General features: G+C 51.5%; 7 protein-coding genes across 11 annotated transcripts in view; 2 read left to right on the top strand and 5 right to left on the bottom strand.

Annotated features, from left to right (window-relative positions):
- Window positions 1–14,366: 14,366 nt before the first annotated feature.
- DOK4 (docking protein 4) lies at window positions 14,367–26,823 on the top strand. 4 transcript variants are annotated; one of them, XM_042969408.1, is made up of 9 exons: window positions 14,367–14,446; window positions 19,695–19,944; window positions 23,438–23,545; window positions 23,710–23,824; window positions 24,106–24,225; window positions 24,316–24,505; window positions 25,217–25,355; window positions 25,511–25,634; window positions 25,752–26,823. In XM_042969408.1, exons 2-9 carry the CDS (start codon window positions 19,879–19,881, stop codon window positions 25,868–25,870), a joined length of 981 nt encoding a protein of 326 aa, XP_042825342.1. In that variant the 5' UTR covers window positions 14,367–14,446; window positions 19,695–19,878; the 3' UTR covers window positions 25,871–26,823. The 4 variants fall into 4 exon arrangements, with proteins under 4 accessions (XP_042825342.1, XP_042825339.1, XP_042825340.1 ...); XM_042969406.1 differs by adding an exon at window positions 19,028–19,128 and having other exon boundaries at window positions 14,393–14,446; window positions 25,511–26,823; XM_042969405.1 differs by having other exon boundaries at window positions 25,511–26,823.
- A 300-nt stretch (window positions 26,824–27,123) lies between these two features.
- POLR2C (RNA polymerase II subunit C) lies at window positions 27,124–35,731 on the bottom strand. Its single transcript, XM_042969409.1, has 9 exons — window positions 35,593–35,731; window positions 35,361–35,410; window positions 32,969–33,037; window positions 32,770–32,822; window positions 29,752–29,880; window positions 29,278–29,329; window positions 28,892–29,060; window positions 28,672–28,746; window positions 27,124–28,146 (listed from the first exon to the last, which is right to left on the bottom strand). Exons 1-9 carry the CDS (start codon window positions 35,676–35,678, stop codon window positions 28,002–28,004), a joined length of 828 nt encoding a protein of 275 aa, XP_042825343.1. The 5' UTR covers window positions 35,679–35,731; the 3' UTR covers window positions 27,124–28,001.
- A 1,742-nt stretch (window positions 35,732–37,473) lies between these two features.
- COQ9 (coenzyme Q9) lies at window positions 37,474–51,951 on the bottom strand. Of its 2 annotated transcripts, none has more exons than XM_042968628.1 (9): window positions 51,717–51,951; window positions 48,750–48,918; window positions 46,979–47,114; window positions 42,423–42,565; window positions 42,055–42,139; window positions 40,470–40,574; window positions 38,803–38,958; window positions 38,491–38,544; window positions 37,474–38,162 (listed from the first exon to the last, which is right to left on the bottom strand). In XM_042968628.1, the coding sequence occupies exons 1-9, from the start codon at window positions 51,889–51,891 to the stop codon at window positions 38,127–38,129; spliced, it is 1,059 nt and encodes a 352-aa protein (XP_042824562.1). In that variant the 5' UTR covers window positions 51,892–51,951; the 3' UTR covers window positions 37,474–38,126. The 2 variants fall into 2 exon arrangements, with proteins under 2 accessions (XP_042824562.1, XP_042824563.1); XM_042968629.1 differs by lacking the exon at window positions 51,717–51,951 and adding an exon at window positions 49,825–49,898.
- On the top strand, window positions 51,859–68,621 carry CIAPIN1 (cytokine induced apoptosis inhibitor 1). The gene is made up of 9 exons (XM_042968630.1): window positions 51,859–51,958; window positions 57,387–57,562; window positions 58,019–58,171; window positions 59,877–59,953; window positions 61,628–61,796; window positions 63,249–63,322; window positions 64,206–64,321; window positions 67,306–67,387; window positions 67,910–68,621. Exons 2-9 carry the CDS (start codon window positions 57,406–57,408, stop codon window positions 68,018–68,020), a joined length of 939 nt encoding a protein of 312 aa, XP_042824564.1. The 5' UTR covers window positions 51,859–51,958; window positions 57,387–57,405; the 3' UTR covers window positions 68,021–68,621.
- Window positions 68,622–76,531: 7,910 nt separating this feature from the next.
- Window positions 76,532–79,395, bottom strand: CCL17 (C-C motif chemokine ligand 17). The gene is made up of 3 exons (XM_007090213.3): window positions 78,907–79,395; window positions 77,356–77,473; window positions 76,532–76,719 (listed from the first exon to the last, which is right to left on the bottom strand). Exons 1-3 carry the CDS (start codon window positions 78,974–78,976, stop codon window positions 76,608–76,610), a joined length of 300 nt encoding a protein of 99 aa, XP_007090275.1. The 5' UTR covers window positions 78,977–79,395; the 3' UTR covers window positions 76,532–76,607.
- A 14,960-nt stretch (window positions 79,396–94,355) lies between these two features.
- On the bottom strand, window positions 94,356–106,041 carry CX3CL1 (C-X3-C motif chemokine ligand 1). The gene is made up of 3 exons (XM_015541173.2): window positions 105,959–106,041; window positions 99,387–99,507; window positions 94,356–97,514 (listed from the first exon to the last, which is right to left on the bottom strand). Exons 1-3 carry the CDS (start codon window positions 106,026–106,028, stop codon window positions 96,404–96,406), a joined length of 1,302 nt encoding a protein of 433 aa, XP_015396659.2. The 5' UTR covers window positions 106,029–106,041; the 3' UTR covers window positions 94,356–96,403.
- Window positions 106,042–114,991: 8,950 nt separating this feature from the next.
- CCL22 (C-C motif chemokine ligand 22) overlaps window positions 114,992–116,341 on the bottom strand; it is a 4,552-nt gene continuing 3,202 nt past the window's right edge. The window contains exon 3 of the mRNA XM_007090212.2: window positions 114,992–115,076. Within this exon, the coding sequence (XP_007090274.1) occupies window positions 114,992–115,076 (85 nt within the window). The remainder of the gene's footprint in view (window positions 115,077–116,341) is intronic.

Here is a 116,341-nt window from a genome sequence, read left to right as displayed (position 1 = left end):
CCAGGGCTGGGCTGGGCTGCGCTGGGTGGGGTTGGCCCTTGGCTCTTTCTTAACTGACACACCCACGAGCTGGCGTCCCTCACCTCTTTTCTGCTGCTCCATACCCCTAACACACCTCTTTTCTAGATGGGAGAGACCTCCAAGGAAGGCTGGCTTCATGGGCCTGTGCCCTGTGCAGTCACACTGGGCCCTGTCCTTGGAAGGACCTCATGCTTGCTTTAATGCTCTGTTGTTGCCAGCTTGCAATGAGCAATTCTAAAGGGAGCCCCACGTTTTCATTTTGCACTAGGTGTCGTAGCAGGGACCTTGTCGCTGCCAAGGGACCAATCTGCTTCAGGGAATGGCCAGGGGGTGGGTCCCCAGGACAGAGCACCCCTGCCTTTAGACATCACTGAAGGTCCGGCCTTATCCCCACATCTTTCCCCCGACCTTACCCATGTCTCCCCCACTGAGAAGCCCTCCTGGCTCTCACCACTCCGCCAGGGGACGAGCACAATCGTGGGGAATGACTTCTCCAGGCATCTCTCCGTCTCCGACTTGGGGTGGGGGCTCACAGAGAGGCAAGGGGGTCCTCAAATCTACGTGTTTCCCCCAGATAGGTATGACTCCTGTCAAGCGGAAGCACGGATGCCTCAGAGCAGACGAAGCACAGGGTCATTTAAACGATTCGTGGAATGCATTATAGCCTTTGGTCAATATGCGTTTTCTTCAGGCAGTGGACACAACCGTGTTGGCCTTACGTGTACTGGGAAAGTTTTATCCGGTGTATGTCCCCGAGGGGCAAAGGGGTAGAAATCCTCCGCATGGCAAACTGGCACAATGCAAGAAAAACCGGTCACATGTAGAACCCTATCCTAAGGAAGGCTGCAGGCACATATAACGGAGAAGTGTGGTCGCAGGTGCTTAGCCGCTCAAGTGCTCGCTGCGACAGTGTTTACCAAACCAAAGTTGGACAGAGCTACATGGCCAGCAGTCGGGGGCTGATCGAATAAATGACAGTGCCTGTCTCCAAGGGGATGCCAGGCAGTCGGGAAAATCGACCTCGTTAAAGAGGGGGTGAGTGAAAAATGAGATTTGAATGTAGCACACAACGTGGGCTTGGTTTTCTCTCCGTACGTGTGGAAGAATCGACACCATGGTGTTAATCTCTGGGTCTTTCGTTTTTCTTTTCTTTATTTTTATTTTATTTACTTACATATTTATTTATTTATTTATTTATTTATTTATTTATTTATTTATGAAAGAGAGAGAGAGAGAGCAAGCATGGCAGGGGCAGAGAGAGAGAGGAAGAGAGAGAATCCCAAGCAGGCTCTGCACTGTCAGCACAGAGCCCGATGCGAACTCAATCCCACAAACTGTGAGATGGTGACCTGAGCCGAGATCAAGAGTCTGACACTTAACCAACTGAGCCACCCAGACGCCCAGGTTTTTCTTCTTTCTTATCCCTGACTCTCTTGGCTCCCAGTGGCTAGTCACCAAGGAGTCAGAGACGCTTGACTTCCTGAGGATCCCTCAGATCTGTCCCCTGCCACCACCCCTCTCACTCCCCTAACCATACCACCTCTCACCTGCAAAACTTGTCTTCCCTTCCTGTCTTGCTCCCCACAATTCCATTCAGGCCCCTCCATCTATTCTCTCAGGGCAGTCAGAAGGATTTTTTTCAACATGCAGATTGGATCCTGTCTCCTTCCCTGTTTGAAAAGCTTTGACTTGGGACGCCTGGGTGGCTCAGTTGTTTAAGCATCCCACTTCAGCTCGGGTCGTGATCTCGTGGTCCATGAGTTTGAGCCCCGCAGCAGGCTCTGTGCTGACAGCTCAGAGCCTGGAGCCTGCTTCGGATACTGTGTCTCCGCCTATCTCTGCCTCTCCCCTGCTCATACACTCACCCCCTCTCTGTCTCTCAAAAATAAACAAACATTGAAAAAAGATTTTTTTTAAACCCTTGACAAGTTCTCCATTTCTATTAAGATGGACACCAAACCCTTGAACTGGCCTTCAAGACTGTGTGGCCAGCCGCACCTAGCACCACACTGCCCCTGTTCCCTCTGTGTTTCAACCACTCTGGCCTCCTCCCACAGTCTTATACAGAGCAGGATCTCTTCTGCCACAGGGCCTTTGCATGTGCGGTTCTGCCTGTCCCAGAACACCCTCCCTCCCCTCTTCAGCTAGTTAACTCACTCTTTTGCTTTCATCACTTCCTCTGTCCTCTGTACACCTCCTAGACGTGTCAGCTCTCCCCATCTCTTCTAGCCCCTGATAACCCCTCCCTCACCCTCTCTGCCCTTCCCACAGTTGCAGCTGTGACTGAGTTTTTAGATCAATGCCTATCACTTTCACTAGACCATGAACTCCTCAAAGGCCAGGTTGTTCTTGTTGTGTCCAGTGCTTGGCACAGAGTAGGTGCTCACATGTTTGTTGAATGAGCCAATGAACCAGTGAGGGAGGGAAGGCTGACCCAAGCACTCAGCCTCCCTCCATTGCTGGCTAGCATGACTATCCAGGGAACAGCTTGTCAGACCTATTAGCATATCACACGAGTGTTCAGGAAGGCGGCCTAGAGAGAAGTGGCCTCAGACAGAGCTGTGCACGGGGAGGCGGGGCTGGAACTCTGCCTCCTTCCTGAGAGCAGCTCTCTGCATCCATCGGAAATCGCCCCTGGCCCAGCCTCCTTTGGAGGAAGCAGAGGGAGCAAAGGGGCCCCATCTCCTTCCTCTCCACCCCCCTCCTGGTCATTTCCCTTTGATGTGAAGGTTCCTGGGGAGGCTGGTTTGTGTCACTGTGGAGCTGGGGGAGAGAGACAGTCTGGGGCCTCGTCTTAACTGGTGAACTGGCCCAGATCTTCGTACTCTCCTACAGCAGAGAAGCCGGGAGTTCCCACAAATGCCATCCTCCCCCAACAACATTTGAAAAGAATCCACCAATCTGATGACGGTGGTGGTTTGCCTGGGGGTTCCCGGGACTCCTCCAGCCTCCAGATCCCATCTCGTATGACACTGGCTCTGCCGAGCCCACCCTTCCCGCCCCCCCCCAGAGCAGACCTGGGGATGGGGGTGGGGTGGGGTGAGGGACTTGCAGGTGGTCCCCTGGGGGACCACCATGGAGCAAAGACTCCCATCTTTCTAGGTCACGTCAAGGCCCCAAGAAACAGAGACCCCACAGTCTCTAGTTCAAGTTCTGACATGGCTACCTCATCTTGAACTGATTCCTCTATTTACCGGGCCTCAGTTTTTCTACCCAGGAAATGGGGACTGTGACTGACACTCTGGATTGCCACTGTGAGGTTCAAAGGCTAGTATGGTGTTTTCCCTAGTGTCAACGCACATCACCACAGCGAACAGGATGATGTGGGTCACACTCCGCAAAACAGCCTGAACCAACATGGGCTGTGCAATGAGAAAGCAATTCTCTGTTCCTTTTTCTTTTCATCCTTTGCCGACTTGCCAAGGAAAGTCTCAGACAAGCGGTAGGTAGTGTGGGTTCAGTACCACCCTGCTCAGCTCCTTTTTAACAGGAGCCTGTCAGGCAGGCAATGCGAGCCAGCGCACATTTAATGCGTTTGTTTTCTTTTTGAGGTATTGTATGGATTCTGATTGTTCTCAAAGCAAAAGAAAAATGTGAGTGGATTTCAAATATTGAGCAAATAACAGTACAGGAGATGCTTGAATTGGGCCCAAAATCACGTGGTTGGAGTGGCTGGGGCTGGGGAAATACTGCGGTAGCGTGGATGGAAATACTCCGTAAGCTGTCAAGTGATGTGCAAACACAGAGCAGGGGCGAGGGACCCAGAAGGGTCAACACCGGAGAAGGGCTTTGCAGTTCCTGGGAGAAAATCTCAGGGCACTGTTTATGATTTAAAAATAGTAACACGTGATAACATTCTGGGCACCAGGTGCTGGGCAGATACTTCCACAGATAGTATTTTATGTAACCTTCGTTGTTCCATTTCAGGGGGGGAGGGGGCGGAAATTGAGTTTCCAGATGGTGAAGGGTCTTGCAACAGAGCCGGGATCGTCCCCCAGGTGCTTCCCTGCCTCTGTCCTCAGGATTTCCAAGTGTCTTGGAATGCTCCCTCCTTCCTGCCCACTCCCCACCAGCGGGCACCTGGGTCTGGCCCTGAGGCCTGGGTTGTCCCCGGCACCCAGATGGGTAATCAGAGTCCAGTGGATAAGTCTCCCAGAGCACTGTGCCCACACCCCGCCCCCAAACAACCCACTCGAAGCGGGGGCGGGGGGAGGGAGTGGCAGAGGGAATAATCACATCCCTTAATTCCAACTAACGGCTTTTGTACTTAAATAATTAAAAAAAAAATTTTTTTAATGTTTATTTACTTTTGAGAGGCAGAGTGCGTGCGAGCAGGGGAGGGGCAGAGAGAGAGGGAGACACAGAATCCGAAGCAGGCTCCAGGCTCTGAGCTGTCAGTACAGAGCCCGATGTGGGGCTCGAATTCACAGACCACGAGATCATGACCTGAGCCAAAGTCAGATGCTTAACCGACTGAGCCACTCAGGTGCCCCTGAATTTTTCAATTAAAAAATTATTGGGGTGCCTGAGTGGCTCAGTCGGTTAAGCATCCGACTCTTGATATTGGCTCAGGTCACGATCTCACACTTTGTGAGTTCTGGCCCCACGATGGGCTCTGTGTCAGCACAGAGCCTGCTTAGAATTTTCTCTTCCTCTGTCTCTGCCCCTACCCCAGTTATGCTCTCTCTCTCAAAATAAATAAACTTAAAAAAAATTTTTTTAAAAAGAAAGAAAAATTCACATGTGGCCATTGTAGGAAACTTCAAAAACTAACAGGCAAAAATAAATACTCTGGACGAGGACTATAACCTGTTTGGGGAACACCCCACGGGCAGGATCCTGTTCCAAGGGCTTTGTGTGTATTTCCTCAGAATTTATCACCCCCACTGTAAGACAGCAAAACTGAGGCACAGAGAAGCTAGGGAAGTTACCCAAGCAGTGAAAGCAAAGCTTGAACGAGTTGATTGGTTCCAGAGCCTACATGCTTAAGCCACGGCCCTTCTCTGCCTGGAGCCCTCCTGTGCAGAGAACAGTCTCTCAAGCAGGCCATGTGGGGTTTGCAACCCCTCCCCCCCATCACTCTCCACTGTAGAGGCTCAAGTTCATTCCCTCCTTGACACACTGGGCCACGAGCAACTGAAAACCCTGATGATGCTCAGGCAAAAAGCAATGCTTCTCTCCCAACCTAGAAAGAGTGTTGGCTGCAGAATAAAAAACGTCAGAAAACAAAATCAGTCTGCCTGGTGGGGCCAGAGTGGCTGGTGAGCTCAGCAGGCTTTGGGCTAAAGGAGCTAATAAAGCCAACACAGCAGGAGACCAGGATGCTGCCCAACCCTGCCCCAGCCCCAGGCCCAGCATCGGAGCCCACTGAACGGGGCTGGAGCCACTGGCTGGCCGTGAGCTGTGCCCACTTGTGTGCCACCCTCACTGAACCTCCCCTGGCCGACACTGGAGGACAGAGCAGGGCATTCACTCATAAATTTGATTTTAAGCATGAGGGCCATCAGGTTCCGGGAGGGGAAAGGATTTGCCAATGGCCTCACAGCCAGAGGTCTGCAGCCTCCATTTAAAAAAAAAAAAAAAAATCTTTTTTTTAACGTTTATTCATTTTTAAGAGACAGTGAGCAGGGGAGGGGCAGACACACACACACACACACACACACACACACACACACAGAATCCGACGCAGACTCCAGGCTCTGAGCTGTCAGCACAGAGCCTAATGCAGGGCTTGAACCCACAAACCATGAGATTGTGACCTGAGCCTGAGCCAACGTCGGAAGTCCAACCGACTGAGCCACCCAGCCACCCCTGTAGGCAATATTTAAAAAGGCTTTTCCAGGGCGCCTGGGTGGCTCAGTGGGTTAAGCGGCTGACTTCGGCTCAGGTCATGATCTCGCGGTCCGTGAGTTCGAGCCCCGCGTCGGGCTCTGTGCTGACAGCTCAGAGCCTGGAGCCTGTTTCGGATTCTGTGTCTCCCTCTCTCTGACCCTCCCCCGTTCATGCTTTGTCTCTCTCTGTCTCAAAAATAAATAAACGTTAAAAAAAAATTAAAAAAAAATAAAAATAAAAAGGCTTTTCCCCGAGATTCACAGCAGCCCAGCCTCCCCTACCCGCACCTACACCCAAGGGTTGAACGAACACCTCCTTCGGACAACGTCTGAGTTCAGATTTGGAAACTTGATCTTAAAAAGATTGTTCAGAGTAGTATTTTGCAAATATGTAATTTTAGGTAGCACGTGGTTGAAACAGTTGCATATTTTGGGATGTGATATATATATATGTGTATGTGTGTACAATCTGTTGTGAAATGTTCTATTGCGATATGGGTATGTGTGTGTTTGGTTTTTTTAAATTTTTTTTTTTTTTAATTTTGGAGAGGGAGAGAACAGGGGAGAATGGCAGAGGGGGAGAGAGAGAGAGAGAGAGAGAGAGAGAGAGAGAAAGAAAGAATCTCAAGCAGGCTCTGTGCTTAGCATGGAGTCCAGTGTGTGGCTTGATCCCACGACCCCAGGCTCATGGGCTACTTGAGCTGAAATCAAGAATCAGATGCTTGGGGCACCTGAGTGGCTCAGTCAGTTAGGCATCTGACTTCAGCTCAGGTCATGATCTCCAGCTTGTGGGTTTGAGCCCCATGTCGGGCTCTGCGCTGACAGCTCAGAGCCTGGAATCTTCTTTGGATTCTCTCTCTCTGCCCGCCCCCACTTACGCTCTCTCTCTCTCTCTCTCTCTCAAAAAATAAACATTAAGAAAAAAATTTTAGAATCACATGCTCAACCGACTGAGCCACCCGGGCGCCCCTGTATGTGTGTGTTTTTGTAATCATACGATATATATTCTTTTTTTTTTTTTTGTCTGCCTTCTTTCATTTTCTCTTAGCATAATTATTTTGAGATTCGTCCGTGTCATTGCCTCTATCAGTAGTTTGTTCCTTTTATTGCTCGTATTTCACCCTATGTATATATCTATAAAGTTAGTAAAAAATGCAAACTAATATAGAGTGACAGGAAGCAAACTGGGGACTGACAGGGGTGAAGGAGGGGCAGAGGAGGGATGAGAGGAAGGGAAGAAACTGTGGAATGATGGACATGTTCACTGTCGTGGCTGTACTGATGAGTATACCTATGTCAAAACGCATCACACCATGCATTTTAAATATGTGCACTTTACTGTGTGTCAGTTACACTTCCATAAAGCTTTAGCGTATGCAAAACACACAATATCTACATATATAGTATTATATATGAACTGGCACTCATCCAACCTGTGACTTGATGAACCGTACTACTTAGTTCAAGGGCAAAGCAGGGATGGTAATTATGGTTTTTTACCTTTAGTGAGTTGGCACTTTTGCTTCTGGAAAGATAAAGTAGTTCCACTCTTCTCTATTCCTCCCACTAAGTATAAGGAAAAACCCTGGAACTTATAGGTAAAACAAATACAAGAAGACTCTGAAAAGCAGCAAGAAGAAGGCAGACAGGCTAGGGAAGGTGGGATCCAAGCAAGAACACAGTGATGAGTTCCCTGGATTTTCATTTGGCCTCATACATTGCACACTGGGAGCTGAAGAAGTCAGCAACCCGGAAATGCCAATGGGCACAAACAAACAACCAAAAAGCTCCAACAAAAGCCTACTCTGTCTAGCCAAAGGACCAAGAAAGGGGCATCCTGCCAAGACAGAAAACTTTGAGACAATAACCGTCTACTCCAGCCAAAGACAAAAAACAAAACAAAAATCCTGTGGCCCCACCGTCACCCATACCAGTAAAGGCTCAACTGGGGAGCCTAGTCTTCAACCCTCAGCAGTCTCCCCCAGCCAACAATGGGGCTCCCGGCTGCCATGCCAGTAGAGACCACATGGGGAGCCTCAGCTTCCACTTGACCTGGCAATATCGAGGCACCCCTCTCCCTTTTCTCTGGGGCGGTATCAGGAAGTCTAGTGCAAAGTCACGACTTTCACCACCACCCAGTGGCAATGAGGCCACCTAACTGCGGTGTCAGTAGAGGACAGCCCTGCCCAAGAAGAATGAGGACTCCTGCACCCCCACTTGCCAACAGAAGCAGAGCAGACAACCTAAACTTCTATCTTCACCTGGCTGGAACCAGGTGGTGGCCGCCCCCTACCACCTCCCCACCCCTCTGTGGGAGCAGAATCAGACAATGCCAGCTAAGACAGAGAGCTTAAATAAAATCTAGAGTCTCATACTATGAATGTGTCCAGATTTCAAAACGTCACTCATACCAAGAATCAGAAAGGTCACAGATGAATAAGAAAAGACAACTGGGGCGCCTGGGTGGCGCAGTCGGTTAAGCGTCCGACTTCAGCCAGGTCACGATCTCGCGGTCCGTGAGTTCGAGCCCCGCGTCAGGCTCTGGGCTGATGGCTCGGAGCCTGGAGCCTGTTTCCGATTCTGTGTCTCCCTCTCTCTCTGCCCCTCCCCCGTTCATGCTCTGTCTCTCTCTGTCCCAAAAATAAATAAAAAACGTTGAAAAAATTAAAAAAAAAAATAAGAAAAGACAACCAATGAATTTCAACACTGAAACGACAGAGATGTTAGAATTGTCTGACAAAGCTTTTGAAGCATCCATGATTTAGAAAAAAATGGTTGAACGAACAATTACAAATACACTTGAGACAGATGAAAAAACAAAAAATCTCAGCAAACAAACAGAAGGTGTAAAGAAAGCTGAATGGAAATTTTAGAACTGAAAAGTACAATCACTGAAATAAAAAACTCAGTGGGTGGGCTCAACAGCAGAATAAAGGAGACAGCGGAAAGAACCAGTGAACTGGAAGATGAAACAATAGAAATTGCTCAATTTGAACAACAGAGAGAAAATAGACTAGGGGGAAAAAAAAGCCACAGAGCCTCAGGACTTGTAGGACTGTAACAAAAGATTTAATATTTGTTTCATCAGAGTCCTGGAAGGAGAGGAGAAAGAGGACAGGTCTGAAAAAGTCATTGAAGAAATAATGACTGGAAACATCTCAAATTTGGTAAAGGATGTAAACCTACAGATTCAAGAAGCTGAATGAATGCCAAAGAAGACAATCCACACAAAGCCACTCCAAAATTAAACTTCTGAAAACTAAAGATGAAGGGAAAAAGTCTTGAAAGCAGCCAGAGGAAAACAACAGCCTAGGTATAGGAGGGAAACAATTGGAATGACAATAGATTTCTCAGCAGAAACCATGGAGGCCAGAAGAAGAGGCAAAATATTTTTCAAGTGCTGAAAGAAGAAACTGGTAACCCAGAATCCCATACCCAGTGGCAATGTTCTTCAGGAACAAGGGAAAACCTAGACATTTTCAGATGAAGGAAAACTAAGAGAATTTATACTTACCCTGAAAAAAAAAATAACTAAAGGGAATTCTCTAAACTGAAAGAAAACAATAAAGGAAGGAGCTTTAGAACATCAAGAGGGATGAGGGGCGCCTGGGTGGTTCAGTCGGTGGAGCGTCTGACTTTGGCTCAGGTCATGATCTCACGGTTTATGAGTTCGAGCCCCACGTTGGGCTCTGCACTGGCAGCTCAGAGCCTGGAGCCTGCTTTGGATTCTGTGTCTCCCTCTCTCTGCCTCTTCCCCAGCTCACACTCTCTCTGTCTCTCAAAAATAAATAAACATTTTTCAAAAATTGAAAAAAAAAAGAACATCAAGAGGGATGAAAGAACACGGTAAGTAAAAATATGGGCAAATACAATCGTCTTTCTCTTCTTGAGTTTGAGTTTTCTAAACTATGTTTGACAGTTAAAGCAAAAATTATTACACTTCCTGATGTGGTTCTAAAATAAAAGGAAGAGAAAAATTGAAAGGCAATTAAATTATAAATGGAGGAGGGTAGAGGGATCTAAAGGGAGGTAAGCAGCAAGCAAAATCATCAAACTCAAACTCAAACTCAAACTGGCAAACTCAGCTGTGCCAGTAGACCGTGATAAGTTACAGACATGATGTAATACCTAGAGCATTCACTAAAAAGCTATACAAAAAGACACACTCAAAAACATACTAGGTAGGGGCGCCTGGGTGGCTCAGTCGGTTAAGGTCCGACTTCGGCTCAGGTCACGATCTCACGGTATGTGAGTTCAAGCCCCGCGTCGGGCTCTGTGCTGACTGCTCAGAGCCTGGAGCCTGTCTCAGATTCTGTGTCTCCCTCTCTCTCTGACCCTCCCCTGTTCATGCTCTGTCTCTCTCTGTCTCAAAAATAAAATAAACGTTAAAAAAAAAATTTAAAAAAAAAACATAATAGGTAAATCAAAGTGGAATTGAAAAATGTTCAAATAACTCATGAGAAGCAGGAAAAAGAAAACATAGAAATGAAAAAAGGAACAGACAAAACAAAAATTGAAATGGCAGATTGAAGCTCTACCATATTAATAATTACACTAAAAGCAAATGGTCTAAATACATCAATTAAAAGGTAGATATTGCCAGACTGGATTAAAAACCATGAACCAAGGGGCACCTGGGTGGCTCAGTCAATTAAGTGTCTGACTTTGACACAGGTCATGATCTCACAGTTCAGGGGTTCAAGCCCCTCATCGGGCTCTCTGTTATCTGTCAGCTCAGAGCCTGTTTTGGATCCTCTGTCCCCCTCTTTTTCTGCCCTTCCTCTGCTCATTCCCTCTCTCAAAGTAAATAGATAAACTTAAAAAAATCACAAACCAAATATATGCCATCTTTACAAGATTCACTTCAAATACAATAATATAGACAGTTTGAATATTAAAAAATGAAAGAAGATATATCATGAAAACACTCGTCAAAGGAAAGCAGGAGTGCTATATTAATATCAACTAAAGTAGACTTCAGAAGAAAGAAAATTATAGAGACAGAGAGGGACAGTATATACAACTAAAAAGACCCTATAAAGAAGATATAACAAATTCTAAATATGTATGAACAAAAAAACAGGACTACCAAATATATGAAACAAAAACTGATAGGCCTGATGAGAAATGGACAAATCCACAATAATAGTTGAGGACCTCAACAGCCCTCTCTCAACTATTGATAGACAACTAGATAATCAGCAAGGATGTAGAAAAACTCAACAACACCATCAGCCAGCAGGATCCAAGTGATATTTATATGACAATCCACTCAAGAAATTGAAAGCTTTTCCCTTAAGACCATGAACAAGACAAAGATGTCAGCTGTCACTACTCTTACCCCATATAGTATTGAAAGTTCTAGCCAATGCAATAAGGCAAGAAAAGGAAGCAAAAGACATACACATAGGAAAGGAAGAAATAAAACTGTCTCTGTGTGCAGATGCCATGATTATCTCTGCAGAAAATCTCACAATGGTGCTGGAACAATTAAACATCTACAGTCTAAAGGGAAAAAACACAACATCAACCTACGTCTCATACCTCATACAAAATTTAACTCAAAATGGATCACAGACTTACATGTAACACATAAAAATTTCGAACTTTTAGAATAAAGCATAGGAGAAAATCTTCAGGATCAAGGGCTAGGCAAAGAGTTCTTAGTACCAAAAACACAATCATCAAAGGAAAAGTCAATAATTTGAACTTCATTGAAATTTTATAATTTTACTTTGTGAAAGATCTTGTTAAGTGGATGAAAAGACAAGCTACAGACTGGGAGAAAATATTTGTAAAACACATATCCAAAAAAGGACTAGTATCTAGAATATATAAAGAGCTGTCAAAATTCAACAACAAAAAAAGCAGATAATCAAACTAGAACACGCACAAAAGACATGAAGAAACATTTCACTGAAGGAGATACACAGATGGCAAATTAGCACATGAAAAGATGTTCAACAACATCAACCATTAGGAAAATGCAAATTTAAATTGCAGTGAGATATCACTACACATTTATCAGAATGGCTTTAAAAAAATAAAAAAGAAAAGTAGGGACGACCGTAATGCTGGCAAGGTTGTGCAGAAACTGGATTATTCATACATCACTGGTGGGAATATAAAATAGTATAGCCATTCTGGAAAACAGTCTGGCAGGTTTTTGTTTTTGTTTTTAACTAAATCCAATTATCATATGACCCAGTAGTTGCACGCCTAGGCATTTATCCCAGAGCAATAAAAACTTATGTTCACACAAAAACCTGTACATGAACGTTGATAGCAGCTTTATTCATAATAGCCCCAAACTGGAAACAATCCAGATGTCCTTCAATGGATGCATGAATAAGTAAACCGTGGTACATCCATCCATACCATGGAATACTACTTGGCAGTGGAAGGAATGAACTATTGATACATGCAGCGACTTGGACGAATCTCCAAAGAATTACGCTGAGTGGAAAAAAAAAAAAAAGCCATTCCCCAAAGATTACATACTTATGATTCTAATTGTAGAACAGTCTGGAAATGACCAAAGTATAGAAATAGAGAACAGATTGGTGGTGGCAGGGACGGTGGGGGGAGGGGGAGCTGGTTAAGGAGGGTGAGAGTGGGAAGGAAGTGGGTAGGGCCATAAAAGGGCAACAGGAGAGAGAGAGAGAGAGAGAGAGAGATCTTGGTGGTGATGGAAATGTTCCGTATCTTGTTTCGATGTCAGTGTCTGCATTGGGATGCTGTGGCACAAATGCCACCATCGAGGGAAACTGGCTACAGGTACGTGGATCTCTCTGTATTGTAGCTTCTAATACCACGTGACTCTTCAAGTATCTCAAAATAAAACATTTAATTGAAACAAAATGTAGGCGACAACAATGCAGACAGAGACTGGATTGGGGGAGATGAGAGAAAGAAGCTCTTTATGAAACGCCGCTCTAGAGAAGATGCTTGCTTATTGTGAATACTCTTTTGTTGTTGGCCAAAAGTTCTCCAGAGGTTTCTGGTGGCAAACACAGTTTGCCGTGATGGATCAAGTGCCGGAGGGCTTTATGGGCTGTGGTTTGAAGCAAAGCAGGTGGGGTCAAGTTTGGGAGCTGCATGGGGAGGTCAGGAGGTCAAGACCCAGGCCAGCTTGGCCGGCAGGGACCGGTGCAGCTGCTTCCTCCCCTGGCAGTGAGGGGCTGCTTAGCTGAGGCCCAGGGTGGGAGGCTGCTGGGAGTCCTGGGGGCACCACAATGACTATCCAGGGAAACTTTCAGGGGAAGGGAAGCAGCCCCCTAAGAAGCTCCCAGGCAAGCCTGGGTAAGGTTGAGGCCCGGCGTCTTGGAGGCAGGGGCAGGGACTCCATGGGTGAGTGCTGTGATTCTTGGCCCCTCCAGGTGTTAGGCCTATCTCTCTGATGACACCTGGGCTTGGACTTGGAGGTGTTTTCATTTCGCAGGGTTTTGGTTGTTCAGGTGCGTCCTTTTGTTTCATTTTGTATATTGGGTCGAAAGCAGGGGATAGTGTGCATCAGAATCACCTGGGAGCTTGATAAAACACAGATTTCCTTCCGGGGGCTACTCTGGGAGTTTCTGATTTCATAGGTCTGGAGTGGGGTGGGGAAGTTGCATTTCTAATACGTTTCAGAGCGATGCTGGTGGTGATTCCTCTGGCCCAGAAAGCACACCCAGAGAACCACGGGTGTAATGGGGTGCAGACATCACAACCAGAGGGGTGAGACAGTCCCTCCCTGCGAAGGCCCTAGGGAACTTCCCCATCCCTGCCTGGAACAGCTGAGGAGGCCTGTGGTTTGAGATTCCAGCAGGGCAGCGATGGGATGAGGGGCAGCGAGGTGAGTGTGTGTGCTGCAGGGAAGGGGGGGTGACCGAGAGGAATGGGGTTTGGACTTAAGGCCGAAGTCTCAGGGGGGACATAGAATGAGAGTATTGGGTGTTTCCAGGGTGGAGTGGAGGCCAGGGGAGGGAGAGGCTGGCAGACTGCTAGGGGAGCAGACCTCTGGAGTTGCAGGCGCTGTAGCGGGTACCTGAGTGTGTGAGGGGGGTGCGGGGTACCGCTGAGGTCTCAGGGCGGCTGGGCTTGGAGGGACCAGGGAGTCGTATAGGGATAGGGGAACAACGTGTGTGTGTGCGCGCGCGCGAGTCATTCCCGAAGGAGTTAAGGGTTGAGATTCGGGGGCTGAGGGCTGTCGTTGGGTTCAGCTTGCAGGGGCTGAGAGGCGGTAGGAGGCTGGGACAGGGGTCCAGGGAGGGACGGCGGGGCTGGGCCGGTTACCGAGGGCGAACTGAAGGGGCGGTGGAGGCGAGCTGGGGGCGCCGGGGCGGAAGTGCGTGCCCCGCGGCTCGGAGGAATACGGCGGGGGCGGGCCTCGGGGCGGGCCTCGGGGCGGGGGGAGGCGGGACCCCGGCGGCGGGGCAAATGCAGCCGAGTCCCAGCCGGAGCCCAGCCCGGCGGCCGCGCCTCCCTCGCGCTCACCGCCCGGAGCCCGGCGCCGCCACCGCCCCGCTGCCCCCGCCGGCCGCGCCGTGACGCGGGTATGAGCCTGGCCCGCCGCCCGCCGAGCAAGCGCCCCGGGCCCGGGCCGTGGCGCCCAGGTAACTTGGGGGGCGCGAGGTGGGGAGGGGGCACCTAGGCCACGCCCGAGCCCGCGAGACCCTGGGCGACTCCAGCCCGAGAACTCTCCAAGCCCATGGGACCTACCAACCCTATCGGGGGAGGGGGCCTCGGGGACCCTCCCACAAAAGCCCCCCCCCCCCCCCCCCCCGCCCCAGGCCCCTGAAACTCTCTCCGGGCTCCTCCTACACCAGCTCTCGCCTACAGGGGAGCCCTGGTCGGGGCCCTGACCTCACCTGTGCCCCACACCAACCGTCGGAGAAGCCCAGGCCCCTGTGGTCCCCACTCGGGGCCTGCCGCCCGACCGGGTATATCCCAGCCCATCGCAGCCCCCAGCTTCCTCCCCACTTTCCTGCTCCCCATGGCCTGCTCTCTCTCAGCTCCCCCAAATTCCAAGAGACCTGTCTACCCTAGCTGCCCACTGCCCACCACACCTGCAAATGGTTCCTATCCTACAACTTAAACTCATGGTCAGCTCCCCTCCTCTCCTGGAACCTTCCTCCGCTGGCCATAGGGGACTGTCCACCTTCCCCTCCTGCCAGAGCCCCCAAGGCCCAGCTTCCAGTTAAATGCTTTCTGTCACTGCAAAGAAGCTTGAGAAGAGGCTGAGCACCTGGGTGATGTGGGCAGAGCAGGGCCTCTGTGCAGCCTGCCAGCCCCAAGCTGTGGGTGCCTGGCAGTTGCCAGGATACTTGGATGGAGCATTTGGGGTGTAGGGGTCTGCAAGTCAAGGGCAGTGAGGGGCCTAGCAGGATTCCTGGCCGTGGTGCGAGCCTGGTCTTGTTTAGTGCAGATTCTTTCCTTGCCCCTTTCAGAGAGATGTGGCTGGAGTGCAGGCCATTCCTGCCCCCCTTGCAGGATGGGTTTCAGGAGCTGTGACCCCTCCCACCCAGTTGCTTGCCTCTCTGTGCTTGGGTGCTGGCTACTTTTAGCTCTCCCTTCTCGGGCAGGGCAGCAGGGCTGGGCATGACCTCACCCTACAACCCTGACCAAGATGGGGAGGCCTGGCCACCATGTCAGCAGTACTCTCTCCCCTGAGGCAGCTTTGAACCCAGCTGGGGCCTGGCTGGTTGTTCAGGAACAACAGTTTGCTGACCATGACAGTCAGCCCTGGGAAGGCCCCAGGACCCGGACCCAGGGAGGTGGGAGCCCATCGCTACTTAACACGCGTGTGGAGGTTGAGCTGGGCCCTGCCAGGTGGCTAAGGGTGGTGGTGGGAGGAAGGGTGAGGAGGACAAGTGGAGAGAATTATGCTTTCAGTCCCCAATTACTGAGCACTTACTCTGCACTAGACACCGTTCTGTGCACTGGGATGGAGCTATTAACTAGACAGACAAGGCACTGATGTTCTGGAGTGTTCTAGGAGACAGCGGCCAAGTAGCAAATGAAGAGCTGAAGGAACAAGACAGTCCTATAGTGATGTGTGTGATGAAGACAGTGAAGCTGGATAGAGGCTGACTGGCGGGGCTTCTTTGGCTCGGGTGGTCCGGGAAGGCCTCTCTGAGGAGGTGACCTCTGAGCTGAGACCGGAATGAAGCATTGAATGAACCTTGGGACCGTCAGAGGGAACAGTGTTGTAGGCTTGGAACAGCAAGTGCAGTGGTCCTGCGTGGGAAGGATTTAGGCGTGTTGAGCAACAGATAGAAGGCCGTGCGTGCTGAGCCGGGCAAGTGTGGGGGAGACGGGCCCAGAGGGGTGGGTGAGGGGCCCAGAGAGAGCAGAGTGGCAGTTGCGTGGAGGCATAACATCATTTGCCTGACTTAAGGGCCCAGGAGACTGTGGCTGTTCAGATGTTCCCTCATCCCACTCTGTCGGGTTGGGTACTTGATCCGTCTTGCCACCCGCCTTAGATGAGACCCGCAGTGTCTGAACTGGTGGTTTCTTCAGGGGATTTGCATGGGTGGAGGCAGAGGGTGGGATGGGAAGACGCCCTCGTGGCCCCCGATAACAATCACACTGGGGGAGAGAGGGCCTGAGTACAGGTGATGGGAAGTGTTCCTGGTGCCGGAGAGAATCCCTGCCGATAGGATCTTTGCCATGGGGCGAGACAGGGAGATGACAGTGAGGCGTGTCCAGGTAGGGCTGTCCCTGAAGCCCTGATAAGATCCTATCCCCCACTGGGTGGGGAGGCCCGGCCAGGCAGGCAGCCGCTCCTGCTCAGTCATTGGTTGCCAACAGCAGCAAGTAGCGTTTGTTCTGGAGCCAAAGCCTCCAGGCAGAATCCAGGTGCAGGGAAGGAGTGCTCAGAGGGGCTACCCTATGGGGCTGGGAGGCCCTCCCCCGCCACTCTGCTGGGCATCAGGGAGTCTCCTGCCCTTTCTGGGGAGAGCTGGGGGAAGGGGGCCTTTGAGTCCAGCTCTCTCTGTACAGGAGCCCTTAGTGGCCTGGCTCAGGGTGGGTGCTGTCTCTGGTTGGGCAGCCATGTTGATGCCAGGCTGGGAGGAGGAATGGGGGTCCCCCGCTCTCCCCTGCAGTACTCAGGGGGCTGCTGAGCACTCTCTGGGTGTTCAGAGCTGAGCTCACAGGCCTGAGACATCAGGCCTTGAATTAGTGGGGCATTCTTTGCAGCTGTGGGCTCGAGCGAGGCAGAGCTGGTGGTGGCCCAGGAGTGATGGGGAAAGTGGCCCCAGGTGTGGCAAGGCAGGGACTACCTCAGCCCGGTGCCTGGACTTCTGCGTTCCACCATGAGGCCCCAGTGGGCCCTCACAGGCTCAGCCCGGGGCCACCTGTCCAGCTTAATAAATAATACAGTCCCTCAGGGGGATGAGTTAGTTCTGGGCACCCCCACACCGGATCCCGTTGCCTGTCCAATTTGGGGGTCCACCTGTTGACCTTTCCCCCTACCTCCCTTACTCCCCTTTGCCATACCATTTTGGGTCCCAGGCTGGGTCTTGCTCTTGCAAACTTCATTAGGGTCTGAGTGTGGCCAGGAATCCCTGTGACTTAGGGCCAAAGAGGGAGCTGCCGAGCCTTTGCCCCCCGGGCTTCCCGTGGAAGATTGCTCTTTTGCTGGGTTATTTCCGTGGGGCTGGCTCTAGGGCTTAGGGTGTGGGCCTGTGGACAGACAGGGCAGCGTGCTCCTGAGAGCTTGGCATCACAGTCACTTGGGAAGGTAGCTGGTTGGCGGGGCCATGACAAGAGGCCTGAACTGGGCAGGTGGAAGGCTTCGTTATGATAGTGTCACAGCCCTTGAAATAAAAATAGCCTTTGTTTTGGGGGCGGAAGCTCTGGGTCCAAAGTGGGCAAACAGGTACCCCCATGAGGCATTTCCTCAAAGTGGGACTTATTTTCTCTTTTTTTTACTGATGGGGAAACTGAGGCATGGAGCAGGCCGCTGGATTCACATTCCTGGCTGTGTCACACCCCAGGCTCCCTTGAATGAACCCAGAAGGCTTGTGGCCAATGGCCAGCCTTGGAGGGGAATTTAATGGAGGTGGTCCTTGCTGTGGGGGCGAGGCAGCCCCATGGGCAGGCAGTAGAGACAGAGCTGGGGAAATTTACCAGTCTCTGGCTGCCAGAGCTCAGGTGTGGTGGGGCTGTTTGGGGGTCAGTGTTGGGAAGGGGACCCTAGACCAGACTTTATAGGAGGAAAGCAAACCACTTGGATATCCCATCTGGGAGGGTCTTGGAACCCAGGGGGGCCGGGATAGAGGGACCGAATGGGCAGGGAGGCAGCTGAGGGTGTGCGGAAGAGGCTATCAGGGTGCAGGTAAGCTAGGGGAGCATCACCCTCTTTGCCCATCCCCTTGTTTGTGTGTGCCCACGGGGGGGTAGGCCCATCTGTTCCTTGTTAGGTACTCAACAGACCGTCTTCCAGGAGAGTAATTAATGCCAAGTTGCTGGTGAATCCAGCAGCAAGCCTGTCCCAGGGCTTTATCCTGGCGGCCCAGCTGCCCTGCTGACCCCAGAAATGCTGTTCCATTCCTAGCCAGCAATCCTGGAGACACGGGGGGCCGAGTTGCCGGCAAAGCCCCTGCTTCTGAGCCTGAATGGTAGAGAGGGCTTGGGTGGTGGTAGGCAGCCAGAGATGGCCACAGGACGTTCCACCTTGCCTTCCCGCCCCGGGCCTGCCTCCGTCACCCACTCTGAAACTTCTCATTCGTTGCTGGCTGTGCCCCAGACTTGCTGTGCTACATTAGCCATGTTGCTTATCCTTTCTGGGCAGCTTTCTTTTCCCCCTCTGCGTGTAGAATGGGTGTCGGACTGCACCATTGCTGAGGACCCCCTCCCCTAGTCTTGGTCTTAGCTTTTATCTGCCTGATTCAGAGCGGCCCCTGCTGGCATCCCCATTTCCTGCTCCCTGTAGACTTCCCCTTGGTGCTCCTCACCGCTCTCTGGCTGTGTCCTCTAATCCAGGGCCAGGTGACTGCTGGCTCTGTCTGTAATTAACTCCTGCCCATGCTTGGGACATGGGGCACTCAGCGCCAGCACCCCCAGACCAGCGGGTTCTCCTAGGGCCAGGGAGAGGTGACTGTTTCCACAGTGGCCACCTCCAGTCGGCCCAGCACATTCCTCAGGCTTATCTGGGGGCCCGCCCCGCTGGACTCTGCCCTCCCACCCAGGAAGCAGTACCCAGAGGAGCTACTGAAGAGTTCCAGGGGCCAGGATGAGGGCCTGAGTGGGCTTGACTCTCAGCCTCCCTCCTGGGGCTGGAGAGAACCAGGTATAGACTGGCAGGGGGAGGGTGGGCAGAGGGATTTGGGGGTCTGCTGAGACTGACCAGGCAGACTGTCATGAAGCTCGGGGAGTGTGGATTTCACTCACACCAGACTGTGGGCCACCTCCTGGGCACCCCACCTCCCCTCTCTCGGAAGGCTCTCCCCTGAGGCCCCTGTGCATGGGAGGGGGCCTGGCTCTGGGAAGGTCACCTTAAGTCTGCTCCAGAGTTGTAACAGGAGATGGGACAGGACAACGGCTCCTGGGCCACCTCCCTCTGTTCCCACCTCCACAGTGGGAGCCGGCGCCAGCCCTTCCAGGAAGGGGTTAACCGCCAGCCCCAGCCGTGAGGGAGGGGACTGGGCTGGACCATTTTCCTCGCTGCTGCCTCCACCTCGGTTTTCCTGAATGGTTCTGTCGTCCCAGGGTGGGGAGGGAAGGGAAGGAAGAAGGGCGGGCGGAGGGAGGGAGGGAGGGAGGGAGGAGTGTGGGAAGAAGAAGGAAAAAAGAGCGAGACAGCCAGGGGAAGAGAAAGATGTCACTGTCTAATCTCCCTGTCATTTTTATTTCCAGCAGGCGCCGGGCAGAGGAGCTGCTAGAACAATGCTGAGGCGGGCGAGGTGAGGAGCGGCCCTCGCGGCCCCCCCGACGACGGAGTGTCTCGAACAGGTGATAGGAGGATCCGGAAACCGAGGCCACCTGGGCATCCCTCCCCTCTCTCAGCCAGGCCCGGCACCCCAAAGGCAGTGGGGAAACCATGGCGACCAATTTCAACGACATCGTCAAGCAAGGCTATGTGAAGATGAAGAGCAGGAAGCTCGGGGTGAGCCACCCTCCGAGGGGCCTTGCCGAGGGACGGGCGTCCGAGGACCTGGTCTGGAGCCTGCCGCGTCCTGTGCGCGGGTGCCCGCCTGGGGCCGCATCGCGCAGTTGTGGTGTCGAGGCTTCTGGCCAGCCGGCTACCCGGCATGTGCCTGCTGCGGCCCCCGCCCGAGCAGGGCTGGCCGGCGTCCCAGCGGCCGGGCCAGCGGTGGCGGCCGACGACGGGCAGGCGGCTGCCCTGCCATTGTTGAAGTTGTGGCCAGGACAGCGGCTGGAAGTGCGGGGCTGTGTCTGAGCCTCTCACTCCCCCTTGCCTCCTCCTCGCCTCGCCTCTCCTCTCCTCTCTGTTTCTCTTCTCCCTCTCTTGGCCCCTTTTCTCTTAAGTCCCTTGGTCTCCCCCAGCTTCCATTGCTTTCTGTGTACGGGTCCTTATGTATTTATTTTGGCTATTGCTTTTACTGTTAAAGGAGTGTGTGAAAAGGAGAGTGGTTGGCTGTGGGGCAGGGCAGTGATGTGAGGGTGCAGAGGCTGGTATTTATGTGGTTTAGGAATGAGAACTTAGAGCAGGATGGCCTGTGGCTCTGGGACAGGCTGCTTTCCTCTAAGTTGTTGGCGGTGGCTCCTTGTGCACTGGGTGCTTGGCCCAGAGCTGGGGGCTTACTTACAGGGTCTGTGGGGATGAGGCCTCAGATACACCTCTGTGGGCATGCGCCCCCCTCACGCCCTCCTGGTGAATACAGTCTCCCCTCAACCCCCAGAGGGTATGACCAGGGGCTCCTGGGACCAACTTAATGATCTCAGTGAGGTTGTCCAAGAGCTGCCTCTGTTCACCTGCTGACCCTCTCCTCCCTCCAGTGAGGGCTCCTTCCCCAGTAGGAGGGTATCCTCGGTGACCGAGGTGGCCCAAGTCTTGTGTTTTCACGGGGTCTCCCTTCTCTATCTTCCTCCCCTCCCCCATTGCCCTGATGGGGGTGGGGTGAGATCAGACTTCTCAAGGCTTCCTGGCTCAGCCTGAGTGGGGTGGGGGAGGAACAGGGCTCTGATATGGTTTCCCTGCCTGGAAACCAGACCAAGCAGGGCTGGCCTTGGAGAGGGGTGGTTCTTGCCCCTCCCCCCCTTTTGTGGTCCTGCGCGCCCCTGTGGGCGTGTGTTCTGCCCAGAGTGTAGGAGCTGAGCTGTAGGCATGTCTGGAGTCTTTGCTAGATTTGGATTTGTATCCCAACCTGGGTTTCAGTCCAGGAGACCGTGACTGGGTGGGCACCACCTTGCTCGGGTCCTGAGAGAGGGATGGAACCCAGGTGGAGCACAGAACTAGAGAAACTGAAAATGAGGTGGGGAGGCCAAGGGAGTAGGGGCCCAGCTTCTAGTATGGTTCCTCATTCCTGTGGGCCTGGGTCTAGCAGGTCCCTGGGGCGGGGGGCCCACCTGGGCCAAGGCCCTGCCCAGTGCAGAGCTTACGGGGAAACGAGAGCCCCCTTGAGGCAGCCACTTGCACTTAGTATCAGACCTATTCCAGGAGGAGACCTGAAACCAAGTGGCCTACAGGTGGACACAGCCAGTGGGAGAGATTGGGAGCTGGGGCGTGGCCAGATCCAGTTTGGGTCTCCCCCTACCCAGGGCATTCAGCCTGTCCCTGCAGGTCTGATATGAGGGGCTTTCAGCCATTCTTGTCCCAGGGCAGCCATTCTGGTCTCAGCTCACAAAGGTGAGCCAGGAGGGGCTGAAAGAGCTGGGGAACAGACCCTCCTACCCGCCAGGGCCTTCCTCTGGCAGAGCTGTGGCAGAGTGTTTCTGAAGTGCTGATCAAAGACCATGAGAAGTGGGGAAGGAGGGCTCTTGAGCACAGTGGCTCCCTGGGGCTGTGCGTGTGTGCGTGCCTGTGTGTGTGTGTGTGTGTGTGTGTATCTGTATCTGTAACCAGGCAACCAGGGTGCTCAGGCCCCTGGGCCTTCTGCCCCTACACTGCAAGCTTCATGGAGCCCAAGTTGGCAGGGCATATTGGGGTCGACAGCCTTCATTCATTCATTCATTCATTCATCCAGCCGTCCATTCACGGTCTCTTCATATGGTCATTCACTTCTTCAGCAGAGCTGTGTTAACAAGGTTACCAGGATGTGAGTGAAGATTCTGAGAATAAAGTACAGTCTCTGTCCTAAAAGAGCTCCCCAGCTAAGAGCTGAGGCCTGCTGTGGTTTAGGTGGATAGGCCAGGGGCTGAGCCAGGGCCCTGAGTACAGGAGCAGAGATACCTCCTAGAGTTCCAGGTGGTCCCAGAAATGGCCTGGTTCTGAGTGGCTTCTTGGCCTGGGGCCCTGCCTACCCGGGACCTGGGGACTGAGTGGCAGGGCCGTAGGCATGGGGCTATGGGCCTCTTGCTTCCTCTGCTCTGGGCACCCCCCAGTCTCCCTACTGTTTGCCAGTGAGAGGGGGCACCTGTGATTTCTTGGAATAGGCTTTGCCGGGCTTTTGCAGTGCCCACTGACAGAGTAGGCTGAGAGAGAGCCTGGGGTGGAGGAGGGGGCCAGGGAAGGAAGAGTCTGCAGACTGGGCCGGTGGCTAGGCCACCACTGGGGGTGGGGGTGGGTCTGACAAGCCAGTTTGCCCTGGAGAATGGTTGGCTCCCTGCACCCTGGCTCCTTGGCAGTCAGGATAAGCCCATGAAGCTCTAGAGAATCAAGGCAGTTTTAGGCACGGGGTCATTGGCAGTAGTTGGACAGGAGGGAACCTCGCCTGGGGAGGCACTATGCTGTGGGGTAACCCCAGGTTCTTGGCTCTGCCCCTCTGGGGAACCGCTGAGAGCCTCTGGTTCCCCAACTGGAACAGGGAACTAATCCTGACCTCCTATACTCCAGAATGTCAGAGAATGACAAGAGAGGGTGGCCAGAGATGAGAGGGGGTATTACCCCCATCAAGAGCCCTCCCCTGCCTCTGAGAACAAGGGCTGTGGTGATGTGCAGGCTTAGAACGGTCGAGGGTCTGATCCCCTAGGACACTCCCTCTGTTGTGGCTGGCACTTCCAGAGCCCTGGGCAGACTGCTAGGGGTGGCCTCCAAATAGCCATTCTGGATCTAGCCAGCGCTTTAAAAATATCAGCACTACCATTTATCAACTGTTACTTATTGGTGCCTCAGTTTCCTGTCTGTAAAGTGGCAACGATCATCAAACCAACCTCAAGAGTGAGCCTGAGATCGACTGTGAAGAACACTAGAAGTACAGAAGGGAAACAAATGTTGGCTATTTATATTAAGCTTCGAGTTGAGCAGTAAACAGTGATTCAGAGCACTTTGTGCAACCGTCTTGCAGAGCCAGGGACGAAATGCCTGCTTCCTCAATTTGGGGAGGGGGCTTCGCTGCTGGTCCCAGGTTTTCTCCTGGGCTGGGTCTCCAGGGAAGGCTGTGTAGCACTGCCCCCTGTGGCAGGCAGGGGTTAGTCAGGGCCACGTTGGGTGGGAGTGGTCCCGGGAGGTCTGATCCCACTGCCCTCTTGCCCCACAGATTTACCGGAGATGCTGGCTGGTGTTCCGGAAATCCTCCAGCAAAGGGCCCCAGCGGCTGGAGAAGTACCCAGATGAGAAGTCAGTGTGCCTCCGAGGCTGCCCCAAGGTTAGGGGGCCTGGGTCCTAGCTACCCCAGTCTGTAAGCAGTGATGATTTGCCGAGCCCTGAGGTCCAAGAGCACCCTCCTGGGGGTGGCACCACTGGGGTGGGGGTGGGGGTGCAGAGGGAGGCATTCCAGCCTGGCTCAGTCTCTCCTGGATGCTGTCCCAGGTAACTGAGATCAGCAACGTCAAATGTGTCACGCGGCTCCCCAAGGAGACCAAGAGGCAGGCGGTGGCCATCATATTCACCGACGACTCAGCACGTACCTTCACCTGTGACTCAGGTGAGGAGCGGGGGCTGGTTTCCAGCCAGACTCCCCTGGGCCAGTCATGGTCCAGTGGTGCAGTCGGGAGGAGGCAGAGCAGGACGAGCCCTGGGTGGGGGTGAAAGTAGTGTGGGGGGGTGGGGCTTGGAGGGAGCAGGCCCCCAGGACAAGGGGAGACAGGCAGGTAGCATCCACTGGCCTCACTCTCTCTGCCTTGCATGGTGGGATACTCTGGGCTGAGGGCAGATGGATGGGCTGCTGGGGGACCCTGGGCTGGCACGAGGTACCATTTTCTCTAGAGCTGGAGGCGGAGGAGTGGTACAAGACACTGTCTGTGGAGTGTCTGGGGTCACGACTCAATGACATCAGTCTGGGAGAGCCGGACCTCCTGGCCCCAGGAGTGCAGTGTGAGCAGACAGGTGAGGCCTGCCGCTGCCAAGGGGGTGGGAGGAGGGAGGAGAGTCCTCCCCTGGGGAGGCTCCAGCCCCACTCCTCCTCTCCTGCTGCAGACCGCTTCAATGTCTTCCTGTTGCCCTGCCCCAACCTGGATGTGTATGGCGAGTGCAAGCTGCAGATCACCCACGAGAATATCTACCTCTGGGACATACACAACCCCCGCGTGAAGCTCGTCTCGTGGCCCCTCTGCTCGCTGCGTCGCTATGGCCGGGATGCCACACGCTTTACCTTCGAGGCTGGCCGGTAGGACCCTCCTGCCCCCCAACCCTGTCCCACCACGATCATGCTGTCGGCCGTCGTTCACTCTATCAGGCACTGTGCTGGGAGCTTATTTATCAGCATAGAAAACCAAAAGGGAACGTAAAATTTCTAGTTTATAGATGAAGAAATTGAGGCTCACGCCAGGAAGGTCAAGTGCGGCAGTTTCAAACTTCTGGGGCTCAAATCAAATGCTGGCCCTGGCACCTACAGCTCTGTGGCTGTGGACCACGTCTGTTTTCTTCATCTGTCAAATAGAGGATAAAAAAAAGTACTCCACCTCCTAGAATTACGGTGAGGATTGAGCTCGAACTCTGGAGCCAGCCTGCCTAGACTTAAATTCTGTGTAATCCCCTGTATAATCCTGGCTAAGCTACTTACCATCAGTAGGCCTCAGGTTCCTCATCTGCAAAATGGTTTGAGAAAATTCAGAACAGGAAACTAAAAGTGCGCAGACCAAAGGGACGGGAGAAAAACCTGAATGGGTTCATTCCTGTAAGGCGTTTAGATCACTGGTACACAGAAAATGCCCAGCATGTTTGGGCTGTGCGGCCAGCACCCCCGGAAGACAGAGGGGGTGGGGTGCAGAGGGCCTGGGGCGCGGCCAGTCTGCGGTGCCGGAAAGCCGGACCCAGCTCGTGTGTGCGCGTGGTGCAGTCCCCTCTACCTCGCCCTCGGTGCCTCTCGTGTCCCTAGGATGTGTGATGCCGGGGAAGGGCTCTACACCTTCCAGACACAGGAAGGGGAACAGATCTACCAGCGGGTCCATAGTGCCACCTTGGCCATCGCTGAGCAACACAAGCGCGTCCTGCTGGAGATGGAGAAGAACGTGAGGGTGAGGCAGCGGGCACTGGTCCAGGCTACCGGGGAGGCTAAGAGCATGCCAGTTGTCTCCAGCTGGCGCGTACGCCCGAGGCCGGCAGGGTGCTGGGCTGGAGGCAGGCCGTCGCCCCCGGAGCTAACGGGAGGGCCCCCTTCTCTGCCCCATAGCTGCTGAACAAGGGCACGGAACATTACTCATACCCCTGCACGCCCACCACCATGCTGCCCCGCAGTGCCTACTGGCACCACATCACAGGTTCCCAGAATATTGCCGAGGCGTCCAGCTGTGCCGGTGAGTCCCAGCGGCGCCCCACACTCACCTGCCACAAGGTCCTGTGGAGGACCGGGCCTTCTGGGCGGGGGTCCTTTGACCTGCGTCCAAGTCCTGAGCCCGCCTCCGTGTCCACAGGTGAGGGGTATGGGGCAGCCCAGGCCAGCTCAGAAACGGACCTCCTCAACCGATTCATCCTGCTAAAGCCAAAGCCCAGCCAGGGGGACGGCAGCGAGGCCAAGACCCCAGCCCAGTGACGGCAGGGCCGGCGTGCGCCAAGGACCGCCGGGGCTGCCTCTTGCTGGGCCGACTGCAGCGTGTTGTGGAGGCCCTCGAGGGGCTGCTGGCCAAGAGCCTGGAGAAGCGGAGCAAGCGATCCCTTCCTTGCCCCCAGGGTGAGGCTGGACCAAGGCAAAGGGCTGGCCACACCGCCAGAGCATGTGAGGGGCTGGAGCTACTGTGGGACTATATACTGTTAATGATTTTAATATATATGGCTTATGACATATTCTATACTCCTGAGATTTCCCCCATCCCTCCCCGATACCACATACAGTTTTTAATCCCATGACCGGGTCACAGTCAAGGCTGTTTTTGAACGTGAGGGCAGCTGTTCCCTGTCCTCCGTGGCACAGCCCTCCTGCTGCCAGGACTTGCTTGAGTGGCCAGGGCCAGAGGAGGGAGACAGAGCTCCAGGCTGGCGCTGGGACCGCTGGCTTTCCCCAAGCAGCCCAGGGGCTGAGACAGCAGGTGGCTTCTCAGTTCCTCTGGGCCTAGAGTGGCACAGGAAGGAGTTGAGCTTCCACTGTGCCTCTTGGCAGCCTTGCACTTGGGAGTTTTAAGCAGAGGTGACATCTGGTTGACACCTCAGGTGAAAATCTGGTTTTAAAATGTAATTTTTACACAGGCTCCTTCCTGCTTAGTAGGCTGAGAAGATCCCCCAGGGGTGGGGGTGCAGGTCACCTCAGCGAGGAGGGGGAGGGCCGGTCTGAGCTCTTCCCCGCCCCGGGGCCAGGCTGCGGGGAGCACCCCGCCCGCACCCTCACTGACCTGGGGGTAGGCGATGTTCCAGCAGAGGGAGCCCCTCTGCCCTGTTTGGCCACCCTATGGCCGGCCAAAAGCACTCGGAAACCGAGCCCTTCCCATCTCCTCTTCCCCACATGGTGCTGAGGCTCCCTGCTGAAATGCAATTAAAGCAATTGATTTTCTAGTGCTGGTATTTATTGACTACCTTGCAGAAGGGCTATCTTTCTATTCCCATCAAACCCTCAGTTGCGTGTGTGGGGTTTTTTTTTGTTTTTGTTTTTTTTTAAATACTTTAGGGTTCTGATTTGTGGAACAGACCCTGTTGTAAATAACCACTATTCAAGCTGTGGCAGAATGATACAGCAAGAGGCCCCTCCAGGAACGCCCTGGAGCCAGAGAGGGGCCACAGCCAGCTCGGCACCAAAGGCCTTGGAGAGGGAGGTAGGGCCGGCTGGCTCAAGTTAGTGGCACGATGACGCATGAAGGAGATTATGTTGTGCTCTTTATTGCCAAGAATAAAAACTTTTAAAAAGACAACTCCTGAATCAATAAATATCCCTTCCTTTCTGTACTGAATCTCTGGTTTTCTCCAGGCTTCTCCTGCCAGGCTGCCTAATTAACTACTTTGGGCATGATTCTACCCTACAGGGGTAAGGGGTCAAGGCCAGACCTTCCCTTCATTAAGGCCCTTGCCCCCCAGCACCCAAACTTAAATAATCAGGCTACTGGCAGTGAAGTTCATAACGGGTAGAGAATGAAATACAGGGTTTACCTGGGGCAGGGAGGCAGCCAGGCTCTAACACTCTTCTCTAAGGGTTCTCAAATTAGGGACACTTGGAGATTTGAGCGAAGTGCCAGCAGCCTGGCTCTGGGCAGGGACTGGAAGGGGTTGTAGGCAACTTGAATAAGGGTTCTAACACTCAATCCTAACACCGCAAGTCCAAGGTACAACTGTGAAACCTCCAACTGTTGGACAGAAAGGGTTTGAAGACCTGAAATGACCAACAGAAGAGAGTCCAGCTCAGTGGTTCTCAACAGACTCCCCCAAAGGCACATAAGAAAACGCGTTGGAAGGGATGTCCTGGGGAATGCCATTGGCAATGAGTGGGCAGAGCCAGGGACGTGAGAGGTCTAGTAAAAAACTGTCCTGCCTCAAATGCCAGTGGCATGCCTGGCAATCTGAGCAAAGCTGGGATAGGCCACCTCTTCCATACGGCTCCCTTTCTAGTGGGTACTGACGGTTTGCCAAGAAGCCCGAGCCAACAGCTGTCCACATCCCAGGAGCTAGAAGAGGCTCTGGAGAGAGAAATCCAGCTGCTGGCCCAGATGCCTCTCCTTTTTTGTTCAAACAGGTGAGCTGTGCTAGTTTATGGTTAGGACATCACTCTGGATCTCGTGGCTTAACTGGGTCTGTAAATCACTCAGCTTCTTCTTCAATCCAGAGAGGGCTGACAGGACAATGGTCTCAGGGCGCAGAGAGCCACAGGACTCGACGTTGTAGTAAAACCTAAGAGGAAGAGTCTGGTGAGAGCCCTCTGCGAGGCAGGTTGCCTCAGCCAAGCGTCGGCCTCGGATCATGCGCTCTCTCCTGGGTGGCTTCAACCTCTTACTAACGGGGGTCCTGCTGCACATTACGGGACTCCAAGGAGGCCACGGCTAGCTCAAAAAGCTACTGGGGAAACCTTAAAACACTTCGGAGTGGATGTGTTCCACATGGAGACAGTGGAAGGTCAAGTTAGCAGTGGCTCACATTCACTGTCAGAAGACTGGTCACTTCTGGCTCTGGGCAGACCTCTTCTTTGGGGATTGCACATCAGAGGAGGAGCAGCATGAACAACCGCAGGGCCCCTCATCCCACAGTGACCAAGGGGGATGATCACCTGCCCTGGGACCTGCACCCACCATGGATTCTGCAGCTACCCTTCCTTCCTCAGCTCACGGGCACTGGGACGTGAGGGAAGGGTCTCCCGACTCAGACCTTGCACCAAAACCATACATTCTTACACACTTCATGTGCTGGCCTGGATCTTACCTCTCTGGCTTGCCGTTGGGGTCGTAGGGAGCCTGTGACTCATCTTCATCCAGCTCTGAGTACTCGCTCTTTGGCCTGAGGTCAAACACAGGTCAGCACAGGGCTGCTACAGCTGCTTTTAGGGCACTATGTCCACAGTGAGCCCGCCCTGACCCCAGTGACTGAGAGCCATTTCCACACCAGCCCACCCTAAATGCCTTTACTCCCAATGAGAACATACCATTCCTCAGGCTTGGGGTACACTGTGTGCCTCAGGGCATTGTCAGGATCATATTCAAAAGCCACCCCTGCGGTAGGGTTCCACTTGGCATGCTCCTTGCCAAAGCCCTTTTTGGCATAGGCTCGAAGTCTCAGCTCCTGGCCCTTCCTCAGCTTGACGATGAGGATGTCTGTGGGGAGAGGTGTGAGTCAGTCGAGGGCCGACAGAGACACCGTCCCCTGAATTTTGACCCAGAATACCACCAGAAGACCACACAATCAGGAAAAACGGCCCAAAGGTCAGCTGACAGAGACCAGGGAGCACGAGAAGCTGTGTCTGGTCTTGCCTCCGTGCTGGCCTGCAGAACGAGCCGGGCAGAGATCCGCATACTCCCCCCAGCCCCTTACCGTCCTGCTCCACGTAGTCATTGGGGTCATTATCTCGGTTCCGGGATGTCACCTGGAGGGAGCCCAAACAGAGGCATTTATTAGCTGCTCGTCTCCCCAGTCACCTCTTCTGGCAACCACGTTCCCGCACCTGCCGACCAGGGACAGGATGCCTGGGAATGAGGGGTACTAGGACTAAATCTGTGCTGGAGCTGGACTCCAGCCTCTGCCTCACGGCCTGGTGACAGCCTTTTCAGTCAAAACAGTACCCTCTCAAAGGGTCCTCGGGTGACAGAGGGTGGGCACACAGCACAACAATGCTCCTGTCCACCCTGGCTACTGTCCAGAATTATTAGCACTTTTAGGCACCAGGCTCAGTTGAAGGCAGAGGGTAACACAAGGGAAATCAGCATCTTGTAAGAAACCACCGAGTCTGGCTCACTTCGAGCCAGGAGGAGAACAAAGGTCCTGGGTAGGACACTGTGAGACACTGACTGGAATGACCCGGGGGCTGTTGGAGATGAGGTCTCGAGACGTGACGTGACGAGTCTGATCTTCGTTGCACCGCACGTCAAGAGTGAACTCCACTGAGCACTCGGGGCAGAACTCTTCGCACGTGCAGTCCTGAGGCGGGAAGACAAGCAGGAGTGAGCCTATGGAGAGGTGGTGAGCCCTGAGCTCCCTGCTTCTAACACCCAGTTCCTTAGATTTCTTAATGTAAAAGGGCTGCTCTCGGGCTCCAGGCTCTCGTGGGCCATGCCAATCTGGTACACCATTCTCCCGGGCCGCCCAAGTGCAGGCCCTTCCCAGTTAGAGACCACCCGTACCTGTTGACGCCTGGGTTTACTTTCCACCTCCAGCAGCTGCCAGGCCGTCACCGGGAGACACATTGCTAAACTCTCACCCTGGCCCTCGGAGCGCCCTTCTTCAGGGATACAAGGCGTTAAGCAAGAGAATGATGCTTTCACGCTTTAGAGTGCAGCTTCCCATGAACTATGTGGACTAGCTCGGGAATGCAATCATCATTTAAAATAAAATGATCCAGGCAACAACAGTAAAGTTCTTTCAAGTTCTAGACTACTTTTTCTTTTAAAAACAAAGCAAAAAAACCTTTCCATAATGGAAAATTTCATGCATTCACAAGAACAGAGCAAAGCAGAAGAGACTACCACCGCGTAACCATCACTCGGCTTCAATAATTAGCAACAGTTCTTTAAGCAACGACTCTTGAAGCAATCCATTCCCACGTTAGGGACCATCTGCTGCAGTTTAACTTCAGGCAGGTTACTGGAATGTAACCAAGCAAACTGTTCGCCCCTCAGGCCAATGAGGAACATCTAACCTGCTTCTGAGGTTTTTCAGACAAGGAGGAAGAGCTAGAGGCCACACCTGGACAGTGTGCAGTCACACACAGGTGAGGCGGGCAGGCAACCGAGACCCTAATGAGAAATATGAAATGCCTGGGGTGCCTGGGTGGCTCAGTCGGTTAAGCATCCGATTCTTGATCTCAGTTCAGGCCATGACCTCAGTTCACAAGATGGAGCCCCGTGTCCGGCTCTGTGCTCACAGGGCAGAGCCTCCTTGAGATTCTCGCTCCCTTTCTCTCTGCCTTCCACTACCCCCCTTCAGAAATGAATGAATAAGTGAATATAAATATATATATGAAAGAAATGGAAGGGGAGCACCCGGCTGGCCCGGTCAGTAGAGCATGTGACTCTTGTTCTCAGAGTTGTAAGTTCGAGCCCCGCATTAGGAGACAACAAAAAGACAAAAACAAAAACCTACTAAAAAAACACTAAATTAAAGAAACTGGCATGAAAGAGATGAAAAGGTACACAACCTCAAAAAAATATATATCATAAAGGAGAGGGATCTGAGATTAAGAGCCTAAAGAAGTATAACAACCAAATGCATGCATGGATCTTTGCTGGATGACAAAAAGCAAGAAAGGACATGTGAGGGACAACTAGGAAAATCTGAATATTTGAAATACGACAAAATAATGCTCATAGTCTTAAGCATGATGGCATAGTCATGTAGGAAAATATCCTTATTTTTAGGACAAGCATGCTGAAGTAGTTAGGGGAAAAGTGTTATGGTATCTGCAACTTTCAAATGGTTCAACAAAAATAACACGGATAGGAAAAACAAAGCAGATGTAGTGAAATATTAGCAATTGGTAACTAAAGCTGAAAGTAAGTGGCTGTTTATTATTTGATTCTTCTAACTCTTCTGTAGATTTTCAGGAAAAAAAAAAAAAAACAAACAGAAAAAAGGAGAGGAGACCATAACATCTCTGTTCAGCAAATACTAGAAAAACACTTAATGGATGGAACTGCTAGGTCATGGGGCATGCATATCTTTACCCACGACATTGCCAAACTGTTCAACTGGTTGTACAACTGTCCCCACCAATATCTGTGATGTTTCATTTCTTACGAACAAAAATCTGGAAACGTGAAGCAAATATTGCAAAATGTTGGACTATGACAAGCTGTTTGGTGGGAGCAAGAGTACTGGTCAGATTATCTCCACACTTTCCTGTGTACTTCAATCTCTCTTTAAAAAACACAGATTTAGGAGTGCCTGGGTGGCTCAGTCGGTTAAGCATCCAACTTTGGCTCAGGTCACGATCTCACAGTTCGTAAGTTTGAGCCCCACGTCGGGCTCTGTGCTGACAGCTCAGAGCCTGGAGCCTGCTTCGAATTCTGTGTCTCCCCCTCTTTCTGCCCCTCCCCCGCTCACACTCTTATCTCTCTCCCTCTCCTCTCAAAAATAAATATACATTTTTTAAAAATTCAAAAAAAATAGATTTCTAACACATATCAAATTAGCCACACAAAAATGGCACGACCTTGGGAATATTAGAGGATGGGCTGATTAAGGATCACCCAAAGCCACCAAGGGGGAAGAGTCTCAAGCTGTTATTTAATGGAGCCCTGGGGAAAGGATGCAGGGAACCTAGTCCTGTCCCACTCCTCCCAAGTCCAAGGCCTGTTAACATATCACAGGAAGGAAACACGGCCCTAGAGGAAGGGCCACGTTTAACGAGGACCACCTACAAGAGAGGCACATATCTGGCAGACAACAGCCCTCAGGTGCTGCTGTGGGGGACAGCCCCACTCTCTTTCCTTGATCTCACCCCTACCTCTCCCTAACTCCCTAACCTTCTGTTGACTCCCTTCAGCCTCCTAGACTCCCGTTACTGGGAAAAGACACCCTGGAGAGCAGAGTCTGAACAGATCAGACTCTGAAAAGGCAGAGCCCCCACTGCTTGGTATAAATGGGTATTCTGGTGTATACCCCATCTTGTGTGGCTGGCAGGAGAAACTCCCTGATGCCCCTGGAGCCTGATCATCTGAAGCCTGGCAGGACCAAGGACCAGTGCCTGCTTGGGCTCTAAGGCAACATTTCCATGCTGTCTTTCTAAAAGCTAGAAGGAAAACATCAGGAAAATCCCTGAGAACTGAGCCCCCTACCCCCACGCACATCCCACCCAATCACACAGCATACCCGGGAGTATTGCAGCTTGTCCACAATGTCGTCACTTGTGAGGGGGATTAGTCCTGGAAGAAACAGAAAGACATTTTAAAGCAGTCCAAATGGTCAAGTCAAAAGGAGAACCTAGAAGCCCCCTTGGGAGTGAGGAGGCTCCCTCCTCTGACACCAGGCACAGCCCCCTCCCTTCCACCTTTCACAACCCGGCACTCACCGAGCCTGTGAGCGATGAACTCATCATGAAGGACTGAAGAGTTGGCATCAATTTGAACCCAGTCAATGGCTAAAAAAAACAAAACAAGAAAGCAGACATGCAGTTCGGCCACCAAATTAAAGACCTCGAGCAGTGGTTCTCAAGATTTAAGAAGCACCTGATGCTTACTAAATTGCAGGGGCCTGGGCCAGACTGCCAGAAACTGATTCCACAGCTCCAGTGGGGGCTAGGAATCTGTATTTTAACAAGAACCACATGCAACACAGCCTCCATCCCTACTCAGGCAGATTTAATGCAGGGGGTTCCCTGTCCCACACAAAAAAATACTGACTTAGGGAACAGCATGGCAGGTTTCTTTAAGCTGAATATTTCTGTGAGAAGCATTTACATCTGCTATCCGTGTCAACACCAAATCCATAAACACAAACTACTTGGGCACTTAAAAGTTAGGGAAAATTGGGGCACCTGGGTGGCTCAGTCGGTTGAGTGTGTCTGACTTGGCTCAGGTTATGATCTCACGGTTCGTGAGCTTAAGCCCCGTGTTGGGTGCTGTGTTGACAGCTCACAGCCTGGAACCTGCTTCAGATTCTGGGCCTCCCTCTCTCTCTCTCTCTACCCCTCCCCGGCTTGCATTCTCACTCTCTCTCTCTTAAAAAAAAAAAAAAAAAAAAAGGTCAATCTCACAGAGGTAACACAGGCCCATATCTCATTTTATGATACAATGACCAAATTACTCAATTTAACTCTTTATTATCAATCAACCAACACGTAAAGAATTCCTTTAATGTGCACATCATACTAAGTATCAAACCCAATTCCTACCAGCAATGAGCTAGTAGAAAGGACTGTATTCCCACACACACTTGACTTAAACACATTAACACCTGTATGCAAACAAATTCATAAATCAAATGGCATTGGAGCCCAACTACCAAAAGGGGTGTGGACACTAGGAATGGAAGTCAGAAGAGGACCAGTTAGGACCCAACCCGCTTTGTCCTATACTTTCTATTGTTTCCCCAAGCCAAGTAAGGGCCATAAGCCAGGCTTTTCTGACTCCGCCTCCTTACTCCCAATAACCCCCTACTCCCACGTGCCCTTACCCTCTCCTGCGCAGGTGTAAATCCTCTGAGCCTCCTACAAACCAAGCCTTGCCCGCCCTCTGTGATACAGATACCAACACTTCCTCCCTGCAAGCTTTCCCCTCACAAAACTCTGTCCAGACTAAAGACACTTGTCCTATTTTACACTGTGTTATATTTGTGTATGTCTTGTCTCTACCTCAAGCTTCGGAGAATCCTGGAGCTGGGGTCTTCAGATGTCTTAACATTTGTATTCCCCCTGTGGTCTGCAATGTAGCAGGTGATCAGAATCATCTGCAGAACTGAATGCGTGGGGCAAATGGCATTCAGCCTCTAATGTCAGGGCCGCCTCACAAAGTACAACTCCCTCATTTTACTCATGATGAAACTGAGGCCCAGAGACATGGAGTGGTCAGGGAGGAGGAGGAGGAGGAGGAGGAGGAGGAGGAGGATCAGCACGCCAAGCTCTGAGTTGAAGAAGTGCCTGGGGATTGCCATGGTGGAAGCCCCACGCTCTCCTTCACCAATCCCTTGGCCTGCTTATTTCCTTAGGAGTCTGCACACTTGTTGTAGCAGCCGAGTTACATTCCTTTCTCCAACCCAAACTTGGAGTTGACACTCCGAAAATACCTGTAGTATATTTATAAGGGTGAAAAATACCTGGAGCGACGTGGCTGGAACCAGAGCCGATCCTCCTCCCTCTAAACGCCAACAGCACTGTAGCTCTACTTCTCAACTACTGACCCAAGGCTACCCCGCAGCAGCGTCAGCTGCGGATTCGCCTTTCCCGGGCAACCCCACTGTGTGCTCCATCAGGGCAAGAACCCTGCACGGTGCAGCCTTGCAGTCCCAGTTCCTAGCACCCTGCCTGGCACTTACGTGTTCCCTAAGTGCGGCTGAAGGACCGGATTCATAAAAAGACATCTACCGGTACTCAACACGAGGCATTTAGGAGAGATTCCGTTACTCAATCCCTGCCCTCGCTCTGCAAGCACTGTTAACGTCCGAATGCCACGGAGAAAAACACGGCACGCAGCTGAACACTTGCCCAAGTTTCACAGGGGCAGTAAATGAAAACGGTGTTCAAACCCGAACACGCAGACTCCCGAACCCATGCTCTTCGCCAACCCGTAGGTTAAGAGTGGACCCAAGTGGCCCTGGGCCGAGGGTACAGGGTCTTATCAAATCTCCAGCACTGCTGTCCTTTCAGAGCCCCCACTACCGGCCCCACCAGGCTCTGGGTGTGGGCGGGCAGCGGCCCCGAGGTGTGTGGGGGCGTGTGTGGGCAACGAGAGGTGGGGTTCGCTTACCTATTATGGGCACCTCGGCGATGAAGACCCTCCGAATGGAGTTGGCCACCCTGAGGGATGAAAACCAATCGGCGTGAGGGCGCCGCAGCATCGACGCTGGCGCCCCGCGCCCACGGTTCCCAAAGCAAAAACCCCGCCATCCGAACGCAGCTCTAGGACACGACCCCCACCCGGCCCGCGCTCGAGCCCCCCGCGCTCCACAGCCGCCAGCCTCTTCCCTCAGCGGCCTTACGCCAGGTCCGTGTTCTCGATGATGAACTTGACATTCTCGTCGGTGAGCTCCGTGATCCGGACGGTGGGCTGGTTGGCATACGGCATCGTGCCCAACCACCCGCCGGAACCTAGGACTTAGCACCCGTGCGCCGCCGCCGCCGCCGTCGCCGGAAGTGGGTCAGCGCGGCCCGCGCCGCTTCCGCACAGACACGCTCACAGCGCCGCCTGCTGCTCGGAGGCCGCGGCCGCTCCGAGCCTGGCGTTTCACACCCCCACCTGCTTTAAGGGCACCAGGCGCAACCACCTTGAGGGGCGGATTTGACAAAACGTGCTCACGCCCTCGATTCCACAACAACACTTCCAGGAATTCATACTGCCAAAATGCCTGCAGTTGTCAGCAAAGATACACGTACCGGGGCGTTCACTGCAGCACTGCTTGTAATGGCAGAAGATAACAAAACTAATTGTCCATTGACGGTTAAATACACGAACATAGGAGTACTATGATGTCTTTAAGAGAATGAAGTAAATCTGCCCATTTACGGAAAAACAGAAGCATACTTTAGCAAAGTATAGTAGAATGGTAAATATATACCCGTACCCTTTCCCTCCACCCCCAAGTCTGGATCGTGCTCTTTGGAAAATGCAGTAAGATACAACGCCCATTCAATGCATCATCTGCAGCCCGTGTAGTCGTGGCGGGTGGATAGGGGCCCTTCATCTCTGCACCCGCATCTCTGCATGCCTGGCAGTGTGCCCCTCACAGGGTGGATGCTCAATAAAGATTACCAAACTCCTCTCAACAGCCTGGAGAAAGGTTTGAATGGGCCTCAAAAGGTGACAGCTGCTCATACAGAGAAGAGGCTCTAAAGTAGAACTTGGCAAGAGCTACATTTAGGGGGCAGAATTAGGAGATAAAGAGTTTGATTTAGCTAGACATGACACCTCTTCCTGAGGCAGAGGGAAAGGGCATGGAGGGGGCCTTTGCTTCATAGCCTGTGTCATCTCAGTAAATTAAGAATTATGGTTGTCTGCGGAGTGCGAGAGGGATGTTATGAAGGATAAGAGAGCATGGGATGAAATTTGCAAGAGCTACCATAGGGGACCTGCCAGGGTGTCACAATACAAAGAATTAAAGAGGTGCGGAAGGGGGCCAGTGAAACGCCAAAGGACTGGAAACACTGATCAGCTTGTGACTTCCCCAGGGGACCTAGAAAAGACATGGCAAAGCAGGAGACAGACGCCCCAGGCCGAACCGTGTCCCTCTAAAATGCTGAAGCCTAACGCCCAACACAATGGCATTTGGAGTTGGGAGTCTTTGGAAGGTTATGAGAGGTCCTGAGGGTAGGAATAGGGCCCTTATAAGAACAGGAGGAGACACTAGAGCTCTCTTTGTCCTGTTGGAACATGGGGAGAAGGTGGCAAGTCAGAAAGACCACTAGGAACTGAATTGGCTGGCACCTTGATCTTGGATTTCCTAGCCTCCAGAACGTGAGAAACAAGTATCTGTTGTTAAGTCCCAGTCTGTGGTATTTTGTTACTGTAACCTGAGAAGACCAAAACAACCGTTAACCAGACTTGCAAAGGGAGCTCAGCCAGTGTATAAACAGAAAATTATTAATGCTAAAGAACGGATCACTGAAATAATTAGTGATAGAAAATAGCAGCCCAGGGAGTAATGGTCAGGGGCAAGGCCACTGTCACCCACACTTACTGAAGTGAAGCACGGGCCCAGAGAGGCAGAGCTGCCGTAATTACCCATTAGCACTAGGCCACACCAGGACCAGAACCCAGGTCTCCTGGACGCCAGCCTCAAGCCTTTTCCACAACACTTCTGTCTCCCTCTGAGGTCTCGGATACCCGCTGTGGCCTAGATGGAAACCAACTGCGCAACAAGAAACTGCTTCAAACATATTTATTACTATTTGTACAGACTCTTAACCCTACAACACATGCTGGTGTAATGCGACAACGGCCTGGGTTCATGCCTCTGGCCAGGCTGGGCACCACTGTCCAGGAGGCACCAGTCTCAAGTGAGGCAGCTTTCTGAGGGGTTCCCAGGTGCAGCATCTCAGGACACCAGAAAGGGGAGGGGTGCAAGGAACGCCTGTGTGCACAAGTCTGTGCTGTGCTGGGGATGGGCTGCCACTTTATAAAGGTTTCACAGCCTGACTCTGATTTGGGAGCCCCAGAGATTACTCTAGGAAGGTTAAGACATGATCAAGTATCTGTGAGACCATAGATAGGGACATGCTGGGTTTCTGTGGCTTGAACGCTGGGATGAGAGCCTCATTTTTTCAGTCACACAGTGGTAATGCAGAAAGGCATCAGGAGGCCTGGCTTGGTATTTAGAACTGAAGAAGTAGCCTGATCGCAGGCTACAGCTGTATTAAGTGCTCTGTGGTTTCCAGGTGGCTGTCGTAGTGACTCAGGAGTCCTTCAGTGTTTTCTCATTAACACCCTGTTCCATGGGCGGCACTTCATATCTTTCAAAGCCCTTCCAATATATCTGCAGATTTTCCTCTGGGCACTCTAGCTCACACCCCATCCCGCTCACCGGCGCTGGTTTAGACCGGTCAGGTTCTTGAGCTGATACAGGGAAGGAAACAGAGTGATGAGGCCTTGCCCTGCCATTAGGACTCCAGTGGGAGAGACTGGGGTTTTCAAGGCGGCAGGCATGGCTAAGATCCACAGATCTGACATGCGAGGGGCCTGGGAATCAGCAATGTTTTTTAATGGCAGCAAAAAAAAAAAAAGAGAGATGAGGTACTGAGGATCAGAGACTGGGGCTGAATCACTGTCCGTCTTATTAGGAGTTTTCTAGTTTAAAAGATTTGGGAACATTGACACATGTTTTAAGGGTCACAGGGCAGGACGGGGATGGGAGGAGGGCAGGGATGAGTGAGACAGTCCTTACCGTCACTGCTGCACCCATGAGTCCTTGAACAAGTGCCTCTCCAGTGGACTTTACCTAGAAGGAGTCAGGGTCAGGCTCTTTTAAGCCCCCAGTACAAGCTCAAAGGTGAAACAGGTAAGACAAAAGCGGGGGTCGGGGGTGGAGGGGGGACTCATGAGGACCCTGTGGACTGGAGGAAGAGCTTATGATCACAACCACAAATGGCCCAAGTATGGCTCTTAGGGAAATGGCTGGCACACTCCCTGGGCAAGCCTTCAGGAGGAGGCGGGTGTGCCTAGTGAGGAGGCTTCCCAAATGGCTAGCCCCAACTACCTGCTTGGCAGTGTGGCCCATGTTCATTGCGTCGTTAATCCGGTTTTCCAGGAAGCGCCAAGTGTCCTCGAAGTCTGGGGACGAGTCCTGCATCATCACCAGCTCTGTCGTGTTGTAGATGCCAGCCAGCACAGCTCGGCGGGTATACCAGTTAAACTGCAAAGAAACCCACCTGGGAAGTCACCGCTACTGCTGTGGGCTGGGGAAGTCTGGGGGTTCCTACCCAAAGCCACGGGCACTAAGGGGTCCCTCCTGATCTCTTTTCCCCACAGATGCATTTGTTTCCCTGCAAGACATTGGTGTTCTCAAATTTGGCTGGGCAACAAAATTACTGGGAGATTAAAATGCAAGCTCCTGGGCCCAACTTCTCAGAGCTTAGAGTCAAGGGGTCTGAAGTAAGTGCAAGGAATCTGGACATCTGATTAGCATCCCAGGCGATTTTGCTACATGCATCCATTTTGAAGGCTGTGAAAAGACTGCGTCTTAGGCCGCCTAAATTCTGGGGAGGTTCTCTGGTCAGCCAGCTATGACCAAACCATGGTACGCTCACCAGTAAAGTGAGGGCTGAGACAGGCCCACGGACAGATTCAGAACACCCAAGAGGAGCGAGGGGCTCCAGTCCCTCAGCCACTTCAGGCTGGCCCAGCAAATGGCTCTCTGGAGCACGAACTCAGCTGCTTTGTGTTTTATTCCTTTAATTTCTTTGCTAATTTCATTTTCCCACCAGCTCTGTTGGTGGTGTCCTCCGACATGGGGGAAGCTTATTAAGTCCTTTGTTAGAACTGTGGCAGGAGTAGCTCTTCGCCTCCCCAGCCTGGACTCCACAGAGTACCATTACATATTAACTTCTTTTATGAAGGTATACTTTTTATTTTTTAATTTCCTACCAGAAATATGACAACATTAACAAGTCAGAAGCTATCCTGGTGCCTGTTTAAAGGCTAATCGATCTCTTGGCAAAGCAGGCCAGAAGGGGCTAGGGGGAGGGCGTTCCTTTTTAAGGCAACAGCGGCTCCATGGCGTTCTGTTCACTTTTTTAAAATCAGTCTCATGAGTGACGCCTGGGTGGCTCAGGTGGCTCAGTCGGCTCAGTCGGTTGAGCATCCGACTTCAGCTCAGGTCATGATCTCACAGTCTGTGAGTTCGAGCCCTGCATCAGGCTCTGTGCTGACTGCTCAGAGCCTGGAGCCTGCCTCAGATTCTGTGTCTCCCTCTCTCCCTGCCCATCCCCTGCTCACGCTCTGTCTCTCTCTCTCTCTCTCTCAGAAATAAACATAAAAAAATTTTAAAAAAATAAATAAAATCAGTCTCATGAAAGACACACACTGAGAAATCACATTGCAGAATGTGAGTCTTAGGAGATTGAGGGGAAATGAGTATAAAACGGCAGCCCTGTCACCAGGCCCTCTGATGCTTGTGTCACCAGGAGGGGACAGAGGGAATAATCACTGGTTTGTGGCTCGAGCGTGCATCCTTGAATGAGGACGTAGGTCCCACTATGGCTTGTTGAGGGAGCTTCCTCGTCCCTAGTCTCTCCTTTCCAAGACAGGAGTGGCACTGCAGGCCCACTGAAAGGCTCTGTGATCAAAGACCTTTCACAAACTTCCCGAAAAAATGCTTAACCCAAGCCTCTCCTGGTGTCCTGTGGGTTTGCAGAAAGCACTCACATCAGTGGACTGGTCGCCAGCGTAATGCCACATGTCATCCACCATACTGGTGATCAGGCTTAGGCTGGATGGGATGTTGTGCGGGAGCATGAGGATGCTGAGGGCCTGAGGAAAGAATGACAGAAACAGGTACTGCACACAGGGAACACAGAGCACAGGTGGATGGTGCGGCGCCTCGCCTCTCCACGGAGGTATGGGAGAGGGCCTGCCCACTCCCCTGCTGAGACCCACAATCTCTGCCCGGTTGGCATGAGCTCCTGGCAGCTGACAACCCTGGCTACAGCAGATGGGAGCCAGGGGCAGCCCCTACCCTCAGCTGGCCCACTCAGGTTCTCCATCCCCGGCACGTGGACTTGGGAATGCAGGCAGCCAGAGGGTCTAGACTGGTCTAAGAGTACTGAGAGCAAGGACGGTGGAGGGCACCCCATTCTGTAACACGGAGGTAGAAGCAGAGCTAGGAGGAGGGTCTGGGGGTAGTTTCTAGGTCCAAATCCCAGGGCCCAGCAGCGTTCCTGCCCTTGATGCCCCATGGCAACCTCACAATAAATTCCTCCCTGGGGTTTTGCTTAACTCAAGTTGGTTTCTGGTATCTGAAACCAAAACTCCTTCAACTAATACAAGCAATAGCACGACCCAGAGACACTTCCTTAGCAGACATCGACTCTTGAGAGTACAAGGTCTTGTCACTTTACCAACTCAAAACTCCACCGGCTGTGGCCTGCAGGAGCTGGGTCAGAGGCCCTGGCTCGGCTGGAAGCTTTTTCTTATCGAAGTAGCCCAGAAGAAAACGTGCCGAGTCAGGAGGCAGTCAGGGCCCAATACACACACTTCCACTGCTTTGACTGCAAGGTGGAATGAGTCAGGCCAGAGGTCTGAAAATCCAGCGTGGCAAGCACAGGCAGGGGACAGGACTCCGCTCTCGCGATACTCCCTCCACAGGCAGCCTGGGGTTAGGCGCACCGCTGCTGTTCCAAGGTCTGTCAACTGACTGATGGGCGCTATTGCTCAGTAGTGGGTGGAGGACACTAGATGACCCCTGCTGCCCTCTCATTCCTGATGTGCTTGGACTCCATTTTCTTAAGTAAGAGAATGGCCCACACTGTGATATGCTTTGAAACAGGAAAAAGGAAGCTTCAGGAAAGGGGACAAAAAGCCTTGGAACGAATACTCCAATTTTCAAGCATCACATCACAACTGGAAAAGACATCCCAGTCCTCTGAGATCCAGGACACGACAGGCCTGTTAATGACGATGGCCAATAAAATCTCATTTTCTAATCTCCTCCATGGATTCCTCCTCACTGAATACCTGGTAGCACACTCAGGCCACCAGGAGCCAACACGATGTGACCCAGTACGCAAGCCACTCACACTTCTGGGAACTGAGACCCAGATGGCTCAGTTACTCCCTCTGGCACGCCCAAGTCCGCACTCCCTAGCTCTACCAAGTGCACGGAGAATCCCCAGGTCTGTGCGGATTAATGAGCTAGCTTCTGAAGACTGTGCAGGGTCCTCCGAGTGCAAGGCGCTGAGAACTAAGAACACGAATGCATTGGTGCCCTGTAGCCTAGATATGGACTCTGTACCCGGGGCCAGTGCTCAATGTACGGAATCAGCATTCTCAGTCTGGTTTCCACTGCGTCCCTCAGGAACTGGTCTGTCTTCCTCTTCCTGGAAGGGGAAAAAGAAAAGAGTGTGTCTCTGGGTCAAAGGCATGGGCTCGGGGCTATCCTGCTTACTCGGCGCTAGGGAGGAGGGTCCCACCAGCTCCTGATGCTGGCCTGACTACAGCTGTCACAGAGAGGCAGCTGTGTTCCAGTCCCCTCAAAGCAGCGGGGCTGCTCCATGCTCCCCTCTTTCGGCTCTGCCTGGATTGGCCTCCTGAGACTGTTAGTGGGGCCTGAGCCCCCCGATCCTTAACTGCCACCCTCAGCAAAAATGCCACAGGACTTACTCGGCCTGGCCCAGCTGTACCAGCTTCTGCTCCTCTTCCAGCACGTGAGTGAGCCGAGCATTGCACTGGGTCACAAAATGCAGTACCAGCTCACTGCCGTCATTCCCAAACATGCTGGCTGCTGCAGTGGAGAGACCCAGAGACTACAAAAGGAGACAGAGAAAACAGAAAAGTGGCAGGCAAATGTAGTGGCCATGTGTTGTCTGTTCCTCACCAGCACCTCTTTTTCCAGTAACAGCAGCTTGATTTTTAATGGGATAACCCTATTCTTCACCCCTGGTCCGTGTGATTTGGGTAAAGCTGACCAGCAATCCTCCATCCTCCATCAACCCTTTGGTGTATTTTTTTTTTTTTTTTTTTTTTTTTTGAGAGAGAGGGCGTGAGTGAGGGGCAGAAAGAGAATCTCATGAGGGGCAGAGAGAGAAGGTGGGGGGGAGAGAGAGAGAGAATATCCCACGCAGGCTCTACACTGTCGGCACTCACCTGAAGCAGGGCTCATGAACCAGCTCATGACCTGAGCCGAAGTCAGATGCTTAACCAACTGAGCCACCCAGGCACCCCCTTTGGTGTGCTGTAAAGCCTGAGATCCAGACTTGGATAACTGGAGCTCACAGTGACTAGCTCAGGCACATGCACATGACCAAATCCAGGCCCTAAGAGGCCACCTCTGGACTTTTGCTAGTGCTCACGGAAAAGAAGTGCTCTCTTTCCACTGGGGCTGCTGAACCATTTTTAGTCCTGCGTGGGAAGCCCCTGCTGGGAATGAAGCTCACAGAGAGGAAAGCAAAGCAGACAGGATGGAGATTCCCAGCAACACAATGGAGCTACTTCCAGACTTTTGTTATTAAATGAGTCTGAACACACCCTTGCCTGCTCCAGCCAATCAGAATTGAGCTCTGACACTTGTAACCCAGAGTCCTAACATAAAAAAGGGGGCTGGGAAGAGCACTCCGCTCTTCCTCAGCAATTCACTTAACCTAAACCTCTTGGAAATTAGGCCTCTCTGTTGTAAAAAAAAACAAAAAAACAAAAAACAAAACAAAAAACAAAAAAAACCCAAAAACCAAAAAACATTTTTCTTTTTTTTAAATAAATGTTTATTAATTTTTAAAATATATTTTTTTAATGTTTATTTATTTTTTGAGAGAGAGACAGAGCATGAGTGGGGGGGAGGGGCTGAGAGAGGGAGACACAGAATCCAAAGCAGGGGCTCAAACTCACGAACCATAAGATCATGACCTGAGCTGAAGTCAGACACTTAACCGACTGAGCCACCCGGGCGCCCCAAATGTTTATTCATTTTTGAGAGAGACAGAGAGAGAAGGGGAGGGGCAGAGAGAGGGGGACAGAGGATCTGAAGCAGACTCTGCACTGACAGCAGAGAGCCTGATGCAGGACTTTAACTCACAAACCATGAGATCATGACCTGAGCTGAAGTCGATGCTTAACTGACTGAGCCACCCAGGCGCCCCAAATGCTTATTCATTTTCGAGAGAGCGAGTGAGCAAGGGGGGCAGGGGCAGAGAGAGAGGGGGGCAGAGGATCTGAAGTGGGCTCTGCACTGACAGCAGAAAGCCTGATGCAGGACTTGAACTCACAAACCATGAGATTGTGACCTGAGCTGAAGTTGGACGCTCAACTGAGCCACCCAGGGGCCCCAAAACATTTTCTTTTATGAGTTGTTAAGGAGTTAACAATGCCACGATGGTCCTTTGCTCTTTCTGATACGTGGCAACCATCGAGCATCTACTGGAGGCAGAACTATGACAGCACCAGGGAGAGAGGGAAGGGAAGGAACAAAAAAAGTACTAACTATAAATCCCTCCAATTGGGAGTGGAGAAAGTGCCTCTGTTTTGGTGGAAGTACACAGCCTTTATAGAGGGCAATTTGGCAGTATTCACAGCAGACTTGCAGCCACATCAATACTAATGGCAACTGATGTTTACTGTGTCAGGCACCCTGCTAAGCACATGACACACACGATCTCACTGTGGCCTCGGCCACGTAGCAACTCCAGCTGGTGGGTGTTATCCTCACTCATTTTACAGATGGGGAAACTGAGGCTCAGAGCTCGTCACCACCAAGCTATACTGGCTCTACTATGTATGTAACAACACCCTCAAAAATATACACACTCAGGGTTCCTGGCTGGCTCAGACACAGCATGTGACTTTTGATCTTGGGGTCGTGAGTTCAAGCCCCACACTGAGTGTAGAGATGACTTAAATAAATATTTGGAAAAAAAACATACTTTCTCTCTCTGGACCAGGTGGGGAGTTATTGTCTCAGCCTCCGCTTTGTGATGCAGGGGCCGTAGTCCACAAGCCACACTTCCAGCTCCATGTTAGGCTCTGCCCATCCCATCGCTGGAGGGAGACCGTGAGGCTGGAGGAGGAGGAAGGGTCCGTCTCCTTCCTGTGGATGTCCTGTCTGCTGGCGGCTCCGTGAGCATCTCCCCAGAAGCCGCCTTCACCCAGGGGCAGCACTTCCCTCTGGTGGCCTGGCCCTGGCCGAGCCGGTCTGTACCCTTCCCAGAACCCGACGAACTGGTTCCACTGAGCCACCATCACGTTGGGTGCCAGCCCCAGGGGACCCTCTCTCTAAACTTAGAGACAGCATCACTGGCCAAGTAGCTCCTCCTCCTCACCTCCACAGGGACTCTCCTTCAAGCCTCCCATTTTAACAAGTCCAATTGTCCCCTTTGTCTCCTTAGCCCTGGAGATGGGAGCTAAACCCTGTGGCAACCTCCGTAATACCCTAAGGGCTTCTTTTTATCCTGCCAGTTACCTGGTTACCAACTTTACACCCCGTTCCCCCTTCACTGTATTAAGTTCTATTTGAATAACCGGTGTAGCTTCTGTTTGGTCTGATACACCACAAAATAACAACTCCATTTCTCAAAATGCACTTAAATGTTGTACAAATAGGTTTAGAATACTAAAAAATTGGAAACAACCCAAATGTTTATCAATTGAAGTCAAGTAAATACAATGGGTATTATGCAGCCACCGTGAATAAAGATATACACAGGACACAGTGAAAAAGACCAGTTACTGTAGACTAATGCAGTATAAGATTTTTCCAAACAGGGGCGCCTGGGTGGCTCAGTCAGTTAAGCATCTGACTTCGGCTCAGGTCATGATCTCATGGTTTGTGGGTTCGAGCCCCATATCGGCTCCGTGCGGACAGCTCGGAGCCTGGAGCCTGTTTGAATTCTGTGTCTCCCTCTCTGTCCCTTCCCTGCTTGTGTTCTCTCTCTCTCTCTCTCTCTCTCAAAAATTAATAGCCATAAAAAAAAAAAAGTTCTAGGACTGTGAATATAGGTAGCTTTGATATATAGTGATTCTCTCCCTTTAAAAAAAAAAACAAAACAAGATTTTTCCAAACCATCCTGTTACATTTCTGTTCCACCACTTCCTGTAATAATTCTTTCTAACATCCTCTGCCACCCTCAAACCTTTGTCTCCTCTTACCCTTTTTAACTTCAGGTTCATGAGACAACCACACCTACTTCACAGGGAACAGAAGCTGTCCCCTGGGAACTCCCTTAATATTCTAAAAACTAAACCCGTAGCTGTCTTCTCCAACCTCACCCCTAATACATCAAAGGCCAGTCCTTGCACTCATTTCCCAGATCTCCTAATTCTTGCCTTGAAGGGGCTCTGGACTTGGGATTTTGCCACTTTCTCTCATACCTGTACTTCACCCTCGTTTCTGTGCTCTCGCCAGCGTTCAAACATGCTCACCCTTCCATCCAATTTCCCCGCAAGCTTGGGGTGGGAGACGTGAATCTGGAACTCCTTTGCTTTCTGTTCTCCCTGTGCTCTCACAGGGCGGTATCTGGCTATGCTTGACAATTCTGTGCACCATGGTCTCCAGGTGAGCCAACGGCTTAATCTAAAGCAGCCATCTGTGCCAACGCAGAAGCAAACACCGTCAGTCTTACTGACAAAGCAAGGCGTGTTGGTCTCCTAGATGGTGCCCTCTTGCATTTTCAAACACCAGATTTCATCAATTTTAAGATGCACCTATTTTTTCATTTCATTTTATTTTTATGATTTTTATTTTGAAGTAATTTCTATACCCAATGTGGGGCTAGAACTCACAACCCCAAGATCAAGAGTCACACATTCTACCAACTGAGCCAGCCAGATGCCCCCCTACTTTTTCATTTAAACATTCAGTGTGAATCATGCAATTGACAACGTGCCCCAGTTTAATAGGTGGCATTTTTTCTTTTTTAGTGATGCATAAAATAATGGCACTTCTTACAACCACTGCTGTCTTAGAGTCAATGAAACGTGGTAACTGTGATCATAGGCAACACCTATGCCTAAGGAGCTGCCTTTATAACCTAGCTCACAAGAACCAACTCCATGGTATAATCTTTCTGTATTAAAAAATAAAGCTATTTTTACCCTATTGGGAAAACACACCCTGCCCCAACCCTGTAGCAGTGAGGGGCTCTAAGCTGGGCCATAAGAAAGCATGAGGCCCTCTGCTTTGGCCGGTGTGACTCCCTCCCGGTCCCCATCCCCCCTCCTCCTATACACACCTGGGCTCCTTCCGCGATGGCCTCTGCTGTCCACCCGTGGGCAGGCACGAACTCCAGGGCTGCGGTCAGGATGCGGTGCTGCAGCTGCTCCTCGCTCTCATGGTCCTCCTCCTCCTCACCGCCCTGATCTGTGTACCTGAGACCCAAACCCAACAGACACGTGGGGATGGAACCCAGCACACCTCATCTCACTGCCGGCTGCCTAACACGCAAAATGCGCCTGACCGGAAACCGGAGGCTCTGGGCCTCCTCTAAGCGCACGCCGGGAAGACACTTACTTTTCACCAGTACTGATGTTTCAATGCCAACAGAACAAAAATTCTATCACCTTTCTCCTAGCACACAGTCACTGAGACAAGGGATCCCGTGAGTGAGGAGGTCATGTCATAGGAAGGCAAATGCTCCCATAGCCCCCTGGATTTCTCTGTTTACAGCCCTTAGCACACTGTTTCTTCATCTGTATTTGTACCAAACGATAACTCCATGAGGACAGGGACAACAGTTGTAGTATTCACAGGGCCTGGCACAAAGGAGATCCTCAGAACATATTTGCTGAATGGAAATGAGAAGCACTTTAATCAGGAGACCAGAAAAATGATGGGAACACCCTAATTTCAGAGCTAGCAGAACTTCTCAGTGGCAGAATTAAGAAGAAAAAATATCTAATGGAAACGTAAACTATTTTCACCTCCCTAGAGGCCAATTTGGTCCCACACATGTAACAAAATTTTAGTTGTGCACCTGCTTTGATTCAATGCTCCCCCTGCTGAGAGAATCACACACTTGATCACATTTTTTATAGCAGTGAAGGAAATCTAAATATTCATCAATAAAAGGTAGGTTAAATAAATTCAAATTGTTTTTAATGTTTATCCTTGAGAGAGTGAGAGCATGAATGGGGAAGGGGCAGAGAGAGAGGGAGACACAGAATCCGAAGCAGGCTCCAGGCTCTGAGCTGTCAGCACAGAGCCTGATATGGGGCTCAGACCTACCAACGGTGAGATCATGACCTGAGATGAAGTCGGACGCTTAACCGACAGAGCCATCCAGATGTCCCAAGATAGGTTAAATAAATTTTATTTTATTTTTTTTTTATTTTTTTTATTTTTTTCAACGTTTTTTATTTTATTTTTGGGACAGAGAGAGACAGAGCATGAACGGGGGAGGGGCAGAGAGAGAGGGAGACACAGAATCGGAAACAGGCTCCAGGCTCCGAGCCATCAGCCCAGAGCCTGACGCGGGGCTCGAACTCACGGACCGCGAGATCGTGACCTGGCTGAAGTCGGACGCTTAACCGACTGCGCCACCCAGGCGCCCCATGGTTAAATAAATTTTAATACTGCCATTTGCTGGCATAGTATGCAACCATGAAAATCATACAGACTGAGAAAACATTAAAAATGTACTATTGAGTGAAAAAACAGGTTCTGGAATGGTGTACAGTGTAATTAATCACTTACAGTATATAGATTTACGTATGGAGTATACTTAAAAAACATCAAAAAAGGACATTTGCAAAAACGTTAGAGTTTTTTCAGGGTTTGTGATTTCTGGTAATTTTTGCTTTACTTTTATGAGCTTCTTTACTTTGATTAGATATTTTAAAGTGTACAGGCACAATTAAAATATAATAAAAAAGCAACAGTTTCCTTTCAAAGATAGCCTAGAAAATGATGGAAGGTGAAAAGGAGGATAGAGGAGAGAGGAAGGACAGACACACCCAAGCATGCAAAATGGCCAGAAATGGATGGACTGCGGTCCTGATACATACCTGGGGGGTGGACGAGGGGACTCTGGCTTGGGTTCTTCTGCTCTGTGTGTCTCAGGATGTTGCTGAGAAAAAGACGGGGGAGGTTGTTGCTTCTGCTCATCTGAAGACTTTAGTTGCACAGCTGAAGCACGGAAGGCACGTGACACCATGGCTGACTGGCAACGGGACACTGAAACAAGAACGGGGCTGGTCAGGCAGGAACACTTACCAGAGAAGACTCTTTGATGCCCCGAATGCCGTGAGGGATGGGGAGAGGAAAAGCAGGGCTGAGTCTACTCCAGAACCACTTATCCGAGTATTGAGTCCCAGACAAAAATCTTCGGTAAACTGGCAACCTTGACACATGATGTGGTGGCAAAAGCATGAGCCAGGGAACCGAAGACCTGGCCTCTGGCCTTTTGCTATCGTTTGTTCACTGTATGGTAATGGACTTCGCCCCAATGAGCATGATTTTTAAATATGCAAATTAAGAGTAAGAATCTGTTTGCTCACTGGGAGTGTTGTGAAGCCCAATCAAAAAGTGAAAATGACCTGAAATTGCTACATATTTATATTATACCAAGAGCACTGGACTAGAAATGAGGACTGAGTACTGATTCCTATAGTATTTATATGGTGCCTTCACACAGGTCACTAATCTCTATTTACTTACTCATTTAACTCATTTGAGCGAGAGAGACAGAGACAGAGTGAGTGGGGGAGAGTGGCAGGAGAGAGAGAATCTCAAGCAGACTCCATGCTCAGGGCGGAGCCCAACACGTGGCTCAATCCCATTGACTGTGAGATCGTGACCTGAGCTGAAACCAAGAGTTGGATGGGATGGTCAATGGTCAACTGACTGAGCCACCCAGGCACCCCACAGGTGTGGGGTTTTTCTCATTGGGAACACCTGCAACACCTCATTTACTATGGGAAGGGCTTTGGAAAGTCCAGGCTCATACTCCTTTTTTTCTTTCCCAACATTTTATTACAGAAAATTTCATACAAGTTGAAAGAACTATGGCATGAACACCTGTGTACCCACCACCTAGGTTCTACATATCTATCACACTCTCCCGTCATCAGTCCATCTTACGTTTGATGCATGTTGTAGACCTCAGTATTCTTCAGCTCCACACATTCTGCGTGCATATCATTAACCAGAGTTCAGTATTTACTGGTGTTCTACTGAGCTGGTAGTTCTATACAATGAAATACACAAATCTTAAATGTGCCAAATCTGAGTCCTGACAAAAGTGTACACTTGCATAACCTGAACCCCTAACGTGAAGAATATTATCATCACCCCAGAAAGCTTATGCTCCTCTCCGGTCATTCCCCACTGCCCCACCTACACTGTTCTGAAATTTCCACCCTGTCCTGTCCTAGAATTTCATCTAAAGGGAATCATACAGTATATCCTTTTTGGGCAAAACTTTTTTTGCATAATATATGGTTAACCGATTAGTATTTTTGTGGAAATCAATTGCTACTTTTTATTGCTGAGTGGTATTGCATTAAGAAACACTAGTCTGTTGATGAACACCTGGGTTGTTTCGGCCTAGTCTATCATGAATAAAGTCGCTGTAAATATACTTGTACACACCTTGTGGTGGACATATGCTTTCATTTCTCCACCTAGGAGTGGATATGCTGGGGCACAGGCATTTGTTAAACATTTGGAGGGGCGCCTGGGTGGCTCAGTCGGTTGAGCGGCCGACTTCGGCTCAGGTCACGATCTCGCGGTCCGTGAGTTCGAGCCCCGCGTCAGGCTCTGTGCTGACTGCTCGGAGCCTGTAGCCTGTTTCAGATTCTGTGTCTCCCTCTCTCTCTGACCCTCCCCCGTTCATGCTCTGTCTCTCTCTGTCTCAAAAATAAATAAAACGTTAAAAAAAAAATTAGAAAAAAACATTTGGATTGGAGTTTTGTATAACAACAACAGAAGGACACTCGTGTCTTAAAAAGAAATCTATGGACTAACTCGGGGAACGATGATATTAAAAGAAACACAGAATAGGGGCACCTGGGTGGCTCAGTTGGTTGAGGCTCAGGTCACCATCCCAGGATCATGAGATGGAGCCCTAACATCGGGCTCTGCACTAAGCTTGGAGCCTGCTTAAGATTCTCTCCCTTTCTCTCTCTCTCTCCCCCCCCCCATCCCCTCTCTCTTTCTCAAAAAACAAAACAAAACACAACACAGAACAGTAGGTGTAAAAATATCAGTATTTTAGTATTTGTACACACACAAAAAATGGAACAAATACTCATAAAACTTCGAATAGGATGGGAGAGGTCCCAAAGCACGACCGTGGAAACCACTGCGGGGCACAAGATTTGATGAAATCCAGGAGAATATTATTTTATTAGTTGTATGTTTATGTTAATACATCAATGTATACATTCTATTTATGGAGGTGACACTGGTTGTCCATTTACAGTAGCAATATAAAGCTACCTCTTTTAAGTAAACGTCTAGTATTAAGAACTCGGGTGTATAAACAAAAATACTATATTGTGGAAAAGGTGGGACAATATCATAGAATCAATGAAGTGAAGAGATGACCGACTTAAGAAACAACGGACTAGGGGCTCTCTGCGGCCGTTTCCAACTCTGACCCTGAAGTGGCCCTTCCCGGGGACTTGGCGGTGAACTTACTGACAGACTGGGTCTGGGTCTGCCAGGCTGCAACTGCCGAACTGTGAGATCCTGGGCACCCACAGCCCTCTCTCTGGGGCTCCGTTAACTTCGTTAAATGGGAGAGACAGGCCCCGCCCCGCCACTCCTGCCCTTCACAGCTCAAGAATGGGGGCAGAAACCAGCCAGGCGGCCCCTTCGAGCCCTGGACGCCGGCGGCTCCGCGCCGATGCCCTTCACCTCACCTTGCTCGTGGGCCGCCACGGCGGCCTCTTCCGCCCCGCACCCAGCCCAGGTCGGCTTCGTGCCCCCTCCCTGCTCCTCCCCGCTCCCCGGCTCGACCGCCCCCTCACCGGGCAGGCACCGCAGCTGCAGGAGCCTCCAGCCCGCCCGGCCGAGCGCGCCTAACACCGCCGCCGCTGCCGCCGCCATCTTGGAAGCGGGCACGCCTCCGCCAGTGACGCGGCGGACACCCGCGAGCTCGCCAAGGCCACTTCCGCCCTGCCCGCGCTCCCGCAGAGTCCTCATATCGCGAGAGGCGCGAGGTGCGAAGCCGGCTGCCGCGAAGAAGCCGGGAGCGAGCCCCGAGAGGCAGGTGAGCGTCGTTGAGTTGCGACCCAGGAACCCGATCTCCCCAGCTGTCCCCTTCCGGCCCATCCTCGCCCCTGGAGCCTCTTGTTTCCTATTCCCAGCCCCGTCCCTCGGTGGACACGGAGCCATGACCACCTCCCAGGGGAGCACGGCGGGCTTTTGCCCGGGGGAGCCCGTATGGGGGGGTGGGGGCGGCTGGCCGGCCCTGCCTGTCTCGGGCTCCTGCGCTGTGATGGCTTCTGACCTTCCCGGGCTGCCTCCTCTCATGCGCTGCGGGCCCGAGGTCTGAGGCTCCGAAGTCAGCGCGCTGAGAAGGAGGAGCCTTGACCTTGCGTCCCCAAGACATGGGTCCTTCAAGACCCGCTTCTGCTAATAGCCAGCCGTTGTGACCTTGGACCTCAGGCCCTCGTCTCAAACACTGGGGTAGCTGAAGCCTCGGTCTTTGGGGGAGGTGAGGTACTTAACCCCCAGGTTGTAATTTTGAGCCAGTGACTTGCCAGAATCTCCAAAGTGTGGAGTTGGTGTTATTAAATAACAAAAATGTAACCGAGTAACTTTTAAAGATCTAATTGGCTTTATTGAACAATTCATGAATTGGGCAGCATCCCATCCCAAGTAAAGGAAAGGTTTTTTTTTAAAGGCAGAGGGGGTGAGACAGGGAAGTTATAACGGGGGGAGGGGATTATTTCAGGCAAGGGGACAGAAGGGGTCTGTTAGATTACTTTACTAATGCTGACTGTAAAATTCCAAACTGACCCCTTAATTGAGATTACATTCCTGGAGAAGGTTGAAACCACAATTAAGTTAGCTGTTAGTTTCGGTTTGGTGATGATGTGTGCTTAGCCCAAGTGGCTCCATTTGGGGCCTGTGGTCATCTTTTCAACAGTATAATTTAATATTTCCCAAGCTTGCCAGATCAAAAGAACCATCCAGGATGCTTGCTAATAAATTGGGTACCCAGGTCTTTCTCCTGGAGTGTTGATTCAGTACATCTGGGTGCAGTCCAGGAATCTTATTTTAACAAAGCCCCCAGGTGACTCGTAGACTCTGCAAGTTTAGGAAAGGTTGGTGGTGTCCATTCTGACATTAAGTGCCGATCTCTGAATGACTCAGGGAGGTCATGGCCCAGGCACTAAACTGAAGTGTAAATGCAGAGTGCCTCACTGTGATATCTGTCACCAGGGAAGGCTTCATATTAACAGGGAAAAGTACATGGTTTCCATGTTAGGAATAACTGATGACAGGAACAAAGCATGTCATTCTGTAAATTTTGTGTTTGCAGTTAGACCCTTGTCTTTGTATCTCTTTTGCACAATGCTTATCAACTAGTCTTTTCAAAACATCTTGCCCTCCCCTGCCTGGATGTGGAGAAAGCCCTTCTGAGCCAGAACTACTCCCCAGATGTTAAAATTTCAGATCCACAGCTCTGGATTTCATTAAAACACTACTGATCTGTGAGGTTTTGTTTTCTGAGTTCTGTCCACCGATCCTCAAATGAGCCTTTCCTGTGGAAATTCTAGCTCTGGGGTATCCTTCCTGAAATTCTTAATTCTTGACACATACCTAATTGTCCGGAGACAGTCTTCCATTTTCCTTTGAGTTTCTTGTTTTCTTGCCGATTATCACCTCTTGTTCTGTGTGTGTGTGTGTGTGTGTGTGTGTGTGTGTGTGTGTGTGCGCGCGCGCGCGCTTGCACACACACATGCTCATTACATTTAAATGTTTCCTTTTTGAGAACTTTCAGTATTCTTAGAAGTTTTTAGCCACCTGACTTAAAAGGATTGATCCTTGGTAAGAACTGGTATGCAAACTTCAATCTTATTTTTTTTTCTTATTTTTTTAAAATGTTTTTATTGGGGGGGGGGCAGGGGCAGAGAGAGAGGGGTGGGGGGACAGAAAATCTGAAGCAGGCTCTGTGCTGTTAGCCCAAGCCCGATGAGGGCCTTGAACTCATGAACTGTGAGGTCATGACCTGACCCAAAGTCGGTTGCTCAACTGACTGAGCCACCCAGGTGCCCCAATCTTCTTTTTTTTCTTTTGGCTCCCTTCATCCTTCAGAGGAGCCAAATGCCTCAAGATTTGATGTTTATTGGGTACCTTAGAAATAAACAAGTGCATCTCCAGAAGTTGTTTTCAGACATCTGCTTTCCCTGCCTGCCAGTAGCATTTTAGAAGAGCCACGGGCACTTGTGTATAGCAGGCAGTGCTGGAGCAGTGCTTAACAAGGCCAGTTACGTGACAGTGCCTTCTTCAACTCCACCTCTTTTTAGATATGAGACTGAGTCACACCTGTAAGTATGTTGACTTAGGTGCCGGACATTTTTTCCTTAGAGTTGCTTTAAAAAGGCAGATTGACAGCCACACAGAACTCTGACGATGACAGGTATCACACTTTGGCTTTTAGATACTTTAAAGAACGTTGTGTCCCATTTTATTCGGAAAATGCTGGCCGAGAGTGGTGGCTATGTCTGCGTTTTGAGGGTTAATGTTTAGTAAATGTATTTTATGAGCTCCCTCTTGCCAGAGAAGATTAGTTTGGGGGGATATGGAACGCAAAGCATTTTACATCCTTCTAATGTGCTGACACAGTCCTACTGGAGTAGTGTCTAAGATGTCATAAAGCGCAGCTCTTCTGTGTAATTCTAACAGTGAGAAGGAAGCCTCACATCTCTCCCTGGGGAGTCCTCAGTGGGCATAGCTGAGGAGAAAGAATAGGCTTTTATAGGGACTCTTTGAAGCAAAGGCAAATAAACTGGCCACCAAAAACTAAGAGTTCTCTTACAATATTATTTTGTTGAGCTCTGTGCAGCAGACCCTGCTGAGGATCTGCATGAAATATGTTTTGCATATTCTTATCTTCTCATTTACTTCGTACAGCAGCCTTGCAAAGTAGGAGATTATTATTCTTTATTGATGGGAAAAGAGGCTAATAACTAACCCAAGGTCATGTAGCTACTAAGTAGACAGTCTAGTGGTCGATAGAAGCCTAGTTCATCTGTATTCAAAACCTGTGCTCTGTAGAAACTGCCTCCATTTAAGGTTGCTGAAAAGGTCTAGACACCTGGCTTTTTGTTTTGCTGTAACAAACTTCTGCACCTTCTTTCTTTCTTGATGCTTTTTCTGTGAGTACAGTGTAAGGTTTGTAGTTGTTGCTGGTGGGCAGGGAGCTGGTCACTTTCTATTGTCCCAGCAGAGAACCTGGTGCCAACATCATTCTAGAAACAAGTTCTTTATTTCTTATAATCTGATGCCCAGCAATCCATGGTCCTATTTTCCCTGGCTGGTTCTTCTGTGCTGACAGCATGGAGCCTGCTTGGGATCCCCCACCCCCCACCCCTTCCCTCCCTCCTCCCTCCCTCCCCTGTTTACATGCACTCACTCACTCTCTCTCTCACAATAAATAAATAAACTTAAAAAAAAATACGTTTGCGGGAGTTCTTCCTCAACATCCTGTGCCTGTTAAAAGCTTAAAAGTTTCATTTCTTTATTGTGTACTTTTTAAGGATTTAAAAACGATTCAGTGACTAAGGAATGTTGCTTGTCTGATAATACTTGGCATCCTTTTTACTGGGGCTTGCAGTCAGGTTGGGATAATAAGAAGTGGACATTTTACATGGAAGCAATTGGATAAAAGGTATGATGAAAGCAAAAAAAAGCAAAGGTTTTTCATAGAACAAGGAGGGATTCACTTTGGAGAAGTGGGAGATCCAGGTGGAGCCAGATTATTTATGGAGGACCTGATTCCAGAAGAATGACTTGATTTCACCTAGAAAATAAACTTCTTTAGGAAATGAGTGACAAAACCAAAGTACTATAGTATTTAAGGATGACTGGCTAATTTGGCTAAGATTTGTAGGTGGAGGAGCAGGTCGTTTGAAGTGAATATTTTTAAGTTTTTATTGTTTTATTTTTGAGAGAGAGAGAGTGCGAGCAGGGGAGGTGCAGAAAGAGAGGGAGACCCAGCATCCGAAGCAGGCCCCGGGCTCCAAGCTGTCAGCACAGAGCCTGACGCGGGGCTCGAACCCATGAACCACGAGATCATGACCTGAGCTGAAGTCTGGCTCTCAACGGACTGAGCCACCCAGGCGCCCCTGCAGTGAATATTTTTGAGGACGGAAGAATGTAGTGGACGTGGCTTAAATTCAGTCCGAGTGCCCGTGGTGGCATAATTGTGACTGAGTTAGCCACTTCTGCAGAAGACAGGAGTGTTCAGCACAACACTGATCCATGCTTGACCTGGCTACCACGGCTTCTGCCTTTATGCCATTTATTAGAGCTATTTTAGGTTGGAAACTTGGTGGCATTAATGTTTAAGAAAGAAAGGAGGAGCCAAGTAGAATGCTATCGCCTGACCTGATTTCATTGTGAGCACATTCTAGACTCATCTCAGTATCCAGTGGAAGAGAAAGTTGCCTCAAGGTGGTGGGGGGAGGGGATTTCCATAGGTTAAAAGCATGGGCTTTACAGTCATATGGATTTGGATTCAAATTCCAGGTCTTTATCTCACAACATTTATTAGTGGTGTGACCTGGCAAGTCCATGGCTTCAGTTTTATAGCTGTAAAATGGGAATATTTAGTTTAAGGTTGTGCTGAGGTTCAGTTGAGATAATGTATTTTAAGTGTTTTGAACAGTCTGGGTAACTAACATTAAACGTTAAAGACAGTAGGTAGTATTGATCATTGCAGATTCAATGGAATTGAATTTTCATATTTTGATGAAAGGGAAAATATCATTATTCAATTTGCTAAATTTAAATACGTTGTCTTCTGGGGCGCCTGGGTGGCTCAGTCTGTTAAGCATCTGACTTCAGCTCAGGTCATGATCTCACAGTTTGTGGGTTCAAGTCCCGCGTCAGGCTCCGTGCTGACAGCTCGGAGCCTGGAGCCTGCTTTGGAGTCTGTGTCTCCCTCTCTCTCTGCCCCTCCCCGGCTTGCACTGTATCCCTCTGTCTCTCAAAAATAAATAAACATTAAAAAAAATAAAAAAAAATAAATATGTTGTCTTTTTTCTAAGGAAACATTAAGCTTGTGGTTGGGTTATATCTGCCCATTTATTGGCCTTCTTTACGGAGTCCTACTTTTGCCTAGTGAGCGTCTTGTGTGTTTTATATTCTGTTCACGCTGAGTTGTCTCAAATCAAAGCAGAAATAATCTTTCTGCCTTCAACTTCCTAACTTGACTGCCAAGACAGGCCTCTCATCAGGGAAGCAACCTGCCTTGTTTGGGAAAGTTGGGGTTATGATCCATTGAGATGGGTTCATTTCTTCACCTCTCGAGCATCTACAGGAAGATATTCTAATGTGGTCAGCATTCCCTGGCAAGAGGTCCGAATTGAGGTGGTGATTCTAATCACATTTGATGGTTCCTCATGGATTAAATTATGCTTTTGTCTCTGCTCCGTCTTGACTTTCCTTTGTCTCGTCATCTGTAGGTCCCTCGGCACTGCAGGAATGGCAGATTACGGGGTCTCGGCTGGCCAGTTTGTGGCAGTGATCTGGGATAAGTCATCCCCGGCAGAGGCTCTAAAAGATCTGGTGGAGAAGCTTCGAACGTTCACCGGCGACGAGGGCCAGGTGTCTGTGGAAAACATCAGCCAGCTGTTGCAGTGTGAGTGCCTGCACACATCGTCTTTGCAGGGCGGCAGGGGTTGGTGGGATGCTGCGTTTATGTGGTTCCTCAATGTCCGAGTTGTTTTGGGTGGCAGACGATAGCAGTGGGTGGCCACGCTGCTGTTTTTCAGTTGAGATACAGTGGACTTCAGAGTGTAGTTGATTTGTAGAAGTCTGTTGTTTCTTATTAAATATTCCGCATTTTTTAAGCCACCTTTCTTTTTTACTCCTTTCCCTAAACATAGGAAAGGATACAAAATTAGGAAGACTGAGGGAGAACAGCAGCTTCATTGCCCCTCTTGCTGGTGATGGTGGCCTCGTAACATTTGCTTGAGGGGGCGGTGTTCATTCTTCCAGGGCCAGGCCTACAGCCCTCGAGGGGGGCTTGGCAGGGGTTGGCAGATTGCCTCTGGGGCCCAGGTGCTTGCTGAGTAGAGTCTTCCTTTCTTTTCAGCTGCCCACAAAGAATCTAGCTTTGACGTTATTTTGTCGGGTGTAATTCCTGGGAGCACCACTCTGCACAGCGCTGAGATTTTGGCCGAGATGGCCCGGATCCTTCGGCCTGGTGGATGTCTCTTTCTGAAAGAGCCAGTAGAGACAGCTGTAGGTAAGGAAATCTTCCTTTGAAAGGCTAGAATTTAACAGCGTTCCATCTTTAGGTATGTTTACTGCATCTCTCTGAGTAGGAGGTATCATTTGGAGATCCTTCTCCTTGGTGGTAAATGATTGTACAAATCTGAAGCAGTGCACCTGAAGGAATTGTGACCTTTGATCCGTTCGGTAGTAAAATAGAAGGAAACTGCCCATCTGACAATGGCTGGGTCCTTCAACAGGCTGACTGGTTAAACTGTGGTACGTCCATACCACGGAAAACTCTGGAGCAACAAAAAGGAATAAGCTCCTCATACGTGCAGCAACTTGGATGACTCTCCAGGGAATCGTGCCGAGTGAGAAAAAGCCAGGCTCAGAAGGTTGCATGCTGTGTGCTTCTGTTCACGCAACATTCTTGAAATAGCAAAGTTATAGCGATGGGGACCACATTGAGGATCGCCACGGGTTAGGAGCGGGAGGCAGAGGATGTGTGAGGCGGTAAAGGGGTCGTCAGAGGGCTCCTTGTGATGGAGCATCCTGTATCCTCACTGTGGTAGTGCTCCCACAAAGCTGCAAGCCTGGTAAGGTTGCACAGAGCTGCACACGCGCAAGCAAGCTCACGTAAAACTGGTGACATCTGGGTAGCGCCGTGGACTCCCAGTGACAATTTCCTGGTCTTCACCGGTGTGCTATAGTTGTGAGATGTTACCATGGCGGGGGCGTCTACGGCCATACCGCCCTGAATGCACCCGATCTCGTCAGATGTTACCATGGGGGGGGAACGAGGCGAACGGCCCTTTTTAAAACAAAACAAAACAGAACTTTCTATGCACCTGTAGTTATTTCTAACTACAAGTTATTTCTAATAACAAGTTAGAAAATAATGACTGGAAGTCTGGGAGTGATGAGTGGTCTTGTTGACTCATGTGAAACTAATGGTGGAATCCAGGAGGTAAAAGCCTCTCGTTTTTGCTCCGTGGTGAAGCTGTCAAAACACCGTCCAATTCTGAATTTTTTAACTTTTTCCATCAATATGTGATGACTTAAAACACAATAAGAGAACGAATGTATTTTGAAATGCGTAGAGGTGTTTATGCGGACGTGTAAATTTGAGACGCAGACCGCAGATGACCAGCATTCTTTGCTGGGAACGTAGAGTTCGGGTGGCTGCACACAGTGTCTGCCAGAAGTGTACAGAGAGAACGTCAGTGCCTTACGTTTCCTCAGCCTCTTTCTCACTCATTATCCAACATCCCCTGGAAGGTATTTCCAGGAAGCCAAGAGTGAGAAGAAACAGTAACAATGGAAGTACTATATGACACTTAAGAGCACAGGTAAGGGGCGCCTGGGTGGCTCAGTCGGTTAAGCGTCCGACTTTAGCCCGGGTCACGATCTCGCTGTCCGTGAGTTCAAGCCCCGCGTCGGGCTCTGCGCTGATGGCTCAGAGCCTGGAGCCTACTTCCGATTCTGTCTCCCTCTCTCTCTGCCCCTCCCCTGTTCATGCTCTGTCTCTCTCTGTCTCAAAAATAAATAAACGTTAAAAAAAAAAAAAAAAAAAAAAAAAAAGAGCACAGGTAAGAGCACTTTGACCAACCAAAAGCCTGTGTCAGAATGCCTTCACCATTTCTGTTTTATTGGCTGCTGAACCAAATTGGATGGAGCCTTTATTGTTTTCCCTGCTTTGTCCCATAAAGTACTGATTGGGGTTTTCCTCTCGGCAGTTAACAATAGCAAAGTGAGAACGACATCTAAGCTGTGCTCGGCCCTGACTCTTTCTGGTCTCGTGGAAGTGAAAGAGGTATGTTGGTAGACAACGTTCTTTGCTGGGAATTGAAGTCTTGGGCGACCACACCCAGGATCTCTGTGAGTCAGTACAGAGAGACTCAGGGGAGTAACAGCCCTGAAGGTGAGGTGCAGTGTCGCGTACACTAGGAAGCAAACCGGGAAGTGCTTTGTGTCTAAGACACGTGATGCCGCAAAAGACAGAACTTTCTGGAACACCTGTCCTTTGAAGAGTCTCAGCTTGCGCCCATGTGGGTTGGGGCGTGTTCCAGTCTCAGTACTGGTGTGGGGGTGGTGGCCACGGTGGCAGGGAGAGCGCAACACAGGTCCCTTAATGGACACAAATCCTAGGCCCAAGAGCGACACAGGCACCGGGACCATCCTCAGATATTTGGTGGGAGGCTGGAGCAGGTTGGGGGGTGGGGATGGGAATGCCATCTCTGATAGTTCAGTAGAAATACTGAGGTTAAATGGAGGTGTTCATATTTTCTACATTCTTCTTTGATGTTGAAGTTTTCTTATGTGAGAGGTGAGTGCTATACCATGACCACTGGTGATACCACCTGTTTGCCACATGACCTAGGGCCTTAGTTTCTTTACACCCACTCTTTCTTATTTTTTTCTTAGTTTAGGGTTTCTGTTTTATATTCTAAATAAGAGATGCTCATCAAAATTCAATTAATACTAGAGCATATAAACATAAAGTGACGTGCAGGCCTTCCTCACGCTTCCCTTCCCAGAGGAAGCCACCAACACATTTTTTGTGTGTGGCTGCTGAGACCTTTTTTATATATTTACGCGTGTGTGTAAGAGAGAGTTTTTTGAGTGTAAATAAGGTTGTATATATACATTGTTCAGTCACTAGCTTTTCCCCCCACCTTTAAATGTCTTTTTTTTTTAATGTTTATTTATTTATTTTGAGAGAGAGAGCATGAGCAGGGGAGGGGCAGAGAGAGAATCCCAAGCAAGTTCCACACTGTCAGTGCAGAGTCCCATATGGGGCTCGATCCCATGAACCCATGAAATCATGACCTGAGCTGAAACCAAGAGTCAGACACTTAACTGACTGAGCCCCCCAGGTACCCCTAAGTATCTTTGACATTTGCCCACCTACAGTGCATTGCCCCTCATCCTTCATGATGATGTGACAATATTGAGTGCTATGGATGGGCTAAGATTTATTCAACCATTCTGTAGTTGTTGGGCAGAGAGGTGGCATTTCCACATTTTTTTCTACCTTTATCAATCGTCTGCTACTTCTTCCCAAGAAAACATTTCCCTCCCGCATGGTCCTTTTTCTCTAATTCATTTCCACTCTCTTTGTTGTGGGCATGCTTCCCTGCTGTAGGCTGTGATCCTTTTCAACATGTCTGTTCAACGTGTCTGATTCATCTTCATAATCATAATCATTACAACCCGCAGAATGACTGGCATAGTGCCTTGTACCTAATAGACAGGTGTCTGGTAAATAATTTAGGGTTGGCTCAAAGTAAGCACACAGACGGAATGACACTCTAGGGGACAGGTCACTGAGAAACCAAATGTGAGGCATGAGGTGACATCTGTCATCTGGTGCTACTATATGCTTAGTACACAGAAATGAGTATTTGACGCCTGTATAGGTAGACATAGTACAACGTTATTTTGTGGAAAGAGTGTGGCCTAATGCTTTTGGTGTCTTGAATTCCAGCTGCTGCGGGAACCCTTGAGCCCCGAAGAGGTACAGTCTGTCCAGGAACATCTGGGTTACCAAAGTGACAGCTTGCTCTCTGTGCGCATCACAGGCAAAAAACCCAACTTTGAAGTGGGTTCTTCTAGTCAACTGAAGCTTTCTATTGCCAAGAAGTCTTCTCCTCCAGGTAAGACTGGCCTGAGGACCTTGTTCTGTCCAGGTGGGCCTAGAAGGACATGTGAGACATTGAGCCAGAGATCTGAGTAGAGGCAGTGATGTCTCTAGGGGACCACTCCTTCCTTAATTTCAGTCATTTCCTAATGGAAGAATGTTTAATGTACTGTTGTCCTGGGCAGATTCAGATCCACATCTGACATAATGCATAGGTATTACTTAATTCAACCCCTTCTGCACCTGAAGACACTGAGGCCTCCAGATTCTAGAGGCCTGAGCATGTGGTTTAGCTCACAAAGTCTTTCCACACCCCAGAACCATGACATTTATTCTCAAAAGGTCTCCCATTGGTGGTCATGGCCACTAAGAGTGCCCTGCTCCTCTTCCTGTGTGTCTTTTCCATGCTAGTAAAGTCAGCTTCTCTTACTTTGAGGATCTTAAGCCACTTGTGAACATATTTCTTCTCAGAAAGTTGCACTTGCCCTTTGCCACCCCTTCACCCTTCTGATCACTATTACGTGAGGCCCGAATTGAGAGAAATTTGCCCCAGCTGTGAAATAGGCGAAAATTTACAGGTACGTTCACACTGCTCTGCTTTGACTGGCCAGCCAAAATCTTTAAGAAATCCTCTGGAATCCCAGCCTTCGGAGTCATGGTTCCAGAATGGGTAGGGACGGCTTCGATGAGCGGTTTGCCTTGCAGAAGGCCTGAGCATTCAGCTGCACAGTGATCTGTGGAGATGCACTTACCCCCAAGGCCCATCTGAGGACCTGCCCACAGACTCGGGGCTCCGCTCTTTCAGGGCCTTCCTTGCACCCCACCCCTGACCCAGATGGAGCCGGGAGGTGTGAGGCTTGTGTCTGCAGCTGGTGTGTGTTACACCACCGCCACCGGCTCTGGAGCCGATTTTCTTGTACGTGACAGGTTCACGTGAGTCAGAAGCTTTGCTATTTATGATGGTTTTTGGTAACTTTCTCTCTGATCTTCAGATCTCCTTGCAGTAGGTGTAGGGAGTACGATTAGCCCCAGGTTCTAGGGGTGGAAACGAAGATAAGGACACAGCAACATGGAGTGAAGTCAGAAGCATCGGACAGACTCCTGCTTGTGGCTCTTTACTGTAAAAGTGGCCTAAATGTGGGGACCAGCTTCCTCACCTATAAAATTAGGACACCACATACTTAGCTTGTAAGATTCTTACCAGGATTTAATTAGGTAGCATATATGAAATACTTACCATAGTATCTGACACAAAGCAAGTGCTTAGCAAATGATGGCTTCTGTCACTGCAAAGCGATCGGCCCCAGGCCGTGCCTTCTCTAAGTGGTAGAGCTGGGCCTCGGACCCAATCCTTTTGACTCCCGGTCCAGCGTCCCTTCCCAGAGTCTCAGTAGAAGGCTCACATATGCCTGTGGTTTGTCTCTGGCTGCTTTTATGGAGCTCTTTTTCTTTTGTGGGTTGGACTCAGTGAAGCCTGCCGTGGACCCTGCAGCGGCCAAGCTCTGGACCCTCTCAGCCAACGACATGGAGGACGAGAGCGTGGTGAGCGGGCACTGTGGGCACTGTGGGCTCTGCGCTGCTTTCTTGTAGGCCTCGCTGCGGGTATGAGTGGTCGTCATTGGGAGTGGCCTCTCCGGACTTGCAGCCGTAAAGCCCATCACTGCGGCTGTGCCTGTCACTGGCATTTTTGATTCAGGAGGGAACTCCGCATTGGTGGCATTTTACATTTCTTTCTCGGCATCTCTTTTCCTCACAGGTTTTCTTGTTCTCACTTCATGTGATATGTTAAAGATTCTCGTGGGCATGCGTGAACCTGAAAAAAGTTTGTCAGCTTTATTTTATTGGCTCCTTTGTCTGGGCAAGTCACTGAACGCTCACTGTCTTAAGAGCAACACTTTCCCATCTTTGATCAGCACTGTCTATAGTAAAGTTCTTTATTTCTGCGACTGTTGAAATTCTGGAGATAGCAGGACAGGCTACGGTTCATGCCCCCGTAGAGCTTACAGATGAATTGTCCACACATTTATCAAAGAATTGCACACATGTATGTATCGTTATTTGTCTTTTTCTCGGGAATGATATAAAACATATTTCATTCCCTTTTTCACATGACAGCCCTTCATATATTTGAATAAATATAACACTTCTCTTTTTGTTCTTCCTGCTCCCTCCCTACATACACACGCACTCACATTCTCTGCACGTTGTAAATTACTTCCCAGTCCCCTCACAACCGAATGCATCTTCTGTGGACATAGTTTAGATCCCTCCAGTGGTCAGCTGGAGTGTGATGATCAGCCCAGAATAGGGCAGTGGAGACCCTCTTTACGTGGACCTATAAACCCGCTGCCACCACAACCCTTTTTTCAGCCTTCTGTTAGCAGAGATCGTGACCGTGTCACTAACTTCTTCGAACACTCTCCAGGATCTCATCGACTCCGATGAGCTGCTGGATCCAGAAGATTTTAAGAAGCCGGATCCAGCCTCCCTGCGGGCTCCTTCATGTGGAGAAGGGAAAAAGAGGAAGGCCTGCAAAAATTGGTGAGTGCTGGCAGAAGCAGGGTCTGCCGGGCTGCTTCTAGTGGCTTCTTGAGTCTCAAGGAATCAGAATACTTGACTGTTGTTAAAATATATATTTTATAGTGAAATCTATCATATATACAGAGGACTTTTTTAATCAGGTACACTTTAAACAGTAATGAAACGAACACCTGTGTACTGATTACCCAGGTGAAGAATCGGAAACATGACTAGTATCTCAGAAGTCCGCTCGACAGGCTCCCTCAGCTGCGTCTTGCTCCCTCTCGTCACAAATTACCATTCTCCCAAGTTTATGTTAGTCATTGTTGGCTTATTTGATAGTTTACCACCTAGTGCGAAGCTCCAAGTAATACATTCTTCAGTCGTGAAGACCTGAGTAGTAAGCCCACCCCCGATGAGGCAAGGACAGGTCAATATTCCACATCTGTGGAGTCTCCCGGTGAAAGATAAGATCTGCAGTCTCGTCTGGACTGGGTCCCTTCCAGGGGAGTCGGTAGGAAGAGTCACGAGGGAGTTCTCGGAAACCAAGGGCCTGACACAGGGAGAGCTGGCAGGTCCGCAGAGTGACGCAGTGACTGGTGACCAGCAGAAGTGTGGTCAGAGGGAGGGGCTGCTCTACGTGTTCTGATCCAAACCCGCCGGGACCAGAGCTCTCCTGTGCGGAGCAACCACGGCAGAACACACGTGTCCTCGGCAGAGCCTCAGGGTGTGGGGGGAGGGCATGGTGAGTGTCGCCCGCACACGGTCAACATAAGCCAAGGCCCTGGGCTGGCTTGCCCGCCCTCGGGTAAAAGAGTGGCCTGATGGCAGCTTGGTTGGTGACAGTAGCAGTCTTCAGCGTGTCTGTCTCTCGTGCCCCTGCCCCGTGCACACGTGTGACCTTGTCCCCAGCAGTGCGGAAATCTTGGGAGTCCCCTTCACTGTTCCCCTGAGGGTTCCCTTCCGTCTGCCTTACGTTAGCTTTTCCGTTTTTTGTATCCCTTGCTTCTTTCTTGGTTTTCTCTTTTCTCTTGGTAGAGTCCATTCTCCAGTAGTTTTTTTTAGAAAAGCTACTTGAGAGGTAAATTTTGTTTTGCACACTTTGTGTGGCTAAAAATGCCTTTTTTCTATTCTCATACATGATTGCCAATTTAGGTATGGAAATCTAGATTGGAAATAATTTCTTACATCATTTTGAGGACATTTCTGTGAAGAGGTATCTGGGGCCATTCAGTTTCTTGATCTTTCTGTAAGACCTCTTTTTCCATTTTGGAAGTTTGTAGAATTGTCTTTATCCCCAGTATCATTTTGCAATATGGGTCTGTTCACATCTCTTGCACTAGCCACTCGATACACCTTTTCAGTCTAGAAGCCACGTCCATGGCTTGGGAAATGTTCTTTAATTTTGTATACCATTTTTGTCTTCTCTCTTTGTTTTCTCTGTGACCTGTTACTCAAGATGTTGGATCCCTTTAATCATCCTGTAAATTTTTTTCTGTCACATTTTCTTTATGCTTTACTTTCTGGGAAATTGTGCAGGTTTATCCTCTACACCTTTTGTTAAGTTATTTTATTTCTATCATGGTTATGTTTTTTTAATATTTGTTTATTTTTGAGAGAGCATGAGCACACATGTGTGCACGTTGGGGAGGGGCAGGGGGAGAGAGGATCCCAAGCAGGCTCCTCACTGTTAGCGGAGAGCCTGACACAGGGCTCGATCCCACAAACCGTGAGGTCATGACCTGAGCCAAAACCAAGAGTCAGAAGCTTTACTGACTGACCCACCCAGGGAACCCCTCTACCACCATGTTTTTAATTTCTAAGATTCCATTTTTGTTTTGACTTTTTTCTTTTTTCTTTTTTTTTTTAAGCACAGTGTCCTATTTTTATTTTGTGGGTGTGATCTCTTCTCTTTTCTCCCGAGGTTAGTGATAGTTCTTTGCAGGTTTTTTCCTCCCTGCATAGTCTCTGTTTCTTCCAAGTTGCCTTTTTTTTCTTTTTCTTTTTTTAGCTTGGTCTCTCACTTCGAGGTAGAGGCCTTCTACCTCCCACGAATCTTGGTTGTCTCCAAGATAAGAGTGGAGGACAGAAAGCTCCCTGGGAGCCCTGAGCTCAGCGGGGAGTTTGTTGGCTGTGCTTTAGTGACAGGAGCCAGGGTGGGCCTGTGGGGGACTCGGCCAAGTCAGTATCTCTGGGTCTTTCCCTTCGGGGTGTTAGATTTCGCAGAGAAGGAAGGGCCTTTCTGGTGCAGGCAGTTCCTTTGGAGGGTTTGGGGTGTGATGTGGGTTGGGGGTTGGCCACCTACGTGGTGGTGGCTTCCTCACTGCCTGGTCGGAGTTCAGCTCCCCTCAGTCGGAGTCCCTTCTTCCCCTCCTGCTTTGCAGCACCTGGCACCGCATTGCTGCTGTCCCTTTTCCCGTAGCCCCTGTCGTTGGGGGGTTATGTGTTCACTCCAGTTTTGGTGGGACCTTGAGGGAAAGTAAAGTAGAGGCATGAGTGCAATCTGTCCTCTTAACCTGGAAAACGCTGGTCTTAGTATTTTTGCATTTGTTTCATGGACGGAAAGGGTGGTAAAAAGTTAAATGGTGGCGTGTGGGCTTGCTGAGTCATCGGTGTTTTTTTTTTTTTTTAAGTGTGAAAGTTGCCAGCATTCACAAATCAGGAGATTTCAAGTAAAAATCCAGTGTGTTTGTTTTTTTTGTTTGTCCTTAGCTTTGGAAAATGTGCCAACACTGTCTGCTTCTCCCCAGTGTGTTAATCGGCCGAAGCTGAGTAGTGGCCGGCCTGTGTAGACAGGGCGTTTCCCCTCGGGGCCACCCGCTCCCCACCACTCTGTCTCCCTAAACGGCCTCACACTTACCTCATCAGCCTGGCCCTGTGGGCGTGTGCGTTAAGACATCCTGGTGTAAAGAGAAAAGTGTGAGGGCGGGCTTGGGGCTCTGCCAAGGATTTGGAGCCCCTGGGTGGTGGCTCGTCTCACTCACAAGCTACTGATGTCCCCCCAGCACCTGTGGCCTCGCAGAAGAACTGGAAAGAGAGAAGTCAAAGGAACAGGCGAGCTCCCAGCCCAAGTCGGCTTGTGGAAACGTAAATATCTGGATCTTTACTCAGTATTCACAAAACCCCCAGTGGTATTGGGCATCATCCTAAACCCGGCACAGACTAGCTCCCCCTCTCACTTCCTGCCCAGATATCTAATTAGGCAAATACGTGAGAACGTGTGTGCAGGAGAGAGGTCATCGTCTGAAAGTGGGCTGGCATGCCCGCACCCCGGGGGGAGCTCTTGTCATTTCTCGGTTTGGGCCCCGTTCTTCCCACTTCGTTGTGGCCGGATGCTCTTCAGCCATGTGGCTGAGCTTGGCTATGATTTGAACTGCTGAGAATATAGAAATACGGCCTCTAAGGAACTTCTCCAGACCGCTGATTTTCGTAAAACCGGAGATCTTAAATACTCTTAGTATCTGGATCTCAGTCGGACCTACATATGCACCGGCCGTTCCCATCGGGCCTCTATGGCCATGTCAGGAAACGAGGGATCCCTTTCTTACCCATGAATCTGGGACACGCTGACCCTCCACTTCCCCGTATGACTGTCTCTTCCCTCAACAGTGCTACCTGGGCGATGCCTTCCGCTGTGCCAGCTGCCCCTACCTTGGGATGCCGGCCTTCAAACCTGGGGAGCAGGTGCTCCTGAGCGCCAGCAATCTCAGTGACGCCTAGGAGGGGCCGCCGTGGCGCACCTCTGCTCCTCGGCCAGCTCCTGCCCCTCGAGTCCCACCGCCGTGGTTCCTCCCACCTCCTCTGGATGTGCTCACTCTCTGCGCAAACTCCGATTGCAGGGGGTGCTGGGTAAACAGTGCGAAGCTGGCTGTGGGGTGCAGTGGGGTGCAGCGCTGCTATGTATCCAAAGACCAAGGTTAATGGGGCCTGGTTACTCTGAGTCAGGGGACCTCTTTCTCCACCTAGTGTGAGGGAACGGGAGTGCGTCCTGAGGAGGCCCCTCTCCTGATGTCACAGTGCTGACCTCACACTCAGAGTATTAACACTCTGTGACGGAGGCCCTGCCCCGATTCTAAGCTCAGCAATAGTGCCACTACCTGTCTTCCAGAGCTGGTGGTTTACTCAACCTGCAGTTGTTGGTGACAGGAGTCAAGTGTCTCATGACCTCAGGGCACCAAAGGAATCACCCATTGGTTGCTGTGATCATATTCAGTGTCCCTCTGTCCTTTTATCCCCACCCCACCCCACCCCTGTTTTACTGTATCGTACCTGTCCTGTGGTTTCTGTTACTCTACAGTCATTAAAGTTGTGTACTTCTGCATATTGGTTGTGGAGAGGGGTATGTTTGTGTGTGTGAGGTCTGACACAGCCATCTGAGCTCAACTTGGACCACAAAACTTTCTTTTTTGGAGAGACTTAGTATCACACAGTGGGGCCAGTCCTACATTTAAGGATCAGGCCTCTCTGCATCTACTTGGGAAGAGGCCAGGGTAGTAAGAATTTAGAAGAAAGCAGGACAGAAATCTGAACCAACAACAAATCTCTCTGACCAGGAGATCTTTGATTCTCTTTGTTACACAGACTTGGAATTGATCTTGGCAAAAAGTTGGAGACTGTAGACTTAAGAGAACAGGATTCGGAGGGTCCCTGGCAGGCTCAGTTGGTAGAACATGTGACTCTTGATCTCAGGGTTGTGAGTTTGAGCCCCATGATGGGCATAGAGATTACTTAAAAAAAAAAAAAAAAGAGAGAGAGAGAGACCAGGACTTGTATATTTTATCAGTAAATGCAAGTGTTCATTGGTGTTTGTCCTTGAAACTGCACTGCATTCTCTGAGTCTGCTTTTGTTTATCCTGGTCCCTCCTGGTGGATTTTATGGGTGTGGCTAAGTTCTAGTTTGACTCCACTCCAAAGCCCCTGTGGTAGGCAGGCTCCTAAGATGACCCCAACCCCCTTGTATGGTCCCCTGTCCCTGAGTTTAAGGAGGACCTGTGAGTATGATGGGACATCACTGCTGTGATTAGGCTACGTCACGTGGTGAAAGCGAAAGGATTTGGCAGATGTCATTCAAGTGCCTAATGGACCTTCAGTTAAAAGGGAGCTTACCCTGAGTGGGCTGCCTTAATCAGGTGGTCCTTTAAAAGAACTAGAGAACCAAGAGTTTCTCGTGCTGGCCTTCTAAAGCTGCCATGTGGAGAGAAGGCCCTTGCAGGGCCTCTGGGAGCCAAGAGCAGACCCTGCTGGCTGGCAAGGAGAAGGGGGCCTTCACCCCTACGGCCGGTGAGACCCCGGGCAGGGGCCTGGCCTCACTGTGCCTGCGGTCCTCACCCACAAAATCTGCAGCGGTAAATGTGTATGGTCTTAAGCCCCTAGATTCGTGGTAATTTGTTATGCCACAACAGTAAACTAATTCAGCCTCAGACAAGATTTCATGTTAATGTTTATTGAGAATGGCTGGGATGCTGTTAGTTGCTTCTGTTGCAGTTGTCAAGATGAAGGACAAAAAAACTCTAACCTTCAGGTCGAGGACATGAGATTCTGAACCAGATAGAGTCTTGGGACGGATCTAGCAGAGCTCTGGGCAAATGCCACTGGCGCTTGCTGACGTGACGCTTGTTTTGCGTTTCCGTTGCTGCTGGCAAGAAGGATGACCCTGTCTCCTGTCTGCTACACTTGGCGTAGTGAAGGGTCCCATGTGGGCAGCTGTGGGAGGGCTCAGGGTTGGGGCCAGCGGGCTGGAGAGAGGCCTTGCCGGTCCGCAGCACGCATCTGGCCATTGGGGCTCGGGCGGATTCAACACAGCCAGCAGACACCGGGGGACACTGCTGGTCCTCACGCCTTGTGACCCTGGAAGACCGCAGTTCTCAGGGGAGGTTTTATTTTATTTATTTAATTTTTGAAGTTTATTTATTTTGAGAGAGACAGACACAGTGTGAGTGGGGGAGGGGCAGAGAGCGAGGGAGAGAGAGAATTCCAAGCAGGCTCTGCACTGCCAGGGCAGAGCCCGACTTGGGGCTCGAACCCATGAAGCCATGAGATCATGACCTGAGCCGAAACCAAGTCGGTCGCTCAACTGACTGAGCCACCCAGGCCCCCCTCAGGAGAGGTTTTAGAGCCCTAAACAGCCTCAGATGTCACTAACTATAACCTCCATTTACATTTGAGAACACTGGGTGTGACAGAAAATGACCTGCCTCCGGCTGAGGACCTTTAACAGTAGAGGTGTCTGATGCCCTTGACCATTCTGAGTCAGTCATGAGTCTGAGATGGGGCTGAGAAATCTTAATCTTTTTTGTGTGTAAACTCTATCAGGTCTTTTAGTTAGAATTTTACCCTCTCCCTGAAGTCACTCTAAAGCACTAAGTGGGATGGACAGCAGAGCAAACCACACCTTCCTTGATTATAACGGGGTTCAAGCACGCAGGCAGGCAGTGGGGCTGAGGGAAGAATCGTACAGGGAACTTTGCGAGCAGGAGGCCCTGGTTGTTGGGCAGGAGAAGAGAAGCTTTGCTCTGTGACCGTCTTACAGCCACCTGTCTGCTGGGCAGGGAGAGGTGGGCTACACATGGAACCATTACCAAGGATTGGTGAAGTTGCGGCCAGGTGGGATTCTTACACGCTGCCGATGGGATTGGTTTGGACAATTACACCCTACAGTGTCGGTTTCAACTCTGGCTGTGTGTTAGAATCACTTGGGTAGCTTCAAAGAACCAACAAAAACACCTATGCTGGAAGCCCTCCTTGCCAAGGACCGATTAAGTCCATCTTTTAGGATAGGACTTAGGGTGTCCGCATACATGCAGAACTTTCCCAGGCAATCAATTCTGAAATGCACCCAGGATTGAGAACCACTGCCCTGGAGACACTCTTTACACGTGCACCAGAAGACAAGCTAACCAATGCAGCACTGTTTGTAATAGCTGGAACCTGGAAGTAGCCCAAATGGCCTTTAACAAGAGGATAGATGAATGAGTCGTGGTGAGAAAGGAGGAGGGGTAGCTGTGCACACCAGCGTGGAAGAGTCTCACACCACGCAGAGCCACAAGAGAAAGTCACGGGAGAGTGTGCGGACGAAAAACCTCACCTCTCCTATAAAGCACAGAGTTTGAAAACATACAGCATGCATCAACATTAGAGATACATATCATACGTATATTGTGTATACACACACGTATGTGACAAACTAAAGAAAATCAAGGAGAGGGGCGCCTGAGTGGTTCAGTCCGTTAAATATCCGACGTCAGCTCAGGTCATGATCTCTCAGTGCGTGAGTTCCAGCCTTGTGTCAGGGTCTGTGCTGACGGTGCAGAGCCTGCTTGGGATTCTCTCTCTCTCTCTCTCTCTCTCTCTCTCTATCTCTCTCTCTCTCTCTCTCCCCCCCCCCCTGCCCCTCCCCCACTGGCACTTTCTCAAAATAAATAAATTTTTTTTTAAATGGAGGATGATAAACACAAAATTCAAAAACATAATTGTCTCTGGAGGTCGATGGGAAGATGGTAAGAGGAAATGGGTCTTCTAAGCAGAAGGAAGATTCTATTAAGCTGGAGGGTGGGTGTACAGGTGCTCATTCTATTATTGGTTTGTATACCTTACATATACATTAACTATTTTGTATTTATAAGAAATTTCATTAAAAAAAAAAAACACCTAGGAAAATCCATCCATAAAAACCCTTGGTCTTCAGGAAAATGCCCACCAGCCCAGAACACAGTCCTGCACTTCTCTGACATGAACCTCCGGGAAATCTTTTGGCCCAGTTAAAATTTCATTCAAAATTGTAAAAGTGGAACCGACACCAGTCATAAGAATAACAAAGCAGATGAGTGTTGTCTGTGACCAAAAACATTGCTGCACATCACACAAATGTAGAAAGTGCGGGACAGGGATACAAGAGCTGAGAACTGATGAATAAGGCATGAGGAGAAAGAGAGGGATTCCTGTGATGGAAACCTGAAATAGCAGAGTTGAGGCAAGGCATGAAGAAATCGAAAATCCCAAAGATGAAGTCGATGTGAGAGGGAGAGCTAGGAGGAATGGATAATGCTAAAAACGGGCGGTGAAGACAGGGGTAAGAAAACGAAGCAGGGGCGCCTGGGTGGCTCAGTCACTTGAGCTTCCAACTCTTGATTTTGGCTCAGGTCATGATCCCAGTGTCATGGGATCGAGTCTCACATCGGGCTCTGAGAAAACCAAAACAAAGTGTAAATGAGAGAATCAGCTAGAAAATGATTTAGTCACAGAAGGTAAAAGAAACACAGCATCTCAGAATAATCACTCAGAGACAACTCAAGAGGGGCACCTGGGTGGCTCAGTCGGTTAAGCGTCCGACTTCGGCTCAGGTCATGATCTCACTGTTCTTGAATTTGAGCTCCATGTCGGGCTCTGTGCTGACAGCTCAGAGCCTGGAGTCTGCTTTGGATTCTCTCTCTGCCCCGTCCCCACTTATGCTCTGTCTCTCTCTCTCTCTCTCAAAAATAAACATTAGGGGCGCCTGGGTGGCTCAGTCAGTTAAGCGGCCGACTTCGGCTCAGGTCATGATCTCGCGGTCCGTGAGTTCGAGCCCCGCGTCGGGCTCTGTGCTGACAGCTCAGAGCCTGGAGCCTGTTTCGGATTCTGTGTCTCCCTCTCTCTGACCCTCCCCTGTTCATGCTCTGTCTCTCCCTGTCTCAAAAATAAATAAACGTTAAAAAAAATAAAAAATAAATAAACATTGAACATTTTTTTTAAAAAAGATACAATTCAAGGAATTTTCCAGAAATAAAGCAAGAGTGGATCTACACATTGAAGGAAAAAGTGGTACAGAATGTTCAATACTAAAGATAACGGTTTTCCTAGCTGCAGTCCCTGACCCCGGCACATGCAGAGTGCTGTGTGTTATTGAGGAGGCGCTCGCTGTTAATTCTGAAGTTCCCTTACCGCTAAAACAGGGTGATGCGATTTGTAAATCAGTGCAATGAAGATTTTTGTGGTCTAGAAAAGTTTCCGGTTTGTGCTTCTCTGTTCCCTCCGTCTTCCCTTGCTTCCATGGCTGTTCTGTCACAGTGACAGACTTGGGAACAGGGAGGGTGGAGCACGGTGGGGACAGCTGGACAGTGGGCTAGGGACCGAAGGCTCCACTCAGCCCCTCCTTGGCGTCGGATCTCACTTTCCGTTGTCACTTCCGGGTGGTCCAGGTATGACCTGACCCCGCACCCACCGTCTAGCCTGAGGCCTCTGCCTTGGAGGATCTGGAAGCTGCATTTAGGCTCAGCGGGGCTCAGAGGCGGTCAAAAGTCCCTTCCTCCCTTACTCTCTTCTCCGTTTACAATTACTTCAACATTTTTTCTTTTACATTAAGCCAGATTTCAAATACAATTAGATACACTGTAACACAGCTGGATTTGTTTGTTTTTAATTCAGATCAACTCTTTAAAAAAAAAAAAGGAGAAGTTTATTGAAAACACTGCAAGGAAGCAGCTGGCAGGACAGCAGAGGAGAGGCCGTCTAGATCGACTCTATTTCTTTTTTTTTAATACGTGTGGCGTTCACAGCTGTGTTAACCCTTTCTCTCCCTTCTCTGCCCTCCCCAGAGGTGTTCTCTCTCCTGAAGTTGATGCACGGCACACCCATGCTGCTTTTATATCAGTTCTCTGCAGAAAAGACTTTATATGAAACGTGTCCTTTTGAGGTCAAATTGTCATAACACAAAATTAACCGTTTAACGTGAACAACAGAACCTCTACAGTGTTGTGCAGCCATCACTTCTGTCTAGTTCCGAACGTTTCCATCACCCCCAAAGGAAACCCTGGACCCGTCAAGCATCTGTGCTTTATCCCCTAGCCTGCCTGCCTCTGGTAACGGCCAGCTGCATTGTGTCTCTGGGGACTTGCCTATCCTGGGCATTTTATCGTAATGGTAGGTGACCGCGGGGACCTTCTGTGTCTGGCTTCTCTCGGCATGTTTTCAGAGTCCATCCGCCTTGCAACCTGTATCAGTACTCCTTTCTGGGGCTGAATACTATTCCATCGTGTATATACGCCACTATTTGTCCGATCGTCCACTGATGGACATTTGGGCTGCTTCCGCCTTTTGGCAATGGTGAATAGCGCTGCTACGAACATGTGTGTATGGGCACTGAACACAGACACCCTGACCCGGTCCCTGAGTGGCTGCAATCAGAAGTGGGTAAACCGGGCCGGCCCCTGGCTAGAGCAAAAAGGCCTGGCCTTGGCTGTCAGGCACCTCGGCTCAATCTTTATCAGGAAGCCGACGCGCCCTCTGGTGGCCAAGCGCAGAGCAACTCGATTCTAAATTCTGCTTAAAGGCCAAGTTTGAAATCTGGTGGTTTTATCACCGCACCGGTTCCTCCGGGATTGCTCCTTCTCTGTGTCTGCCCCTCGTGGAGTTCAGCCGGGGGCTTGTTGATGAAGATGTAAATCAAATGTCCACTATGCACGAAGCACCTCTCTCCCACCCCCTTACAAATGAGGCAGGGACTGAGTCAGGCAAGGCCTGACTCAAATACCAGACCCCCCCCCCCCACCGTGAGCTCATTGGCAAGACAAGCGCGCAATAACTATAATAAAGGGGGGCAGGGTATGACAGAGGTCAGGCTGAAGGCAGAGCAGGGGGCTGATGGAGAGTCAGTACAGCCACGCTGAGCTCTGAAGGGACACTGGATTTCAGTCAAGGGAGGGGACGTGCCTTCCTGGTGGAAGGAACGATGTGATGCCAGAGCCCTCACTGTTCTCTGTTCTCTGGTCCCTTTCTGGTCTATTTCTCACCAGTCAGGGGAGTCCCCGAGTCACAATTCATTAATGGCCCCTTTGCAGAGGGCTATGGTGGCTAATCCCTTCTTCTGCATCTCGCTCGCTGCCCCCCAACCCACGTTCCATCCTGATCTTGCTGTTAAACATCCTCACTGTCCACCACGCAGCTCTACTCCTCTGAGTTTACAAATGGGCCTCTGAGGAAGTTTTCGCTTGGACAAAAAGGTTTTGTTTCTTTTAAAACAACTTTTCTCTGTACGTGGATGAAATGTGTGTCCTCTGAGTGTCTTAGGCTCTGGACGGCAAGGGTGAGGGGTCCCACCCCAGCCCTTGTTCTCCTTTGCTGTCACAGGGGCTCCTTCTTGCCTCCCTCTACTTTGAGATCATCTTTCCTCCAATTCCCACCCCCCACCCTGCGGCCCCACCCGGTGGATCCAGAAGACGCTTTTTCACAAAGCACTCAGACAAGGCTGTCCCAGGATTCCAGGTCCAAGGCAGTCGTTGGCGGGGTACTCCTTGGGATCAGGGCAGGGGAAGAGCCCACCTGGGGGCAAGGAGACCCTGGGGCTACAAAGAAGCCAGTTCACCATCAGCCTCATTATTGTTGTTTTTCTTTTTTTATTCCTGCCCCTACTGGAAAGTGGGCTTGGGTCTGTCATCTGGCCTGCAAGAAGACAACTGACCACAAGGGGGAAACAGGAGGCAAAACTTTGCCTAAAAATAACTCCTAATTGCAGCCCCCTCGGACAAGGCAGATCACAGACCCCTAGGAAGAGAAGGACCCCGTGCTCCTGCCCCCAGACAGCATCCCAGAGAGAGAAGCCATGAGGTCCCGTCTGATCAGGAGAGTGAAACAGAACTAGAATCCAAAGACCCTAATTCTCCCCAGCACCCTATGCGCTGTGGCTCCAGCCCTGAGTTGGGCTTGCACAGAGGGGTCTGGGGGAAGGGAGTCCATAACTTCCCCATCCTCCATCCTTCTTAACATGTAGGCTGTGGGGTGCCCTGGCTGGCTCACGGAACTCCCTTCAATGGAGGAGTCAGGACTGACAGACGCACAAAGGGGTCAACTGGGAGAACGATACCATCATGGCAGGCTGCCCCAAGGTCCACAAGAGCCAGAGGCATCGGAGCAGGAGAGAGAACCCGATGGGCAGCCATTCTTGGGGAAGGCCTCCTGGAGGCTGGGCTCATCCCACAGACCCCCTCAGCTCCCCTGCCTGGGCCGCTGTCACCGGGGCCTTTGCTTTCCCTCACATGTAGTCTGCGGTAGCCATGTCCCCCTCTAAGCCTCAGTTTCCCTTCCTGGCCTGGACAAGGCAGGACCAGGTAGATGTTCTTGAGGGCCCTTCCAGTGTTGACAGGCTAGGTGGACAGAACACGCTGGCCCAGACTAAGGTACAAAGAGACTTTAATCATGGCTCTTTCATGCCATGGTTCCAGACCAGAAAAGAGGGCAGGGGTCCTCTTTGTCCTTGTAGGGCCTTCACTGGACTCAGGCAGCTTGGGGTTGGGGTTGTGAACTGAGGCAGGAAGTCTCCAAATGGTCCAGGCAGAAATCAGGACTCTTGGGGCACAGGGTTCATGATGCTTTGCAAATATCTGACTGTCTTCTTCACCCTGGTGTCCTTGGGGTCGGAACAGATGGACTTGCCATGGATAGTTACAAACCTACACAAAAGGGAGAAACCCCATCCAGGGGGCGTCAGGGCAAGAAGGCCTCCCAGAGCCCCAGGATCAGCCTTGCTCTGCACTGATCAGGACCCTGAGGCCTTGAGAGGAGCAAGAACTTGCCTGAAGTCACATAGCACATTGGTGACAGATCTGGGACATCAGGCTCTATCCTCAGTGATTCTTGACCTTCCCAAGGTCCCTGCCAGTCCTGGCCCTCCCAGGGAGCCAGAACTGCAAAGCCTCTGCCCCCCTACTTCAGCTACACCCATGCCCACCTAAAGCCTAGGAATTAGGGGTGCACAGGGGGGGCCCGGCTCAGACCAAGCCATGGGAAGTGACCACATTGGCTTTGGACTGCCCGTGTGACATGGGGCTGCTCTGTCTCTCTCAGGCCCTCAGTTTCCCCATAAATCAATGAAGAGTTGAACCTCACAGCCTGGGTTTTTTTGGGTGTCACAATGTGGGGTGCAGGGGCTTCCCTGAGGAGCAGGGCCTGAGTGGGAAGGGGACCACAAAAGCCCTGCTCTCTCCTCTCCCCAGTGGCCCTTCTGGGAGCTCCTGGGTCTGCGTTCTCCCAGACTGAGCTCCCAGGAGCAAGGGCGGGGACAGAGGGTGGGGTCAGGGCACACTTACACGATGGCGTCTTTGGAACACTCCCCCGAGGTCCTATACCACCCTGTCAGCCTTCTGAGAGGGATGGCCCCTTTGAAGTACTCTAGGCAGCACTCCCGGCCCACATTGGTTCCTCGAGCTACGGAGAGGGGAGACAGGAACAGGTGTTCTGTGAGTGTCTGTGTGGGGGGTGGGGGGGGTCCATGGCTGTGGAGGGGAGTCCGTGTGCATGTCTGTGTGTGTGTGTGTGTGTGTGTGTGTGTGTGTGGTATCAGAGGGGGTCCACGTGTGTGTGTTTGGGAGTCTCTTGGTAGGGGGATCTTGTGAGTGTGTGTCTGTGTGTGTCAGTATGTGCACACGTGTGTGCATGAGGTCTCTGTGCTTGGGGGGGTGTCCCTGTGTGCTTATGTGTCTCTCTGTGCGTATATCTGTGTGTGTTTGGGAGGAGCTGTGTGTGCATGTCTCTGTGTGTGTCTGTGAAGGTGTGTCTTTGAGTGTCTGTGTGTGTGTGTGTATCTGTGTGTACACATTTGTGTGTGAATCTGTGTGCTGCGGGGGTCCTGGGTGTTTGTGTGTGTGTGCAAGCACGTCTCTGTGTGTGTTCAGGGGGTCTGTGCACATATACTGGCATGCATCTATGTGTTGTCCCCGTGTGTCTGCATGAGTGTGCACCTGTGCGTGCACACACTCAAATACCAGCCCCAAACCACCCTGGAATTTCCTCCGGGCCAGGCTCTGGGCTGGGCCTCTGCCTGCAGGAGCTCATTTGGTCCTCCGCAGTGCACCTAGAGACAGGTACTATCCCTACCCCATTTCACAGATGACTATGGGGAAGCCCAAGGTGTGAAGACACTTTCCTGGGGTTCGGCTTTCTTATCTTTGCACAAGATAAAGTACCAATACTTGCAAACAGGCAAACCAGAGATGTGTGGCTTTAATTAATGCCATGCTAGAGTGTTTTCTAAGAAGCCCCCAACTGTCCTCCAGCCATCTCGGGGGCAGAACTTGGTCTGACTAGCCCACGATGCTGCCCTGGCCGGTGACTTACAGAAGTGAGAGTAAACGAGCAGTCACGGGCAAAGGCTGGGCGCTAATCAGCTGTGTTCCCACATCCCATCTTACTTTGTCCTTTCCCCCCCAACTGCATATAAACCTCCCTCTTGCACATGCTCTGGGAACTAGCCGCGTTCATGCTGATTCCCTCAGTGTAGACCCATTAATAAAACAGATGCTAACCAATACTCCTAAGAAGGGGTCGTGTTCCACTGTCAAAGCACAGCCACGGTCATTGCCCCACAACCACTGCGGCGCGAGACGGGCCAGAACTTTGCTCCTCCCCAAGCTGATCCCCAAGCTCGGGGCCCGCATCCTCCTCTCCATCCTCCCCACCCTCCTCCTCATTTTCCCTTGACTGCCTCCCTCAAAGTCCTACGGCTGCCACCGGCCTCCCCCTTCTGCAGGAGCAGGTGGGCTGTAACTCATGCATAAATAGTGAGTGTTGCTGCTATGATCTCAGTGCCCCCACCCCTCCTGTCCAGGGCGCCTTCCTCGGCCACACTCCTCTGCCCTCACCTGTGTGGGCGACCTGCAGAGAAGCCCCCAGGAGGAGCGTGACCAGCAGCAGCAGCTTCAGGGACATCATGGTGCCAGGAGCCCGGGAGAGGATCTGTGCGTGTGGATCCCTCTGCTCCAGGAGAGACGAGGATGACAGCCAAGTGTGGAGGTGACCTATTTAACCTCTTTGGGGACCTTGCCCCACCTCCTGTCACCTCCCCCCCCAAAATGCCTCCCTACAGCAGTGAAGTTTGAAGATGATTCAGCACAAATGCGGTCTTGGAATGTTTGTGGCTTTCCAGAGAATGGGCACTCAGCTGAGGACAGAGGTGGGGTATGTGTGTCCGGGGGCTACGACAGTGACATACTTCTCTTTTCACAGGGACATTTCTTGGTTCCTCTATTAGCAGGGCTGAGAAGCCTCTATCCTAAACCGGGTTAGCATCTGCCCCGAGGCTGGTGAGCCTCCTTCAAGCACCATCGCGCCCTGTGTGTGGGGTGGGGACAGCCAGGCAGGAGCCAAGGGGGCTGCTTCGGCACCTGAGGTCCAGGCCTGGAAGAGCTTCCCCCTCCGCCTCCAGGAAGGCCTCCTGGGGGGGAGGGGGAGTCCGCAGGCCACATGGGCACAGGGCGTCTTCACAGGGAGTGCCCCTGCTCCATCTCATTCTGAGAAAGGCCTGGGGCCCACACGACTTTGGTTGGGGGGGTTCCCCAAGCAGGGCCCTGACACAGGAGACCAGAGCCCGACAGGTTTTAATCACCATTTAATCCAAATGGGCGCCTCTGCAGATTGGAAGCCCGGTTCCCCCACATGGGGCACCCCATCCTGGGTTGCAGAACAGCACGCAAGGGTCTGTGAGGACCTGGTCTACAGTGGACACGTGGTCAGGGTCCAGCACGAGCCAGGCCCTGAACAGACTTTCCATCCACCCCATGGGCTGCAGCATGATCCCCGGGGCAGCCACACCCCCGGGGGCCACACCCCCGGCCACCAGAGAAAGTGGCCAATTGTCTGCCTAGGGCTCCCCTGGGCCAGACGGTGGGAGTCCCTTAGCCAGGAGGAGAGTCCTGTGCCCACTTCCAGGTGGACAGCATCTCAACAGGGTGACCCCAGACCTTGGTCTTAACACATGGGATCCAGGCCTGGCTCCACTGTATCCCAAGGGACCAGGAGCAGCTGAGATGAGGCCCCTGCAACATGTTGTCAGGTGCACGGGGCCCTCTCAGCACAGCTGGCTCTGGGTTAACCTGGAGCCATTGTTAAATTGTCATCAGCGGTGATGATAACCACAGCAGGCGCTGTTTGTTGAAACCCAGCCCCACCAAGGGAGGTGCTCAGACTGTAATCCTGCCTGCCGGTCCTCACAGGGCACCTGTGAAAGGAAGCCATGGTCAAGATCAAGGGAGGGCGAGGCCAGTGCTCCTCCTTGTCCCCCAGGGCCACTGTGGCAGGCTATGGCTGCTTCGCTTCATGCGGGGAGGGGAGGGGGAGTGCCCGTCCATGGCAAAACGTCCCTCGGGCAGGATCCTCTGTCACCATCTTGCCATGTGACTTTGGGCAGCTCATAGACCCTCTCTGGGCCTCACTTCACCACCCGTGGAGGGATGTTTGGACTGTCCCAGGGACCCTGCCGGAATGGCAGATCTGAGAAAGATGGGGTCCTCTCTTAGTGGATCTCACAGCAGCATTTCTCTGCTTCTCATAGGCTCACATCACCCACTCCTCAAGCCGCAGCTAGAGGGGTTCTTGCCCCCAGCCTGTCTGGCTGAGCCATTCTCCCTGTCTCCGGGACAGGCTGCCATCTGCCTGTGCAGCAGAGCAGAGAAGGGAGTGGATCTTCCTGCCTGCACTCATCTTCGGTGCTGGCTTCCTGCAGACAGTGGGGGTAACCTCCACCCCAAACAGAGAGGTAGCCGGCAGGCCCCATCCTGCAGAGCTGGAGGAAGCCAGTCTGGTCAGGAGAACGGGTGCCAGTGCCCTTGGTGACTGTGCCCGGGAAAGAGCAGCTCTGGCCTGGAGACAGAGCCTTAGGCCCAGGGGAAATGCCAATGATCAGAAGTGCTTGGGGAGGGCCTGGGGCCTAGGAGGGGCAGAGGATGTCTCTGCCGATACTGCCCCTGATGGGCGGAGTGTCTCATGACCCTCTCTGTCCTCCAGTCCCTCTGCCCAGTGGCTTTTCCACCCACCACAGAGGCCACGGAATGCTCTTCTGTGTTGGACAACAGGGGACTGTTAAGATGACAATTAGCAGCTTTATTACCGGCGAGGCCACCCCAGCCCCCACTGCCGGGGAAACCCCCTGAGTGGGGTTTGAGTCCCCCTTGTTCTGCCACAGACTCAGAATTTTTCTCCAGAAGGACCCAAATTCCCCTGTTCCTTCTAGGGAATTGGTTGTGACAGCAGGAGCAGAAGGTTCTGGACTAGCCCTGGGCTGGTGCAGGATGCCTAGCAAGGGAGGGATCAGAGCAGCAAGCATGCCAACAAGAACCTGCTGCATGCCAGGTGCTGTGCCAGGGGCCGTGGGAGGGTGTGCAGCAGCTGGCAGAGGGGACGAGGCCTGGCCCCAACACAGGAATGTGCAGGTGACATAAAGGGCTGGGGCCCACGGCAGGGAGATGTTGCTTCTGGATGAGAAACCTTGGAGGGCTTCATGGAGGCGGCAGTCAGTGAGCCTTGTGACTGGGAGGATTCACACCGGGGAGCTGGGTGGCTCAGTCAGTTGAGGTCCGACTCGGGCTCAGGTCATGATCCCACAGTCTGTGAGTTCGAGCCCCGCGTCAGGCTCTGTGCTGACAGCTCAGAGCCTGGAGCCTGCTTCGGATTCTCTCTCTCTCTCTCTCTCTCTCTCAATCTCAAAAATAAACATTAAAAAGTTTAAAAAAAAAAATAGAGAAGGAGGAGGGGGCATTTCACACGAGGGAAGCACTTAGCGTGGGTGCAGAGATAAATGAGAGAAACAGCACAGGACTCTGTTGGGGGAAACGGTCCCGATGTGACATGGAGACCATAGACCATGAGACACGTCCACCACCGTGTGTATCCCCAGCACCTGCACACAGGACGCTTTCAGGGAGGCTTGACCGGGGAAGAGGGGGCGGAAGACGAGGACAAGGAGGCGAGCCGGAGCTGGAGTCTGGGGAGGAACCGTGGGGCACAGAGCACCTCTCCGCCTCACTTTGGAGGCAGCACAGACCAGGGACATTTTAGAGGTGGTTTCCTTGCCCGGGATTAAGTGGCTCATTCCTCCTCAGTTCTCCCAGCTATGAAATGGATTCTAAGGGACCTTCCAGATGGAATGTCCTAGAGTCCGTGACTATGCTAAGGGCCTCGAGAGACCTTTACGGTGCTGTGCAGACTCTAGGGCTTGGAAGTCGGTCAGGGGAATCAGGAACGCTCCCTGGAGGAGGCGGTGGTGAGGCAGAGTTCTATGGAGGGTGGCAGCGGAGAGGGCGCTGGAGGAAAGGCCAGGGCACAGGCAGGGAAAGCAGAGCGGATGAAGGCCTAGTAGGACCACAGAGGTAAAGGGGAATTGGACCTGAGTGGGAGGAGGAAGCCAGGGTGACTGCCTGTCTCAACACCTCTGACTCAAGCTGACTAGACACGCCGCCTGTACACCTGTCACCCTTCCTGCCCCAGCCCCGAAACCACTGCCACGGGGAGTTCCTTGGGGAGTGGAGAGGATCGCTATGTCCCCACTTTAGCTTGAAGGGGCTGCACCGGCCAGAGTCTGGGGCCCTCACCCTGAAAGCGAGGGAGGGAGGGGTCCCGCACCACCTCTGGCTCTGCTGTGGGCTGGGAGGCTGTTGTCACAACCCCGAGAACTTAGCCGCAAGCCCTTGAGCAGGGGACAGATTTCTGAGATGGAAGCTCTTTATCGTCTTCAAATTGCAGATCACAGTTGTCACTGGGGTGGCATGTCCCATGTCAGCTGAGGCTCCAGGAGATGCAGTGACTTGCCTGGAACACCCCAGTAAGGATCCAGCCTTTCATCCATTCAGCCCCATCCTCTGACGGCTGAGACTGTATGGTCTTGTCCTGCCCGTGGGGGCTGAGACGCGAAGGTCCCAGATGTTACCCCAATCCCCCAATCCCAAAATGTGTCCCACCCTCCTGTCCAAAGGGCCTAATGTGCTCACTGGTGAGTCAGCCTTTCCTGACAGGTTGTCGGTCGGCTTGATTCCTTGGGTCAGAAACACAGCAGTAGTCGTTACCCTGGGCTTCCCCTCCCCTCTCATGGTCAATGGGCAAGGCCTGTTTAGCCTGCCACCTGGATGTGTCTTGAGTCAGTCCCCTTCTCCCACCATCTCTCTGTTGGACCACAGCCCAACACTCGTCTCCCAGTTCCCCCACGTACCCCTCCAGTCCACTCTCCTCTCTAAAGCCCAGACCTCTTTCCAGAACACAAATCTGAGCAAGGCTCTCCCCTCTCAAAATCCTTCCATACCTCCCCCTTGCCCTCAGGATGAAGTCCAGATTCTCACGGACTTTTCCAGACTCAACTTTTGCCCCCAGCCCCACTGCCCACCCCATTACTTTATTCTAGCCACATGGACCTTCTTTCAGTTCCTTGAAAATGCCAGACTCTCACTGACACCCAAGCCTTTGTACAGGCTCTTCCCCCTGTCTGGAACACCCCACTTCCTTCCACTCCTACCCTTCTTAGATCACAGCTTAAATCCCCACTTCCTTCCTTTGGCCCCCACCTTCCTCTGTGTCCTCACAGGTCACTGGCTTCCCTATCATGTTTTCGTCACGTTGCACTGTGAGCACTGGTTTGCTTCCCGGGTCTTACATGGAAGATTGTGAACTTGAAAACAGGATCTTTTCTGTGTTCCGACCCATAGCTCCAGGACTTAGCACCCAGTAGGTGCTCAGTAAAATATGTTTATTGAATGGATAAGAGGTGGATGGTCAGATGGATGGGTGGGTGAATGAATGGATGGATGATGGTTGATAGATGAAGGATGGGTGGATGGATGGGTGGACGCTTACAAATTTCTGAACTATAGCTTGAGCACAGCTTACATTCTATCTCAGGGGCACCTTCACTCCAGCATGAATTCTTTTTGGTTCAGTGTGTGCCACCACTTCATGAGACACACCTGAATTCTCCTGTCTTGAATGAGGCAGAAGAATCCAACCAAGGCACTCATTGACTCTTTCCTATCTAGTTTACAGCCTCCTTGTGGGTTGTAGCCATTTCCTGCCTTCCGTCAAACCTAAATTTCTTCAACTGTGGCTTTGCTCTCATTCCTTCTCCACTCCAGGAGGGCTCCTTCCCTCAGTTACACTCCCCCCTTCTGGCTCTTTGTGTTCCCCCTTTCCGTGGTCCCCTTCCCCTCTGCTGATGACACGATCTAGGGTCTCTGCTGCTATAAAACCTCCCCTTGATCCCCAACACGCTGTCCTCCTATCTCTTCTTTAATTCATGACCAAACTTCTCCCGTGTGTGGTCTACACCTCCCACTACCATTTCCTCTCTGCTCATGTGTGATTTAATTTTTAGCACTAAGGCCCTCACACTCTGGGGAAGCCACTTTCTCTGGGCCTTTCAACCACCCATGGCCACTCTCTGAACTTCCCATCCCCTTTAAGAGGGGATGGGTAACCGCTGCCCCACATGGCAGTGGTTACCCGCAGACGCTCTGGAAGCATTCATTCTCTAGAGCCCTGGGTCCCAGTCCCTCTCCCACCTGTTTCTGATTGTGTGACCAAGAACAAGTCCATGAGCCTCCCTGTCTTCAATCTGAAACGTGGGCATGTTGATATTGCTAGGAAAATTAACTGAGGTGATTTATGTAACCTTCCTCGTCTCCAGCTGGTTTGATGAATCTCCTTGTCATCACTGGGAACCACTTCCCTTTGTGACAATCCTCTCCATTGGGATTCGGGCTAGGGTTCTTCCCTGCACTCTCTTTGGACTCCTCTTCTCAGTAGCATCTCTGAGCTTTCACCACAGGCTGGACAGGCTTCTCAGCAATTACATCTATTAGTGTATTTTGTTCTCACAACAACCCTAGGAGGTAAGAAGTATATTATCTACATTTCACAGATGAGGAAATTAGGGACCAACCACAGTGGTTAAGAAACTGGTCCGAGGGTACACAAGGCTAGAAGCATGAAGCGTGCCTGGGGCTCCGTCCTAGGCTTTTTGTCTCAAGCAACCTCTCTCCCTCCTTGATGTCATTAACTCAGGACTTTGACCTTGAGATGGATGTTTCCTAACTCTCCCAGCCCCAACCAGTTCCGATCAAAGACACCCACTGCACCCCACCCCATCCTCTAGCCTCCTCTTGCCTGCTGTCAGATACCTTAGCTCTCTCTACCTTGTAGCCTGGCCAGTCTAGTCTGTGGGGTCCTGAAAAAAAAATCTGTCCCTCTGTGGTTCACTCAGCCCAAGAACAAGAAAGGCGGGACCAAGTTCCTCTTGACCAGCTTCCCCTTTTTTTTTTTTTTTTTGTTCAGGCTGGCGTCATCCCCCACCTCCCATCTGCCCCACTGGTCTGTAATTTTGCCCTTGACTCATTTCTCACCTTCAGCCCCTACGCCGCATCAAGCACTGATTCTGCCAGCCATGTCTGGTGGTGCTCAGCTTCCTCACTCTCTCCTCGTTCTCACTGGCTCAACCTGAATCCTTCACACCAGGGCAGTGTCGACAACTTCCAGACCTATTTCCTCCTCTCTGGTCCTCCTGCATGCCCATGTCTGAGGGGTCTTTTTCAAGAGTTGCTCTGGCTACATATAACATATAGCCCTCAAGAACCATCAATGGCTCCCTGTTCCCTGTCCCTCAAAAGTCTTCAGGTCAGTCTGTACACCCTGCCATCCCTCCTGATCAGTCTTACCTAAGGATTCCCACAGATTCAGTGTGTGCCCTCACTAGGTGACTCGGTTTGCTATGTCCTCCTCTTTGCTGGATTACCCAGCGCCCTGAACCAAATTATATCCACTTTTCATATACGACATGCCATAAAATATTAAACAAGGGCGTCCCTGTGGAAGTGAGGGGCTAGGAGAAAAGACCCTTGGTCAGGTACCCCAGGTTTGAATCAGCTCTGCCATCAAGGAACTGTGAGACTTGGAGCAAGTCACTTCTCTCTGAGCCTCAGTTTCCACATCTGCAAGATGAAAATAATAATAGTAAGTACATTAGAAGGTTTTGGTGCATATCGACTGCCTTAGTGCCTGTATCTGGCAAATAGTACATGTTCCTGACTTTAAATATCATCTATATGCCAGAGACTCCCAAATTTCTCTTGCAAACTCCAGGCTTGTATGTCAGCTGCCTACTGAGCATGTTGAACAGGCATCTCAGACCCATCAAGTCCAAAGCCGAATTCCCAATTCCCATCCACCCCCACACGTGCTCCCCCCTGTTCCTTGCCAGCCCCTGCCTTCCCGTTACTTGGACCAGAATCCTGAGCACCATCCTGACGCCTCTTCCCTCTCACCCCCTACTTCCCATCTGTCAGCCGATCTCCTGGCTCTGCCTTCAGAATTCATCTGGAGCCCACCATCCCTCCCCTGGATCCCTACACTGGCTCCTGGCGGTGTCCCTGCCTCCACCCTTGCCTGCTCTGCTCTATTCTCAGCACAGTAGTCACAGGAATGTGAATCTCCTCTGCTCAGACCATCCCCCAGGCTCTCCCCTACACTCAGAGGAAAAGCCAAAGAGCCTACAGCAGCCACGAGGCCCCACCTTGCTTTCCACGCTCTGGCCTCGCTGGCCGCCTTCATGTTCCAAACGTGCCCGACACTCTCCCTCCTTAGGATACTTCCACTGTTCTTTCAGCCTAGAATATTCTTCCCCACATGCATGCATGACTCACTCCTTCACCTCCTTCAATCTTTGTTTAAATGTCACCTTTCAATGAGGCCTCTACCCTGTTTAAAATTGCAACCTACCCCACCTCTTTCTCTGCTTGCTTGCTTGCTTTTCCTTTCTTTCCTTTTTCTCTTTCTTTCTTTCTTTCTTTCTTTCTTTTCTTTTCTTTTCTTTCTCTTCCCCCCCCTCCAGTACTTACCACCCCCAATCATTACACCATTGACTTACTTGTTACACCTGCTGTTTGTTGCCTGTCTCCCCCTGACATCCCCACTGGAATGTAAGTACCATAGGACAGAAGCTCTTTCTCTTTTATGCAATGAAGTATATCCCACGGCACGTGGTAGGCCCTCAATACATACTTGTTGAATCCAGTGAATGAATGGATAAACGGCTGCTATTATTCCCAAAGCCAAGTACATAAACACTTCTCAATGGAGTCTTGCTCTTACTGTGGACTTGTCTCAATCTCTCTTGTGCCTGGGCCTCAGCTCTCCATCTGGGCTCCTCCCTCAGCCCTGTAAATCAATTACTTTCATTCACTGCTCGAGTCCAACCCTCTCTTTCCAGGGAAACTTTGTCCCTGGCTCCAAGTTATCTCACAGGCAAAGCTTTGGTCTCCAGACAGCACTGGCACAATCCAGGGCAGTGCAGTCAGGTGACCAATTCAAGGCTCACCCCTCAGGGTGCAACGATGGACCCTTCCTGTAGAAGCTAGAGGCCTGCTGCAGCCTTCTCTGAACCTGGCAGGCTGCCTGGGGAGGGCGAGGGGGGAATCTTTCCCACTAAATGGGACCCTCTCTGCTCTCAAGGAAGGTTTGTTCAGCACCAGGGTCAGCGCCAAGAGCCCAGCCTCCGGGAAGAACACACATTCTGGAAGGCACCTTTTCTATGGATCTTGGTGGATCTGGCCCCTTTGAAAGGTGAAGGATCTCCCTGCCTTCCTGTCCAATCTCAGCCACTGCAAATAAGCCAGCAGAGGAAAGGCCAGCAGCATTTGGCCATGTGATACATGGCACAGTCCTACCTGGATCCTGGCTCATCCAGGGGGAGCTGAGGGTGTGGAAGGGTGTGGCCACTTCTGAGCAAAGTCCAGACCTGGAAAGCATGTGCCTCTAGATGAGAATGAGGTCCTGTTCTCTTTCGAGAGAGAAGCAGGCACTTCAGCAGCCCTCTGGGCCGGGCCAGAACAGGCTGTGACTTGCCCTTCCACAGACAGACGCTCTCTCCTCAATCCCACTTGGCTTAACATAGGGTCCTCCCTTCTTCCTGCTTTGCCTGGGCTTCTTACAGCTCTCGGGACTCGTTGCTTCTTTTTCCCTCAATGAAACGAAACTGTCTAACCTAGCTCCAAAAATAATTTGGTGTTTTTATTGATGTCACGTTCAATTTATAGGCCTTCTTAGGGAGCTGTCTTTCCCGTTGGTTTCCCATTCCACTGCTTGAAGTCCTTTTCGCTCTCCTCCCCCAGTCAGCAACTCCTCATTCCAGACCCCAATGTGGGCTGCAGGCTGGGGAGCATGGTGATTGGCTGTGTCCATTGTCTGAGGTTGGGTTCATTAAGGTTGTGCTCCCAGGGGAGGCGGGGAAGAGCAGGGGGGATGGAGGCAGGGAAGGGACTGAAGCCCAGCAAAGGTGTTGACCTCAGGCAAGTCCCAGGGGCAGCTCCCTCCTGCCCCCACAGGGGCTCCAGACTGTCAGAAATAAAAGCAGCTGAAGGGGAGAGGCTGTGGCTGGGGCACCCACAGGTGCCCACCACTGGGTTCAGAGGTAAATATTACCATCACTGAGGCCCTGTGTGCCTCTCCTATTCTTTCCCTCTACAGACTAGCAGAAACTGAACTGGGCGTCCATTGGTCCCAAGCATTTCTTCATTTTCCTAACACATGCCTGTGTGTCCTTAAACAATGTATGGCATTGCTGATACAGTTTTTTAAGCTTTATATTAATATTACCATATAGTATCTGTCCTTTCACATCTTGCAGTATTGAACCTGAGAGTCATGTGTGTTGACAGGAACCAGTGTGTTTATTTCTTTTTCACCAGTTATGCAATTGCATACAATGACTGTACCAGACTACAATTTGCTTTTTTTTTTTTAAGTGGGGTCGCTAGAGAGGGACTGCCTGCTGGCCTAGTCACTTACTAGCTATGTGACTTTGGGTAAATTCCTCACTCTCTCTGTGCCTTGGCACTTCCATCTAGAAAATGGGGATCATATTAGTAGGACCCATGTTAGAGCTGGGGCAGGGACTATATGAGAAAGTTCCTTCAAAGGCTCACAGCGGTGTGTGATTGGGACAGTGAACCCCACAAGGGGAAGGCTAGTGTCTTATCCATCTCTGGAAATAATTGAATGACTCCTCCTCTGCCCTTGCTTCCCCGCAGGGACCCACTCCTTCTGCCCCTGACACCTTGCGGTCCGTAGGCTGTCTACCTGGCATCTCAGCGCTCATGTGCACGGGACTCCAATTCCATCAATCTGATGATGCTCATGACCACACATAAAAACTGGAAAACAGGCTGCACAGGTACAGATGAGAAGCGGGGGGGGGGGGGGGGGAGGAGAAGGGGAGACCCAGGAAGATGTCTAGGGGGGCAGACGCTCCCACTCTCAGACTCCGGAGATCCCAAGGCTGCTAGACTCCACCCTTCCCTGCTCGCTCCTCTGGAGAATTTGGGAGACAGTCAGGGCCTTGACCCAGTTCAGGCCTCCTGGTTGTCCTGGCTGGGCCCGGGGAGCAATTTCTTGACCAAGATGTGATGGTGGAGGGTCACAGGGGTTCAAGAGTGACTTGGACACACCTTCACAGATGGCCCCTCTCAGTCTCTGACATCTCTTTGAGGCAATTAGATTTTGGTTTTTTGCCAGGAAGTGCCTTGAAATGCAGCTCCCCACATGGCTGGGTGGCTTTCCATAAATCAGAAAGGCATGTGGTACCAGCAGCAGGTCAGAAAGTGCCACTGGAACGTGGATGGTGGTGGGGGCTGGCCCTTCCCCTCTTTCACTTCTTCCAAGACCTGTGGTTGGTCACTGGGGCACAAAAGGGAGCAAGACACACAGATGTTCGGCCTCATGGCTCTTACAGAAGCTCAATGAAACAAGAAGGCACAGCCAGGTCATGTGAGGGTTACCATGGGTGCAGGCACAGTGAGGACCTGTAGCAGGGAAGCTTCGTGAAACTGAGAAGTCAGAGAAGGCCTCCTGGAGGAAGCGACATCTAAGCTGAAACCAAAGGATGAGTAAGAGTTGCCAGAGGAACAGTGAAGGGGGATGTTATTCCAAGCAGGGGGAATAGCCAGTACAATGGCTCAGAGGTGCGAGAGAGAAGTGTGACCTAGGGATATAAAAAAATGTGTGGCCAAAGGTGTTGTTGGTGGCAGGGTAAGCAAGATGGAGGGAAGAGCAGCAAGAGAGACGGGGCTGGAGTCAGTGTGCCAACTGAAATCCTCTAGGAAGACAAAAGACATCGATCATGGCCTTGGCCCTTAGGACTGTGCAAAAGAGCCCGAGTCCTATGCCAACAGGCCCGGGTTACCCTGGTTGGGCTTTTGGCCTTAGGAGGTCCATGAAAGACTGGCTGATCCAGATCATCTGGCAAACAGCTGGTACTCAGTAATGTTAGTACTATCTCCATCTACTTCCTTGGCTGCTGACGTGATCACCAGCACATCTGAGCCATTAGGACTCCCAAGCATCAACATATCTCAGGGAAACTACAAAACCCTTCTTCCCAACTCCACTTAGTGAGAATTCCAGACAAATCCAGACAGCTGGCAGGATACTGTTGACCACCCCATCTGCAAAGAAAGCAAAGGAAGAGTAGAGAGCTAGATAGCAGAAAGCCTATTTATTCCCTGAAATGAATGTTTCAAGCCTTTAACACCATCGTGAGATTATTGACAAATCATCCCTACAACATATTTCTTTTTCTTCATTGCTGTACCCATCTGGATGGGCTAGGTTATGTTGCAATAACTTTTCCCTGGCTCAAAGTCAGAAAGGTTTGTTTCTTCTGCAGAGATCAGTGGGAGTTTTTTCTGTGGCTGGAGACTCTGGAGCCATCATCGCTCTGAGACCCAAGGTAATGAAGCGATCATTTTCTGGAATGCTGCCAGGTGCTGAGCCAGAAGGACTGAAAGTTCTTAAGGGTCTCTCATCAGAAATTCAATATGTGAATCTTGTGATATTCGTTACTTCCACCCCCTAGTTCACTGGCCCAAACTGCTCTTTTGGCCCCCCTAAACCCCTAGGGGGTGGGAAGAGCAGCCCTCCCACATGCCCAAGGGGTAGCAAGCCAGAAATAGGCAAGGAGACTGACTATTGCAGTCTCCCAGGACTTGAAACTAACAAACTTCTCTTTTTAAGTCTGAGATTCAGGCCTCTTGCTCCTCTGGTATCAATTTAGTTGGGATTCATGAGTTTTGACCTTGTCAGTTTCAAAAGCAACGTATAGGAGAAAAGTTACATCAACTTGAACAGCTGCATAATGGCACCATAACATTTCTTTACCCTGCTTTAGCTGAAAACCAAGAAGGCTGCCTTTCTTAATACTTACGATTCCACAGTCTTGTTTGGGTATCCAGTAACCAAAGTGAATAGAACTAGGATGTTTCCAACCCTTTGGAAACATCTGTTGCATGATCATGGGTTCTATTACTGAGAGCTCACTATGTGCAATGGAGAAAACTGAGGCCAAGAGAGGTTAAGCAACTTGCCCCAAATTATGTAGCCAGAAATCTCCATGCTGAATTCTGCTCCTGTATTGGTTTAAAAAAAAAAAAAAAAAAAGCTGCTCATTACAAATAATTCTGTCCTGTCCTTTGCGGGCAAGAGATTCCTTGAATTTAAGAGAGGGGCATCGCTTCCACCAATGTGGTGAGATCAAGGAGATCTCTCATGGGTCCAACCACGGAAGTTTGCAATCAGTTTAAGAAAGCTAGCCTGGCACCAGATCTTTTCTTAAATCCCAGCGGCTGAAACATTCTTTGTCTGGGAAAGCACATGACTGAGCAGAAGTGAATGGGACACAGGTGGTCTCCTGAACTCTTGTACACGTAGGACAACAGGGCATGGGTACACATACACACACACACACACACACACACACACACACACACACAGCTCCCAGGAGCCTATTATTCAGCCTCACCCTGGAAATTCCCAGCCATTCATTTCTTTATTTTTCTGCCTGGCCTCACCCATTTGGGGAATGTACAGAGGACACAGGGGAGGGAAGGGACTAACGGCAAAGGGCAGAGAGTGGGAAGGCTGTTAGTGGCTACTGCCCACAGGACCCTGCAAGCCTCGGTGGGGGATGGAGTGGGCAGGCCTTGGACAGGGATGGGGGCAGGGAAGGGGGGGGTCTCCAAAACTTGGGCTAGGTGCCAAATCTCTAACTTGGAGGGCAGTGCAGGGCGGAGGGGGGCAGGCAGGAGAGGAAGGGGTAAGGACAGCAGCTTAAAGGTGCTTTCATCCCTGGAGTCTGGATCCAGTGGCTCTGAAGTGGGGGCCTGGTGTCTGTACTTTTAAGAATCCGTGGTTCAGGGACGCCTGGGTAGCTCAGTCAGTTAAGAGTCCAACTCTTGATTTCAGCTCGGGTCATGATCTCACTGTTAATGAGTCGGCTCTGTGCTGACAGCCGTGGAGCCTGCTTGGGATGCTCTCTCACCTTCTCTCTCTCTGCCCCTCCCCCACTGACTCTTGCTAAATAAATAAACATTTTTTTAATGTTAAAAAAATAAAAAGAATCGATGGCTCATACTTTCAGAAACAAAGACTAACATTCAAGTCCTGGAGAAAGACTGCAGGTCAGACCCCCATCTCTGCCACTTAACCTTGGGCTTGGAGAGCCTTCCTTTCCTCAACTGCAAGATGGGCACATTGTATGCAAAGAAATTAGCACACTGCCTGGCACGGGTAAACACTAAACAAACAGTGGCTTTTATTATCTGATGACGTCTCAGAGACCCCACAGCCCTGTCAGAGATTTGAGAGGCCTCTGAGTCTCCTTCCAACTCTGAGTGAATTTGGGCACCACGTGTGAAGTGTAGCCGTCTAAGTGAAAGAAAACCGAACGCTCCAGGATCCCCAGGGTACTGCTCCGGACTGAGCCAGAATTCAGGTCTCTCCCACTCTCCATCCTCTTCTGGAGCAAGAGGAGTTTAAACCTTACCTAACAATGTGATTAAAAAACAAAACAAATTGCAAAGCCTCTGGTCATGTTCCATGTTGCCGAAAGGATGGGGTTCGAGAGGCTGGAGGCTTGTGACCTTGCCTCTGAGCTCCTCCTTGGGTGTGGAATGGGCAAAAGCAGGAGGAAATGAGCTTGAGGGGGCTCGGGCAGAGCTGTGGCTCGCTGCTAAGGGACGTACTAGAATGGGCAGCTTGCACAGAGGCAGCAACCTCATATTCACACAGGACCCTCAAACCCACATGCCTGTGGGGTTTGGCAGGTAGTAAAATGAAGGAGGAAGGCAGCAGGGTATAAGAAAAGTCATGTGCCCATCATGACCTTGTCCCACTTTCGGTGCAGACTTGGGTTTGGACAAAAATATCCTTGCTCTAAGATAAACAAGAGAAGGGTGATGAAAAACGGTACTTGACATGGTCACAAGCTCCAAGAGCGCTAAGCGGTTAGGGGATGCTAGAGAACTGGGGGTCTCACCCTGGCCTGCCCCTTCTCAAGAGGAAGCTGCTGCTGGGGCCTGACCCACTGATGTCGTGGTAGGGCCAGACCTTCTGAGTCACCCGAGAGAACACAGAAGAATAGGCTTGTGTGTGTAATTTCCTGATTTTTACATACTGCCTCTAATTTTTAAAAACACCGTGTAGATATCTAATCTAAAATGCCATTGGCTGTAGGGCACTCTGATATTTAGTAAACTACTAATAAACAAAAAAAAGACCTGTCAATTAAACTATGACAAGCCATGGATTGGAGGACAAATCCCAATTCCAAAGATGTCACAATGCAAAAAAAAAATGTGCATCTCAGGATCCATGAAATATTGTGTAATAATAGGCTGGACTTGATCTGTAGAAACTTGTGCAGTTCCCAATCTACACAACTGTACACAGCAGCTCTTATGATGCCACCCCGGGACATTGGACGGCTTAGGGGCCACCAGGAGGTTTGTGTTTGGGTCCTATCTGTGAACACCCAAGTCCTTTGGGAAGTAATCTCTTTTTGATCTTTATCTGGACCAGCAATGAGTCAAAGTAGCCAAGAAGAAAATGTGGCCCACTGTGCTCCCATGGATGACCGGATCGCTAATGGTGCTACTAAGGCCCCAGAGATGGAGGTTTAGTAGGCACGGGGAGGCACAGGAGTGGCTTCATAAGAGATTCTGATTCCTGCCAGGGAAGGGAGCCACTAGGAGAAGTCTCACGCCTGATGGTAAACAGGCCCAGAGAGGTGAAGGCACTGCCCAAAGTCACACAGCGGAGCAGAACAAAGCCAGGCCAGGGACTCAACCCTCCTCACCCCCTATCCCTAGTGCTGCTTCTCCTGCTGACTGTAAAGGACTCCTCCTCCACCCCACGCGGGCTGGACCCAGAGATTCTAGGCCCCTCCTTTATGCCATCGCCCCTGAGGTCTGGTTGCTGAGCCTGCCCTAGAGCAAGTTACTTTATTCGATTCACAAGACTTTTCAATTTTATTAGTAAAATACAAAATGGCACAGACATTGGTGATAGGGTTGGAAAAGCAAAGGATCAACCAACTCCTTCCAAAGTCCCCCCCCCCAAATTGTCCTTGCCCATGTCCTGCTTGGGGGGAGGGGGACTAATCAAGTCTGTGGAAGGGGAACTGGCCGCTCCCAGCTGTCTCCTCACAAAAGTAGGGAGCCCCATCATGGGTGCTCCACTCCTCGAGGGCTCTCCAAACCTGGGGGAGCCCAAAAAAGTGCATTTAGACCTGCTGTCTGCCCTCCAAGCCATCAGAGTGCCCCCCACTAGAGCCAGGCCCCAACATCCCAGGCGGTGCAGGAGGGCCCCTCTCTGTGGGCCAGAGCTGTGTCTGCTTCCTCTGAGCATCTATCTGCCAAGTAGAGTGTCACCCACACCTGGGGGAAGCCAGGCTCATGGGAGGCTCCCCAGGTGGGGGGCAAGGGTCACCGTCAGGGACAGAGGGAGGGGGAGAGCTGCCCCTGGGGGGTCTGAGGGATGAGGCCCGCAGGCCCTGTCAGGCCTGCCTGAGTCCTCAGCACCCAAAAAGGGAACCCCTGACTTGGTGCCCACAGCTTCCCTCCCCACAGGACGGAGTCTTTCAGAGGTAAACACGGAACCTCAGGTTTCAGCGGTGGACTCTGATCCCATGGAAAATGTCCTTGCAATCCTGGCCCTGCCTGTGGTGGGCTGGAGGGTGAGGGAAGACCCGGACCGGAGGACAGCAGTGTTGTTAGGGAGTGAGAGAGGCAGAAGAGGACTCCAGGCTGCAGAAACGGCAAACGCAGGGCCCAAGTCCCTCACACAGGCCAGGGGCTGCCCCCTGCAGCCTCCCCCCTTCCTTTTCCTGAGCGCCTCAGCCCCCCGGGGAGCCCACAGGCCTCCACTCCTCCTCAGCCTGTCACACATCACTTGGGCTTGTCCGGGTGTCCCTGCAAGCCTGGTGACCCTGAGAGGGCTGTTCTCAAAGCCAGGCAGGGGCCTGCCCCTCAAGTACGCCAGCCCGGTCCCCTCAGGGGGCCCACAGAGCTGACTCCCTCCCACAGAGCAGGACCTGAGCTATCAGATCTCTCTCTTGCACCGCTCCCAGTCTCAGAGCCCAGCAGCGTGCCGGGCTCCCCGGCGGGTGAAGACCGGCTGAGGTGTGTTCCGTTGTGAGGCTACACCCAGGGTCTGGGAAAAGGGGGGTCTCTGGACCAGTGAGTGATGCCCGTCAGGACAGGTTACTGTCACACATTTGCCATGACTCTTTCCTTCCCCAGATGGAAAACCAGAGGTACGGATGCCTTGCTGGGTTGGTGATGGGCCCGGGACTAGAACCCCAGCTTTCACGCTCAAAGCCAATGTCCCTCCTCTGCACAGCATCGACTGAGAAGAAACACAAATCAAAGCCACCAGGTCGCTTGGTCTCCCCTTCCCACAATGCCTAACCGAGGGCAGAGCCTTCCTGGGGGCAGTCCCAGGAAACGCCACACTAGCCTCATGCAAGAGAAGACGGGTCCCCGGCTGGGTGTGGGCTCTGTACAGGGGATGGGGGAGATAGCACCGCAGGTAGCCGGGGTGACTGGCGACTGCAGCGGGACCAAGAGACACGATGAGGTCTGAGGGAGTGGGGCAGGAGGGGCCTGGCCTGAGGCTCATTCGTGAGATGGGATGACCGTGGTAACGTGTGGGCATGGGAACCAGAGGGGCCGGGCGTTTGTTCAATAAATAATTGTTCACTGGGTCTGGGACTGTGTCAAAGGGAACCTCTAACCAGCCAGCAGCAGAAGTTTCCTGACTTGGGGACACAGGAGTGAGTTGCAAAGGCCACCACTCCTGTCCCGGGTAGGTCAACAAAGGTGAGGAGTGGCCTCCTGGGGCGTGCCCGGGAGCTGGGAGCAGTTCCTTGCGAAAGATCCTGCGTCCTTGCTCTGATCATCCCAGCTCAGGTCAGGCCTTGGGTGAGGGTGGATATAAGGATGGGGGACCCCAGGCGGCTGTCTGAGTTGAACAACTGGACGCAGGCAGGTGGGCAGCTCACACGGGCACCAGGACGTACGAGTTACTGCCGCAGCTCCGGGGGACATAGCGAAGCCCGTCCACCATGTCCCCTGCCATCTTGCGGGGGCAGCCCTGGAGGCTTTGGTAGGCGAACATGGCCACCCCCAGGCAGAAGAGGAGGCCGAGGAAGGCCAACAGCCCTACTGCCTGCCTCCGGGTGGCCGCCTGGGAGTCAGGGACAGGAGTAATGAGGACTTCCAGCCGCTGGGGGTCCACAGTGGCATGGATGGGCTCCTCAGCCTTAGGGGTCCAGCTGCCTGAGGCCACTGGCTCCCTGCTGGGAACACTTTCTGAGGACACAGGGACCATGGAGAGACGGGGCATGCTGTCAGACCCTCTGAGAGCATCCGTGTGAGCTGAAATGGGACCCATCTCCACGGGCCCTAGAGAGTTCTCTGGCATGGGGCCAGAGGTCCACACAGGTTGGTCCTCTGAGGCTGTGTATAAAATGGTGGGGACCTGGGTAGGGGGGGCCTGGGTAGGGAGGGTCTGGGTGGAGGGGTCTTGGGTAAGGAGGGTCTGGGTAGAGGGGGCCTGGGTGGGGGGGGCCTGGGTGGAGGGGGTCTGGGTGGAGGAGGCCTGGGTGGGGGGGGCCTGGGTGGCGGGGGCCTGGGTGGCGGGGGCCTGGGTGGGGAGGGCCTCAGAGGCCTTTCCCTCAGCCCAGAGGCCCGACCCAGGTTTGTAGGCAGAACTCTGCCAGGACGCCGGGGTGGTGAGGGCAGCGGCGTTGAAAAGCTCAGTCCTCTGGGACCCAGCTGGAGGCCCTCCATCTGGAGCCTTTGAAGTGGAGGGGAACCTGGTCCCCCAGGAATCAGCCACTCCTGTCGACAGCTCCGGAGAAGTCCCCAAGGCCCTCTGTGCCTCCTGGCCACTGCTTTCCCGGGTAGCTTTGGGCTCTGTGACCGTAGACTTGTCCATTCCCCTGGCGGCCAGGGTGGTCCTGGGTTCACCCACGCCAATTTGCTTCTCGAACGTGCCGCCATTTTGCACCGGCATAGCAGTCTGGCGCTCTAGATGTGCCATGGCTTTCTGGACCCATTTCTCCTTTGGATCAGCACAGAAGGTTTTGTTCTGTTTGGTCCTCAAGCTACAAGGAAGGAAGACAGGGGCCCGGTGATGCCCAGATGCCATGTGGAGTAGAGGCATCGTGCAAATGCTCTGCAGGTGAACAGACCCGGCCGGAAATCCTGCCCCCAACACTTATTAGCTGTGAGCTGTGAGCTGTGAGCTGATTAGCTTGGGCAGCTTGAGTTCTGGGATTTCCCTGTCCTCGCCTGAGAAATAGAGATAGCATACCTACCTTCTACGGGGTGACCAACCTCCCCGGAAGAGCTGGGACAGAGGGGGGGTCCTCAAGATCTGGAACTTCTCTGTGAAAGTCCCAGAAAATTGAGACAAGTTGGCCACCCCACTTTTGTGTTATTGTAAAAAAAGAAAGAAAGAAAGAAAAAAGAAAAGAAAATGATATAAAGCACCTGGCTCAGAGTGGGAGACTCAGAGGACCACTGTTAATAAGAATATCGTTACCATTAAGGCAGGGGACTCTGGGCTGTGAGTCTTCTGACTGGGGGAGCCGTCCACAGCTGTTCCCTGCTGTCAGGTGTGTGACTGGTGAGCTCTGGGTAAGTAAGGCCTCCTCTCTCTGGAAGGAGCTGATTTAAATGTCCTCTTCCTCCTCTCCCTCAGTTACAGGCTGCCCTCCAGACCTCTACCTCCTCTCTTAGTGTGCATCCTCAGGCTGAAAACATATTTAGTGAGCTACAGCCACATATATGGTGGTCCCGTCGGGACCCCGAGGGCCATCCAAATCTTGAGCTTCCTCTGGCTGGCTAACTGCCGAGCACACGGCTCAGAGCTGCCTGGGGCTCACGCTCCATGCCACTGTGCTAGCAGGCATTTTGCCTGTTTCAACCTCACACCCATCCTGAGAGGTGGCTACCACGCCCATCCCCATTTTACAGATGAGAAAACCGAGGCTCAGAGAGGTAACGCGAACGTGCGTGGCTCCGGCACGCTGGGAAACCAGAGAAGTGCAGGGAGCAAGCATAAGCCTTCAGGCCCCCACAGGCGAGGTGCTGCCTGGTGCCACAGTCCCCTCCCTGGGGCTGCCTACTTCCCCTTTACCTAGAAAACAGAAGCAAATGTGTGGGGGAGTCCGGGGGAAGCAAGCCCTGGCAGGTGAGCAGAGAGGTCAGGCAGCAGCCCCTCGTGGTAACTGTGCAGTCAGTGGAGTGAAGGACACGACTTCCTTTAGCTGAGCCTAGACGTGGAGAGCCTCTAGCCATTTCCTGACGCCAGGCCCGAAGGTCGGTCTGTGGAAAGGTCTTGGGGCTGGGCGACTGGGCGAGACCCAAGAGGGACCCCAGGAGAGCAAGCGGCCAAGACAGCCAAGGGTCCCGACGGTCGGTATGGGCGGGGGCCGGTGGGGGGGCTGGTTCAGGTTGGCCCCTGCCCCAAATCTCACTGGAATCCTGTTTCCTCATCTGTCAAGTGCAGATAATAATCTCTGCCTTTCCCATCAGCGGCTTTTGGGCACCCTGCCAAGCTGCTTATTTACGTGATCGCCTCTCATCCTCCCAACTACCCCGTTTTATAGATAAGGAAACTAAAGCCCAGAGGGTAGCGAGTGTGAGCAGGGCCACGCAACCTGTCAGCGGTGAAGCCAGGATTTGCACCACATCTGTTGGAGTCTGGAGCCTGCCTTTGAGACCACAGTGCTTTACCTGCCCAGCGGGTCCAAGGGCTGCCTAAAACATACCACCCCTTGGTGGCTGCTCCAGACCAAAGGCCTTTCAGGAAGCCGCTCCCACTTTTATCTTGGGACACAGATATCAAGGTCATCAAGGAGTCAGGGAGCCAGGAGCAGGAGGAGCATTTGCTGAGGCCCTTGGCGGGAGCCCAGGTTGAGGAGGAAGAATGTGGACAGGGATTAGTAGAGGCCGAGAGCCCGAGTACCTACATGATGGCATGCTTGCCGCAGGATTCTTGATTTCGTTGGTAGTGGACTAGTAAAGCCACAGGGATCTCCGAGGTCATCTTGCTGCAGGTGACGTTGCATTTCTTCACACCGAGGTGCTGTCCTGAGCCCACAGAGGCCCCCCAGTCAGCAGGACTGTCCAAGGGCATCTGGCTTCCCAGTCCCAGGACACAGCCGATGCCCTGCACACCCTGGTCTTCAAGGCCCTTGACCTCAGTCCCCCATCCCCGGCCAAACCTCTCTATGCCTCAGTTTCCCTACCTGTGCAATAGGGACAGTGATAGTATCTACCTCATAGGGATGTTATATAAATTAATGAAGATGTAGTCTCACTTACAAAGCTCTTAGTGCCTGGCACGTAGTAAGGGTTCATTTTAAAAATCAAGTGGTGGGGCGCCTGGGTGGCTCAGTCGGTTAAGCGTCCGACTTCGGCTCAGGTCATGATCTCACAGTTCGTGAGTTCGAGCCCCGCGTCGGGCTCTGTGCTGACGGCTCGGAGCCTGGAGCCTGTTTCAGATTCTGTATCTCCCTTTCTCTCTGCCCCTCCCCTGCTCATGCTCGGTCTCTCTCTGTCTCAAAAATAAATAAACATTAAAAAAATGTTTTTTAAATAAATAAAAATAAAAAAATAAAAATCAAGTTGCAGAGCGCCTGGGCGGCTCAGTCGGTTGGGTGGCCGACTTTGGCCCGGGTCATGATCTCGCAGTCCCTGAGCTCAGGCCCTGTGCTGACAGCTCAGAGCCTGGAGCCTGCTTTGGATTCTGTGTCTCCCTCTCTCTCTGCCTCTCCCCCACTCGTGCTCTGTCTCTCGAAAATAAATGTTAAAAAATAAATAAATAAAAATCAAGTTGCCAGCTAGGGTGCCTGGGTGGCTCAATTGGTAAGCATCTCTTGGTTTTGGCTCAGGTCATGATCTCATGGTTCATGAGTTTAAGCCCCACATCTGGCTCTGCACTAATGGTGTGGAGCCTGCTTGGGATTCTCTCTCTCTCTCTCTCTCTCTCTCTCTCTCTCTCTGCCCCTCCCCCACATGCTCTCTCTCTTTCAAAATAAATAAATAAATAAAAACTTTTTTAAAAGCTATAAACATTTTTTTAAATGAAATTAAGTCACTGTCGTTGGCCAGTGTACAGAAGGGGAGACAAATCGGAGAGTGACAGGGACCTGCCTGAGGTCACACAGCCAGCAAGTGATGGGACGGGCTCTCCTGTGAGGCCAGGCTCTGATCTCTTCTGGGCCCATGGGTCTACGCACCCCCCCTTCCCCCCAGTAAGTCACCAGCTCAACTATCAACCCCCCGACCCTCCACCCCCTGCATACACACCCCACTCCTCCCTCACAGGCTGATTCTTATTCATGGATTTCCATGACCTCTGAGATACACCCAGACCTCTCTCCACCACATCTCATGTGCCCACCCTATGACACATACACACACGTACACACACACACCAACAAACAGAATGCACACACATACCCCCCCCCAAAAAACACATAAAGGCATACATATGATCAGGCACGTGTAATAGATAAAAAATTTTAAATGTGGAAGTACAACCACCTTCTAAGGAAGCTGGGAGCTGGGTCTGCTGAGTAGGGGGTAGGGGATCCTTTGTTCTTCCATTAAGACCCAAGAGGAGTGTGGGAGTAGTTGCTAAGGGGAACCGAGGGGCCATTGGGAGCCCCCTGGGCAAGACAGGGGAGCAGGAGTAAGGAGAAGGGGTGGAAGGTGGGGGCTGTGCGTGGGGTGGGGGCACAGTGGGATGGCTAATGGCTGCTGATGGCATGTAGCCAGAGAGAAACCCCAGGACAGGGTGAGGGTGACTCAACAGAGAGTTGAGAGCTCAAATATTTTATGTAAACATTTGAAAAGCTGTTTGCATGGCTTTTCCTTTCTTCCTTCCTCCTTGCCCTAAAATCGCCAGCAACATTTATTCTGCTTGGTGTCTTCTCAAGAAGGGTATGTAAAAAATAAGGAAGAGCCTGAGTTTTGGAGCTGGGTCAAAGTCATATGCAGCAGAAGCAAGACCCCAGAGGGTTTTGCAAAATTCTAGAGGCCAGGACTTCCAGGGCAGTGGAGTCCAGAGAGCTGAATGAGAGCCCAGCAGAACCAGGGAGGACCCAGCTGATACTTACTCATGCACAAGTATTTACACGGACATGGATATGCAAACAGGCTCTGCCTTCCCAAATATAGGTGCAAGCACACGCACATGCACCCCTTCTAGAATGTGCCACCTCCTTTCCCATCGCTCCCCCGTAGCCTCAGCCCACCCCAACTGTGGAAGGGTGGTTCAGGATCTGCAGGGCTGCGCTAGCCTGGGCCATCAAGGGGCGGCACTAGCAGCTCCTGAGGTGGGCAGGAAGCACTCCAGTGGCCGGTCCCTAAGCCACAGGCTGCCCTTTCTCTCTGAGGAACCAGGATGTGAAAGCGACTTCGCTGCCTTATCACCTGCCTTTGGAATGACTCGGCTGCATACTCCATAGACCCTGTTGAACAGAGCTGGGAAGGCAATTCCCTGGATTGGTCTGGTAGGTGCCCTTCTCTGAAAAACCCTGGAACAGTGCCCTCAGGTGACCTAGAGCCACGGGGAGGCTGCCAGTGGGCAGGAGGGATATGCTAGGTTTTGTGAGTCTGTGTCCTTGACTCTATGTCCCAGGATGGGGCAGGCCACTGCTTACTCCTGGGGCTTTAAAGAGCCATGAAATCAGCCTGTCCCCAAAGTCCCCACCTTCTGCCACAGTGCCTAAATGCCCTTGGCCAGGTTCTGTTCCTGGGGAAGGGTTGTATAACTAACCTAAGGAGGTTTTTCTTCTCGGAACTGAAATTTTCTTTCCTGTCATTGGAGATAATGCTTCCAACCAGCCAGCCATCTACTGTCATATGAGTTTTGAGAAGGCAGGGACCTTGCCAGTCTTGGTGTCACAGTGCTTCCCAGCACAAAGCAGACATTCAAAAAATAGTAATTGAATGAAATAATGTCTCAATTTACTTACCCCTCCGCCTACCTCCCCATCTGTCCATCTGTCCATCCATCCATCCATCCATCCATCCATCCATCCATCTATCCATCCGTTTCCTGATTCAGCCAACACTTACTGAATTACTTTTGAGCATCTACAAAGACCCGGGCCCTCTTGTTCTTAACCCTGAGCCCTTCCTTCCTCCCATTGGTGCTGGTGCTGAGCTTAGAGAGAGTGCCTCAACCCCACACTATTAGCTCGTGGTGTTTTCTCAGTCAAATGCTGATTTTCCCTCTTGCCATGCCCCGTGCTGGGTGTTGTGAGGCACAGTGAGCAGAACTGTCTCTGTCCTCAGGAGGTCTCAGCCTGAAGGGCAGCCAAGACATGCCCACAAAGTATCATGACTTATATTAACTCTGTACTGGACCCTGTGCTTAGCACAGGCACATCTGCTGTTATTAATTCCCAGCACCCCTGCAAAGGGAGTATTGTTACCTCAATTTAATTGACACAGAAGCTGATAATCAGGGAGGTTAAATGACTTGCCCGAGGCCACACAGCTGCTTAGTGGCAGATCTTGTTTTCCTCCCAACCTCTGGACCTCCCCCCCCCCATTCTAAACAGCCTTAAACACCAGGTGGAAACACCATGTTCCAGAATATACCCTAAATGTGCTGAGATTTGCATGAGGGAGAGACCACTTCCCACTGCAAGTAATCAAGGGAGGCTTCTTGGAGGAGGTATCCTGTAGGCTGGACCTCAAGGACTGCTAAGAGGCTTATGGGCAGGAGGAGACAAGAATGTTGTGGGTCTCTGGGTGAGGCGATAGAGACAGGGCTTGAGCCGTTGCTCAGGTGTGTGTCCTGGACAAGTCACTTAGGCTGTCTGAGCCTCAGTACCCTTACCTGTAAAATGGGCGTGGTAATATCTGCTTCACAGGGTGGTTATGTGAGTGAAGATTTTTAAATATCTGGACCGGGGGTTTACTCAACAGCAACACCATTGACATTTTGGACCAGATAATTCTTTGTTGTGGGAACTGTCTTGTGCACTGTAAGATATTCAGCATCATCCCCGCCCTCTACCCACTAGATTTCTGAGCATCCCCCAACCAGAAATTTGGCGACATTTGTAATAACAAAAATGTCTTCATAAATTGCCAAATGCCCCTGGCGGGGGGGGGGGGGGCGCAAATCACCCATTGAGAACCACTGCCTGAAAGAGACACCCATGAAGATCTTCCCTCACCTCCCTTGATGGCTACTTCTCCGGGAGTCCCTCTTGACCCCTACTTAAAATTTCAACACCTCCTCCCCGCCCCCCGCAGCCCCCCTCCATGTTTTTTTAAATCACAGCTTGTTGGGGCACCTGAGTGGCTCAGTCGGTTAAGCGTCCACTCGATTTCAACTCAGGTCATGATCTTATGGTTCTTGAGTTTGAGCCCCACGTAGGGCTCTGCTCTGGCAGTGCAAAAGAATTCTCTCTCTCTCTCCCTCTCTCTCTCTCCCCCTCCCCCACTCGCTCTCTCTCACAATAAATAAACATTAAAAAAATTTTTTTTAATGTGAACAAATCACAGCATGTTTTTCTTTCTAACAGACCAAATGGTTTACTGATTTATTTTTTTGTATCATATGTCTTCTCTGGTGAGTGTTCAGCATTCTGAGGACTGGGATCTTTGGCCGTTTTATTCGCTGATGTGGCCCCAGCACCTACAACGGGGGCTGGCACCCAGCCGATGCCCAACGAATATTTGTTCAATGAATGAACAAAATTCACAAGAAAGCACTCTGTGGCACATACAATTTGAACCAACGAAGAAATAGAGGAATTTTTATTTAAATTCGACCGGGGCCTGGATCTGACAGTCTGAATTTATCTTCCCGTGCCTTCCCCATCCACCTCCACAGCTAATCGGGGGGCAGACTACAGCAGCTTAAAACAGGTTTTTTTTTTCCCCCTCTTTCTTGTCAGGGTTTGAGTAGGAGTGAATGCGTCAGTGCTCGGGGAGAAAATTCTCTGCTCTGACTTGTATCTGCAGGTTGGTTATATAAAGCAGAGGAGCCTCCCTCCTGCCACAGCCCCGCAAACCCACATTTGGGGACTGACGCACCTGCCCCCCGCACCAGCCAGAGCTGCAGCCACAAAGCTCCCAGCACCCCCTGGGGTGTCTCCGGCTTCTGGACCACACCATACACTCCTTCGTCCTGCGGGGCCTCCCAGGGGGTCTCTCAGAGCCACAAACGTCAGTGTGGGTGAAGACCTCCAAGGTGAGTCTAGCCCAATACCAGGAGGAGGAAGTGAAATTGAGGCTCAGAAGGGTTGAATTAGTGTATCTTCCGGCAAAGTCAGTGACCAAGATCAGGGCAGAAATAAACAGAGTGTCCAGGGTCCCCCCCCCAACCCCGACCTGGGATCCCTCTTTATCTTACCATACGAACCCTTCACTCCAGCACCCGTGCTCCTCCCGCTTCCAAAATGCCTTCCTAGGCTTTGGGCCTCACCGCACAGGAGGCAATAGCTATATTCGAGGGTGTAGTCGCTGGGACCAAAGAAGGCGAGACCCCACTTGGGGTCACGGCCATGGCAAAGCAACTTCCATCTGATTCCCTGTCTTCTAGTGCTCACTGCCTCCAAACACCTCTGGCTTTAGGGTTCAAGCCCAGGAGGCCAGCAGCACTTGGCCTCTCATGCCCCCCATCACCACCACCTGCTCCCTGGTCTGTTCTTGGTTTCCCCCACATAGAAGGACTCGAAAGGCAGTTTGCTCCATGGAGGTGTCCTGGCAGCTTGAGACAGCTCTCATTCCCTCAGACTTGCTGTGTGTCCCAAGGCAGGCTCCTAGCCTCTCTGAGCCTCAACCTGCCAGATGGTCTGGCTCAGACATCCCTGGGTCTCCATCTTCGTCGTGTCAGTGGGATGCATACCTCATGCCCTACCACGTCCTACGCTCCAGAAAGCAAGTATTTGGAGGTGAAAGCATTTTCTAAGCTATGCTTGGAGGAGGAGGATGCTATCATGGTCAAGATACGGGCAGAGGGACTACAGAGCAGAGCAACAGCAACAAGCCCAGTCCCTGATCTGCAATGACCTTGGTCTCCACGGTTCCTGGGCCCCCTACTCAAAACCAGGGCAGGAGAAAATCCCTACCATGGCCTGGGCCGCGGCCACTGCTGCGACTCAGGAATCTGGGCTGCCAGTTACACATTAACCCCGGGGGGAGAGACCCAGCCCGCTGTCAGCCAGGGCCCCCCACCCAGACGCCCGGCAGGAACTTCCTCAGGCTTCCCTGCCCCCCTCCCTCCTAAGACCCCCTTTGTGCCTGGCGCCCTTGTGCGGTCCACACCACCTCTCGGCACTGCCAGAGCGGTAGCTCCCTTGCTCACTGGGCCAGGCGGGCACAGTCTCCGAGCCTGGAAATCTTTCTAGCAGGAGGGACAGCCCTGAATCTGGGGTCAGGGAGGAGCCCAGCCCCCTGTACCACACCCTTTGGAAGGAGCTGCTATGGACCTTACCCAGGTGGGGTCTGCCCCCCGCCCCATGTCAGGCCTGAAGGGCACGAGTGGGGCTGCAGTCTCCCCCGCACTCACCGGCTAGCAGCGCAGTCAGATGGCAGAGGGCGGCCAAGCGGAGCAGCCACGAGAGAGGTGGTGAAGCCATGGCCGAGGGCGGGTGGGGGTCCGGGCGGGGGTCCGGGCGGGGGTCCGGACAGGGCCGGTGTCTGGGTGTCTGAGCTCAGTGCCGTGCCCTCGCCGCCTGAGCCCTGTCGCTTTTTATAATGGGGCTTGCTGCCTCTGCCTCCGCCTCCAGCCCCCGCAGGCAGTCGGTGGGAGGGGAAAGGAAGGGAGCCAGCGTGCAGCCGCTGGATTCCTCAGGACGTTGCCAAGGAACAGAGCTGGCTCGGGCCTGCAGCAGGGGAGGGGGGGACCGGGCTGGCCGCTCACTAGGGTTCCTCACATCAGACCTGCCTGGGAAGCTGGACCGGGCTTGAGAGCATTCAAAAGGCATCCTCAACCCCCCATCTGCGGGGCTACCCACGTCCGCCCGCCCTGGATTCTGGCCTGGGACCCCAGCCCTAAGTAAGCAATAAACAAAAGGACGGAAGAACAGAGTGCCGGCTGCCAGCAGGCCAGGAGGGTCTCGGGACCCTACAGTTTGGATCGGACAAGCTCTCCTTTGATCTGGGAGACACATCCCTCCCACCTCATGAAAGACCCCCCAACCTTTCCCCCTCGAAGCCCCACTTCCCCGGGGGATCTCATTCAGCAATGTATCCCCGAGCCCCGCATGGAGCCTGGCAAACAATAGGGCCTTGGTACAGTACACGTTTGCTGGAAGAATGATCTGGCCTAACTTCATAGGGACAGATGGTGAAACTGAGGCCCAGAGAAGGGGTGGAATCACCTCAGGTCATTCAGAGCACTAGGGTGGAGAACAGACTAGACATGCACAGGGGCGCGTGTAGTTTAGGCCGCAGGAAAGAGCCCTGGCCTCCCTGCCTCCGGCTGCTTGACCTCTCCTTTCCTCCTTTACACCTGCCGCCATACCCAGCTCTGGCCCCGCAGGGAACAGCGTGGCTGCTGGTCTCACCCTGGGTGCAGTCCTTGCCTGCACCTTGGTAGGTGCCCTGAAGAAGGCCTCCCTCTCTTGGGGGCGGGGGAGCGGCTCGGTTCTCCCCCCCCCCGCACAGGAGGGAGCTGGACTCACCCACTGGGGAGGGGGGCTTCGCAGCTCTGACTTTCCAGGTTCTCCCTCCGTCACGTGACGGCCGGCCAGCCAGCTCCCACCACGCTGGTGGAAATGCATGGAGGCGTGTGGGTGCAGCACAGCCCGCTTTGAGGGCGGCCCTCCCTAAAGGCAATGGCAACAATTCCTGACACCCTGGAAGAGTTCAACGGTCACCTAGCCCAGCCTGATGCCAGGAGTTATCAATGAACCCCACTCCTATCTAGGTGTCTTTGGCTACCAGCCAACTGGGAACCAGTTTGTCTCGGAGCCACTGCCCCAGGCTCCAGAGCCAGTTGGTCTAGGCTGGGCTGGGCAGAGAAGTCACAGCGCCTATGGCCAGAGGCCCCCTTGCTCCCCCAAACACAGTGAGGCTTCTGGGGCGTGAAGGTAGGAGACTGGACGCCCCTTCTCAATGGGGAGGAGCGCCCCTGGCTCGGGCCCATTGCACCAGGCTTGGAGAACCCGTCCCAGCCCAAGCAGATATAAAGCCAGTGACCTTCACTTTTCCGTCGTCCAGCCCCTCATCTTAAGACTGGGAAAACGGAGGTGCAGAGAGGGACAAGCAGTGTAACAACTGAAGTCCAAGGTTCTTTCTACTCTGCCCATGGAGGTAGGAGCAGATGAAGAAGGGGGCAGGGGGAGGGGGAGAAAGAAGAGAGGGAGGAAGGGCAGGGCAGGGCAGGGGGAGGGGGAGAAGTGGAAGGAGGAGGGGCAAGGGAAGGAAGGGGAAGGGGGGAGGCAAGGGACAAGTCCTAGGAAGCCCTCCACTTCACAAAGGACAAGAACCAGGTTGGGCCAGGTGTTTGGGGGCGTTAAGACGCTTGTTCCCCTGGCCCCAGACTTTGCTCCAAAGAAGTATTTAGAAAGCATTTGGAACGGAAAGTATTTGGAATCAGTTGGCCCCGGCACAGTACTCCTTCTGTGTGATCTTGGGCAGCTTTCCTACCTCTCTGAGTTCACGCTTAACTCTGAGACAGGCACTGTGTCAAGCACTTTGTAGGAGTAACTTGGGCCCCCGTGACCCAGCGTGTAAGCAAAACACTATCACGGTCCATTTTATGGATGGGGAAACTGAGGAATGCAAGAGTTAAGTAATTTTTCTGAGGATCACCAGCCAAGAAGTGAGGGAGACTGGATTTGCCTCAGCCAGCTGGCCCTGGAGTCTGAGCTCATGACCATCAGGCTACACAACCTCTCTCTATCCCCACCGTGAGGACTGCTGAGGATTAAGTGAGTTTACACCCATAAGGTGTTCAAACACCAAGTACGGCTCAGCTTTTCCTTGTTCAGCCCCTGGGGACATCTCTACCCTCTTCCGGCCCAGCTCCTCCCCCCACCCCCCACCCGCCCCTGCAATATCAGACTGGTCAGCCCCACTTATCTTATCAAGGTGTTAAGGACTGAGTTTAGATAATTCAGTTTGGACACAGTAACTAGACTTGCAAGTCAGCCAAGACCTGAAGCCAAACATGACTCCACTCCTTGTGGAGCCTCAGCTTCCCCATCTGTAGAATGGGATGCTAACAGCAACTTCACCAAATGGCTCACTGGGGGAGTTCACAAAACTAACGACTTTCACAGGGCCAGGCACGCATGAGCTGTGAGCGTTTGCTATTGAACCCTGGTGTGTGCCTGGCCCTGTGGTGACACGGGGACTCAAAGGCACATACACGGAGTCCCTGCTCCAAGGAGCCCTAGCTCAGTAGGAAAGAGAAGTCCTACCACAGACTCTAGGGCTGTGGGCCTGGGACAGGGAAAGAAGGCTTTATTCTTGTCCAGGAATCAAGGAAAGCAGGGGTGAGCAGGAGAGAGAGATCATGTTTCAATCAGAAGATGGGCAGAATTTTGCTTTGTTTCTTTTACAGTGTTGTTTTGAAAAATTCTCAACAATAAAGAAGAAGGAAGGGAACAAAGATCTTTCATATCTTCGGCACCTAAATTCAATGATTAGCATTTTCCCACATTTGCTTTTTTTTTTTTTTCCTGCCAAGCCATTTCAAAGTAAATTATGGATGTCTGAAACTTTGCCCCTAAATCCTTCAGCACGCATCTCCACAGTATAAAGACACTGTCTTACATAAATATACTATTACCCCACCTAACAAAATTAACAATAATTCCTATATGTCATGTGATATTTGGTTAATACTCAAATTTCTCCATTGTCCCCAAAATGTATCTTATAGCTTCACCTTCCTTTCTCTTTCCTTCTTTCCCCCCCTTTTTTCTTTCCTTCTTCCTCCCTCCATTCCTCCTTCCCTCCCTCCCCTCCTTCTCTCTTTTATTTTTGAACCAGGGTTCAATCTAGGTTTCTGCCTTGCAACTGGCATTTATTTTTAGTCTACAAAAGATCCCCTGCACATCCACTTTCTGAAGAGTCTCAAAACTATTGTCTTATGCACTGATCTCATAATTTATCTAATGGTTTCTTTGTGATGTCATCTAATTCATTCCCCTAACCTATTCACTTCCTGTAAATTGCAGTCAGATCTACAGGCTCTATTAGACCCCAGCTACATGTTCTTGGCAAGACTCTGTTATGAATAATGCTGTATCTTTCACATTACACCTGTTATATCCGTCATGGCACACAGGTTGTTCCGCTGCCCTTGGTGGACTGATTGATGGGCACCTACCCTCAGTCTCTCTGCTGGAGAAGGGTTATCCCCATTGTGATTTGTTTTTGTTTTTTGTTTTTTTGTTTGTTCGTTTTGTTTTTTATTTGAGAGAGAGAGAGGGAGAGGGAGGGAGAGAGAATCCCAAGCAGGCTCTACGCTCAGCACAGAGCCCTACGCAAGGCTCAATGTGGGGCTCGATCTCACAACTCTGGGATCACGACCTGAGCCAAAATTAAGAGTCAGATGCTCAACCAATGGGGCCACCCAGGCGCCCCTGTCCCCTTTGTGATTTGTAAGTAACCCACACCGGGCAGATAGGCAGGATTTTGACATACCATTCCTGGCAGAGGGAAAAGCTAACCAAGGGAAAAAGGGGATAGGGAACGGTCCCATGCCATTGGCTCTGAGGACGAAGTGGGCAGGGAGGCTGCTTTGGACACCTTAAAGCTGGTGTGAGGAGTGAGAGTTCTGCTCAGGGGCAAAGGGGAGCTGGGGAGGTTCTGAGCTGAGGAATAACTAAAGCAACAATTAGAACAGCGCTGGGTGGCAGGAGAAAGGGTTCCTCGGGGGTCGGTGGAGAGGAGGGGGAGGGGGCATCCTCCCCACACCTTCCTCAGGCAGTCTAGGAGCCCGCCTGGGTGTCCCAGGCAGCAGGCAGCCTGAGTGTTCTTGTGGGATGGGCGGGACTCCCCGAGCCCCCAGAGCAGAACAGAAACAGCAGAGCAGGGTGCCAGGGACACTCCTGTGGGGGCCCAGGATGGTAGGAGGGACAGGGTGGCTAGTGAGATGGCCATCTCCAGGGCCCCTGGGGGACAGTCCTGCCTAGTTCCTCCCTACCTCACCCAGCTCTGCTCAGCTCACCTCTTTTGGTCCACGAGAAGAGTTGTTCACATGCACTTGGCCCTTCCTCTGTCTGTGCACAGCCCTGGCCATACCTTCTTTTATACTGTGGCAAGATACACATATCGTAAAATTCACCTTTTGCACCATTTCCGAGTGTTCAGTTCAGTGACATTCACATGTGTGTGTAACCATCACCACCATCCATCTTTAGAACTTGCTTACCTTGCGAAACTGAACCGCGGGGCCCATTAAACAGTAACTCCCACCTACTCCTCCCCTGGCCCCCACAACCCCCCAGCCTATTCTCTGTCTCCATGACTTTGACTACTTTAGGTGTCATAGCGTGTACGTCCTTTTGTGACTGGCTTGTTCCACTTAGCAGAATGTCTTCAAAAGTTCAGCCATGCTGCAGCAGGGCTCAGAATATCCTTCCTTTTTTTTTTTTTTTAATGTTTATTTATTTTTGAGACAGAGAGAGACAGAGCATGAACAGGGGAGGGTCAGAGAGAGGGAGACACAGAATCTGAAGCAGGCTCCAGGCTCTGAACTGTCAGCACAGAGCCCGACGCGGGGCTCGAACTCACGGACCGCGAGATCACGACCTGAGCCGAAGTCGGACGTTTAACCGACTGAGCCACCCAGGCGCCCCCTGGAATTTCCTTCCTTTTTAAGGCTGAGTCATATTCCATTGTGTGTGTGTACCAGCTTCTGCTTCTCCGTTCACCTGTCAGACACTGGGGCTCTGCCCACCTTTTGGCTATTGGGGAGGACGCTGCTATGAACATGGGTGTCCAAATAGCTGTTCCAGCCCCTGCTTTCGATTCTTTTGTGTACATCCCCAGAAATGAGATTACTGGAAGAGATGATAATTCTACGTTTGATTTTTTGAGGACCCGCGATACTATTTTCCCCCATGACCACCCTACTTTACAGTCCCACCACCAATGCACAAGGTTGCAATTTCTCTAGACGCTCACCGATCTTGTCTTTTTTCTTTCCTAAGACTTTATCTTGATTTTTTAAAGACTTATTTTATTTTTTTAATGTTTATTTATTTATTTATTTTGAGAGAGAGAGAGAGAGAGAGAGAGAGACAGAGAGCCAGAGCTCGTGGGTGGGGTGAGGGGCAGAGAGAGAGAGTGGGAGAGAGAATCCCAAGCAGGCTCTGCACTGTCAGCGCAGAGCCCAACACAGGGCTCGATCCCGCAAACCATGAGCTCATGACCTGAGCCAAAATCAAGAGTCAGGTGCTTAGCCGACTGAGCCACCCAGGCACCCCAAGATTTTATTTTTAAGTAATTTCTACACCTAAGGTGGGACTAGAGCTTACAACCCTGAGATCCAGAGTTGCATGCTCTGTTTTTTTCCTTTTTTAAAACAGACATCCCAACGAGTGTGAGTGGTACAGCCATCGGGTTTTGATTTGCATTTTCTTGATGACTAGTGATATTGAGAATCTTTTCATGTGTTTATTGATCATTTGAATACACCTTGTTTGGCGAAATATATATTCAAGCCTTTGCCCATTTTGTGTATTAGGCTGTCTTATCCCACTGGCTTAGGCTTATCTTAGGCTATACCTTCTTACCTACTGGACTCTCACAATCTCACGTACTCTTGCTAACCTCGTGATAACTGCTTTTATTGCCTCTGTTCACAGAGGGAGAAATTGAGGCTCAGAGACCAGGTAACTTGCTCCAGACTCCAGTGAGAGTTCCTGTGCTTATCTGAATGCATGGCGTATGCTCTTCTCGATGCTTCTCCCTGCCTCCCAGACAAGTGCTCTTGGGTGTCTGAACCCACTGCCCTGGAAATCCCACCGTGAGAGCCAGATCGGAAGGGGAGCAAAGGCCACTTGTGCCAAGATGTCCACTGAGAAAATAACGAAGATGTCCCAGGGACAGCAGGGTCCTTTTCTGTTGTTTGGGCAGAATGAGCTGAGGGTAGAACTCCAGGAAAGCAGGTCCAGAGGAGTTGAGGAGCACACGAAGGAGACGCTCCCCATACCCACTCCGCTTTCTCCCCGCGCACAGCTTGGCTATGCTTCCCAGCATCCCTTGCAGGCAGGGTGGCCACGTGACTGAGTTCCACCAATGGCAGGCGGACAGAGGCGAGGAGCCGCGCTTCCTGGCCTGGCTCGTGAAGTCCTCCTACAAGGTTACGTTCTCTTTCCCCATCCGCGGGAGGTTGGGGAGCCGTCCGGGTCCCGGAGGAGGGTGGGGCCGTGAGGAGGAAAGAGCCTGGGTCCCTGAATGACCCCGTGGAAGGTAGGAGCCCACAGACCAGCATCAGGTGTCACACGCGAAGAAAAAAGCTTCTGTGCAATTGAGCCACTGAGATTTTGGAGCGGTTTGTTGCAGGAAACAGCCTTTCCTGACTAATACACCTTCCTCCTCCTCTGCGGTGATGCTTGAAGGGGGAAGGCTGAGGTTGGGTTATTGAATCGGTGACTAAATAACTGGCTGGCTGGCTGGCTGAATATGCTGGTTAAAGCTCTAGACTTAGGGACCGAATGAGTGATTTCATCAGATCCTCCTGACAAGAGGGTGGGGGAGGAGGATGAGGGGCGGGGGATGAAGGTGAGGCCCGGTGGACGAATGTCTGGAGCTTTCTCTCGGCACCGGCACAGCTGCTCCCCAGGTCTGACGTCTAATCCTGGCTTCCCACCGACTCACAGGGTGACCTTGGGCAGGCCAGCTCACAGGTCAGTAATGTTAAGGGCTTCCCCGTGGGAGAGAGGTGGCGATCGTGCCCCCTGCCCCACCTCCCAGGGAAAGCAAATGCCAAGGAACAAAGCAGACACTGTGGTAGAGGGTTTATTTTTCAGAAGGCCCGAGGGATCGGGGCAGGACAGGAGGGGAGAGCAATCCCAGGACGCTTGAGGGCCCTGTGCGCAGGCAGTGGGCAGGTTAACACTTTCAGTGTTCACGGTGGGCAGATGACCCTGGGCTCTGGGCCCTGGAAGACACTGAGTTTTGTTCCCCATGTCTTGGACCTGAACCCCACAGCAACCCCATAATATGGGTCTTCTCATTCTCAAGCAAGGCTCAGAGAGGGTCAGTGGTCTCCTTAGATTCACACAGCATCAACCACCCTGCTAAACTGCACCACGCTCCCTTGGAGAGAAACGAGCACGTGTAAAGTTTATTTCCTTGACCTGGGGAATCTATTGTCCCCAAGAAAGTGCAGAAAAGCCCCAAGTCCCAGGCCTTATCCTGGCCCCTCCCAGGTGAGAACAATCTCCACCCAAGGCTCTTTCCCTTCACTATACCCTACACACTCCCAGGGCCAGGAAAGTTCCATGTCGTCCCCCTCCCAAACAGTTCCTAAAACTTTTCCATTCAACCCTTTGGCCTCTTAAGCATTTGCCCTCTTTTCTTATAGAAATATAATTAGAGCTTGCAATATCAAGCCAAGGGTAGTCATTCACACTGTAGCATAAAGTTGGTTATCAGTTATTTGGGGAAGGAGAAAGGGAAAGTGGGGAACTCTGAAGAGGTCAAGCCTGGGTGTCAGAGGTTAGAGGAGCAAGAGGGAAACAAGAAAGAGTCAAAAAACCCAACACAGAGGTAAAATGGGGAAGAGAGGTGAATCTGGGTAAATTTGAGGTTTCACAATTGACTCAACTGGCTGCTTTCTAGATGAACTTGAGTCTCTGTATTGATGTGTGAGGGCCTTTGGGGGATGGGCCGTGGCAGAGGAACATTATTTTTATTGATTCAGTCTGTAGCCATTCATTGAGCCAGGCCCCGTGCTCTGCGTTGAAGGCCAATGGACAAAGTAACAGGTGTGGGACCTTGATCCAGCCACTGGGGCGGTAGGACGAGTTCCCCAAGTCCTGAGAATTCTGGGTAGACTGTGATCAAGGCTGTTAAGAGGGGACAGAGGGCCAGGGGACATCTGAAAAATAAAACTCAATTGCTGGCTGCTTGGGTTGAGCAGTGCCTCGGAGGGCTGGTAGGGGTGGACACACACAGGTGGTGGGGAGGCATCCTGGGCGTCAGGTGCAGCCTGGAAAAAGATCTGGAAGTGGACATGTATGGCACGGGTTTGGAGAACAGGGAGCTGGAGTCCAACATGTGTGAAGGGAAATGAGGCAGGGCTGGGGACAGGGGTGCCAGGCTCAGGAGCTCTCACCTCAGCTTGCGGCAATGGGGAGCCATAGAAGAGTTTTGAGCAGGAGAGTAACTGACCAGGATTGTGGCCCCTCTGGCTGCGGTGGGGCAGAGAATAGGTTAGAGGGACAAGAGGGGAGATGAGTGACAGTGTGGAGGCTCCTCTGAGGGTGACAGCTACAGGCACAGAGATAAGAGATTGCGGAGAGATCCATCGGCACAGGCTTGTGTTGAGGGGCGGCTGTAACGGCCGAGAGGTGGGGCTCTGTGAGCCTTCCTGGAGGAGCCAAGGCCACGGTCATCAGGGCAGGGCCCTTTCTCATGGGTTCATCTTCTGCAGAATCTTCTTCACCCAGGGCAGCCTGGGGTCAGCACAGATCTCCCGGTCCCTGACCGTAAGGAAGCTGGAAGGAGACACCAGGGAGGCAATGAGGGAGCATTAGCATGCAGCAAGAATGCCACATCCCTTCTCTGGAAGCTTAACATTTATGAGTCCCTTACTGTATGCAGAGATGCCCACTAGACAGAGTCACTTCACATTTATGAGGCACCCACCCTATGCCGGGGTACCTGCTATCTAGAGCGGTTCAAAGGTTACAAGGCCTCTGTTGTATGTAAACTTACTTCTTAAGCGGGGAGAGGGGAGAAGAGCAGCTAGAATTTCCTGGACTCTTCGTCTAGGCTTGAGGGCCAGGTCAGGCCAAGAAATAGAATGCCCAAGAGTCTCGTGATCATTGCTGATATTGCCTTGGGAGAGAGCCAAGAGCATGAACTTTGGAGCCAGATCCTCTGGCCCAGCTCTGCCATTGTTAGCACGTCCCTTAGTTTCCACATCTGTGAAATGAGGATAATAATCATGGTCCTCACAGGAGCTGAATGAAGATTAGATGAGTTAATATAAACAGAAGTGTTCAGAGCAGTAGATAGTAGGTGCTCTGGAACCCTGTCACTGCCAGGAGCTGGCTTGGACTTTTAACATTGATTTTCTCTTCTTTTCCTTGTCTTGTCTTTGTAAAGGTTACTTCAATGTTTATTTATTTTTGAGAGAAACAGAATGTGAGCAGGGCAGGGGCAGAAGGAGAGGGAGACACAGGATCCGAAGCAGGCTCCAGGCTCCGAGCTGCCAGCACAGGGTCCGAATCGGGGCTCAAACTCAGGAAACTGTGAGGTCATGACCTTAGCCGAAACCAAGAGTGAGATGCCACTCAACCGGTTGAGCCACTCAGGTGCCCCTTAACATTGATTTTCTTAATAAGTCCTTACAACAACCCTATGAGGCCCTATCATTCTGTCCATTTCACAGGTGAGGAAAGTGGGGCCTGAAGGGGTAAAGCAGCTTGCCTGAGTGCCTGAGCTGGTCAGATCTGATTCACTGTGCCCCCTGGGGGCGCAAAGCACAAAGCAGAGGACTAGGCACTGGCCCAAGATCGCTTAGCATTTGCGGGCTAAGTCTCCCACTTTGCCCAAGGTGCTGTAAGTACCAGGCCAGGCCCTTGGGGCTCTCAGCTGTTGTGGGCAGGAGTGGACTTAAAGCTGGCCAGTGGTCAGAAACATCCCCCCCCCGCCCCAGCCCTGCTCCCTTCCTGCCTCTCAAGAGCTTGTCCATGAAGCTAGAAGCTCTGGCTTCTCTTACTCCCCTGATCTGCCCCCCACCCCACAGAAAACCAAT

Source organism: Panthera tigris, chromosome E2 (genome assembly GCF_018350195.1).
Source record: "Panthera tigris isolate Pti1 chromosome E2, P.tigris_Pti1_mat1.1, whole genome shotgun sequence".
Classification (NCBI taxonomy): Eukaryota; Metazoa; Chordata; class Mammalia; order Carnivora; family Felidae; genus Panthera; species Panthera tigris.
This window is presented reverse-complemented; position numbering and strand designations above follow the sequence as displayed.

Bases quoted from the DNA above. Each gene is read 5' to 3' on its own strand.
- DOK4 (XM_042969405.1), top strand. From the start codon at position 19,879: ATGGCGACCAATTTCAACGACATCGTCAAGCAAGGCTATGTGAAGATG. The intron at 23,546-23,709 runs GTTAGGGGGCCT...ATGCTGTCCCAG, and splicing joins GCCTCCGAGGCTGCCCCAAG to GTAACTGAGATCAGCAACGT. The intron at 23,825-24,105 runs GTGAGGAGCGGG...CATTTTCTCTAG, and splicing joins TACCTTCACCTGTGACTCAG to AGCTGGAGGCGGAGGAGTGG.
- POLR2C (XM_042969409.1), bottom strand. From the start codon at position 35,678: ATGCCGTATGCCAACCAGCCCACCGTCCGGATCACGGAGCTCACCGAC. The intron at 35,411-35,592 runs GTAAGGCCGCTG...TTCATCCCTCAG, and splicing joins ATCGAGAACACGGACCTGGC to GGTGGCCAACTCCATTCGGA. The intron at 29,061-29,277 runs GTAAGGGGCTGG...CTCTCCCCACAG, and splicing joins TGACTACGTGGAGCAGGACG to ACATCCTCATCGTCAAGCTG.
- COQ9 (XM_042968628.1), bottom strand. From the start codon at position 51,891: ATGAGGACTCTGCGGGAGCGCGGGCAGGGCGGAAGTGGCCTTGGCGAG. The intron at 47,115-48,749 runs GTATGTATCAGG...TTTGGGTCTCAG, and splicing joins TCCCCTCGTCCACCCCCCAG to GTACACAGATCAGGGCGGTG. The intron at 38,163-38,490 runs GTAAGGACTGTC...TCCCTGTATCAG, and splicing joins TCATGGGTGCAGCAGTGACG to CTCAAGAACCTGACCGGTCT.
- CIAPIN1 (XM_042968630.1), top strand. From the start codon at position 57,406: ATGGCAGATTACGGGGTCTCGGCTGGCCAGTTTGTGGCAGTGATCTGG. The intron at 61,797-63,248 runs GTAAGACTGGCC...GGTTGGACTCAG, and splicing joins CAAGAAGTCTTCTCCTCCAG to TGAAGCCTGCCGTGGACCCT. The intron at 67,388-67,909 runs GTAAATATCTGG...TTCCCTCAACAG, and splicing joins CCAAGTCGGCTTGTGGAAAC to TGCTACCTGGGCGATGCCTT.
- CCL17 (XM_007090213.3), bottom strand. From the start codon at position 78,976: ATGATGTCCCTGAAGCTGCTGCTGCTGGTCACGCTCCTCCTGGGGGCT. The intron at 77,474-78,906 runs GTGAGGGCAGAG...CCCTCTCCGTAG, and splicing joins TCTGCAGGTCGCCCACACAG to CTCGAGGAACCAATGTGGGC. The intron at 76,720-77,355 runs GTAAGTGTGCCC...CCTTTTGTGTAG, and splicing joins TGTTCCAAAGACGCCATCGT to GTTTGTAACTATCCATGGCA.
- CX3CL1 (XM_015541173.2), bottom strand. From the start codon at position 106,028: ATGGCTTCACCACCTCTCTCGTGGCTGCTCCGCTTGGCCGCCCTCTGC. The intron at 99,508-105,958 runs GTGAGTGCGGGG...CTGTGGGCTCAG, and splicing joins TCTGACTGCGCTGCTAGCCG to GACAGCACCTCGGTGTGAAG. The intron at 97,515-99,386 runs GTAGGTACTCGG...CCTTCCTTGTAG, and splicing joins TGCGGCAAGCATGCCATCAT to CTTGAGGACCAAACAGAACA.